We start from the raw sequence: 119,862 nt of genomic DNA on the forward strand, positions 1-119,862 counted from the left end.
GGTTCACCTCCTTACCTACTGAGCACACCCCACCCACAGCTCTGCCCTTGCCTCTGCCCACACCGTGCCTTCCTGCATGCCAACTTCCCTCTGTGGTCCCCTTCGCCCACTCACAACTGCAAGCCTCCTTCCGGGCCGCCCCCACACACTGAGCAGTTTGCCAGTTAATATACATCAAGCTGCCACATTCAAACAGCTCTGAGAGTCCCATCTGTTCTCAGGAACATTCCAGCTAGAAGGACCACCCACCATCAGCATCACACAGGCCAGCTCAAGAGGGTCCTTCTGAGTGCTGAGCACTGGAGGCGGGAGTTCCCCATTCCGCCCAGCAGGGTTTGGCCAGAGAGAGTATGAGGCAGGTGCATCTGGTCACCTCACTGGACTAAAGGCCCCATATTGCATCTAATAAGAAATTCCTTCTCACTTTGGGAGCCTTTGTGGGTCAAGGGCCATCCTGAGCCAACCACCCCTGGAGAAATCTTGGGCTGAGGACACACTCATCTAGGAAACTTCATCCAGAGCAGATCTGGAATGCTTGTGCCTTACAAAGCATCACACAATAAATCATTGCTACCATTGCTTTCGGCGTGCTGGCTGCTCCAGACTCTTTATCCCATCAAATGTTCTCTGCCCCGAAGGCAGGTACTATTATTATAACTATGTTCTTAAATGTGGACTCTGGAGCTTAGACAAGTTAAGTAATTTCCCCCAAACACCCAGCTAAGTGGTAAGAGAGTGTGAAATACTGGTTCTGAATTCAAACTGCTTAAATTTGAATTCTGGCTCTGTCATTACAAAGTGTGAGATTTAATTACTAATCTCTGAACATCAGTTTGCTCTTCTACTAAATGAGGGTGATAATCCCTATTTATCAGGATGGATGTGGAAGGGTTGGATGACATCATCCACGAAAAATGCTTAGCACAGAGTCTGGGCTCAGTGACCACAGGCTATTGTTTTTAGTTGGACCTGAATCCAGATGCATCTTCCAGGTCTCAAAAAAGATTATCTGCAAGTATTGAGTTCAGCTGGTTTCCCCCTTCACACAGGCTCTGGGGTACTGGGTACGATGATCGAGGCTTATACTCAAAAGCCCAGGCTCAAAGAAAGGAATGACAAAATACTCACACTGCACGCCTCTCATTTTAAAGCCCAGGAGCCTTACAATCTTCTACTTACAGCCTATATTATCGGAAACTTAGTTGCCCCACCCCAAATGAATAAGATGAGGTGGGGGAAGTGAGTGGAGTATTTAGAAGAAAATGAAATGAGACCACCCATGCAGAGACACACCCCAAAAGAGAGCAGCTTAGTTTCAGAGCCTCTTGAAATGGGTGGTCTTACATCCCACCTCCCCTGACCCATGCTACCCAATCCCTGCTCCAGTCAAATAGAGATGAAGAAGTCTTGCAAAGCAAATCGAAAACCACGTATAGATAAATAAAGCTGACTGTGAACACCAGTTGACCCCTCTGCCTTTGAGATTGGAATCTATCAGGTGGATTAGCATTTTTCCTGCCCCAGCATTTGGGTGAGAATGCATAGGAGCAGTGGCCACTGGGAGCATTCCTAACATTGTGAACATGTGAATTTAGTTACAGAAAATCGCCCAGTAATGGACGGAGTGTGTGTGTGCATGTGTGTGATATCAGTAATTTCAGAATCCAGCCCACGAATGATCAAATCAAGGTATGGGTGGCATCCCTATGGAAAGGACCTCAGAGATGTACCCCCAACTGTGTCCTTCTCCAGAACACTTGCTTATTGAATCCAGAGAAAAGGCAAGTTCATTTGTTTGGTACTAAGCATTGCATGCACACAGTTTGTGGCCAGCTGGGAGCTGGGACCATGACTGTGGTGAGCCCACTCCCATGGGGGCAGCCCAGAGGAACCTCTGAGAAAACTTTTTCCACTAACCTTTGACCCCAGAGCTCATGGGGCCTGGGCTTCTGGAAAAACAAGGTATGTGTGTATCTAAAACTCATACTGAAAGGACTTTCTTCCTTTTTTCTGTTTCGCTGCACCTTGAGCAAGACTCACTGTCCTGTGACAAGTGGATGTTCTGACGGGCGATGCATGCCTCTGCTCCTGTTTGTCTCTCGTCTGGGTGTGAAGACGTCCTCCCTCCCTTAGCTCTCAGGGGCATTTCCTCTGTCAGGTGGCCCCTCCAACACAAGTCATCCTCCATCTTCAAGGTCAGGCACCTTTTCCTTCCTGCTCCTTTGGAAATAGCTGGCCCTCCCTTTGCCATTACAGACTATGCTGTGTGGCCAGTCGACCTCATTCTTTGTCCTGGGAAGGCCTTGTGCAGGAGTTCTCAGCTGGGAGCTCTGGACTCTTCCATGAGCCTCTGTCTAGCTCTCCATTCTACTCTCCCATTCAGTATCCCCTCCACCACTCTCCCCCCAACCAGGACAAGCTCCTGTATCTACACTGAAGAGTAGAAAGCTGGCCTGGGACAGGGGTGACTGAAGAGAGGGACACAAGTGGAGACAGACAGAAAAAGGGCAGCAAACACAAGCAATGGGGAGATAACACTGCTGCTTGGGTGCCTTTGGTCCTCTAGGTCCTGATTCTGCGATTGCCAGAATACAGTTGAAATCGCATAATACTTGTTTTTTTTTTTTTTAACTTGAGTTAGCTAAATTTGTTTTCTATGTCTTATCCCCCAAAGAATCCTAATACACATCTCCGGCCACCCCCAACCCCACCTCTCTGGGACTCTGCTGTGTGCATCCCTCCCCTCTCAAGCCTCCCCCAGGCAGGGTTAGCTGCTGCACCCCTCTTCCCACAGCGTCTTGTACACGGTTCTGCACACACCCCATGTGTGATAATGATCTGAGTGGCCATTTGCCCATTTTCTTCCCCTACACCCTTGGGGCAGGGACTGAGTCTCTTTGCAAACGAGGGACAAGGTATCATTCATTCAGCCAAGGTATCTTCAGAAGCCCAGAACAGTGCCCGGCATGTGCTAAGTGCTTATTAATGTTGGATGAGTTAGTACATCGATGAAAGATTGAATTGTCAGTGAGGCAAAACACAAACAAGTTGCATAAGACTTCCTAAAATAGCTCTGGAAATTTTCATTCTTATTGAGTTTTAAGCAAAGCATTTGGCCCAAGAAACATTAGACTGGCAGGGACACTGTCCTGAAGAGTGATTGCAGAAGCCTAGGAAACAGGGCTTAGTAACTGCTGCTATCTGTTGAGAGAACTTTCCAATCACCCACCTCTTAGGAACAGATACCATCCTCCTGGTCAAAAAGGTGAGCATGTGACCCCACCCTAGCCATTAACAGTCCTCTTCTAACCTGTAGCACTGATGTTTCCCCACAAAATGTAGAGGATCTGCTTGCTGGGGGGACAGATGAAGGCCAGCATGCCACCAAACCAGACACATAGAGAGGAGAGACATCAAAAGTTGGAGGTAACCTGGGTCCCTCAAGCTGATTCTTTTGTCTCCTTCTATTTATTCTCAGAGCTGTCCCCATGTCTTTACTGGCTTTGAGAACCAATAGATTCTCCCTGTTCAAGCCAGTTTGACTTGAGTTTTTAACACTGGCTGAGAACAAAAAGAGTCCTGACCAATTCAACATTAACCCTCCTGCAGGAATCCAGACCTGATTACCATGGCTATCCCTACCCTCCTCACCTCCAAATAGCCTCCTCATGCTAGCCTTTCCGTCCCATCTCTGTGTGGTCAGCAGTTATTGTGGACTTTACCTTTCTTCTGGCCGAGTCGGATGTTTGGGGTCCAGATGACCCAAACAAAAAAGCCTCTAAGCTAAGTTTAAATGTGGCCCTTATAAACCTCCCAGCTGCAGTATTACATGGAAAAAGCAAGGTACAGAGAAGCATGTGTAATGCATCATGATTGCTGCACTGAAGCAGAGGGACACGTGGTTATAAAAACATAGAATGCATATCAACAGGTAAGAAGGGAAGTATCACTTAATGTAAGCTCTGCGAGGGCAAGAATTTTCCACTTTTTTATCCCTGCTCTATCTCCAAAACCTAGAACAGGCAATCAATAAGTATTTATTAAGTGAAGAAGTAGAACAGAATACAAAGAATATTCCTGAAGAGACAATGAGAACATGGCATTGGTGGTTGCCCATTGGGGAGGTGGGGGGTGTGTCAGGGCTGCAGAGGGATGGGAGGGAGACTGAACACCATTTTGTGTTGTGGGCATTTTTTGCATGTATGTACTACCTGAAAAGAAAAAATAAAAAGGAGTAAGAACAGGGAAGTAGGTCACCTTGGGCCTAAAAACAGGTAGGAAAACACGTAAAATCTGGTCAAGAATCGAACTGGTACCATTCTCCATTACAAGGGAGGAGAAAAGGGCCACTTAGGGGAGTGGCAGCGCCTGCGCCCCTTGCATGGTGTCCTGCAGGAGGAATCCGCTCCTGCTTGTAAATATGGCAGCTCAGAGAGCTTCCTGACATAAGCAAATAAGGCTCCCAGAAATAGCACAGCCTGCTTGCTTTGAATACTGAAGCAACAGGCTTCATTCTGACAGCCAGCCCTTGACATCTTGTCAACCTTATGGAAAGCCGTCTCTGCCTGTCGTTTGCTCAGTTTGTTTCACTGCCACCTTTGGGAATGGTAGGCACTCTTAAAAGAAGAAAAGACCCTATGTGTTTTATTTGGGCTAATTCCTGTTTCAACAAATATCTTCTATTTCTAGGAATATTACCAAAAACCCAGTTTCAGTTGAGCGCGCATGATAGAGAATTAGTACAGTGGTCCCGCTTCTCTGTGGGGAAAAGGTTCAAGACCCTGCACCCCAGGGGATGCCTGAAACCATGGATAGTACCAAACCTAATATATGTTTTTTCTTATACATACATACCTATGATGTAGTTTCATTTATAAATTAAGCACAGTAAGAGATTAACATTAATAACTAATAATAGAGAACAATTATAATAATATACTGTAATTAAAGTTATGTGAATGTGGTCTCTACTTTTCCCTCTTTCTCTCTCTCTTACTCAAAATATCTTATTGTGCTGTACTGATCTTTTCACTTAAAACAAGCAATTTATAGCTTCTCTTTGGTATATCTGAATTGCCAGTATCACTACTCTTCAGCCCTGGGACCATTATTAAGTACAATAAGGGTCACTTGGGCACAAGCTGTGCAATACCAGGACAGCAGATCTGATAGCCCAGATGGCTACCAGGTGACTAAGGGTGGGTAGTGTGGATGTGCTGGACAAAGGGATGATTTGTGCCCTGGGTGGGACGTAGCAGGATGGTACAAGATCTCATCTCACTACTCAGAATGGTGAGCAATGTAAAACTTACGAGTTATTTATTTCTAGAATTTTCCACTTAATATTTTTAGACTGTGGTTGACTGCGGGTAACCAAAACCATGCAAAGTGATTAGGGTGGGGCAGGGGGAACTACTCTATTCTCTGTCTTTGACAGAGAATTAGAATTTTACATAATATATCTCATTTAAATCCCATAACAATTTTATGCAGGAAGTGAGATCACCACATTTTCAAGAAAATGAGGGCTTAGATAAGCAAATGAGAAACAAGGATTCCCACCAGGCCTGTCTCTAAAATGCTTGTTCTTTCCACTCCCCTGTTCCCTCTAGTTGCATGATACCTGCAGTTTATAAAGCAACTCACGTACACTGTCCCATTTAATCCTCACAATCCTCAAACCAGGACTTACTTTTAATTCCCATTTGCTACAAACTGGATGTTTGTGTCCCCCCAAAATTTGTATGTTGAAGCCTAATCCTCAATGAGATGGCATTTGGAGCTGGGGCTTTCGGAGAGGTAATTAGGTTGTGAAAGCGGGGCCCTCCAGGATGGAAGATTTCCTCTTTCTCTGTTCCCTGCTGTGTGAGAAGAAGGCCGTCTGAAAACCAGGGTGCAGCTCTCAGCAAACCCTAGATTTGCAGCGCCTTGATCTTGGACTTACAAGCCTTCAGAACTCTGTTGTTTAAGCCTTCCAGTCTATGGTAATTGGTTAGTGTAGCCCAAACAAGTTAAGACACAATTTTAAAGGGGAAAACTGGAGCTCAGAGATGGGCACAGAGAGGCAACAAGTTGTGGGAAGAAAAAGACTCAGATCCTGCTCCTGACTTTGTCCCTGTGAACTTCTGAGACCAGGGACCAGTCATGTGTCCTCTCTGGCCCGCAGTTACCTCTTCTGCTAGCAGAGCGATGGTCCCATGTTCCTAGGAGCTCACATAGTCTGTGATCCTAGGAAATCTCTTGCTGTTCCTTGTAAGGAGATTAGAGCTTCAGTTGCTAGAAGGGAGCCAACAGAAATTTATGTCCACAGCTGGTGCTGGTGGGATATTTGCATTTGTTCTTATGCTGAACGTCACACATCTATGTTTCTACAGTTACAGTTATGATGTCTTCATCATAATGACACCGCTCCATTGGAAATGGAAATGCCAGGCTGCCCGGGCGCTTCACACCTCCGTGCTATCACCACCTTAGATGATTTTTATCATATTTAAATTTATTGAAATATCAACCATTTTGTTTAGAAATAAGGAAGTCTATGCCAGTGTTTACACAAGGACAGAAAGAAAAATAAAAACCTCAGTCCACCAGAAACAAGCCAGCCCGGGAGTGTATCAACTCCCCTGAAGTAATGGAAACATCTGAGGAACCCAGGTCTGTCTGGCTGCTTTAAGCAGGGGTGGGGGGGTGGGGCTTCCCTTTGCTTGTGGGCAATGCAGCAGCATCTGCAGGTTAGTGCTGAGTTTTCAGCAGCATCGGGAACAAGTGTGGGTGGGGGCCCATGACCTTTCTCTCGCACGGTGAGCTATTGGGTAAAGTGGAAAGAGAATGGACCAGCTGGGTTTAAATTTGGGCAGTGTCACCTGTGGCCCTGTGATCCTGGGCCAGTTACTTCATCTGTCTGAGCTTTAGTTTCCTCATCTGTTACTTCTCAGCATTTCTGTCTGAGGACTCCTGCAAGGATTGACAGGGCTTAACGTGTGGAGAAAATGATGACAGTTAGGTAGGCCATTTTACTATTCCCATTTAGTAGGTGAGGAAACTGAGGCACAGAAAGATTAAATAACTTACCAAGACTTGAACTTCTGTTATCAGGCCCCAGAGCCTGCATGGTAACCATTACACTAGGCTGTCTAAATAAAAAAAGTTCTCATTTGTAGTTGCATACTGCCATGGATGTGTCCCCTCCTGGGGGTGCTATGTCTCAAGATTTTTCACAGCACATTTTTCATTGCTTTGGTAAAGTTGTCCAGGCCCAAAATTTGGCTTTCAGATTTGTACACCCAGAACGCAGCTGGGTCAGCACCATGAAGATGGGCTCATCCATGCTGGTTGTTTACAATGAGAAATAACTACCAGAGGAATCAGAGCCCTTGAGCCCGATGACTGATAGCGGTCACGTTACTTGGAAGCCAAGTTAGAATCAGAAGATTATCCGAAAAGCACAGTGGCCAAGATATGGAGGAAACCTAAGTGTCCACTGACAGACAATGGGATAATGAAGATGTGGTACCTGTATGCAATAGATCTTGGCCATGAAAAAGAGTGAAATTTTGACACTTGTGATAACATGAATGGACTGAGAGGGTGTTTTGCCAAGTGAAATAAGTCAGACACAGAGAGACAAATACCATAGGATTTCATTTCTATGTGGAATCTAAAAAACAAAACAAACAAACCAACAAAACAGAAACTAACTTATATATAGAGAGAGAGCAAACTGATGGTCATCAAATGGGAGGGGAGGTGGAGGGATGGGTGAAAAAGGTGAAGGGATTAAGAAGTACAAATGACCAGTTCTAAGAACAGTCACGGGATGTGAAGTACAGCACAGGAAACATAGTCAGTAATATTGTAGTAACTACGTATGGTGACAGGTGCGTGCCAGACTCATTGGGGCGATCGCTTTGTAAGTTATGGGAATGTCTAATCACTACGTTGTACACCGGAAACTAATATTATATTGTAAGTCAACTGTAACTGAAAAATAAAAAAAAATTTAAAAGACAGAGGGAAGTTATAGAACTCAAGTGTCTGACAGCTGTCAACTGTGGATCCACCACTGCAGGCTTGCTGCCCACTTGCCCCTGCACCTGGGACTGTGAAGGTACCAGCCCAGGCTTTCTCTTCCAAGGGCAGCATTAAGTCTTATTCATCTGCTCACCGAACATTTGTCCCTAGGACTTGACTTGGATAATTTGTGCCCACACATAAGGAGCTTCTTGCTTTCAATCAGAGTACAGTAAAACATGGAGGATGGGGAGGTTTTTGTTTCCCTAAGATGACTTGGAGGACCTCTGCTGTGATCCTTGACAAGTTATGCTTAAGTTTAGACCTTCAGGAGAAATCTTTTTCTTGATTTCTAGCCCACCATTACTGGCAACAGTACACAGTGCACCTGACACATAGGTGTGTAGTAAATATCCATGTAACAACAAACGTCTATCTGGTGACATATGGACAAGACACGTTCCTTGACCTCAAGGAGTTCACAGTCTAAAGAGGACGAGAAACATGGATAGACAAGACGACTCAGGACAAGGAAGACTGTGAGGGTGGAGTGTCACAGGAGCACGAAAGAGAGCCACATTGGTCAGAGAAGACCCTCCCCCCACAGAAGACATTGGAGCTAGTATAAAGGACGAGAAGGTTGACATGAAAAAGGATAAAGAAGCAGGGTCATTCCAGACAGGAAGCAGCATGACACCTTTAAAAGATTCCCTGTGATTCACTCGAGTGCAGTCGATCAGGGGTGGGCGTGAAGGAGCTGGGGGAGTAGAAAGAGGTGAGGCTTTGTGCCAGCCAGAGAGACGGTGCCCTTTCAGGCCTGGAGCTTCCCCAGGCCCCTTTCCCGGCTGCACATGGGCACCTGCCCTTGGCTCGATGGCTCTGCGCACGCGCTGCACAACTGCCCGCGGAGGCCCTTGGCCCAGTGTATGGTATCTCAGGGGACATGTGTCACAGTCCGGATGTCTGGATTTTGTTCCGAAAACATTCAGAACCTGAAAGATTAATTAGAAGCTTTTAAATTAAGAAGTGACACAATCACAACCGTGTTTTAAAGAGAATACTTTGGAAGCAGTAAAGCTTGCTGGGTGAGGACTGAGAGAAGGCTGGGAGGCCTCGGGTGAGGATACATCGAGGACACAGGCAGGGACACAGGCCGGGCTGCGGAGCAGAAGTGAAGGCTTAGAAATGCTTGGAGCATAGATGGGACAGGGTTTTGTAACCACGTGGATAAGGAAGAAGAGAGGATGAAGACAACGATGACTGGTTCTGAAGCTCAGGGGGGAGTGGCTCTGGGGACAGGACTTGGGAGTCATATATATGGGGAGAGAGAAGTCAAATCCATCGATGAGTCTAGTGGGAAGAAGAAACAGAACAAAATGTCAGGGAAGCTTGATGTTTCAGAGGCAGAAAGAAATGTCTTGGGGGAGGGCGGTGGCTGAGAACATGCTGGCCCTCTGTCTTAGTCTGTCTTTTTCCCACTAAGTAGGAGGTGGAGGTATCTGTAGAGACCAGTGTGGTATGTGCGTGGTGGTGGTGGTGGTGGTGGTGGGGCACCGGGGGAGTGAGGGGAAACAGCTGCTCTGGGGAGTGGGTGAGGGATTGACTGGGGACACTAGAAGGACTGCCAAGCACAGATTGTTTTCTCCTGGACTGACAGCTGCTGTCAGTCAGGGGACCAGATGGAATAATGAGGTGACATTCTCCCAGGACAGTAGCTACACTCTTGGAGCAGAGCAAGTCCCTTTAGGTACAGACTTGACTTTATTCCTCTGAACCATGAGAGAGGGCCACTGGTGCCTGTGCAGTCTTTGCAGGATGCAGCTCCCAGGTGCCTGCCCAGTTACAGCCAGGAGCAGGCCCTCACAACATTTGCACATGTGAAGCAAGTGTGGAAGTGGAGGCCCCTATACCAGGTGTCTAAACATTTAGAAATTATAAATTAAGCTATTCCCACAACTGGTCTGCATTCCCATCCAGGGCCTCCCAGCCCATTCCTTGAATCTCCCTTGGCTCAGTCCTTCACCTGTGGGCCCGAGGGGCAGCTCAGATCTGCTGGTGCAGGATGGGTCACATGCTGGACCTGGGCCCGGGACCACCAGCTGTGACTAGACCCTTTGAACCCGGGAAAGGTACTGACACAATCAAGGGCCTCAGAAAGCCAGGGCAGGCAGGTGGGTCTCCTCTGTACATGTTATTTCACCAACTCAGGATTTCTAGGCAGCACCTCCCAAAACTATATCACCCATGTAGAGAGAAGAGAAAGATGGTAGTTCTCTTGTGGAAACTTCTCTGGCTAGATCTTCACTTTGGGTGATTTGAAGCAATTTGAACAAAGCAGAACTTCAGGGGAAAAAAACAATCTCCTTCAAATAGTAAATGGTAAAACAAAATGTACTACATCCATACAATTGAATCCTAGTCAGTAATGAAAAAAAGAATAAACTACAAATACACACACATATATACACCCAACACATAAAAAGTAACTCAAAGCATCACGCTAAGCGAAAGAAGCCCGGTGGGGGGAGCGGGGGGAGTGGGGGAAGGCTGTATACTTCGTGATGTCAGCTGTGCGACATTCTGGAAAAGGTGAGCTAAGGGGAGGAGACAGATCAGTGGTGGCAGAGCAGGAAGAGGGGAGAGGATTAACATCAAAGAGACAGAAGGGAATCTGATCGGGTGATGAAAATGTTCTATATCTTGATTGTGCTGGTGGTCACACAACTGTATATGTTTGTCAAAATTTGTCAAACCGAACACTTCAAAAAGGGTGAATTTTATAGTGTGTAAATTTTACCTCAGTAAAATTTACTCCAAGTAAGTAAAGAGGTAAGTGAATAAGACCCTTTTTCTCTGGTTTTCCAGGGCAGAGGCTGAGCTTTTCCCCTCCTCCCTGGTGTGGGGGGTCATTTCAGCCCAATGATCCTTGATCCTCTCCTGTAATTGCCCTTCTTTCAATTGCTTATTTACCAAATGAGAGAGAGAGAGAGAGAGAGAGAGAGAGGAGAGAGAGGGAGGCAGGGAACCCATTGACAGTAAATATTCTATGAACACTGAATTTATGTTGAAATTTTAAATGTGCATTTTTAGAGTCCCATAGGCAGCCACTGTAAAGTAACTATTTCTCCCCCTAATTTACCTGTTTTGCAAATTTGACATTTTTTATGGATTGGATTTGCTGATAAGGGTGTGCACCTGAAGAATAAGCCATCAAGCTCCCGTTTGCTTGCGAGATCTGCCACAGGTATCTTTTCATCACAGCAGGACCCAGCTGGAAACCAGGGGCATAGAAGATGGTACAAAATGATAGATACTCAAATGCATTTCTACTTGTCTTTCTGATGCCTCCTCACAAGTCCTCACATGCTCCTCCCCAGTCCAGCACTCTGGTTCCCACTTGAAATCCTAGGAGCCACCTACTCTGAAACGCCTTAGACTTGGGATACAAATCAGAGAAATGGCTTTTTTAAATGATCACATCATGGAGAAGACTTTTTACATGAACACCTGTTACACCAAAGAGCGGCTTTAAACTATGGGGGTCCAGAAGTGTGTGATCCCCCCTAAAGTCACAAAGCCTTTCAGTGGCTCACTTCATTTACATATAAAATGGGGATAACAAGAACTATCTTTCTGCTCTCACATAACCATGGTGATGGTCGATTGAGGTTTTGTATGTGAAAGAACTTTATAAACTGTGAAACAGTATGGGGGAATGTGAGCTGCTACTAAGTGGCTATAATACAGCCAGCATGGCACGAAGATGTGACTCCCTGAAAACCGCAGCTGGCCCAGGCCTGTAGCGGAAGCCCCAGAAGCTTTGTTAGTGATGGGGATACTTTTTATGTCTAGTTTATAACCAACTCGCAGGCAGCCTCCTTCCCCCTCCTACTCACAGGAACACAGTCTAAAGATTTCTCTTTCGGTTCTGAGCATTGGTTCCTGGCGTGCCAGCCTCGTCAGGGTCACGTGGGTTAAGGTGAGCTGGGGCAAACCCTCCAGTGCACTGAGAAATCTCAGAGGTCAGCACTGCAGCCAGGCCCAGCATTGTCTGGCTGCACGGTTCAGTGGGCAGGCTAATGTGGCCTGTTCCGGAAGGTGGGGCGTGAACAATGGGAACAAATCTCTGCCTGCTGTGCTCCCAAGGGGCAAATTGCTGGCAAGATTTTCCCCAGAGCTAATCAATTCCAGAATCATTTAACCAGGGTTTTGAGCCCTTTGATTTCTGACTCACAAAGGGCCACACTGGTGCTGGGGAAATGGAAAACCATTTTCACTAAAGTGAAAGGAAATGAGATCATTTAGCAGAGAGAAGAGAAGACCAAGGGGCAGCATGGGTCTGGCAGAACTGAAGTGAGAGATTAACTTCCCCTCTCTGTGCCATTGCTCCTCCCCTCAGCTGCACGTAGCTCCCTGGCTCTCCTGTAGCCCCTACCACTGCCTCACCTCCACTCCCCACCCCTCCATCTGCTCGTCAGACAGCACCTCACATGTCATTAATGGACACCTCAGGTACTGATCATCAAAGCAGGGAGGCCTGGAGAGACCACCAGCCCACTGGTTTCCAACCTCTGCAGCACCACTAGCTGCTCTATGCCTCTTCCTGAAGGAATACCACATTTAGGAGACTTTAGAATAGCTGTCTTAATTATCTACTCCTTTGGGCAGTTCACTGGGCCAAGAATTCTCCCTTATTATTTTGTCTACTGCCAACAGAACCACTGAGAAGTAGGTATAATTATCTGTCTTTTACATATGAGAAGGCTCAGATTAAGAGAGGTATATTTGCCTGAAATCTTAATGACTAGAAAATAAGAGAGTTGAAATTGAGTCTTGGTCTGTGTGGCTTTAAGGACCCACATACATTTAAGAAGAAATAGCTCTCATTGTCAGCAATTGCACTCCTAAGTATATACTCAAGAGAAATGGGAGTGTAGGAGGGTGCAGCCAGAGGGTCCCCAAAAGAAGGATTTGTAATGGGGTTCAGAACTCAAGGTGTCCAGGAAATATTAGAAAGATATATAGGATGTCCTCACCCTCCACCACAGCTGTGAGTGGGGGAAGGGACATATGGAGCAGGGCCATTGAGAGCTGTTTTGTATAGCAACAGCTTTGCAGCTAACCTCTGGCCTGGTCATTTAGCACATCTATAACCTTTAACTGGTTGCATGGATATGTTCAATAGCTGTGGCCATGCTCTGAGCCAGGGGGATGGAAGGAACTTCCCCCCAAGATGTAACTGGGAGGCAACTCCCCCTAGTTACAGCGCCTGCATGAGAACTTGGAGATGATTGGCTCCATGACATGGGGCCACCCCTGCGCAGACTCATGATGGAGCCCAGTAAAGCTGGACGGATATTTAAACCCATACTTGGTGGCCATTGAGGAGAGAACCATGTGGTTTTGGCTGAGTGGAGGCTCCTGCAGCCATGTAAGGAGAGGGACCATGCAGCTGTGGCAGTGAGGAGAACCACGTGCTTTGGCCAGAGTGGGGGAACTCCCCCCAGCAGCCATGAGGAAAATCACCATGTGGGTTTAGCAGAGAACCACCACACAGCTTTAGCAAAGAACCACCACACAGCTTTAGCTGGAGATCCCAGCAACACAGCTGATGGTGCTAGGAACCAAGGAAGGCCTACCAGCCGAGCACGGATTACTGGGAAGAACTGGGAGCTGCCTGAGCCATGGACTTCTATTTCTTCCCCTGAGATATGGTACCCTAGACTGGGCAAAGAGGGGAAGGAAGGACCCTGTGTGTTTGTGGGTGTTTCAAGGGACTTTGGGATTTTGATGAAGACATTAAGTCACTACTCTTAAGTCTGTATAACTTGAATAAATAGCTCCTTTCCTTTTCACCAATCTCTAACATGGAGAGCTATAATTCTCTGGTGAAGGGAAAGGCAAACCTAGTACAGGGGGACCCCAGGAGAAATGGGGGTCCATTCGGTAGCATTGTGGGACCCTTTTCCCTGGTGGCCAATCAAGGAGGATCATGGGAGACCATGTGCAGTAGCTTTAAAGTAATACAACTACTTGTACATGCGCAGTAAAGCCCACCAAAACTAGCCAGGAAGGATCTGCCCTATAAGAATAGAGTCTCTCCAGCCCATGAGGTCAATCTCTGCTTGGAGTTGGCCTGCTCCCAAGTTCTCTGCTATAAACTCTGGGTGTTCGGTTCAAATCTTTGTCCCAATCACTAAGAACCTGGTTACCTGTGCCCACCTGTGACAGGAGCATATGTCCACATAAAGCCTTGTTTACAATATTCATAAGAGTCGAAAGGCGGAAGCGACTCAAATGTCTGTCAGCTGGCGAGTGGACGAACAAAACGGGGACTAGCCACACAATGGAACGTGGTGTGGCCATGGGGAGGAGTGAGACCTGGATATGTGCCGCAGCATGAATAAACCTTGAGAATGTTTTTCCAAGTGGAAGAACCCCGTCACAAAAAACCATGCAATATGCTGTTTTCTTCACATGAATTGTCAAAACCAAGCAAATATGTAGATACAAAAAGCAGACCAGTGATTACTCTGGGTGGGATGGAGTGAGGTGGGAGATAAGGCAGAGATCCCTAACAGGTGCAGGGTTTCTTTCTGAGGTGATGGAAATGCTGTAAAGTTGGCCGAGGTGACAGCTGCATGAGTCCATAGACGTACTAAGAACCATTGAGTTGTATTAAACAGGTGAACTGTGTGGTGTGTGGGTTACATCTCAACACAGCTCTTCAAACAGGAACAGCTCACACAACGGCTGACAAGGCACCACGGCTCTGGCCTGTGATGGCTGAGACCTGGAAGCTGCCTGGTGCAGTGGAAAGAGCAAGAGGTTTGGGACCAGTGGCCTTGGACAACTTGTTTAGCCTCCGGGAGCCCTAGCTCTTTGTCTATGAAGTGGGGTTGGTAAGCCCTGTCTCACCGTGTTGTTATGGTGTGTGGGAAAGGCTCGGCTCCTGCAGCGCTAAGATCCCCTGAGTTTGGAGTCTGAGGCCTGAGAGAAGAGGTAGAGGTAGGAGGTGTCTGTGCAGCACACAGAGGTTTCCCTTACTTGGAAATCACACAAACAGGAATCTTCTCGCCTGTGAGTGCCAAGGGCTGGTCAAGCCCAAGGGCTGGAAGCAGAGCTCCAGGATCCACTGCACTCTGTCCCTCGATAGTCCCAAGGAAGAGCGGCAAGGCAGAAGTTAGAAAACAAGGAGTGGTTGTGTGAACACTGGAGACAACCCTGCTGGCCTTGGAAACTGGTGGCAGCTGGAACCCGGAGACGGGTGAATGGGAGGCCAAGGCCAGGCTCCTCTGAAAACACAGCTGTGGTTAAGGCAGGGGGATGGGCCGGATGACTCTGACGTGTTTCTGCCCAGCTATGAGGAGGCATCTGCCAGAAATGCAGAGATGCTCTCCTGAAAACAACTAGGGGATGGAAAGTGGTATAAAAAAGGTAAACAAGTAAACAAAACAAAAAGCCAAGCAACTCAGTAGCAGAGGTAGTTAATACTAGGAAGTGGTATTAACATGTTACCCCTGGTGGTGAAGTACAGTTGATCTTCATTATACACAGATGTTGCACTTGTGAATTCACCCACTCACTGAAATGTGTTTGTAATCCCCAAACAGCTGCTCGTGGTGCCTTCGAGGGCATTCACAAACGCGAGCAGAGCAGCAAAAAACCCTGGTCGCCCAGTGCAGACGCTCCCAGTCGAGGTCAAGCAAATGCTCTGCCTTCTGATTTCAGCTCTCCTACTGTAAACAAGTTTTGTGTTTGTTTTTTGTTTCTCAGTCTATTTCTTATGTGTTTTGCACTGTTTTCCTTTGGTTGGCGATATTGCTATATGGAAAGACCCTCAGATGTAGAACTGAGGTGCTGTCGAGTGTCCTTAGCACAAGAAAGCTGCACTGTGCTTTACAGAGAAAATGTGCATGTTAGGTAAGTTTCATCCAGATATGAGTGGCCATGAGTTCAGTGTTAATGAATCAACAATATATAGTGAAGTGTTTTTAAGTAGAAACATATTAAAGGTTATATGTAGCCTACGTGGGATGTGGTTTTAGCTAGAATTGCATTTCATTGTTAAAGGGACATGTAACATGGTAGAAATAATATTTTACTCATCCTTTTATTCCTAGTTCCTGGAAAGTATTCTTGACTAATAGCTAGGCCTCAATAAATATTTTGGAAGTTAAAAAATAAAAAGTGTTATGTATTAATCATTAAAAATGTGACCACAGGCTCACAGGCACCGAGCCCTGTATTTCCTCTTGGAATAGTTCAGCATCCACTATTCAATGTTATAGAATATAACTGCTGCAAATAATAAGAATTGACCACACATGCTATGTATTTTTCATACATTATCTATTTCAATGCCCACAAAGTGTTGTCTTTGTTTTACAGATAAGGAAATTGAGGTTATATGTATTAAGATTGTGTGACTTAGAGCTAACACGTGGAAGTGGCAGCATTTGAAGCCATTTCTCTCTAACTCTCTGGAGGGAAAGAAAATTTTCTCCCTCAACTGGAACACCAGTTCTTAGCAAAGGGCCAGGCCTGTATCAGGGCTAGTGGGAAGGTACACAGAGAGCTGAGCTTAGTCAAGAATGGTGTATGTCTAAGAAAGGAGGCTGGAAGAACTGAACACAACTGTCCAGATGTAGTCTGCTCTGGTCAGACTGTAGCTAGAACAGTGGGGGGAAGCTAGCCTGCAGTCGGCACAGAAGGGAGGCACCAGGATGGTGAGGGGTCCAGGAGCCCACCACATCAACAGCAGAAACGTGAGAGTTGTTTAGCCTAGAAGTGAGGGCGTGGAGGCAAACAGGACACATCTTTTAAATACCTAAAGGGCTTTCTTGGGAATGAAGAATAGATGAAGAGCACAACTAGGAGAGGTTGAAACTTACAGGGAGATTTTGACTTGATCAAAGAAACATTTTCTGATGTTCAGAGCTCTCCAACAAGTCAAGATTAGGGCCTGAGGTTGCACGGACCAAATCCAGTTGCAGACACATTTTGCAGGCTCACAGTGCTTTTTAATTACATTTAAATGCCCTTGTGAGGAGCATGGGTCTCCAGTTTCCACAGCCTGTACCACCCCTGAGCTGTTAGCCCCGTGTCGTTCCCTTGCTTTGCCCTTGAAGTATAAGGTTGACAGATTTAGCAAATAAAAATACAGGATGAAATTAAATTTGCATTTCAGACAAGTGACAAGTAATGTTTTAGTGTATGTGCCACCAAAACTTGGGATGTACTTCACACTATGTTTTTATTTGTATCTGACTCGGGGTTTACTGATACCGTCCTGTATTCAGTCTGGCAACCCTACCCTGGAGGCTTTACTTCTTCTTTTTAAATTTGATTTTCCTTGAATAAATGAATAAAGGACACTCGGTCACACTTAACCCCCATTCCTTAGTCTCAGCCCCCTACCCTCTCCCCTCTGGCAGTAATCAGCTGTTCTCTGTGTCTATGGGTTTTATTTATTTGCTTGTTTGTGTGTGTGTGTGTGTGTGTGTGTGTTTAGGTTCCACTACTGTAGAGGCTTTAAATAGGAGCCCCTCCCTGGTGATACATTTTGAGGAAGTGGGCTCTATATTTGGAAATATTCAAAGACTTGTCTCAGAGGAATGTTCAGGATGGAAAGAGGACTAAAATGGCCTAAGTATGCCATTGCCCTATTTTCTGGAAACACCCCCTCCCAATTTAGAGCAGCAAAAAATACAAAGCAGGTAATACTTCCAAATAACAATCCAGGTGCTTTCCTGGGTGTGCTTGACAGGTGGGGGGGCACCAGCTCTGGCTCTAACAGCAGAATGTTCTACCAGAACTGAGACTGATTGATAGACAAGGACATAAGTGCTTTCAACCTCTAATATCAATTACTTTTAAGTGCGAGTTGATTGATGTGTTCACAGCTGGGGAGGATGGTGGCAATCTCTTTCTGGATCTGGGCATGAACCAAGAGTCATAAAACATTCCGAAATAATAATTGTTTTATCTGTCAAAAGTTATCTCCTACTTCTCTGAGACTGTGGTTAGTCATCCTGACATTTGCTTTCCTATCCTGCTGCCAGAACTGCTTTTCTGGTTGCTTTGCACAGACCATGACCAGCTCCCCGAGGACTGGAACATGGCAGCAGTTGATCTGAGAGGAGAGACTGGCAGTAACTCGCTCTGTTACCACACAGCCTCAGTTTCCTCTGCAGAAAAGAAGAGCCAGGAACTCTGAGGTCATTCCCAGAAACTGTGCCTCTAAAGACAAGTGTTAGTAGTCTTTGAACATCAGCTGGTCTTTCAGCATCCTCCTGGGCTTCAGGGAATTAGGATGTTTATGTTTGATGGGACCTGAGTGAGATTTGGTTCAACTCCCTGATTTTGGAGATAAGGAAAATCAACTTCCTGGTGGGGTGACAAGGTCCAGAGCTCTTTGCAGCTCAGCAAGTGGCCTCCCAATCCTCCTCCTCAGTTTATCATGTCTTCCTCCCTCACTTCCACTCAAATTTCTAAAAGTCCTTCACTCCAAACGGAAACAATAATGGCAACAAACAACAACACACAGGAGAAGTTAACAAAACAAGTAACAGCGTCCGAGGGAGAGTGTGCACTGCAGACTGGAGCACAGGCTGTAGTGTACACAGAGGGAGGGTCCTCCGCCGTTCCACTTTGTCCTTTCCGGGAACACCTCCGAGGAGACATGGGCTCTGCCATCTTTTTAAAGACAGGTGTGTCCAGAATACCCTCCCTTCCCTAGGATACTCACTAAATATCCCTAGTGATGCCCTATTTCCTTCAAGATTAAATAAATAAAATCTCAAAGTAAGTAAACTCCATTTCAACTATTAAAATAAGGACAAATTGTTTAACATATCCTTTCTGAATTAAGGGTTGAGAGATACCTGACACAGAAATCTCTGGATCTTAAGGACTTCAAGGGACTTATGGCACTATTATTTTCAAGTAATAGCCCTGTTTTCACAGGCTGTCTCCGTAGGTATTCTGTCTCAGGTCTGTGCTCTGACAGTATGCACACAGATCCTCAGCCAATGTGTGTTGAGTGAATAACAGGGCTTTGGAAACAAATATCCTGGGCCCTTCATTCACCAGCTGGTGTACTCGGGCAAGTCTTTAATTTCTCTATGCTTCAGTTTCCTTATTTGTAAAATGCAGATAAATCACCTTTCTCCTAGGATGTTGGGAAGAGAAAATGGGATAATGAAAGCAATCAATAAATGGCAGCTATTATTATTATTATTGTACCTGTGAATTAGTACAGACTGAAGCAATAAGAAGCAATACAGGGCAGTATGATTTTCTGAGTTTTTAATGCAGCCCCGTTTTGTCTGGCACAGAGACACGAGCTGGCGACCTGAAGGCTAAGTCCGCCCACTGTGGTGGGCACTGTTTCACTGATCTCTAAGTGTTTAAGGAGAGCCGTCACAGTCAACAGTGGGATGCATGTCGATTGTTTTTATTTATGATGCTCACTTGGATGACAGGGCTAGCCAGCATCTGGCCCCCAGGAAGAAGCTCCTGGCCCCATCCGCGTCATTACTCCACAACACGGCGGAACGACTGGACAGCTGGGGAAGCCGCACCCCAGTCGATGGGCTTCCGGTACTCCTTCTTATCCAGGAGGTACTGCCTGCCACGGTAGTTGGGTAGCTCATAGAAGATCCAGGCACCCTCCAGCACCTTGCAGGAGTGGACCTCTCGCATGTGAAATTGCTCCATGATGGAAGGACAATCTTCAGTGGTTTCATACATCTGACCATTAAAATCCCCTTTCTCAAAGATCTGAATCTTATACTGGCCTCCGCTAGACTGAGGAAACACAGAAGGGAAGGAACAGCAACCATTATGGAAACCACCAGCAGGTCACAAACTCAGAGCAGTCCGGTTCAGAACCCACCATCTTGAAATCTAGATGGTCTGAACTCCCATCCCCATTGTGCACTGACGGGAACAGCTGGCTTTCAATAAGAAAAACTTAACTCCTCAAAATCCTCAAGAGGTAATAATTAGTGCATTCAGTTTGTAATGAGCTGACCTCAGATTTTATTTAAGCGTTCACATCCAGAAAAAGACAGCTCCCCATTAAGTAGGAAAACCTCAAAAAAAAAAAAAACAACCTTTCACAGAAAAGAAAAAAAGTGGGGAGGGGAGAATGAGAGCACACCACACTCACCAGATGAACAGCTCTGCAGGAGCCGAGGCGGTCATTGAGGCCCATCCAATGCTGGTATTCAGGGTACTCGCCCCGGGGTAAGATGTACATGTACCCAGCAAAGTTGGGCCTTTCATACACAGCCCAGGTGCCCCCTTCCACTCTAATGGAGTTGCAGCGATTCAGGTACAGGTGGAAATCTGCACAGTCGCAATCACAGTCATAGTGGCGGCCTTGAAAATTTTTGTCTTCATAGAAAGTAATCTGAAGTACAGGGCAAGCAAAGAGAACTGAAGAGTTGGGTGGCGTTACTCATACATAAAATAAAATTAAGAACATATTCCCCACTTTAGAAAACCTCCCTCCTCTATTTTGCTCTCCTTCACCTTACACCCTTTGCCTTGTGGCAGACAACTCTGGTTGTCAACAACAGCAAAGAGCACTTTCTGAAGGCTCACAGTGAAACAAAACAAAAAGTGCTCTAATACAAGCCCGCAATCTCAGACTCAAGCTCATTGCTTCCTCCCCACATTATATAATAAACTATCTACTAATAGGTCTGTCTCTCCCACCAGACTCCTAATATACTGCGTCCAAGGGCAAAGGACCAAAACTTATTTAAGCCAAGAACTCCTGTGCCTAGCACTGAAAGACCCTTACGAAATGTCTGGTGAAGATACATGAGTGCAAATGCAGACATTCAATTCCAGGGGATGTGGAAGATATGTAGGAAAAAAACATAGACCTGAGTTTTAGAGCGCTTACCTTAGATGGATACAGAGCATACACACATGCAAATATACCATATTTAGTTCTGTATTAAGATTTTATTGCCAGAGAATTGTTGCAAAGTAACAAAATGACAAGGCAAGATGTTCTTTCTTTCAAACTCTTACCAAGTTTCTAACAGAATATTGAGCTACACCTCTGAGATCCCTGATGGCCCTGGAACCATGTAGCCCCGAGAAAGCAGAAATAATAAACCTGGGCTCTAGAGCTGCATCTCCATAATCAGCTCTACACCTCAGTCCAAACATTTCTCTGGGCTCCAATTTCCCACTTGTCATATGAAAGGAACAGACTACACTGGAAGAAGCCCTGTCTGTAAAGTAAAACTCAAAGCTTTTCTGGTTGAAACAGGAGATAGAATTCCCCAAAATTCCTAAGGCTTTGTGAAACAAGGTCTGAAAACAATGGATCAAATGGACTAGAGTTTGTCCCTTCTTCTGTAATTGCCGGATCCAAGATAAAGTTACAACTGAAATCACAGGTGTCATTGATTGGAGAAGTTAATTTCCTGGTGTTACTCCGCCACCTTGTGGCTAATCTGCTTCATCGGTTTAAAAGGAGAAAGCCTCAGGAGGAACAGAGCCAAGCAGTATGGAGAGGATCTTGGAGGTGAGGCTTGAAGGATAGATAGTTAGGGGTTTTCCAGAGGAAGAGGGAAAAGGATGACCTATCCAAAGGAATAAAGGAATGGTCATTATAGGGATCAGCACTTCATTAAACCTGGTGCATACTGAGTATTTGAGAAGTATTAGGAAATCAAGCCAGAAAAGACACAGGAGCCATGCTAGGATCCCTTGGTGATTATGTGGGAGACACACCTGGAAACAGATGGTTGCTGTGGGCAAGGTGGGTGGCGAGGGTCAAAGGAAGGTCAACTGCAATGTGAAGGACGATGAGGAAACAGTCAAAAGAAATCTAGGTTTTGGTGACTAATTAGATGTAGAGAATAAAGAAGAGAAACGAAAAAGGACTCGCAAATGGGCATAAAACCTCATTCCCTTCCACCCCACATGGTTCTTTCTATAAAGTTCCCCACTAATAATTATTTCCTTCTGTCTTAATCTCCCCTCCTTACCTTTCCCATTTTGTTCATTTCCTGTTCCCTAAACGGCTTCCTTACTCCTTCCCACCCCTAAATCATCTACTTCGTTGTCTTCCTCCCCTTCCTAAATTTTTCTTCCCATCCCCTTTCTCATTTTTAGTGCAGCACATATTTAGGTGCACAGAGCCTCATTTTACAGATAAACAAAATTGAAGCAACATTAGTTACTGGCTCTGTGACCTTGGACATTCTCTGAACTCAGTCTCATCATGTGTAAAACTGGGTAACAATACCTACTGCTCGGGCTGTTCTGAGGGTCCAATGGAATAATGTCAATAAAGCACTTAGTTTAAAAATTGGCTCAAAATTGCCAATAAGCTTTTGTTGTAGTTGTTATGGAAAAAGAAGTTAAATAACTTGCCTAAGATCACTAGCTAGTTACCAATTAGTTGCAGGAGAGTAGACTGCAGTGCAAATTCCTGGTTAGTAATCTGTTTTTCATTTTATTTTACTTTATCTTCCCCTTTGCTGTTTTCCTACCTGTACAGCTATCTCTGTTCAACATACAGCATCTACTCTCCTAAAAAACGGAAGAAAACTGGTCCTGAGGCTTTTCCCAAAACCTGTGGAAAGATCTTCAGGAAAATTAAGGTAACTTTTCTATGAATAGATAGACCCGAAGTCAATTTACCTTTGGTTTTTGGCCAATCTCTCTCTCTCTCTCTCACACACACACACACACACACACACACACACACACATGAGACTTTGCAAGGGGTATGCTACGGGAAACTAAATTAGTATTGTCTATTTTCCTTCAATGAGCCTCACACTTACTGCCCCCTGCACAGTTGCCTGACATTAATATCTGCAAAGTGAAAATATACATGATGTTCTACACAGTCACCTCACTGTCCACCCTCCCAGCACAGCAGCCAATCTTCCCAAGATTGGAACAAAGCACCAGTGTTGTCCTGGAACCATTACTGGGCTCCAGGACCAAGATCTCCTTTTGGTGGGAGAACTCCCAATCCAGGACCCAGAGGATGTTGCAACTTTTCATTTGTAGAAGGACCATGAAATCTACTCTCTGGTCAGCTGAGAGAATGTTTTGCTTCTTAGGCAAAATAAATAAACAATTAAAATTCTGCAGAGGTGGCTAAGAAATGTGCAGATTTACCTAGAAATTATTTCAAAGTTCCTCTCATTTTCAAGTTTATTTTTTGTAGATTAGCCTACTAAACCAATAAAGCAGGAAGAAAATTGTCTCAAGTATTCCAGAGGTAATAAAAACAAACATACTATTTCTTGCCAAGCCTGTGACTCCTCTGATTAAACTGCTAGCATGATAGTGGGAAAGGGAGAGGTAATAAGAACAAGAGATACTATCTTCTTTGGTCTAGCAGTTATTTACCTTAAGTTTTTTAAAAGCCCAGCTACAGGAAATAAAAGAGAGCAACACCATCACTACTTTGGAAGGCTCTGGAAGCAGGGGTGTTTTCATCTACCATGGTTCTGTAACAGCCTTCCCTCAAGGCACATGGATACCCTCTAAGGAATTCAAGTTCTTTCTAGTGGGATGTGCAATGACCTATGTATTTTCAAGAACCTCAGAGCACTAAAGACACTGTCTCATTTTTCTCCCCAAACTTTATGAATAAGTATGATTATTAGTCTTATTTTATAAATGGAAAAAGAAATCAGGCACTTGCCGATTCTTGAACACATCAGCAGGTGTTCCCTAAAATGATGCCATGGGAAGTACTTGGTGTTGCCTACGAAGCTCTCTCGACATTGATGGTTAGTTGAAATCTAAACACGTGGAAACAATCAGATAAATCTAAATTTCAGGACTTTCTACAAGACACCTGGTCTGGACTTTGGAAAAATGTCAATGTCTCAAGAAACAACAGAAAAGGTAAAGGGACTGTTCCATATAAAGGAGGCTAACGGAAAAAAAGAGGCTAAAGAAATACAACCACCAAATACAATGCACGATCAATCCTTCATTCCATCCTGCAATAGGGGAAAAAGCTAGCCAGGAGCAAATTTTGGGGAGCAATGGGGGAAATTTGAATACAGTCTGAATATTAGGTATCATGCTTATGATAAATTTGGGGGACAAGATAATGATATTATGTTTATACAGGGGAATGCCCTGGTAAACATTTAAGGTGAAGGTTTTAAGATCACTATTTTCAAATGGTTTAGTATAAAGAGACAGGGACAAAATAGGGCAAACGTTAACAATTAGAGAATATACTGGTAAGTGAAGGATATACAAGTATTCATTTACTATTTCTTTCTTAAGATTCAATGGGTCTAGCCCTGGCTGGTGTGGCTTAATTAGTTGGGTGCCATCCCTCACACAGAAAGATTGTGGGCTCAGTTCCTGGTCAGGCCACATACCTAGATTGCTAAAATTTGACCAGGATTGGTCAAAGAGTTGAAAAGAGAATGGGGGTATACTCTCTCATTCCCAAAGCCCTGCTTGAGGGATCAATATCCAGTGCAACAGTTATGAATCAAATATTTAGGGCAATTTTCCTAACTTAATAAGCACTTTCCTTGAGGCAAAGGGTAAAAGCAATTGCTTGAATGAAAAGGATATGTAGGACTTAATTCACTTGATTGGTCCCTCTACTTTGTCCTTTTAAAATATAAATGGTTGAGGCTAAATTTCATAAAACAAAATTTTCATTGAATACTGAAAGCTTTCTATTTCATGTAAGCTTCTGGTCTGCATGTCCTATTCCTGTGGAAGTTCATAGAATATGCCTTTGCTGGAAGACAGAAATCTTATTTACTTATGATAGACTTATACAGTATTCAACATAAAAATAACCCCTTAACAAACAGTTAATTCTGTTAGGGCAGAAAATGGAGTAGCATTTATGGACTTCCTCTCCCAATCCCAACCTTGTCACCACTGTCATACTCACCTCCAGGCAAAGGAGCAAAGGCTTCTCTACATGCTTCTTTCAATGTGTCAGTAGGTGAAAAGAAAGTGGGTAGGCTAAAACCCAGCATGACCATTTACTTACCTTGGTTCCAGTTTTAGACATTTTTGGTGCATAGATGGGTTTCCCCAGTGCTGATATCCAGAGACAGCTACTGAGTTAGAGGCACAGAGACATTTATACTGGGCTGGTTTCAAACCAAACATTTGCTTAGTCATGAGAATAGGATCCAAAAATTGAGTCAGTCTTTTAGAAGCTACTGATGGTTTCTAGAAAAACAATTGGGATTATGAAATAAAGGAAAGCTTTCAGTACCCACTTTATTGCTTACCAAGCCTTGCTGCACTATTTGCTGAGTCCAGACACCAAAACTCTGACAAAGTTTTCAAAATAAAAAAAGGAAAAAGGTCCTTTTACCTGGGCAATTTGATTTTCAAGAAATCAGGAGATGAGTCAAAAGGACATCCTCTATTTCTGAACAGAAGTGACATGTTGCAAAGCAACATAACATATAAATAAAGGCAATGCATGCTCTTTGGTTTGAATAACAAGTCACAGGAAAGGACATCTTTGAAACAATTAGCACAAATTTTAATATAAACTGTGTATTAGATAATACTATTGTACCAATGTTAAACTTCCTAAATTTAACCACTGTACTATGACTAGCGAGGTAAGAGCATGTCTGTGTTTTTATCAAATACATGTTAATGTATTTAGAAGTAAAGGTCCAAGACCTCTGCCACCTATTCTCAAATCATTAAGCAGAAGTAAAGTAATAATACTATATAGAGTGGTAAAGTGAATGTTGCAAAATGTTAACACCTGGTGAATCTAGACAAAAGTTATGCAGGAATTCAGATTCTTGCACCAGTTCTTTAAGTTAGAATTTTACAAACACACACACACAGAGTTCTAATCCACAAGAAACGGTGCTACATATGTAGCCTGAGAGACAGAAAACTACTATAGGGGCTCCTGAATTTGTAAAGGTTTAGCTAAGCCCAACTGCTACTTACTAGGTAGCATTTCTCTGCAAAGATCTCTTACTGGGACCTGTTTAGAGAACATGTTGGCACTTAATACACCTCTGACTTTTGGGATGAGATTACTACCTTATATATGCTCAGAAACAAACAAACAAACAAACAAACATCAACTGTTTTTCCATTTTACTTTTCCTGGGCAAGTATATTTTTCTCAAAAGTCCCACTTCATCATCTTTCCATTATCCAAGTATCCTACAAATATTTTTTATAAATGAGATGCCCCAAGATACATTATGGTCAATTCAGAAAATGGCAAATGTGTCTTGAAATGAAGATTAGTAGGAAACTAAGTGTTAATTTTATGAGGTTTAAAGAAAGCAATTAATATTATTTTAATTAACCAAAAGCAATTTACAAAGCATATTCTTATCACTCCTCTGTTTATTTGATAACACTTTGCTTCCTTGAATTTCATCTTAAAATAAAAAATATGAAAACCTCAGAATTAACACATTCCAAGGTTTAATTTTCACTTTAGAAATATAGTTCAAGCCCTTTTTTGAAACAATTAGGAATTCAATGGTCAGTGAGCGTATGAAACCCTTATCAGCAATCAGATTCACTTTACTAATTTGATAATTATTTTATGTTATCTTAAAGAACACAGCTTTCCCAATCAAATGTAAACTTTATTTTGATATATCACAGAATAACACTGGAAACCTTTTTCTAAAGTTGTAAGTTAAGCTTTATCTTTTTATCAAAAGGAGAAAATTACTTTTTATAGCATGTTTATTGAAAATCTGAAGCACAAAGTGAAAATAAAGACTTTACAATTTCATTAAGTTTTATACTTTAAGGACTAAAATATCTTTGCATAAAACTATTTTGCTACATTTATATACCAACAATCATACTTTCTTTCCAATTATTTCTGAAAAGAATAGCAATTTCCTTTTACATAGTTACAAAGAACTATAAAACTCTTAACCCCAGAAAGGATGAAACCCTTTTATCATACAAATTAAAATGTGAAGTTAACTTGTAAATCTACATTCAATCACTTTAATATTAACATATATACAATGGGGCAGGCTTCATCAACTTTTCCATTTTGGCATCACAAAGATGAATCATCCCATGTTCTATAAACAGTACATTTATATGACAGGTCAGAAATTTACCTAAAATTCAACTGAAATGGTAATAAATAAGTATGAAATGGAAATCAAGGAAAGGTCTTAAATAGAAGAAAAAGCCCCAAAGTCTTTTAAGCAGCAAGAGCACCTTCCCAATTTAGTTTCAAGATGCACATCATCTTCCATTCATCCTCATTCTTCCAGGGCCCTGAAGATGAAAGAAAAAATTTAAATTAACTTTGTTTTCTATTGTCTTCATGCACATAATTAGAAAAAACCTTTGTAATTATAAAATCACATAAATTATCAAGGCCAGATGAAAATTAGAAATAGTAAAATGTACAAAGTTTAAAGTTAATTATATTCATTTTTTCTGAGGAACACATTAGTTCATAATAAAGAAATTCATACATAAACCTTAAACATTGGCAGGTTATGAGAATTAGTTGAACTAAACATTTCCCTGTTATAATTTCCATTTCCTTATAATCTTCAACAGATTTCCTATTCTTAACTTAGCTTTTACTGACTAAATATTGTAAAATTCCTTTTTAATAAAAAGTAATACTTTAAAATGTAAACAACATATAAAGTAAACAATAAATTCACGGGTTTGGAAACAGTTGAGCAGTTAGTCACATATTAAAACACACAACCTTCTACTCCTAAGTATGCACACAAAAACAATAAAAACGTCTACACAAAACCTTGTACACAAAAGTACATAGCAGCATTATACACAGAAGCTAAAAAGTGGAAACAACTCAAATGTCCATCAACTGATGAACAGATAAAGTGTGGTATATCCATACAACGGAGTATTATCCAGTCATAAAAAGGAATGAAATACTGACACATGCTACATGGATACACCTTGAAAACACTATGCTGAAAGAAACCAGACAAAAGTCACGTTTTATGACTCCACTTTATATGAAATGTCCAGCGTTGACAAATCTAGAGACAGAAAGGGAAGTGGTTGCCAGGGACTGGGGGAAGACGAGGTCTCTGCAGTTGGAGGAGTGGGGAGTGACTGTCTATGTGTGTGAGGTTTATTTTTAGGGTGATGACAATATTCTGGATTTGTTAATGGTGATGGCTGCACAAACTTTTGAATATAATAAAAGCTGCTGAATTCTTCACTTTAGAGAGGTAATTTTTATGGTAAATCAATTATATCTCAATAAAAATTAAAAATAACTTTTTTCCCACTGTAGACACTGAGTCTCATTTGTCAAAGACAAATAGTTTGTGATTTTTTTTATATCTTTTCAGAAATTTTAAGGCATATAATTAGCATAGAAGTATGTGTGATAATCCCTCTCTTTTTTCAAATACACAAGGGAACATTTTACACACACATTTGCCCCAAACCTCCCACCCCTGGCTCAGTGATCATTTAGTGTTAGCACAATCAGATATACCTCATTCTTTTTGAAGATGAATTCCATGACATCAATATATCAGTTCATGAGGCACCAGCCCGCTACTGAGAAGCATTTGGGTTGTTTCTAGTCTACAGCTATTTCAAACGATGCTTCCATGAACAAGTTTTTTAGAGATCTTCCCATACATGAATGTTATCTGTTAGTTAAATCTAAGAAGTGAAATTGCTAAGTCAAAGGATATGTGTATTTTAATTTTGACTTTGTCAAACTATCCTCCAAAAAGTTTGAAAATTTACACTTTCCCCAGTAGTGAGTGAAAGTCTTGCCAGTGTTGTGACATACATACCATCAGTTTTTGATCCTTGCTAACCTGGTACATAACAAATAATTTCCTACATTTCTTTAATTTCAAGTGAAAGTGAGAGTCTTTGTGTTTGTTATTTTTCTGTCTATGTCCTTTGTTTTTCTATGGTTGGTCTTTAAAAATATTTTAAAATAGCAAAAGTAAATTTCTATAAAAATACTACATATTTAGATTAAATAATTTCCATTTTAAATTTGTCTCTACTCATGTTCTCCACTGAATCTATGATCTCCTAGAGTTCACTATTCGAATCTTTGTTTGGATTAATTCTGGTAACTTATTATTGCTCATGTGTAATTAACAAAAACCAGTTAATTCAATAATTGGTTTGTGTGTGGGGTGATGGGAAAGAAGAAAGATGTGTTATAAAGGAAGAATAAAACTTAAAGCTAATTATGAGGAAAGTAGTCTCTTTGGACAGTACAAATTGAGCCATTATACCTGCCCATAGTTCGATAGGGTCCACGTAAATATTTTGATTCGTCTTCTCACTATAAACTGTGGCAAACACGGGTATGTACAGGTCTGTATATGCTGGTGGGAGTGGTGGAAAAAATTTGGCAACATAAGATTCTACGCAGTTTTTTTGTATGTTTCCAATATTTCCCCAAAGTAATTTCTTTTAAGTGGTCTACATTATAAATGCCTACCAGTGCTCTTACGTAGGAGTCTCATCCTGCTGCTTGTTTGGAACCTGCTGCAGGGGGCACAAGGCTGTCCAGCTGTTGCAGATGTCCTGTATTAATCAACCACTCATAGAACTTATTCTCCACAAGGATCTGGAACTGCTTCCTTTGATCCCTAAAATTGCAGTGTAGAACAACAAGAATGTAAAAATACAAACTTGTGTTAATTTCACTCTAAGTGATTATAAAACACTTTAATGGAATAAATGTTAAATTGTTTCTAATTACCGATTTGTTTTCTCCAAATAACTGCTGTGTTCAGTTATGTACATTGGACCACCACCCCTAAAAATAAATTTGGTCAGATACAATGCCTTCTTTGTAAAGCCTTATCTTTAATTATATAGTTTGCTCTACTGCAGTTACTTATTCAACAGATATTTGCTGAAGACCAAGTGATGCTGGGTGGAATTCTGACTTATGGGGATAAATGTGCAAAGAAAGGAGAAGAGACAAGGCTCCTGTCCAGGCAGGTCTGCTCTGTACGACTCCAGAGGGCACCATCCACACTATCAACCTATGCAGTCTATGTTCCATGTGGACTGTGTATTCTAGTAGGGGAGATAGGTAATAAAATAAATATATGATATGAACTTAAGTAGTTTTAAGTGCCTTCCAGAACAATACACCAGAGTAAGTGAATGGAGAATATTGGGAATGCTATTTTAGGAAGAAAATGAACAGAGAAAGCCTGAGATAAAACTTAAGCAGAGGTCTGAATGGACTGATGGACTAAGCAAACTAAATATCTGGAGAAGGGCATTCCAGGCAGAGGAAATAACAAGTGCAAAGGCTCTGAAATGAGAGCATATTTAACATGTTCAAGACAAGAAAGAGAAGACTAGCTCTTGATAGCCAGGAGCTAGCTTAGTACTACCAGCCAGCACTTACTGTAGCTAGGATCTGGCCTGGCTGTGTCTGTTGAACATAAACAATTCCACAGAAGAAGGCCAACATTCTACAAGGCCACTCTGGGATGATAACAGATCAAGGCAAGAACAAGACCACTCCATAATCCTATCTTAGTCCAGACAAAAATAATTTTGTGGTCCATAGCACAAAAGTAACCAAATATCACCCTTCTCTGCCTATTGAATAACTGGTGTTTCTTTATGATTCTAGTTTTAGCTCCACATTATTCCTTTGCATTTAATATAAAAATTACTAAAATACCAGATTATTGAATTACTCTTGCTTCCAGATAGCATCCAACCCAAACAAAAGCTTGCTTCCTAGAACCCTCCCCTAAATCACCTAACACAAGCCAAAACCCAATTATAAGTTCTTTTTAACACCCTTTTCCTGAAATGAAACACAATTCTCTCCCTACTTGCAATGAGTAATAAAACCCAGCTTTGTTCTGTATTCACTGTCCTGGTGGTATTTGGCTAGAGGGCAATGACTAAGTAATAGCAAGAAGACTGTAGAACTGGCAGAAGGGGAGTAAGTGAGAAAAGAATAGCAGAAAATGAGGCAGGAGGAATGTTAGGTACATTAAACATTTTAGATTTTATTCCAAGATGATGGGAAGCCATCAGAGGGGTCAGAGCAGAGAAATGATACAATCTAATCACTTTTAAAAGACTGTGTTGGCAGTTTGTTTTCAAATTGATCAAAAATTATTTTGTCTTCCCATATTCCCCAAAGTAAACTGAGTGCTTTTCCTTGTTTTTAGTGTTTCCTGGATCTTAATGCCTTAATACACAATGATTCGGAGCCAACATTTATTAAAGTCACCACATTCTGAACACTGCTCATGTGTATAAGTTTTTCACATGTGTAAGAAAAATCTAGACATCTAAATACTAGAATTAAAACAAAAGAAGTGCTTTAAAGGATGTTTTGTTCAATGATCACTGTTATATAACATTGATATTATATTCTATTATATTAATAACAACAGTTCCCAGAAAATAACAAAGACACCAAGAACCTAGATTCTGGAACTAGGCGGACTAACAGTTGTTAGTCCCAGCTGCTGTATGACTTTGGGTAAATTATTTAATCTCTCTGTTTCTCAGTTTCCTTTTCTTAATAGGGTATTTGTTATAAAGCATAAATGAGTTAATACATAGAAGGTGCTTAAAATAGTTCTTGTTGCACAGTAAGTGCTCAATACGTATTACCTGTTATTATGGTCATCACCATCATTCTACGATATGCTAAACTGAGAATGACTAGTCTGTAGCATTAATGTCTTGGTGGCTCAATTCACAAGATACAAACCAAGTGGAGTGTTTGCAAAAAATAGCAGCATCATCACAATAAATTCCCAGGCAAAGCATGAGTTGTAACTGTTGTGATCTTTATATATTTTGGTTGAAGCAACTATTTTTAAAGAGTCTAAATGCAATTGTGTAACTATGAATATATATAGGGTGGGACTAAAGTAAGTTTACAGTTGTAAGTACATGAAACCAAACTTTATCTTTGTATTATTTAATTATTGTATTACTTCCTACACAAACAACTGTAAACCCACCCTGTGTTTCTTTCCTTAATCCATATTATCACATTGTTTGCGGGTAGTTTTTATCGCGCGCTCTACTACCAGTCAACGTAAAATGTATAAATACGTTTCCCGCATACAATGTGTTATGAGAACAAAGCCACAAGAATGCACCCAGAAAATACTGTGGCTGGGATCAAGTCTTTTTCAATGACTATTTCTCTTACTCTTACTATTCTAACAGGTCAGGTATCAGATGTCCTGGGTAAATAATCTTACCCAGAAGATGTGTCTCACAAACACATCACTAAACAGAGTGTCTCACATGCATATTACTAAACACAATATAGTACATACCACTACACAATGTCTCACACATACACATTACTTATTATACCTTCACAGCAATCACAACAGGTGGAGAATATGCTTACACTTTATATAATACAATTAAAAGCTAGAGAAGTTAAACGACAGACTCAACATCACATTGTAAAGTAGCATGGTCAGTACTAATTCCTAAGTCTGAGTACTTCCCAGTACAATATAGACACAGCTATCCAAAGAACACTGATCTTGCCCTGAGTGGTGTGGTTCAGTTGGTTGGGCATCATCTGCAAAATGAAGGGTTCAATTCATGGTCAAGGCACAAGCCTTGGTTGCAGGTTCGGTCCCTGGTCAGGGTGCATAAGAGAGGCAACTGATCAATGCTTCTCTTTCACACTGATATGTCTTTCCCTGTCTTTCTCCCTCCCTTTCTCTCTCTTTAAAAATAACTAAATAAAATCTTATTAAAATAAGCATTCTTACTCATATATCAAACAGCAGTCTGGATCATCAGAAATAGAAACATTTTAGAGTGGTTGCCATTTTCTAAAATAATGACAACCAGAAAAAAAAAATACTAGAAATGAAACCTACTATTAAAGACGTTTTTCTGTCTTAAGGAAAAAGAGTCATAATAATCAAGGTATTAGCAGGATATACGGCATTTATTGTAAAGATCCCCCAAAAGAACTTTATACTTTTTTCTCGAACTTGTTACAGCTCACAAGTGGTCAATGTTTTAATGCTGTAGAAGCAACCCTTCATCTTTTGGTGCTGTTTCCTATGTTCCTTCCCTAATATTGCTAACAGATAAAATCTGACTAAGTACCAAGATACTTGTATGAACAATAATTATTTATTCTTAGTACCACAATTTTCATGATATACATGGTATTCTTTCCAGAAAAAAGTTGATTAATGAGTCCTGGCTAATGGGATTCAGTGGACTGAGTGCCGGACTGTGAACCAAAAGGTCGCTGGTGTGATTCCCAATCAGGGCACGTGCCTGGGTTGTGGGCCAGGTTCCCCAGGTAGGGGTGTGCAAGAGGCAACCAATTGATATATCTCTCACACATGGATGTTTCTCTCCCTTTCTCCATCCCTTACCCTCTCTTTGAAAAGCTAATAAATAATATCTAAAAAAAAGTTGATTAATCAAAAGTTTCTAAACTGGGCTCCAATTTTTGGAGTCGCCTTTGATTTTCTTGTGTTTTTCACAAAATTTTACACTGAATCCTGCCTCCTGTTAAAGTATTTCTGGTTTCTGCCCCCTTTCCCTCCAAACTAGTCCAGTTTCCTTGTCTAGGCCCAGGGGTGTCCAACCTTTTGACATCTCTGGGCCATACTGGAAGAAGAGTCGTTTTTGAGCCACTCATTAAATGTCACAAACACTAATGAAAACTGACGAGCAACAAAAAGGTTTTAAGTAAATTTATAATTTTTGTTGGGCTACATTCATAGCCATTCTGGGCCGCATGTGGCCCATGGGCCACAGGCTGGACACTCTAGGCCACTGCAGTATCATCCTGACTTGCCTCTTTCAAATCTCTCTAACCAGAGGACCTTCAGATATGCCAATCACATTTTGTTACACATTTTAAAATCTGCCACAGAATCTAATAAAGTAGCTTGCATACTGTATGCATTCCATAAATGTTCCTGAATAAATGAAAAAGCTTTCTGTACTTCAGTCCACTACTCAAAGCCTTTTAATGGCACCCACTGCTTAATTCCACTTAAGTCTAACTCTCACTGCCTTGCATTCAGGAGTCTATATAACCTGCTCATCCAAGCTTAAATACCACTATTTCCATATACCCAGAATCCCATGTCAGCAATAGATTTCCAGGATACCTAAGGCCTGCTTCTGCTTCCAGATCTACTCCTCAGTGATACTAAAAGTATTCTGCTCAGTCCTCACTTCCTATCCAAATTTGGCTCATTCCTAAGATCCAACACAAATTCTACTTCTTCTGTTAATCTTCCCTACTCACTACATGGATGTTTTCTAAATCACTGTAAACCACGTAGCATGTCCCTGGCTTCTGGAAGTCAAAGGCCAATGCTCTTAAAATAAAATTTTGTGACTGACATAATAAACCACAACTATCTACTATCACAGCATGTTAATAAAAGAGTTTAGTACTCAAAAATAGGAAGAAAATAATCTCAGAAAAAACAGTATTTTAAATTGACTAAATTCAGCTTTATTTGACAATACCGTATGAATTAGGAAAACATGGATTAGGGAAAACTGACAAAAACTGGCACTAGTCCATGGACTAGCATGAGGAATCTGTCTGTGGTGTGGTGAAGCCAGGAAGTCAGTATTTTTAACAAGCCCCTTGGATGACTCTGATGCATGACCAAGTTTGAGAACCACCAGCATAGTGTAGAAGTGTAAATTAAAAACTAAAACCAATCCATTTAAGCATAGGATCATGTGGCATATCCTATATATGATCTTTCATTCATATTAATGTATATCTGCCAACTAAACTTAAGCTTCTTTGAAAAAAGTCTAATATTTGAGTTATTGGACTTTTATCTCCCCAAGCAAAGTGCCTGAAATACTGACCTGACACATAAGCCTTTACTGAGGATATACTGTATATTTTTATTACTTTAGCACAGCTGTAAATACGTGCAGATTAATTTGCTTTCCATGGAGTTTTACTAAGACAAATTATTACTTCTATAAAATACTTACTTTGTCAAACGAGCTTCCTTCACAGTTTTCTGCCAGATCTGTATCTTTTGTTCTCTTTGGCCCAGTGCTTTCTGATATGCAGATGGAAGACCCCCAGGTATCTCAGTTGTGTCCCCTTCCATTTCAAAGGGAATAATAAATACATAGAATTCACAAGGTGGTAAGAGTCGGAAGACACTTGTGTCTCTGTTCTCTCTGCACAGAATCATTGGATTATCCCAATAGTTAGGCACTGTAGCAAGGCCAGTTCTGGCCATATGGTCCTCCAGCATTGGGTAATGGGTATGAAAAGGGGCAAAAGTTACTGTGTGGTTCCCAGAGAGAATAAGCGGGCGTGTAGGTGTCAGCACATGGAAGATGCAGCCTATAGTAGAAGAGATGGACAAACGATGACAAACAGCAATGACTTTAACATTGTCACAGCTGTGGAGGTGAAGAGCAGTCTGTACTGGGCCGAGAATAAACGTGCTATTTCTGCACTTCTCAATTGTCACAGATCTGAAAATCGAAAAACTGAGGTAAATTCCTGAGAATGATGGTAAGATAAAAATATCTGATTATAAAATCATTATCTGATGGTTTAAAAAAAAGATCAATCCTAGTCCAAAAAAAATGTCAACAATGTCAGAACACTACGAAGACTGTGCTTACCGTAAGGGAGAGAGCAGATATATAAAAGATTCGTTGCAGCGATGAATCTTTACATGTGCCCCCACCAGAGTATCTGAGCTCTTGGCCAACGTCTGCTTGTAAACCTGGCTCATCACCACCATGCGGTGCATCTTAGGGGCCACATGAGTATTACAAGCAATCTTAGCTCTTTTGGTCGTCCCTTCAACTAGTTAAGAAAAACATAAATAAGTGGGATAGTTTCAAATGAGAGAAAAATGATAACCATACGATGTTACACATATCTATACACACACATACATGTCTAAAATTAGACACATGAGGGATTTAAAAAATATTAGATCTGGGTATGGGTAAAGGGGTGTTTGCTATACTATTCTCTGTACTTTTCAGTATGTTTGTAATACTTGGTAATTTCTTGTTATAAAAAAAATTTAAACCTGTAATCCCCTCAAGATTGCCAAGACAGATCTAAAATATTTTTCATTTCTCCCTTCAAATTAAGTAATGTGTCTAAGGTTGTATAGCTGGTAAGTTGGAGAACTGGGCCAATTCAAATACCTTGTTCTCCAAGATGTCTTATCATTCCCACCTCTAAAAGATCTCTTTCAACGGCATAATACTAATTCTGAATCCATCCTAAGTTACTTATCACATCATTCTATGAATTCTTCTTTGGTTTCGGTGTTTATTCCCAAGATCATTACTGAGAGCCTACCTTCCTCTCAAACACAGTGCCTTGCACATACGACAAAAAATCTGCGCAGGTTGCACTCCTAACCCAGCCCTGCCATTATGTGACTGACTTCTCAGACTGTACTTCCCTGCAAGCCACCAGGACACCCTTGTGAAGAATACTGGCCAAATGTAAAAAAATCACTAAAGTATGCTACTATTCTTTTTAAAGAATAATTCTTCTTATTACCTTATAACAGATAAGCAATACATGGTTATAGAAATATTTAAATACTGGTGGTAAAAGAAGGTAAAATTACTTTTTATTGTAGTATCTGCCACTGCTAACATTTTAGTATAATCCTAAGAGGTTAAATATCCTTTTTTCCCTACTAGGGCCTACCCTAACATTTAAAAATTTACTTGAATCTATATTCTTTTATCAACACCAAGAATTACGTAGTGTCTACTATGTATTTATGGGAGCCTTACAAAATGTGAGAACCTTTAATCTCATACCAGAGCAACAGCTTAGTTGGATATAGAATTCTTAGATCACTATGATTTTGCTCAAGATTCTGTAGGTGTTTTACCAACCATTTTCTGTTTTTTAACATTATAAAAACTTGATAACAAAATTGATTTTTTCTTACCTTTTCACAGAGCCTATTCTTTTATCTTTGAAATTCAGAGATTATGAAAGTATATTGTAGGTGTTTTGTTTTTTTTCCATCAACTTTGGCATTTGCCTCAGTATAGGCACCTACTTCTCTTCAAATTTATACCTGGGCCCCAAGAAGTCATATAGTACCTGAACCTATCGTTTCAGCCACCACTGGACTAGTGAGAACAGATAACTGATGCAACCAGGGCGAGACACTCTCTGTGATAAATTTAAATCCCCAATTTAGAAATATCTAGTCTGCTTATGTCTGTGGTGCTAAAAAGAGCCTTATCTCTATACCAACTCTCTGAGGTTACCTGTGGAATGGCCAAATTCTGCTGTTGTGCATAGGAAATAGGAAAGCCTCAAGCAAATGAGCCAATGAGAATAAGAGGAAGAATCAAAAAGAAAAAAGAACAAAAAGAGAATTAACTAAAGTTGAGAGTTTCTGTTAACGGAAATCAAAACGACTTAGACTAATAAATCAATTCTCGGAGACTGATGCTGCCTTGAGAGAAAAAGGCATACACGCGCACGCACTTGCGCGCGCACACATGCTCCCCTTTTCTCTTTTACAGTAGCAATATTTTTAGGTCTTTTATAGAAGATGTATGACCATTAATATGCCAGAAAACACCAGGTTCCCTAATTGGTCATTCAATTTAATATAGATTAAAATATTAAATACCTTGGTGAGCCCAAGCCAATTTCTTTCCAGACTTGAGGCAAGCAGAGGTACCAAATGGATTCCCAGTCAAACAGGCTCTCAACCAGGATTGCAGCTTGCAGAAAGAAAAGGTCTTAGAGGTCTTTGAGAAGCCACTTTCTGTATGTAGTGGTTGCCATAGTGCAAGTTCATGGAGTGGATATATCTTCCTGGCTCTCCTCACTGTACCTTCAATAAGGAAGCTGAGTGCCACAACAGCTTCTCTAGAGACTAGACTACTGTTAGTCGAATGAGAGGATGTAGTGAGTTGTTCTGGATCTAAAAGCAGTTCAAGGAGATCTGACAGATGGTCATAGACAAACGCTTGGTGACTGTAATCATTCCAGTTCTAAAAAAAAATCAAAAGGATGCACTCTTAACAGAATAAAGGGATTCTGTAAGACATGAAATTTTAATATTTTAATTATCTTGTATTTATGCTTTGCCTCATACTCAACGAACTATTTAAGGAGCCATAAAAACCTTATAAGATTTTTTGTGTGTATGTGATAGGTATAAACAGAGTCTCTCTTGATCTTAGCCAATTCAAAATACTAATAACTAACCCTTAGTGTGTGCTAAACACTAAGTATTACACAAAGTTTAATGTATTTAATCCTAACAACAATCTTAAGATAGCACATTTTACAGATGAGGAAAAAGACAAACAGAAAGGTTTAAAAACTCACTCAAGGTCACACAGCTAGTAAATACTTGGAAAGTTTCAGATCAGACATAAAAATAACCACATTGAGCAGTCATTCAATGAAGCATTGGGTTTCTTTATTTACCTGCTCAAATTACAGAAAAAATTTCCAGTTCCACTGGATGAAACAAAGGAATCAATCTTACAGTAACTAAATTTAGGAGAGGTTATAATTTTGGGAAAAAGCTTCGAGTTGGCAGATGTCCCAATGGCTTGGCTTATTCATTTCACAGTTACTTTTTGTGATATGAACTGTGTTAAGTGATAAATTATGACACTAAGACATACATACTTCCTGTTCTCAAGGAACTCAGAGTATATGTAGTGAAAAGACAACATAAACAAATAACTGTAACACAATGAGGTAACACCTATACCAAAGACCTCCAAAGACATTCTATGAGCAAGAGAGAAACAACAAACTCCAGTTGGGGAAAAAACTGTAGTGAGTGCTGTTTCAACAGATCTTCGATTAATGCTGTTAGATAAACAGACAAGGAAAAAAGGCGTTTGAGGCATAGGGAACAGCATATGCCAAAGACCACAGAAGTAAAATTACTTGCTGTGTTCAGAGAACTGGAAGTTCTACTGAAGGTGAAGAAAGCATGCTAGGAAGTGACAGATTAAAAAAACAAAGAAACCCCAGCTAAAGTAGTAGTCAGGGACTATCTACTGTTAGTAGACTAATCATGAAAGGCTTTGTATGAGACACTAGAACATCTGGACTGTGTGCCAGGGACTAAAATCTATTTTCTCAATAGCTATCCCTTTCTCTTTCTTTAAAAAAAAAATGTTATTGTCTCTTTTTCCATTACCATTTAACCCTCTTATACCCACCTCTCCCCTGCAATCACCACCCTGTTGTCATGAGTTCTTTTTCCTTTTTGCTCAATCCCTCCACACTCCCTACAGCTGTCATTCTGCTCTTTGTCTATTAGTCTGTCTCTATTTTGTTAGTCCAGTTTGTTCATCAGATTCCACATATGAGTGAAATCATATGGCATTTGTCTTTCTCTGACTGGCTTATTTCACTTAGGACAATGTTCTCCAGATCTATCCACGCTGTAACAAAATGTAAAATTTTCCTTTCTCCCTCCCTCTTTCCATTCTTCCTTCCTTTTTTACAGTTGAGTAGTATTCCATACTTGAGTAGTATTTCATTCTGTAAATGTCCCATAGTTCTTTTATCTGCTCATCTACTAATGGACACTTGCTTCCATATCTTAGTGATTGTAAATAACACTGCAATGAATATAGGGATGCTTATGTTCTTTCAAAGTAATATTTTGGGTTCCTTCAGATATACTCCCAGAAGTGGGATGGCTGAGTCAAATGGCATATCCATTTATAAATTTTTGAGTTATCTCTGTACTGCTTTCCACAGTAGTTGTACCCAGTCTGCATTCCCACCAAGAGTGCAAAAAGGTTCTCTTTCCTCCACATCCTCACTAGCGCTTGTTGTTTGTTGATTTACTGATGATAGCCTTTCTGACAGGTGGGCAGGTGATATCTCACTGTGGTTTTAATTTTTCATTTCTCTGATGATTAGTGACATTCAGCATCTTTTCATATGTCCATTGGTCAACTGTATGTTCTCTTTGGAGACATGTCTATTCAGGTTGTTTGCCCATTTTTTAGTTGGGTTTTTTTTTGTGTGTGTGTTTTTTAAGTTATTTATGAATTTTGGATATTAACCCCTTATTTGATATATTGACAAATAAATTCTCCATTCTGTGGGTTTTTCCTTTTGTTGATGGTCTCCTTCGCTGTGCAAACAGTTTTCACTTTGATGTAGTCCCATTTGTTTATTTTTCCTTTTGTTTCTTTTGCCTGGGGAGGTACATCTGATAAAATAATTGCTATGAGCAATGTTCAAGATTTTGGGGTCTTTTTTAAAGGATTTTTATGGTTTCAGGGTCAATATTTAAGTATTTAATCCATTTTGAACTTATTCTTGTGTGTGTTGTAAGAAGGTGGTCTAGTTTCATTTTTCTGCCCATACCTGTCCAATTTTCCCAACACCATTTATTGAATAATCTTTAGCCCATTGTACATGCTTGCTTCCTCTGTCATAGAAAGGTGTGTGTTTATCTGTGGGCTCTGTATTCTGTTCCATTGACCTCTGTTTTTATGCCAGTATCATGCTATTCTGATTATTATGGCCTTATAATACAGTTTGTTATTAGGTAGCACGATTCCTCCAACTTTGTTCTTTCTCAAGATTGCTGTTGCTATGCAGAGCCTTTTGTGGTTCCATAGAAACTTTTGAAATACTTGTTCTACTTCTGTGAAATACAACACTGGAATCTTGATAGGAATTGTGTTGAATCTATACATTACTTTGGGTAGCATGGACATTTTAATGATGTTAATTCCTCCTATCCATGAACATGATATGTGCTTCTAGTTACTTATACCTTCTTCAGTTTCTTTCCTCAGTGGCTTATAATTTTCTGAGTACAGTCTTTTACGTCCTTGGTTAGATATTCTTAGATACTTTATTCTTTTGAAGCAATTATGAATGGGATTGTTTTCTTAATTTCCCTTCCTGTTAGTTCATTATTGACATATAAAAATGCAACTGATTTCTGGATATTAATTTTGCATCCTGGCACTTCACTGACTTCATTAATCAGTTCTAGTGGATTATTTGGGGTTATCTATGTACAATATCATGTTTTCTGCAAGTACAGTTTTACTTTTTCCTTTCCAATTTGGATGACTTTTATTTCTTCTTCTTGTCTGATTGCTGTGGCTAGGACTTCCAGTATTATGTTGAATAAGAGAGGTGAAAGCAGACATCCCTGTCTTGTTTCCAATCTTAAGGTGAAGGCTTGTGGTTCCTGCCCATACAGCATGATTCTGGCAATGGGTCTGTCATATATGGCCTTTATAATGTTTAGGTATGTTCCCTGTATTCCCACTTTACTGAGATTATTTTACCATGAATGAGTGCTAGATTTTATCAAATGCTTTTCTGTACTCTGATATTGATATGATCATGTGGTTTTGATTCCTTGTTTCATTTATGTGGTTAATCACACTTATTGATTTGTGAATGTTGTACCAACCTTGCATTCCTGGAATAAATCCCACTTGATTATGGTGTATGATAGTTTTGATGTATTGCTTTATTCAGTTTGCTAATATTTTGTTGAGGATTTAACACCTATGTTCATTAGGGATATTGGCCTATAATTGTTTTTGCTCGTTGGGAGTATTTTAATTACTGCTTCAATTTCACTCAGTGTAATTTGTCTATTCAGATTCTCCGATTCTTCCTGATTTAAGAAGATTGTATGTTTCTAGGAATTATCCATTTATCCATTTCATACAGGTTTGTATATAGTTATTCATAATATTTTCTTACAATCCTTTGCATTTCTTTGGTGTCAGTAGTTATTTCTACTCTTTCATTTCTGATTTTATTTGGGTAATGTTTCTTTTTTGCTTGATGATCCTGTTAAAAGGTGTGTCATTTTTTTTTTTTATCTTCTCAAAGAACCAGCTCTTGGATTCACTGATCTTTAGTAATTTTTAAACAATATTTCCTTTATTTCCACTCTGATCTTTATCATTTCCTTCCTTCTACTCACTTTAGGCTTTGTTGTTCTTTTCCAAGTTCCTTTAAGTGTAGATTGTTTATTTGAGCTTTTTTTGTTTGTTTTTTTGAGACAGGCCTGTAATGCTATGTATTTCCCTCTTAGGATTGCTTTCCCTGTGTCCCACAGACTTTGGATTGTTGTGTTCTCATTTTCATTTGTTTCAAAGTATTTTTTGACTTCTTCCTTGGGCTCATTGACCCATTCATGGTTTAATAACATGCTATTTAGTTTCCATATCTTTGTGTGTTTTCAGTGTTCTTGTGATTGATTTCTAGCTTCATAGCATTGTGGTCAGAGAAGATGCTTGATATGATCTGTCTTCTTAAATTTATTGAGATTTGTTTTGTGTCCTAACATGTGGTCTATCCTAGAAAATGTTCCATGTGCACTTGAAAAGTATGTATATTCTGCTGTTTGGGGATAGAATGGTCTGAGAATATCAATTAAATCCATTTGCTATAGTGTGTTGTTTAAGGCTGCTGTCTTCTTGTTGATTTTCTGTCTGGAAGATATAGCCATTGAAGCAAATGGGGTGTTATTATCCAGACTATGACTATATTTCTGTCAATCTCTCATTTTATGTCCATGAAGATTTGCTTTACATATATAGGTGCTCCTATGTTGGGTGCATAAATGTTTACTATAGGGTTTTATCCTCTTGTTGGGTTGTTTCCTTTGTCATTATGTAGTGACCTTCTGTGTCTCTTCCTATAGCCTTGTTTTTAAAATTTATCTTGTCAATATAAGCACTGCATCACCAGTTTTTTTCCCCTTCCCATTTGCATGAAATATCATTTTCCATCCTTTCACTTTTAGTCTGTGTGAATCTTTCAATCTGTGGTGGGTCTCTTGGAGACAGCATATATATGGGTCTTGTATTCATATCCATTTCAGCTACCCTGTGTCTTTTGGTTTAGCATTTAAGCCATTTACATTCAAGGTCATGATCAATAGCTATATATTTACTGCCATCTTATTTTTAAACTATTTTCTTATTTTTCTTTTTCTTCTTAAAGAAAACCCTTTAATATTTTTTGCTGTACTAGTTTGGTATTAACAAACTCCTTTAGCTTTTTCTTATCTGGGAAACTCATTATTTTTTGCCAATTTTAAGTGATAGCCTTGCTAGGTAAAGTAGCCTTGGTGGTAGGTTTGCTTTCCATCATCATAAATATTTCTTGCCAATCTCTTCTGGCCTGAAATGTTTCTCTTGAGAAATCAGATGATAGTCTTACAGGAGCTCCCTGGTAGGTAACTATCTGCTTTTCTCTTGTGGTTTTTAGGATTCTCTCCTTGTCTTTAAGTTTTGCCATTTAAAGTATGATGTGACTCGCATAGGCCCCTTTGGGTACATTGTGTTTGGGACTCTCCGAGCTTCTTGGACTTGTATCTTTTTCTTTCACTAGACTATGGAAATTTTCAGTCATTATTTCTTCAAATAGGTTCTTGATCCCTTGCTCACTCACTTTTCCTTCTGGTATTCCTATGATTCACATGTTATTAAGTTCCATGTTGTCCCAAAGGTTTCTGAAGCTCTCATTCTTTTTAATTCCTTTTTATTTTTGTTGCTCTGCTTGGGTGTTTTCTTCTACCTTGTCTTCCAAAACACTGATTCAATCCTCTGCTTCATCTAACCTATTTTTTATTCCTTCCAGTATATTACTTATTTCAAATTTGCATTCTTTATTTCTGACCAGTCCTTTTTCATTGTTTCTAGATCTTTTTCCATGCTGTTGAGTATCCTCATAGTTATTATTCTAAACTCTGTATCTGATAAATTGCTTGCCTTCCTTTCATTTACTTCTTCTGGGGGATTCTCTTGTTCTTTCATTTGGGACCTGTTTCTTTGTCTTCCCATTTTGTCTCCCTCTTTGTGTTTATTTCTATGTATTAGGTATATCTCCAAAGACTGGGGTAGGCCTATGTTAGATGCTGTATGTGACTGGCTCTGGGCAGCCTGTTTGACGCTATCAGTGACCCACACGTTGTGGCTCCCTCTGCTGGGCCTGGGTGTGTGCAGAAAAAATCAGGCTGTGCACCAAGGCTGGCTTTAACCAGTACTGGGCCTGCAGAGGTCAGCTAAATTCTCAGCTCCCAGAAATCTGCCTTAGTTGTTAAACTTAATCATGGAGATGACTGCCAACTGTACTCCTCAGTAGCCCAGCTTAAATTCTACAGGGTGGGGCAGAGCAATTCCTGTGGGCAGGGCTACTGCTTCCCCTCAGGCTGATGCCACTTGGAGGGGGGTGCTCTGCCTGAGAAACACGGCCTCTTTAGTATGGGGAATGACTTAGCACAGGGATCCTATTAGCTTTTCCTTCTTATCTCTCCCCACAGCCACAGCCCCAGACTCTCCTCATGGCATATCTAGTCCACTCTGTCCTCCCTCTGGTGGAGTCCAGGGTAAGTGGCTGCAAAGTTTTGTGCGTTGATCCTTTAAGACAGTGGTCCCCTACCTTTTTGGCACCAGGGATTGGTTTCGTGGAAGACAATTTTTCCATGGACTGGCAGGGCCGGGTGGCAGTAGGGATTTGGGGACGATTCAAGTGTATTACATTCAAGCTCACCTCCTGCTGAGTGGCTGAGTTCCTAATAGGCCCAGTTTGGTACTAGTCCACGACCGCAGGTTTGGAGCCCCTGCTTTAAGAGGCTCTGTGCATCTCCAGCTGTCTCCCTGGTGGACAGAAACCCTGTTGCTTTTCAGAGCTGGATGTTATCTAAATTCCTTTCCCGGCTCTGGTGCTGTACACCGGGGAGCCCAGCTTGGGGTTTTGACACCATACTTCTCAGGGGCAACCCCCTGGCCACTGAAAAAGCCCCCCACACTTTAGCTGCTGCCCTTAGGAGTGGAGGCAGCCCTCTTGAGCCTCCTACCAGTCACATTGTGATGAAGTGGTTTCTTCTGTCTGTCCTCGGTTATAAGGTTTTTCTCTAGCTACTGTTCACTTGGCTACTCAGGGTGATTTCTCTATAATTTAGTTGTAATTCCAGCTTGGTTCTGGAAGGAGTTTTGTGCAGCTTCCACTTATGCCTCCACCATCTTGGATCTCCTTTTTTTGTTTTCTTTTTTCTAATAAACTCTAATTTGGATGCCAAAAAACAGGGCAGAGCTGTCCACAGCCTCATCTGTTCTTTCTCCCTCTAGCGGAGTTGCCCTCCCCCATAGTAGGCCCTGCAGTAGTTCCAGAGTACTATATGAAAACAACGATGACAATTCACTGATGAAGTTTCTACAGAAAAAGGATATAATCCATCTGTGTTTTAGAAAGTCCATTGTAGTGGGTGGACTACAGACTAACAGCAGGGTGACAAGATAGGACTTAATTACAGAAATCAAGCAAAAAAAATTGCATTAGGGCCTATATAAGAGGAATAAAAGGGACAGATTTTTAGAGTTATTTGGAGGCAGAATCAGTAAGATGGTAACTAACGAGGTATGGTTGATGAGAAAGAGAACATGGATGGCTGGTGGTGACTTTCACTGGCACAGGAAATACAAGTTAATTCAAGAAAAGGGTGATTTTACTGTAGAGACACACAATCATCTCCTAAACTACAGTACAGGTAGGTTTCATCAAAAGTGTAACTGGAAAGCTATCTAGAACCTGGGTCTCAGGGACCCAGTGTTTCTTTGCATGTTTGCTTGATTCACTTTTTTTTTCCAGATTACCTCAGACTTTCTAATCCCTCATAGCTCCAGGATGCTCATGAACTTGGTGCCATTTGAGCTGTCACCTCAAGTACCCATCACCAATTGGTTTCTTCAGTCCCTGGAGATACTAATTAGGAAAGGCCATAATTTCAAATCAGGCTAATTTAAATACATACCAATGAACTGGCTACTCTAGTCAAGTGTCCATCCCTGGTCTAAGCAGTTGTTGGTAGAGGTCAAATTTGAATCACCATTTACTGGTGCTTACTATGCAACAAGTCTCATGCTAACATATTTCTGAATTCTCACAGCCATTCAGAAATAGGCCTTATCATCCCCATTTGGAGAAGAGAAGCCAAGGCCTGGAGAAGTTAACTGACTTGCCTAAAATCATGTGATGTTAAGTGGTAGAGCCAGATTTGAATGTAGGTCTACCTTAGTTCAAAACACCATCTCTAATACTTCTGGCCATGACAGAGGCATGGGTAAACATGGCTCACCTCCTCACAACCACAGCAAAAATTACAATGAAATTACAAAAGAAACTATCACCCAGAATCGTAAGAAATTCAAGCTGTATGGGAATCTGACAACTAAGGAATTAGAGAAGTCACATTCGTTCAGATCGGTAGGAGGGGCGGAGAAGCACAGACATGGAACAAGTGGTCCCATACCCAAGTGTGGTGGATAAAAATTGACAGGGACACCCCAGGAACGAGTAATCCCAGTCCCACACCAGACCACTTAGCCCAGGGTTCCAGTGCCAAGAAGATAAGTCCCCATAACTTCTGGCTATCAAACCAGTGGGGGTTGGAGCAGCAGAAGAAACTGTGGGGTTCTCAGATGTCTCCTCTTAAAAGGCCTGCAACAGTCTCAGAATTTACACAGACTCACTACCTTTGGGCTCCAGCACTGGGGCAGCAGCTGGAAGGACACCAGAAGCATACAGGGAAAAATGAAGTGTCTGACATCAGGATAAGTGCCAGGGACAGCTTCCTCCAGGACAAAACTCCAGAGGCCAGGCAGTGGCCACTGTCCTTTTTCTGAGCTCCGCCCCCCCACAGAGCCAGAGTAGTGGCAACATATCTGAGTCTTCATCAACCTGGTTTACATGGGTTGCCCCACCCAGGCACTTACCTAAGGCTCTGGCCTATCCACCTTACAGGTTGTTTTTCTACAACTGGCCACACTACTAAGACAGAGAGTCAAAGCAGCTCTACCTAATATGTAGAAACAAACACAGGGAAGCTGCCAAAATGAGGAGACAAAGAAATATGGCCCAAATGAAAGAAAAGAACAAACTCCAGAAAAAAAACTAAACAAAATGGACATAAGCAATCTATCCAATGCAGAATTCAAAACACTGGTTATTAGGATGCTCGAGAACTCAGTGGGTACTTCAACAGTAGAAAAAGAACCAGGCAATAATGAAGCTTACCCTAAGTTAAATAAAGAAAAATTTACAGGGAATCAACAGTAGAATGGATGAAGCTAAGAATCCAATCAATGATGTAACATAAGGAAAACAAAAACATTCAATCAGAATGACAAGAAGGAAAAAAATACAAAAAAATGAGGATAGGGTAAGGAGACTGTGGTATAACTTTGAACATACCAACATTCATATTCATAGGGGTGCTGGAAGGAGACAAGAAAGAGCAAGAAATTGAAAACTTATTTGAAAAAATAATGAAAGAAGACTTCTTAATATGGTGAAGGAAAGAGACATACAAGTCCAAGAAGCAAAGAGAGTCCCAAGCAAATGGGACCCAAAGAGGACTACATCAAGACACACCAAAATTAAAAAGCCGAAGGCTAAAGATACAGAAAGAATTTTAAAAGCAGCAAGAGAAAAGCAGATAATTAGCTACAAAGGAGTTCCTGTAAGACTGTCAGCTGATTTCTCAAAAGAAACTTTGCAGGCTACAAGGGACTGGCAAGAAGTATTCAAAGTGATGAAAAGCAGGGACCTACATCTAAGATTGCTCTACCCAGCAAAGCTATCATTTTGAATTGAAGGACATATAAAGAGCTTCCCAGACAAAGTAAAACTAAAGGAGTTCATCATCACCAAGCCATTATTATATGAAATGTTAAAAGGACTTATTTAAGAAAAAAAAGATCAAAACTATGAACATTAAAATGGCAATAAATTCACAACTATCAACAACTGAATCTAAGAAACTAAGCAAACAAGCTGAATAGATACAAAATCATAGATATGGAGATTGTTTGGAGGATTATCAGATAGGAGCGGGAAGAGGAAGAATGGGGGAAAAGGTGCAAAGATTAAGAAGTACAAATCGGTAGGTATAGAATAGCCACGGAGGTATAAAATACAGCATAAGAAATGGAATACCTGAAGAACTTACATGCATGACCCATGGACTTGGAGTGGGGAATGGTGTGGGGATTGCCTGAAGGAGTGGAGGAGGGGCAAAGAGGGAAAAATCGGGACAACTGTAATAGCATAGTCAATAAAAAAAATATATATAGGGTCTGGCATAAATAATGCCCCTCTTTTATTACAAAATTATAAATATATAATTCTGTAACATAACAATATTACACTCAGGCACACAATATGACATTTTAGGTGGAATGTTCAAATTAAAACTATAAATTATTACCATGTTATTACCGTACCAACCACACTCAAGCAGGCCTTACTTTTAAAAAAAAGTAAGGTCTTACTTTTGCCAGACCCTGTATATTAAAAAACACAAATACACACAAAAACACTGTCCCTAAATGATGTTCATTCAACAGGAACTATGTGTGGAAACAGCAGGAAATGGTTGGCATCTCTAATACATCTGGACTTGTACATTCTGAATTTAGGGTAGAATAGGGAATTTATGTCAAGATGGAAATCTAAATGGAGAAAAACTCAGGAATCACTGAAATTATGAAGTCAAGGGAAGAGAAATAATTATAATGAATAAATATACCAAATGAGAAGACAAAATTGCCACAGGCACAATCCTAAGAGAATAGAAGCTTGTAAGCGCCAGGGGGAAACAGGCTCATAAAGAATGAGAACAAATAAGAAGCAGAGCCAGGAGGGAATAGTATCATGGAATACAATGGTGAAAAGATTTCTCTGAAAAAGGATATTAAAGAGTCTGCACATGGCAAAATTACTGAGATCTACATTTTATACTTACAATTAAAAAAACACTTTTACATAAACAGATAAAAACATTTTGGGTTTCTTTATAAAAAACAGAAAAAATAAGATTTTCTAAAGCTCACAATGTGAGGCAGTTAAATTTAACTTCTAGGATATATCACATCATAAATCATTACTTAAACATGCTCACCTTAAGTATACTTACCTAAACATATTACCTAAACATATGAGAAGATATTTTACAGAATTTTTTCAGTACATTTCAACAGACTCTGCAAACACTGCATCTTCTTATTTATCCTTAATCAAATAAGTAGACTCAAATTCATTAACATTTGCAAAGATGGGAATGCTAGTAAAAGTATAGTGAATGGTTTGCCTGAAAATCACATTAGGAATTTTTAGGTCAGTAAAGGAACTGAAATCACTTGTCTCTATTAAGATTGCATATTGATTTTGTTTTATAATTTGGGGAAAAAGTAAAAAAACAAAGCAAAACAAGCCAGCAAATCAGTGGCTTATATAATTAAATCCAACATAATTTTTAATGAAGGCAAACCATTCCCCTCATTAATTGTCTCCTTCAGAGAAAGACATCAAAATTTAAACAGTACCTTATTATGACAACTGGATTTTTCAGTCAGGTCAGGAGACTGAGACCTGTTTCTCGGAGTAGGCCATTCCTCTCCAATCAAAGATGTCCTTAGGGAGACCTTATTTAACTGCTGTATATACAGGAAGAGCAGAAACTGCAGGGTATCCACTGAAAGCTGTCCAAGAAGAAAATAAATGATGAACACAGGTCCTAAAATCACATCATTCACTAGTCTACAACTAAACAGATATAGTAAAAAAAAAATTCACACCAGTTTGCTGATCCTAGGAAAGACAAATGTAGAAACACTGGTAGCATTTGATATGTCTCAGAAACCCAGATGCAGCAGTTTCTAAAACTAATTAAAATGGTGACAGAAGGAAACTTGACTTGGGGTAGTGAACACATAGTACAATATACAGATGATGTATTATAGAATTGTACTCCTGAAACCTATATAATTTTATTAAGCAATGTCACCCTAATAAATTCAATTAAAATAAATAAACTAATTAAACTGGAGTCACCTTCTCAGAAAGCTATGTAGCATCTATAGTCACAGATATTCTTTCCCAAAACTGATGAAGAAAGAAGTACATACTTCTTAAAAAGTATATTATTTCAGAAGTTTAAAGTTACAGTTTTTTAAAAATATTCTTAGCGATGAGTAAATAAATAAACACATGGAAGGGAATTTAGTTAAGACACAGAGGTCAGTTAACCTAAGGCTCACACACAGACCTATTAAAATATCAGTGCAACACCTGAAATTGTATGTAAATTTTCATCGTGTGTGCATTTTGTAGGGAGCAGACGTCAAGTTTTCATTGAATTCTTAAAGGGATGTTTGTTAGACTTAAAAATGATTGGTCTGATGGACTTTATAAGTCATTTGTTATTTGAAGGGTATGGTTTGAAGCTCAGGTTTTAAAGCTCATGATTATCCTCATATACGCATTCCCATACACATATAGGAAAGGTAAAAAAAGTAAAGTAATAAACCTGGGACTATACACTTATGTTTACCCTAAATCCCAACCTGGCTAAAAATTGCTATTGCTAACAAACTTAAAAATACAGATTCACAGGATCACCTAGACCAAGTCAATCAACTGTCAATGTGGAGCCCCATAAATCCATGTAGTTTCAAAAATTTTACTTTCTTAATTAAATTTTTTGAGATAACTAGATTCACATGCAGTTGTTAAGAACTAAAAGAGAAATCCTATGTACACTTTACCCAGTTTCCCATCTTGCAAAACTGGAATACACTATTACAACCAGGATATTAACATTGACCGTCAAGATACAGAACATTTCCATCAACACAGAATCTTTCATGTTGCCCTTTTATAAACAAACCCACTTCAAGAATATTACATAAACAGAATCATACAGTACGTAAACTTTGGGGGTTGGCTTTTTTAACGTAGCATAATTCCCTAATTTTACTCATATTTCCATTGAATAACTGTATGTTACACTGTCGTTATTCCTCCGTATACCTGCTTCCCCATGAGACCACAAACTCCTTGTCTTTTTCATTTTTATATTCCTAACAAGAATAGAATCTAGCACATAGTAAGCATTCCTCTACTGTGGCTAATGCATAGTAGGCACTCAATAAATGTTTAATTAATGAATAACTGTAATGCCCTTCCCTTCTTGGTTGCTTGCCAAACTTTTTTCAACTCCTGAAACCTTGTTTAGATATTACCCCATGTAGCAGAGACTGGCTAGATGCTAATATCTTTTCTTTTCTTCCTGGGCACACAATCAGATGGCATTTCCCAGCCTCCCTTCAAGTTAGCTATGGTATCAATTAAATGTGGGTCGATTTTCACATACGATTTTCAAGCTTCCCAAAAACTCTCCCAAAAGAAATGGAAGGACAGGAAGACAAGAAATGGAAGAGAAGGACAATGAGGCTGTGGTGGGCAAGGCTGTGACAAATTATATTATACTTCCAACTGTTTATTTCCCTATCCTTCAAGAGGCTGCCATGAACCATGGGATTTTCCTTACCTCCTGTGAGGTGGTACCTTCCCCCTCATTGATTTTAGGCATGGATATACGATAAAACTTGAGCCAATAGAATGAAAGTAGTCATAGTTTGTTATATATCTGAGCAAAAGTTTTAAGAGACATCATGAGTTTCCTTCTGCTCAGTTGCTCTTCCCTTCTGTCCCAAGAATAGATGACCTACACAGAAACTGTTTCTTCAGCCTGGGTCCCCCAAATAAGAACATATAGCCAAGCCACAGCCTGGAAGAGAGCCACAGCTAAGGTGCAGCCTATAAATAAAATAAACAAGAAATAAATCTTTGTTACTGCAAGCCACTGGAATGGCATTTTTTGTTTGTTTTTAATTGCACTGTTGCATAAATGAGAGAAATAAATTGTTTTGTATAAGCCACTGAAATGCTGGATTGCTTGTTACTGTAACTAGCCTATACTGATAAATATACTTTCTCTGTTAGGTCCCTTCCAATCATTAGAATCAATCATTTTCTTCTCTATGTCTGTATGTTATGTGTAATTTTACTATAGGACATTTCACACTATGAAATAGCACTTTTTTGCACACCAGCTTCCCCTAATAGTCTATGTGCTCCATAAAGCCATGAAAGCAGAGCTGCTGTTCTAATCTTTGAATCCCAGCACACAGCAGATGCACACTTAAAAATAGTCAGGTGGTTCATACCAGCAGTTCATAAGCACTCACTGACCTCAAAACACTTTTAAAGTCAATGAAAGTATTTCCTTCTTTCAATTACAGGGTTTCTGTAACATTATTGCTTTGGAAGCAAGTGAATAAGGATTACTAAGGACTAATTCATTAAATAATGCCAAAATGGAATTGCTAAAATTCAAATGGTGCTTTGAGATTACAATGGCCATTAACCTAAAACCACACACTGTACAGCTAGTATGTATATAAAAAATTAAAAATAAAAAGTTTGTTTCCCAAAGTAATTATACACATACATATACATACAAATCCATACCTGATTTCTCTGCTTTTCAACTTCATCCTCAGATGTGCAACTGGACAGAATCTCAGACCACTCCAGACGCTCCTCAGGTGTCTTCACTGCAAGACTATCAAAGATTTCAAAGTAAAGCCACGCCAGATCCTTAGCCAACTGCAGCTTCCCACATGCAATGTGCCTCCAGGTTGACCAGTACAGGCGTGGGTAAGCTCCCTCTGTGGCCCGGATTCGCACATAGGTGGATATCTTCCTGAGGTAGTGAAGACTGAACTTGGATGGCGGTGGGACCTGTAAAGCACCCACTATAAAGGGTTCTGCTTTTACCCAGAGGAGAACTCCGGACTGATCCATATTGTCTTTAAGGACATCTGCGTAAAAAGGCTTCTTTGCATACCTAGGAAACAAAGTTTCTTCACAAACTGATTTGAAACAAAACTCATTTATACATTTTCTTGTAAAGTGACTCCTCCTGTAACTAGTTGTTTTTAAATGTACTATATCACTTTAAAAAGCAAATCTAGCTCATCAACCAAGAGCAGAATAGATTTTTTGGTTGGTTCTCATTACAATCTAATTAAACAAGACAAATTTTGTGATAAAACTAAATTATCTTATTGAATTGTTTGAAGTGGTTGTTTTAGGAAAAGTGTGTAAGTTCATAAGGTATGAATTGGGGAAAAGAAGAAATGGGAAAAAGAGTCATCCTATCACAAGAAATCTTACTCTGCCATGAAGGGGAATGCTAGTCAAAATTAAGGGAATAAAACTTCAGAGTCAAATCGCTTACACGTAAGGATGATTGGTTAAAGATTTGGACATGTTAGCCGACCATATAAACTCAATATGAAGCACTGACACAAGATGGCAGAAGAGTGCCCATGTAAATTTAGGCTAGAAAAATAGATCAGGGAAAAAGTTAAAGTTATTCTCGGTAACAGGTATAATCTATTATGTTCAGGTGCAATATTTTTAGATTGTCTGTTGTTTCTTTGTTATAACAACAATATACAATTTTTATGAAATATTTATAAAATATATAAACATAGAAAAGGAGAAAATCATCCACAGTCCAACCACCAAACAGAAACTAATTAATATTTTATTGTATTCACTTTTCTGTTTTTCTACACATAGATTGAATGTTAGTTTTTGAATTTTCATAGTTGTGGTAACACCATATATACAATTCTATATTACTTTAAAAGCTTCATAGCACTCTAAATAAATGTACCCCGGCTTATTCAACTGTTTTCCTGTTTTTAGACATTTAGTAGGTTTATGATTTTTCAGAGAAAAACAAGATAGGCAAAATACTGATCACTGTTAAAGATGGGTCATGAGCAGTGGAGGTCATTTACCTATTCTGATTTTATGTTAAAAATTTCCATTATAGAAAGTTTAAATATTTTCACTATCACAAATAATGCTATAATACCACCTTTGTGAATATTTTCTGCATTAGGACTATTTGCCAGGAGAAAATTTTCAGATGTGCATTTGTGAAATAACTGACAATTCTGAAGCTCCTGACATATAGTTCCATTGCTTCCCAAACTGATTGTATGCAATTGTACCTTCACTTGACCCAAGGTACTCTCTTCACCGAGACCTCGCATTAAGTAACATCACTTAATAAGACTTTCCCTGGATGACTGATGAAAAATGCTTTGTTATTATTATATTCTGCATTTGATTCTGAGAAAATTGTACTTCTTGGGGAATTATCTGTTCAAAAAATAACTGACATCAGTGGTTGTATTAATGCCATGTGCCAGGTAGCATGCTAAATATTTTTCATACTTCACCTCTTTTCATCCCCACAACCACTTGGAGATTAGTATGATTATCCCATTTTCAGATGAAAAAATGGAGGCTCAGAAAAGTTAAGGGACTTATCTAAAGTCACAGATTTGAATTGACACAGCCCAGGACTGCAATTCAAGTCTGTCTGACTCAAGAACTGTGTTGCTTACAAATGTTCTTTAAGAACTCAGTTTTCGGAAAATCTCTGAAAAAATGGGAGTGAATCCAGGCAAGCCTTGCCAGAATGAATGGGCTTCAGACATGAGCCCATATATGGCCATGTTCTAAGTGGATGAACATGGGAACAGGAACCCAAAGGAAGGGTGTGAGAGGGTCGATGGCAGCTGTTTTCGAATATGGGAATGGTTTAGCATGGTTCTGAATAAAACCACACGATGAAGTTACCTGAAGATCTTAGTTCCCCTCCAAATGGACACAGCCTGCTCTGTGAGATTCTGACCGCCTGTGTCTAAAGGGTGCCATCAAAAGCCAGAAGTCCTGGAGATGAGCCCTCTATACTAACTCCGAGGCTCGAGAGGGCTAAATTCGTAAACTTAAACTGGGGCTCTTTCCTTCTTCAAAGATTCCCCCGGGGTGAGCTGGGAGTAGGGTTTTTCAGGTGGTGAGATGAGAGGGAGGTCCAAGGCGGTCCTCCAGAAGGTTCGTCACCTTCTCGGGTGCTGTCAGGGGTTAAAGGCTGCGTGGGCGGCCTGAGCGCTCGACTGAACTTCCGAGAAGCCTCGGCCGACAGGGTTCCTAGACTACCGAGATCTGCCCAGCACAAAGACAGCCTTCCCAGTCGGAGCCTGAGGTGTGACAAGCCCACCCTTCCCTCCCCGGCGCGGGTCTGTGAGCAGTTACCGGCAAAGGCAGGCTTAGCTCCATCGCACTTTTCCGCGTGCAGTCACAGCGCCCGGCTCGCCTAGCCCGCCTCTCGCCTCTCACCCCCACCCGCCACCGCGCACACCGCGCAAGCGCGAGGCTTCATACCACAGACACCTGGAGGACCAAATTGCTAGAGCGGCCGACCGTTTCTCTAGAAGCCTGAGAAAAATTTGGCGGAAGCGAATAAGCTCCCTGGATGCTGGGACCTGGAACCATATGGGAGGGGGCTGCCTTCTGGTATCGAACCTTTAAACTCAGGGGAGTAGAAGTTTTCGGTTGCTCCACCGAACTGTGGGCAGACAATAACTGCTGGAAAGGTCAGCACGCTTTGATTAGTAATATCAATAACGACAGTTTATATTTTAGAGTGCTTACTCTGGGTTGGACACCTTTATATGTATTATCTCAGTCTTCACAAGAACCTTTTAGGTTAAGTACATTTGTTTTATTGATGAGAAAACTAGGGCGTAGAGGAGTGACAGTAATACACCCCTAAGGGTACATAACAAGACTCCAGCCAAGATACAAATCCAGGCCCTCATGAAGCTCCCTTGGATTCTGTCCAGCAGCAAACACTCCCTCCTTTAAACCTCCATTTCATGATTTTTAGCCATTTCCTGCTTTCTTAGTTCGTTTATGGTCTCTTTAGGTATGAGAGATGCAAAAGGTAAAGAGACCATAAAATACAATTAGTTTCTCTTTTACAGAGCTTGGCTCCTCTAGTAGGCATCTTTCAGAAAGCACAGCCTTATCTTTCTTTGAACTCTGCATGAGTCAAGGAGTAAAGTGCAGGGGCAATCTACTCAAACAGATCTAGGTTATGATCCAGGCTCCACCACTAAGTAGCTCAGTGACCTTGAGCACATTCTTTCTATGCCTTTGGTCTGCAACAGCAATTATTTGTTGAGCTCCTCTGTGTGCATGGCATAGTGCTAGGCACTAGGATTACAGAATTAAAACAGATAAAAGATCCTTGCTTTGTTGGGGTGCATATTTTAATAAGGGATAATGGATAATACATATTAAGGAAATAAAATAGGACATCAGACAGTGATTATTGGGGGAGGGAGTCAGTATTAAAATTGAGCTTAGGCCTGAAGAATAAGAAGTCAGAGTAAAAAGATCACAGTCAAAGCAACATTTACTTACTGTTTTAAGGTACCTTCTATACAGCTAAGGACAGAACATCAGTTTCATGCTCTGATAACACTGGCATTCCAGTGTACCTGAGTATGGGAGGCAGGGATGGAAACAATAAAATAAGGCAAGGTGGTGTAAGAATAAGGGATTCAGCAGGGGCTATTTTTGATTGGTTGATCAGGGAAGTCTTTTTTGAGGTGGTGGTATTTTAGCTGATTATTTGTGTTTAAAAAGGAGTCGCCCATGTGAGGATCTGAGAGAAGAGTGTTTAAGGCAGAGAGAGTACAGCTAGAACAAACGCCTTAGGTAGGAATGAGCTTGGTGTATTCAAAGAGAAAGGAATGCAGTTTTGCTGGAACATGGTAAGGAGTATATTGAGTAAGTGAATATACGTATCATGTAAGGTTTTCTTTGACAAAAATTTTCCAGCATTATTGAGACATATAAGGTTTTACAATCTACCATAAAGATTGGGAATTTATTCTAAGCGCAATGAAAAGCTATTTGAGGCCTCTAAGCAGGGGAATGATATGATCTGGTATGTTTGTAAAAAATCATGGTGGTGGGGTGGGCAGGAGTGAACACGAGATATTAAGATTGCTGGCAGGGAGACCAGTTAGCCAGGTGGGGGATGATGTGACCTCGCCCAGAGAAGCAGTGGAAGGCAGTGAACAGATGTGGGCTAGTTTATAGGTAAACATTTAGATAGGGGATGCAACACAGGAATCAAGGAGCACGCCTAGAGTTTTTGTGGTGCGTTTACTGAGATAAGCAAAAGTAGGCGGGGGCGTGGGGAATCAGAGTTCTTAATAACTAATAATAGTTACTCACTGCGTACTTACTACATGACAGACACTGTACTAGACGGTTTAAAGATTTTTCTCCTATTAAAATGCCACACAGTGCTCTGGCTGGTGTGGCTCAGTGGACTGACTGACGTCGGCAAACCAAAAGGTAGCCGGTTGGATTCCGGTCAGGGCACATGCTTGAGTTGCTGGCCAGGCCCCCGGTTAGGGGCCTGCGAGAGGCAACTAGTCAATGTATCCCGCACAAGATGTTTCTCTCCCTCTTTTTCTCCCTTCCTTCCCCTTTCTCTAAAAATAAATAAAATCTTTTAAAAAATAAAGTGTCACAACACTGCCAGTAAATACATTAAATCTCCAAATAAAGAAGCTTAGGCTCAGACTGGTGGGTAAGAAGCTTAGGCTCACCGCTAGTAAGTGGTGGAAGCTGGATCCGAACTTCAGTCTGTCCACCTCCACCGGCTCTTCTCTGTGAAACAGAGACCATTTCTCCCTGAGCTGCCAGGAAAAGGTAAAATAAGAACTCCTGAACAGGGCGTTCGCAGTACCAAGGGCTTGGGGTGATTGTCCCCGCCCATTTCGCCCTTATCCCTTCGCCCCCGCATCCTGCAGGTAGTTCCACATGAATGAAATTCCGAGACTGGTAAAGGGGGATCAAACTTGCCTCCCACAATTGGTCAGAATTGAAAGAGAAGCCTTGTGATTGGGCGAAAGTCAGAGGAGGCGGGCTGGGTATTTTCGCGTACCTCAGATACCCTCTTGGGGCACTAATTTCCCCCTCGCTCTTTTACGTAGTTTTCTAGGACTCGCAGGGGCCAGGGCTCAGCAGATTCCTGCGGCGGCGCGACTCTCTGACGTTCCCCCTCCTAATTGGCTAGAAAGTGCGACTGTAGTTCCGAAGCCTAACTGGCCGCTCCGGCCGCCTCGGAGGTGAAGTGTACTGCGCTGATTGGCTGCGCGGAGCCGGCCGCGTGTGATGTCCTGAGCAGCGATTGGCTTTCATCTGCTAGGGGGCTTCTCTCACCGGGACACGGGACTCCCGGGAAGTGGACTGGCAGAGGAGGGGGCCAGCTTGCGTCGCTCCAGACCCAGTAGAAGACCCCGGCGCGCGGCTGCCTTTTAGGGCGGGGTGGGCAGGAGAGCGGACGCAGCCGCTGCAGCTGCGGAGACATTGAGGAGTGTGTGGGACAGGGGCCGGCATAGGGGCTGGCACAGAGAAACCATGGCCCCGCAAAACCTGGGCACCTTCTGCCTGTTGCTGCTGTACCTCATCGGGGCCGTGATCGCCGGGTGAGGAACGGGCGTCCGCGCGGCACGGGGCTCTTGAGTCAGTTTTGGCTGGGAGAGCCTGAAGGAGGAGGAGGGGGCGTTGCTATGGTGAGACGGTAGGACGGAGGAATGGATAGTGTGGACCAGGTTGTTGGGGTGGAGAGGAGAGCAATGGGTGACACGAGTGACAGGGACTTAGTTAGAGCCAGAGGTCTTACAGAGCTAGATTTGTCGGGAGGGGTAGGAGCTGGATGCAGTGCTAAACACAACGCAGGGGCCAGGGGGGCTGTGAGCTGGAGAAAAGGGCTATATAATGTTAAGCCTGCAACGAGCCATTGGGGAGTTGACATTAAAGTAGGTAGATTAGTGCCAGGCTGAGTGAGGAAGTGAGCGGAACAGGTAGGGAAGTCTTGCTGGGACTGAAGGAAATTAAATTGAGGGAAAAAAGGCAGACCCTTTGGAGAGACCTTGTATAGCTTCTTGAGATTTTGAGCCTAAGCTGTCATCATGCCTGTCTCTCTCCATGGTACATTTTGAGAAGCTGAATGGTATTATGAGCCAGAAAAGCATTTTACCAACAGGTAGCAGACCAGGATCCTAGCCCTCCCACCCCCACCACACTTTTGAATTATGTGACCTTGAAGGAACCACCTAAATTCACATCTGTAACATGAGAATAATAATGTGTCTCCTGTATGAAGGGAGCAGGACCACCTGAACTCTTGAGGATCCTTCTAGTCTTTAAGATGCTATAAGCCTGGTGACCACAGGATATGATATGCCAGGCTTATATTTTAGAGTGTGGGGAATGGTAAGGTCTTAGTTTCTAACAATTAATTGCTCTAAATAGAGAAAGCCTTAACCTAGCAGATCTTTGAAATTTAAGTGTTTGTTATTTTCTTAAAAGCTTTCCCCCTCTGCATATATGCTTAAACTTTGTCTTTTTTTTTTTTGTAAAACATCTTAACTAAAAAAAAGTTCAACTTCTCCTAGGTCATGCTTTATTGTCTTTGTTAGTACTTTTTACACTTAAAGCAATAGGTATATTAAGGTGTTTAAGCAAACTATCAGTATAAATATTCTTAATAGTGTACCTTTGTAGCCCCAGTTGGTGTAGCTTGGTTGGGCATTGTCCTGTAAACCAAAAGGTCATGGGTTCAATTCCCAGTCAGATTGCCTGCCTGGGTTGCAGGTTCAGTCTGGTTGGGGGCTGTACAGAAGGCAACCAATTGATGTCTCTCTCTCACATCAATGTTTCTCTCCCTCTCTTTCTTATTCCCTTCCCCTCTCTCTAAAATCAAAAATAAAAATTAAATTAAAAAAAATTCACTTTTAAAAATGTATTATATAACTCTTTCACAAAGTATCCTTTCCTTCTCACTCCCCAGGAGAGATTTCTATAAGATCTTGGGGGTGCCTCGCAGTGCCTCTATAAAGGACATTAAAAAGGCCTACAGGAAACTAGCCCTGCAACTTCACCCTGACCGGAACCCTGATGATCCACAAGCGCAGGAGAAATTCCAGGATCTGGGTGCTGCTTATGAGGTGAGTCAGGAGAAAGGATAAAGCTCGAATAAAACAGCTATAGAAAAGGCTTTGTAACATGGGGAAGCACTGTCTTCTTTCAGGCCATTTCTTTTTAAAAATAGACAGTAGATAAAAGTAAAAGTAGTATTTGATGCTATATTGTACATTAATGTTTATAGATGCCATTTTCTGCCTTTTCCATATTAACGTTTGTTTTATTAAAGAGAGTAATGTTGAAAAAGATTACTAAAAGGAAGTTAGACTGATAGGTTAGTAAGTAGATTAATTAGCAGCCAATAAGTTTGGGATCTGGAGCCAGAAACAGAAACAAAAATCTAAATGAGGATTGCAAATCTGCATGCCTATATGGACCAGACAAATAACATTCTGGGCAGGTATAACATAAAGCATGACAGTGGATGTCCTGCTTCCCATATTGGGAATCAATAGGGATTGATGAGGACTGTGACACACTGAAGCCTTCTGGACCCCATTTCAAGGGAGCAGCTATTGTTCGGCCCCATCCAGCATTGGCCATATACAAGTGCAATCAGTGTTCCCAGATCATTTAATATTTCAAGAGAAGTAGAAATCTAGGTAACTAATTCAATTTAAAAATTTCATATTCGTGCAGATCAAACAATACAGCTGTCGTTTGAACTTGTAACATGTATTCTAGCAGACAGAACACTTTCTCATTCACTCTTCACCAGGACGTGAAATACAGTAGGGCTGGGCAGAGTCTTCCTCCCGTTTTCTTTTATAATTTTAACAACACTGAGGAATAATTATTGAATGCTTAATAAATTATGTACTATTTGAAAACGTGTTAGACACAGAAACTTCTAACACTAGGGTGGAAAAATTTTACAAATAAGCTATTGATATTTTTTTATATCTATTAATTTAGGAGGTAGCTGTTTTGCATGTGTTGTAATTCACCTTTCCTCTAGAAATAGAAAAATCTGTGGTTTTATTTTTGTTTAGCTTTATTGAGATATAATTGACAAATAAAATTGTAATATTTTTAAAGTGTTCATCATGATGATTTGGTATATGTATACACTGTGAAAGGGATCCACTCACCCAGTTAAACATCTGTCACTTCATGTATGTTTGGGGTTTTTTTTTTGTGAGGGTATTTTAATTCTGCTTTCTTAGCAAATTTCAATCATACAGTACAGTATTATCAATACTAGTTACCATTTATTTCCATTTTCTAAAAGGGCACAGAAAATAATTGAACTCCAAACGTCATGGAGCTAAAACTTCTGAATTCGAGTCAAATTTCTATATAGTGAGAAGGCTAGAACCAAATCTGAAAAATATTAATAGTGGAAAAAACCCAAAGGAAGGGATCCCATGGCCTCCTGCATTAACGAAGTGAACAAACTGAAACAGAAACTTATCCCAGGTGAAACCTAGAACTGCTGGGGTCCCCCTTTCTTCTCTTGGCACCGTCAGGGATTCTGAGGGATCCAAATTTCTAACCTCAGGCCCACAAACTTGAGAGGGTTGGTGGACCCTCTTACATTATATGTAACATTTTGTTTCTTGTTGACAATATGGGTTCCATATTTTTATATTTCCCATGTACTATATTTCCCATGAATATTCTCATTGTTTGCTAGCAATTGAATACCTAAAAATATTTTCCAAGAATGCTATTGCTATAAATTTTCCAAGCCCTTTAAAGAATCTACCATGTTCTTTAGCTGTGATCTAGGCAGGTTCATTTATGAGATTACAAATTATTTAACTCTTAAGAACCTTTCTAAGTCACAAGTTCAATTTTATTGTTGTTTGTTTTCTTTTTGTTTTTGTGTCATTCACTTGATTGCTTTTGTATATTAGATAAATTAGATAAATTAGAGTTGTAAAATTGAAGAGTGAACACAAATCTGTCTTTTCTACTGAGCAGGGATCACTGCATTTTAATTAGTTAACACTCTGTGTTGTGGGGCAATCAACTAATAATCTTTTTTATTTCTTTTGGAAATAAAATAGTTTCTAAGACCATAGGATAAAATTGTGTTCCTTAGACAGAAGAAAAGTAAGGAGGGAGTGAATGATAATAGATAATTTGAAAAGTAGTTTTGGGAGAGTTATTATAGAAGCCTCTTATGTCCAGAAAGAAACTGACTAAAAAGTAGTCTTTGTTTTGGGGTTTTGAAATGGTCTTCCTTATAGATCCAAATGTAGGGTTCATTTCTTCTTTTTAAGACGAGATCAGAGAAGTAGACTTGCAAGTGGAAATATTGGAAATCCAAATTGCATGATAATGTCTTTTTTTGTTGTTTTTAAAAATTAACTCTTGCCCATTTCTGCTTTTCCAAGGTAGCTACTTATTTTTGAGGATATTTACCAAAACATTCCCTCCTCTCCTGGTCTATCATAGTGACTTTAGTCAAATACTGTAGTTACTTCTGGACTAACCCATTTGTCTTTGCTTTTAAGAATGCTCATTTTCAAAGCCTTGGCTGGTGTAGCTCAGTAGATTGAGTGCAGGCCTGCAAACCCGGTTCTATTCCTAGTCAGGGCACTTGCCTGGGTTGTGGGCTAGGTCCGCAGTAGGGGGCATGTGAAAGGCAACCACACATTAATATATCCTCTCTGTTTTTCTCCTTCCCTTCTCTCTGAAAATAAATAAAATCTTTATGAAAAAAGAATGCTCATTTTCACCTACACTCTTCAAATTTTTTTACTCTTCTAAATATATTTTAAATGTTAATAAATGTTTTCTGGGCCCCTTGCACATCATTTAGGTCTTGAGCCATATGGCAATCAGATCCTCCCTTTCTTTTGCTGAGTCAACAAGCCCCATTTACTTCCACCTCTCTTCTTCTGAGCCAATTCAGTGTGGGTTTGCAGTAACTTTCTCCTTTGGTCTGCTGTTCAAAGAGGAGTTGAAAATATCAAGGAAGGACTATATGTTTATTTAATTTTCAAAGGTATATGTGTTCATATACTTCAGATTGCTCTAAATAGACAAGAAGCATTTTATTTTGGGGGGAAGGAAGATTATGAAGAGCATGGGAGCTTATTATATTTTTACATTCTTTAGTATTTTGTGTGGAATGGGCCCAATGAGAAAGCATATGCCTTTGACTGCATGTAGTTTTCAAAAACCATTAAAATTTCAAAAGGTCTTTTCAGGCTGTGAAATTGACCTTGAACAACCTTCACAGAGCAGTGTCCCATTTTACTCTCTGCAGTTCAAACACAGGAGATCATGTAAATGTGTATATGGCAGACGTCATTCTTTCACAAGTAGATTTCTACGTACCCACCAAAATGAAAAAGGAGGGTCTATCATTTGATTCCCTTGATTTGTCAGCCTCCTAGTGTGTGTGTTGGGGGAGGAGGGCATGGTATGGCCGTGTAGGCCTATGGAATTTTAAGGCTGTCCTAATTTACTGTTTTTGGCACGAATGACTGTGCATCATAGACATATCCTCGTTTGTAGTTTAGAGAGAGACTATAGCGTAGTGGTCATGAGCATTGGAGTTCAACTGCATGGAGGTTGAACCTGATGATTTCTTCTTACCTCTTTCCTGTTACTGTCCTCACTGTCATAGCCACATCTTTAATCTCAGATGCGATTTTTATGGGACTAGGGAAGTTTGGATAAATTTAAATGAAAAATGTAAATTGAGCAATCTGGAAATTATAAAATGGAAAATGCATCAAAGAATTTAGTCTGCTAAAGAAAAAACTTTATAAACATTCCTTAATATTGTACATAATGAAAACCACATTCACCAAAATCTTAGACACTGTATCAGAATTTTTTAAAAACCCATAAATATGAATGTACCTTATCTGAACATTACCAACTCATGATATTTTTGTCCCCAGGTTCTGTCAGACAGTGAGAAGCGGAAACAATATGATACTTACGGTGAAGAGGGATTAAAAGATGGTCATCAGAGCTCCCATGGAGACATTTTTTCACAGTATGTAATTTACCCATCTGCAAAGCAGTAGTGCCTAACAATGTATCACTTGGTGATTATTAAACAATTATTCTTGCTCCCTTGTTCAGAAAAGTACAACTCAACTGATCCTTGACTAAAAGGCCAATCATCATCTTTCCTGTGGGAATGTACTCGTCCCATTTTCACAAAGCTCCAGAAAAGACAGGTGGCACTGAAAGGGCTGTTAGTCTAGCCACCTGTATCAGTCAAAGGAACTTTGACAATGTTGCAGGGGAGATACATGTTGGAAACGAGTTTGTCCTTGTCTCCTCGCTGTCTTAGCATTTGCAAACCATTTAATGAGAAAAGTTATTCTTGTAAGCAGAGAGAGAGAGATTCCTACTTGCATACCTAGGACTGCCTCTCTGTCATCCTGTCAGCATGAGAAGGACAGTTATGGCAGCCAGTGTTCAGGAAAGGAATTAGGGTAGAGGCTCTTATTTCCTGCTGTGAGGTGGCTTTCTGGAAGTGCTGAGTGGCTGGAATAGTAAATACCTTTCCTTCCCACTCTGTGAACCCCTCGTTGTTGAGCACTTAAATTTCCATATGCTCTAGTAACACCCTATATTAGGAGAGCTTAATTTAGGGTTTCGAGTTAAGTTATAAACAAAATAGCCCTGGTTGAAGTGACTCAGTGGATTGAGTGCCGCCTGCAAACCAAAGGGTCACCAGTTCAATTCCCAGTCAGGGCACATGCCTAAGTTACAGGCCAGGTCCCCAGTAGAGGGCGCTTGAGAGGCAAACACCCGTTACTGTTTCTCTGCCTGTCTTTCTCTTTCCCTTCCCCTCTCTCTAAAGACAAATAAAACCTTTTTTTAAAAAGTTATAAACAAAATAATGCTTGACTATGCATTTCTATGGGGAGAGGGTTTATGACTTTCTTCAGATTCTCAAAGGATTTTGTGAACCCTTCTCCAAAAGAAGTTAAGAGTCACTGTTGCATACAACAGTGTTGAGGGGTGACAGTAGATTTTCAGGACTTGTGGAGATGTGTGAGTAATATGGTTAGGAAATCCTTTTCTTCCCGAGGGTGGATTTGGGTTTAGCCTGGTAGGGCATGTCCTGCTTCCCTTCACTGCTAAGAAGTGATCAGCAGGGAGGCCAAAACAGAAAAAACCTTGTTTGTACTCCCTGTCCTCTGCCCCTCCCCCCACCCTGCCTCAAGCAGACTCTTCCTCTCTGTTTTTATTTAAGATTCAGGGAATCTATTCACCAAGATTGGTTGGCAGGGAAGTTATATAGTTGCCACCATCACTGTGCTAGCATCTGAGGCTTCATAACACCAACAGTTAACAGTTAAGATTAGAAACCTGCACAGCTGGAGGTCACTGTTTGTATTAATCTCTGAGATGCTTCTGCTACTTACAAAAATTAGATTTGATGTTGCAGAAACCAGAACTTCCTTTTCCTTAAGGCCTAAAATTTTACTAAGGCTGATGCTTATTTAGTTTATTTAATTATGTACCCAAGGTGCTTGTACAGAGCCACAGCTTTCACAAAAGTTAGTCTAAAAAGCATACAAAGTGAACATTGAAATGTTCAAAATGACCCTTAGGTTCAGCATAACATGGTTTATGTATACTGTACCCTTTCTCAGTAAGCCCATTGTCTATTGATATTTCTCAATATTGAAACATCATTTCACTGATTAAGCCCAATTCTGAATTCACTGGTATACTATATATGTGCACAGTACTATATATCTGGACAATAGTAAATTTGTTTGTGGTGGAGGCAATATAATTGATATTGTATAAATTAAAAATTGTATATGATATGTGACTCCAATGTATTAAAAGTGCTTTTTCAGTTTTGTACAATATGTTGGTAGGACACAGTATTTTACAAATGTGAAGAAAACAAAATAATTGCAAGACATGAACTCTGACTTCTTTTCCTGATGAGTTTACGTTTATCTACAGCTTTTTTGGAGATTTTGGTTTCATGTTTGGAGGAACCCCTCGTCAGCAAGACAGAAATATTCCCAGAGGAAGTGATATTATTGTAGATCTAGAAGTCACTTTGGAAGAAGTATATGCAGGAAATTTTGTGGAAGTAAGTTCAAACAATACAGCTGTTCGTGTTGACTCCCAGGATTTGTTCTTTTGATGAAAAACAAAGGGTTTCTGGGCATCTTCTGTCCTTTAGGGGGTGGGAGAGTGACCAGATGTGTAGAATTGCATTAATCGTAGTCCTTGGTTCATCAAACACTGTTATTGTGTCATGGGCTCACCCCCCAGCCCAAGAACTAAATAAAACAATGCCACCATTCACATCTACCCATGTGCTCCTACTCCGGTACATTCCCCTGGCTCCCTTCAAAGGCAGCTACTAACCTGAATTTTGTCTTTATTTTTCCTTTCCCATTCTTGCTTGTTGTATTATATATGTGAACATATGATTACTATGTCATTTATCTTCATTGTTTTAGACTTTGTAAAAATGGTGTCATACTGTACATTATCTTCTGGGACTGGCTTTTTCATCCATGTTGTTGCTTATAGCTATAATTCTACTGAATAGAATTTTACTGTGACCACAATGTATCAATATGCAAATAGATTATTTCCAGTTTTTTTCGATTTCAAACAGTGCTTTTATGAACATTTTTGTGTATATACCCAGGTACATATGAGCAAAAATTTCTCTTGGGTTTATATATGAGTGGAATTGCTGGATAATATGAACCAGCATTCATTTGTACAAGATAATACCACATTGTATTCTCATTTGATTGGTACCAGCATTTCCACCTACAATTTATAAAAGATTCTATAGATCTGCCCGCTTCTCCAATACTTTGAATTATTAGACTTCTCAGTTTTTACCCATTAAATGGGTATACAATGTTATCTTATTGTGGTCTTAATTTGCATTTTTTGATTAATAATTAGGATAAGCATCTGTATGTGTATTGGCTATATTTGTTTCCTGTCTGTGAAATGCTCTTTCATGTCTTTTGCCCATTTTTCTTCTGACCTTTTCATATTGATTTCTAAGAAAAGTTTATTCTCAGTACTAATCCTTTGTTGGCTGCATGTAATACAAATGTATCCTATCAGTTTATAACCTGTCTTTTCATTATATTGAAGATTATTTAAATGAATATAAATAATTCATTTTAACGTGGTAAATTTATCAGTGTTTTCTTTTATGGTTGGTGTTTATGTCTTGTTTAAGAACTCTGCTCTAAAATCAGAAAGCAATTCACCTATATTTTCTACTAAAACATTGGAATATTTTAATTTGTGGTTATTCACCTTTGTTAATTCTGGAAAATTTATCTCTACTATAGTTTCAGACATTTAAACCATTGGCACGTCTATCAGCTCTTAACTTTCTTTTAAATATTAGAAATATTTTTATCCTCCCCAGCTTCCTTCTAGGAGAGTGCTTCATGGTTTCCCAGCTCACTACTTCAATCCTCAGTCAACTCATATTTTTGTATGTAATATTTCTACTTGATTCTTGAGTTATTTCTTACTCTGTTTCATTTTGCTAATGTCTTCCCTTATCCCCGTAGTATTAATTTCTTAGACTTTCTTCTCACCCAGATTTGCTCAAAAGACGTGTGCTGCCCAACTGCCCAACTTGTTACCTTTGGGGGCTGTGGTAGGTAGTTGGAGTCCTCAGGTCCCTTAGCTGTTTGAGCTCATAATGGCCTCTGTGGGGATCGACCCCTCTCTTCCCTTACAGAACATAGAGGGCAAGCCCTTACCTAGTGGTTTTCTCTGTGTTTTGTTTCCTTGAAGTTTTTGTTTGCTATCTGGGGTCTATTGTTTTCTGGGGAGGGGGCCAGATGGTGCCTTTCCTGAGGCAGTTCTGGAACAAGGCCGTGGCAGAACTTCAGCTGTTTTTTCCCAGCATCCTCACTGCCCCTGCTAGCTCCTGCCACCCCGTATGCACCAGTTCAGAACAGCCTTCTCTTTCTGGAGTTTTCTCGCACATTTTGTGTTATCATCATTGTTTCTAGGAATTCATCTTTTCATACAGTTTTGCCAGGATTTTGGAGGAGACAGCAGTAGCCTAAGCATATGTGCCATCTCAACATGAAGCAATTTCTTCTTAGTTGTGGCTTTTTGTCAGAACGGCTGAAACAAGAGGGCTAGACAATTACAGAAGATGCAACTGGCTTGTACTGCTGTTGTTCAGTCTGAGGAATGGGAGCAAAAGGCAGTATGTGGGCCATCTCTCCTTCAAGAACAGGAGAGGGCGTTCAGGTGGGAGAAGAGCAGCGAGCCCAGTTAACTCCCGTGTTCCCTCCCAGACCTGTTGCCTGCAGCCATTGCCAGTACACGGTACACCTCACTTTTTGCAGTTAGTGTGGTTTTGAACAAATTCTTTCTAATCTAATTATTGTAAAGGATGTAACTTACCTTGCCATTTAAATGAACCAATCGTATTTTTTTTTTAAGAAAAAAATACTTTGAGAAAAGATAGTGGTTAAAAACATGGACTCTGGAGCTGGAGTGCCTGGCTTAGAATCCTGGCTCTGCCATACGTCAGTTATGTGACCTTGGTCATATTACTGAACTTTGTGTGCTTTCATTACTTCCTCTATAAAATGGAAGTAGTAACAGTATCTACCTTATAAGGTTGCTGCTGGGATTAAATGAGTTCATATATGTAAAAGCAATTAGAGCATTGCTTGGCACATGGTAAGTGCTACAAAGTATTGCTCTGATTACTGTTGTGGTTGTTTATTCTGTTCTGGGCCCTTGTATGTTGGAAGGTGGGCTTTCAGGGGTCTGTCTCCAAGCCTTTGTGTCATGCTGCTGTGTGACCATGTGCTTTGTGATTAGGTGTTTCACTAATTAAACAGATAAAAGCAAGAATACATTTCTCCACATATATATTAATTTCCACATACTTAGAGGGATCAGAATGTTTGATTGCAGTCATCTACAAAGAGAGGATCGTTGTATGTCTTCTTAGGGGCTAAAGTATCTGAATTGAGACAGCACTGGAAGCAGTCCTAGACTGAGTTGCCTGAAACAAGGAATTGTTCTCATTAGGTTAATCAGAGCTGATGTTCTGGGGGCAGCCACATACCAGCTCTTGAAGACTGTGGTTGTTCTTCAGGGGTTATGCACAACACAGCTCAGATTTCCAAAAGATAGTAACTCTGTGGACTACTTTAAATCAGTAGTACTTAATTGTGACTTAGAAATGCTGATATATTATGCATTTTTCTGTGCTTTCTTATTCCCCTGTCTCTTCTCCAACTTTAGAATCTGAGTCATTTAAACATCTGTCTGTTTCATTACTGTTTGGGGGCTATTTGAACTCTGTAAGTACTTCTCTCAGCTCAGGGCTGAGGCACAGCTTACCAGAGGAGGGGAAGTTCCAGCTCTGGCACATGTGCAGAGCCCTGGTCAGTTGAGGAAGCCAAAAGCTGCTTTACATGAGAGGGAAGCTGACATTGTTTATGCGCTTCTTAGGTAGTTAGGAACAAACCTGTGGCAAGGCAGGCTCCTGGCAAACGAAAATGCAACTGTCGGCAGGAGATGCGGACCACCCAGCTGGGCCCAGGGCGCTTCCAGATGACCCAGGAGGTGGTCTGCGATGAGTGCCCCAATGTCAAGTAAGTGACAGTTGTTCTTCCAAAAGACACTCTAATCATCTCATTTGTCTAATAAAATGCTAATGGTCCACTCCTAGATGTTTTTCCCTCCCTCCCCTCACTCTTCTCTCTCTCATGTTCTGCCAGAGGATAGAACAAAGAAATGTACATCTTAATTTTTTCCAAAGGTATTTCTTCTAAATATCTCCCTTTATGTTTCTGAACTAATATGCAGTGATCTGCATTTCTCAATATACCTGATAAATGTTTGATGTTTCCTTTTTCATACTTGGAATATTGGAGCAATATTATATGGCCAGCTAACATTTCTGACTAGAGAAGTACTATTTGCTAATTGTTTTATAAATACAACTATTTAATTGAACCTTAAACTGTGTATACCAAAACTTGATCAGCTTTTTGTGAGAGCAGGAAAAAAAATCATATGGGATAAACTGCCCTTCCAGATTCCTGATAAGCATGACCCTGCCCTTCCAGGTACAAATGTATGTAAGTTGAGCAGTTTCCCCTGTCATGCGTCACACAGTTCAAAGTAGTCATTCCACGGCAGGTGTTCTGGAGGCAGCAGCTGCAGGCGTGTGTGTTATGTAGTAGCTTCCTCCTGCGTTGGCGTGTAGAAGGTGTCCCTGGGTATCAGATGGCTTCGCCAACCAGAGACATGGGACAGTCTTCCAAGAAAAAGCTCTGGTAGAATGGATACAACTTGATTTGTGTTTGGCTTGTATTTTCTTTTCTTTCATATTACATTCTCTTTATCTCAGACTAGTGAACGAAGAACGAACACTGGAGGTAGAAATAGAGCCCGGGGTGAGAGATGGCATGGAGTACCCCTTTATTGGAGAAGGTAAAATACCGGTGTTGATGTCTTATTATTATAACTTTCTGCTCTCTGTTCACTTGTGCTTCCCACCCTCACCTCATCCCATATCCTTAATGGCCACACAGTAAATGCGCATGTTATTTCCAACACTCTAGCCAGCCTTAGGACACAGAAAGCCTGTTTTGGCCATCATGGTTGTGCACCCTTAGCAGTAGCATTACTGTTTATCCTTTGAATATCCTGTTTAAAAGTTTCTAGTAAGTAGCCTAAGTTATATCAAAATTTAGGGTGTTCAGACTTTAGTGAATTAATTTTAACTCAGCAATGACAGAAGACCTGTAACTCTAGTTGGCATTAATAGGGGACTCTGAGACCTTACCTTTGGGGTTTTACATTGAAAACTGTAAAAGGAAAAAAAAGCTTTAAGACTTTAGGTTCAAGAAATCAGTGAGTCATTCTCTGTTCAGAAAATAGGTCAAGTTATCTGTTGCTGTGCCTGAGGTTCAGCTGATCTGAAACTTGATACAACCAGGTAGAGACACTGCTACAGGTAGACTTGATAGTGGGCACCTTAGGTGAGGATTTTAAAATACCCTCTCAGCTGCCAAACGGATGTGCAGTGTGAGTCACGTGTGGCTCACAGCCTGCTCTGATCTTTCCTGACTAGGTGAGCCTCACGTGGATGGAGAACCAGGAGACTTACGGTTCCGAATCAAAGTTGTCAAGTAAGTAAGCTAATTTTAGAGGCCTTCCTTCAGCCCCTGCTTTTCAGATGAGTCAGATTATAGAAATACGGGTAGCCACTGAGGCACTGCCAGACTTTTTCCTCTGTTTAATGTCCTTAATACCCTCAAGGATTGCTTGTAATCCTACAACAATACTGAAAACTTTGGGTTGGGGCTGAGGATTGAGCCTACTTGTGTATTTACTCAGGACCTACAAATTCCAAAGAGGTTAGAAAGAGAGAATTAATAAGACACGTGAGGAGTTGTTAAAGAGAAGGAAACAAGGATGGGGAGTCAGGGAGACCTGAGATTTTAACTGAGGCAACACGGTGCCAGGAGGAATGGGAGACTTCTCCCCAGAAGGGGCCTTCCATGACACAATACGCGCTTTTGTGCAGAGAGAGCCCTTTGTTAGCTTCTCTTCGGCATGAAATGCTGCTTAGATAAGAATTTTGCCTGGGACTCAGGCTTTCTTGTTTATTATTTCTCTCCTTACCAGTTTGGAAACCAGTGATACCTTTGCTTCTTACGATTCTTTGAAAGAAGGTTCCCACCTAAACATGGAGACATGGGCCCCCGCCACCTGAGACTTTTCTCTCACAGTGCTCTTTAATCTCCATGATCTTTTCCCCGGTTTTTTCTTCCTTGTCTTTCTCATCGCTTCCCAGAGAAACTGGAACGTGTACTATTACCATGTACTAAACCTGGTGCCTTCTCAAGTCTGTCTTTGCCAAAATCCCCTCTCACCCTCCCCTCCCCCCTCCCCCTGTGCCCACCTTATTTGCATCTCTAGAGCTGACCTGGCCGTGGGGGCCCAGCTCCCCCAGGTCTGGAAACCTCTCCAGACCTGTCCCTGATGCCGTCTCCCCAGGCCCCATTGCCAGAAGCTGTCTTTCTCTCTTTTCCATAATCTAAGTATGTGTAGGTTTATTTACATGCTTTGTCTTCTGCTGATTGTAAGCTTCTTAAGAACAGGGTTTAATAAATCTTACACACCTTTATAGGTTAATACTACACACAAAAGGATGTTCAGTAAATGCTTGTTGTTTAAATGAGTGATATTCATCCTTTTTTCAAAATGTTCTAAAAATGTTTTGAACTCTTCCCAAAGAAGGATGGAAGTTAATGATTTTTACCTTGTTCTCTTTTCAGGCACCCGATATTTGAAAGGAGAGGAGATGATTTATACACAAATGTGACAGTCTCCCTGGTTGAGTCTCTGGTGGGCTTCGATATGGATATCACTCACTTGGATGGTCACAAGGTAAACAAACAAATGTTGTTGATTCCTGCCTGTCCTCTTAAAAGAGGTCGTGTGTGTGGTTTTGAAATTATTTCAGCCACTTCAGTCACTTAGAGCCATGGGGACTTCCTTCTCCGTCTTTGCTCCTTCTAACTCTTCCGCTGAACTTCTGGGCGTCTCAGCTACTCAGAGTTGATGGCATAGCCTTTGTCAGTCTTGTCCTTACAGCCTCCGCTGGAAAACCCTTACTCATGTTCATGTGTTTGGTTTTCCTTTTCCTTTCACAAGCCCTCTCTTTCTTCGGCTCCCAGTGTTCTAATGAGTTTCCCTTTCTCCTGCCTCCTCTGAGATGCGATATGAGCTTTGAGCACCGAGTTCACTAGATGCTGGTGTGCACTTGGGGAGTACCGGTCCTGCTCTAGTTCACTCCCTTTTGCTTCCCAGGTACATATTTCCCGGGATAAGATCACCAGACCAGGAGCAAAGCTATGGAAGAAAGGGGAAGGCCTCCCCAACTTCGACAACAACAACATCAAGGGCTCTTTGATAATCACTTTTGATGTGGATTTTCCGAAAGAACAGTTAACAGAGGAAGCAAGAGAAGGTAGGGGATACAGTGTGTATGAGGGACGTGCTTGATGGACGTGAGTATGAGAGCAAGGTGGTTAAAGAAGACGGGCAGTAAAAACAAAACCCACCAGTGACGTCAGACATCAACCACTAACACTGGTGAACACAAGACTAGGAGTCAACTTGCCTTTTAATATTGCCTCTGGAAAGGCAATATTGCAAATTCTTCTGTGACTATGTCACAAAAGGCTGTGTAAGCCAGGCTTGGAAACCCAGGGAGTGATAGGTCATGTGGATGTGTGGGTGTGCAACGGAATCACCACAGATGAGCGAGACCAAGCTGTTCAAGGAGGGATGAGGTGTACCTCAGGGTTAGAGCCATAGGGGGTGATGTCTGCTGTGGCTAGTTGAGGGGAGGGCCTAGTTGGTGGGCCCTAAATAAAAGGAAGAGGGTGAAAGAGGTCAAAACTGGAAAGAGAACAAAGAAGAAATGGAAGACAGCTGAAGAGGTTTCATTCCATTTCGATTGCCTTTTCTTATAGGGTTGCATGGGGTGTGTGTGGTATGTGTGCTTGAGAGGCAGGGAAAGACAAGATTGTCTTGGACGTACGTGTGCATGTGTGGCGGTTTCCTCATGTGATGAAGTTGGACGTCGGTGATTATTTAATTCATATCGTGCTTATCATAAGGCCTCTCGTGCGCCTCTGCATGAAACATGCTATTTGTACTCTAGGGAAGTCACATTTCTGTTAATGGAATCATTTGTTCTTTCTTCAGGTATCAAACAGCTACTGAAACAGGGATCAGTGCAGAAGGTGTACAATGGACTGCAAGGGTATTAAGAGCGAATAAAGTTGGACTTTGTTTAAAATAAGTGAATCAGCGATATTTATTATCTGCAAGATTTTTCTTTTTTTGAGTTTTGTTTTTCAATATGCAAGTTTGGCTTAATTTTTTCGTCTAATGATCATCACGAATGAATAAGAGGGCTTAGGAATTTGTCCTATTTTGTTCAGAAAAGAGTGACCAGCAAAAGGTTTAATAATACCTCTCCCTTAGGGGATTTAATGTCTGGTGCTGACACCCGAGTTTCAAGAATTAAAGCTACAAGAGGACTCCAGGAGCAAAAGAGACACAATGAAAGGGGTTGGAGTTAATTGGTAGCTATTTCATTCAAAATACCAACTGGAGAAGTCTGTTTTTAAATACATTTTGTTGTTAATTTTTCTTGACTCCTGTTTCTTGTTTGGTTTAGCTACACTGTTGTCTTTTCCGTCTGCATTTTGGTCGCTTTCCCTTCATTTGCCCAATTCTCTCCTTGGTGCCTGTGAGTGGGTTGTCTTCCCATCAAGCGAGGTGGATGCCCAAAACTGGGAAAACCCAGTCCCCGTGCCAGCCCTCTAGACGGGAGCTTGAAAAAACTGAGTAGACGAAGGCTGGGGTAGATGAGTCCAAGTTACACAGAGATCTCCTTGTCCTTGAGAAAGTGTACTTCCTCATTCAATTTGGGAATAGAAAAAGCTAAGGGCTTTTCTGTTTAGAAGTAAGACCCTTCCACATACCTGGTCTCACTTGACCTGGTGATTAAAAAGCCTTTGGTTTGTGTCAGGAACTGGGATCGCCAGGGGCTCTAGAAAAGGAATTTAAAGCAGAATTGCAGATGACATTTGCCTCCCCTGCAGCACCTAATTCAGGTGGCAGGTGGCCTCCTTCGTCCTCTACATTACACGGCCATCACAATCGACTTGTCCTCTACTTCTGGACTCCCTGCCTCGGCTAGTGAGTGCTCAGTGCTGTTGACCGGCTTCCGCCGTGCTGCCTGCGGAGCTGCCTTCCAGGCCCCAGTGTCGGTCCAGCAGCCGCCCCGCCTCGGCCCTGCAGCAGCCGCTGCTCCTGGCTGCCTTTTCATTGCCTTGCGCCTGTTTTACAAAAATGAGTGGAAAGGGTGAAAAAATGAGAATTTCGTCCATTTAGAATAGTTAAGAATAAGGTGAAAAGCAGTGCACCTTTAACCTCGATCACTCTTTGGACTTGAGTAGTTTAACCCTGTTCACTTGTGAAGGAAAAGAACAAAATTAAAAGGCTTATTTGAAATCCTGAAAAACGTACCTTAGAAATGAAGTGAAACCACATAAATACATATGTAGTTTAGTGGACTTTTTGTACATTTAATATTCATTATGTAATGTACTCTGTTACATAGTGAATATGTAATAGAGCTGCCCTATTTGAGCATTTTATAGAAATAATCATAAACATTTTCCTAACATACCTGAGCCCAGGAGAGCTCTTGATCATGGATTATACTTGCTGATCCCTGCTTTTCTAAGATTTTTGCAAGTCAGTCACATACGAAGCTGGAGTTACTCATCTTGCTGGAAAGACCCCGTAAAGATAATACTCGCTGCAAATGAGAGCGTTAGTGAGGCTGTGTCACTCCTGTTTATCCATGGTCCAGGCTGCCATGATTTAATGAGTTATAAAAGAATATTCTTTCATTGTTTGACTGAGCTTCAGTTCATCCTAAATGCTTTCTCTGAAGCACATTGTAGTGTGGAAAGATTTCCATCAAAGTTCCACAGATTTTCTTGTAATAAAGAAAACCATAGTAGCAGGGTGGGGTGATGGAGGTGATGGGAAGTTCATAACACCAGGCTCCAAAGCCCAAACTTTTGCATCGTGGCACAACGGCACCCCCAGGAGTTAGTGCTGCCGAAAATGGAGGTTTGGTCCCTGAGGCAGCAAACTCCCACCACGAGGTCTGCAGCTGTCCATCTGTCCAGGAATGTCACAGCGCGGGCTCCTGGGCTTGGGACATTGTGGTAGTCAATGTATAAGTTCCCTTCAGGCCAGAAGCTTCTATGTATTGTAGAGTTTTCAAGTGAAGGACTGGGAAAATGCTTCTTGCTCACTCAAAAAATGATTGAGTGTTAACTATGGGCCAGTGTATGTTCAAGTGCTTTATATGGGTGAGCTCATTTCTGTGGAATAGGGGCTGTTATCCTCAATTTACAGTTCAGGAAATTGAGTTACACCTCACAGATTACAAGCAGTGGTACAGGAATGGAACCCAAGCAGTCTGTTCCAGGGCATGTACTCTGAGCTGCTATGATGTCATGAATTTTACATACAGAAAATACTGGAAAGGATTTTAGGTAATGCTGGTGGGAGAAGAGATGCTGTATTTAGCACTCTTGCCCAAATTTTTGAGGGAAAAGTAAGGATGTGCATTATATGTGGGTATAATAATTACATACCATGGGTATAATGATGGGGATAATCCATGTGTAATGCTCATAGAACATGGGTGCGCATTATACACGGCAAAATATGGTAACAGTGTCTTCAGTCCTGAAAGAAGTGTCATCCCAGTGACATACATAATTAAGCAGGAAGGGTGTTACAGGCTGGAGGTCAGACTCCATCTCTGTGGCACCTGCAAACTGTGAATAATGAAGGATGGCATGTTTTAACCTGAGCATTCGTGCATTTCTAACATATTTGGCTACTCATTTGTGTATGTTGACTTCCTGGTCCTCAGCTGCATTCACTATTGATTGGTTAGGTTGCCAGATCCCTAAATCCTATTTGGGTGTCGGTGCTCAGAAATCACTGTTTTGGGAAAAGGAAACAGGGTATAGGAACTCAAAAACAATTTCAAAAGTTACATTGGTTGTTATTAGAAATAGGAATAGAATGAGAATTTTATTGTATCCTTTGAAAAAAGCCACCCCTAGTGTAAGAGGGATTGAAGTAAATATAATATACAGATCACATGGTAATTATAGAATAGGCTGTACTAACAAACTCATAGAAGATTCATGTATTAAAAGTTTCCATATAAGTATAGACATCAGCAGCTGCAGTTCCTGCTTACCCAAGGAGTGGCCCTGACCATAAGAAACTGGCAATCATCAGTGACTCAGCGGAGCCTGCAGAAACTGCCTGCAAATCCTGTTCCCAGATATCGGCAGTGAAACTGCAGACGGAGCGATGAAACTGCATGGTGGTGCACGTGGAGATAACCCTGAAACCCCCCAACAACAGAGCTGAGAAACTGCACGTCTCCAGAAACTCCTTATTCCGCTCTTCCCATGATTCCCCTATATAAAGCAGCCAGTACGCCTAAGATACTAAGATGGGCATTGAGACAATAGTCCCTCCTCTTCCAGGTGGCCCGCACCTGAATGAAGCCACTTTCCTCTACATCAGCGCCTGCCTCTTGAATGTTGGCTTTCGAAGCAATGGGAGCTGGACTGTGTTCGGTTACACTAGCTCTGGTAATGACATCTACACTGAACAAAAAGGCGTATACAAGGACTCCAGGAGATAAGCAGAGAATAAGAAACAGTTTGATGTATTCACTTTGAAAAACATTCTAGTCTTTCAGTCACTGAAGCTGTACCAGGACTCACGAGCAAGGGTTGAATACAGGTCACAGGCAGTGGGCAGCAGGACACTTTCTACAGTGATTTACATGTCAAAGAGCCCAGACCCTTTCTCCTTTCACTGAAAGAAGTCAATACCTGTGAGTGGTATAACTGTAGGCCTCTGTATAGTGCCTGTATAATTGCAGTGCGGCCAGACTGGGGCAGATGTAACTGCAGGCGGTCTGGTCACAGGCCTGAGTGTCAGTACGAGCCCTGGAAAGCTGCATGTCCAATACGGTAGTCACTTGTGGCTACTGAGCACTGAAAATGTGGCTAGTGCAAACTGAGGTGCTATGAGTCTAAAATACACACTAGGTTTTGAAGACTTAGTGAACAAAGTATAAAATACCTCAATAATAATTTTATATCTTGATTATATGTTGAAATGATAGTATTCTAAGTATGGTGGGTAAAATATATTAAAATAATAAAGTATATTATTAAAATTTTCCTCCATCTATTTTGTTCTTTTGTACTTTTTAAAATGTGGCTACTAAAAATTCAGAACTACAGAGGTCGCGCACATTATATTTCTATTGATGGCGCTGCTACCAAGTCTCTGCTCAACATGGAAGATGTGGACGAGGACTTTGGGCTGAAGTGCTCACATTCACACCTATTCGATTGCCTCTCATTCAGTCCAGTCCAATGGTCCAGACTGTTGAGATGCTTTGGGATCCCCACTCGATCCTCCAATATTTTGTCTGTGCTTCTCCACTTGATGTTATCTGACCCCTGTATTGGCCGAGACATCAAGATTTTCATCCAAACGGTGAGTAAAAGTGCTGGCCAAAAAGGTGAAGGCCAACTCCTGTGTTTTGCCACTAAAAACCTCTTTGAGGTTGTCATTCATCAAAACATGAGGGTAAAGTCATATCAACCTCCATGGAGATAACTAATTTTGTCTTTTTCTTTTTAATCATATCTACAAGGACATGCTGAGAGGCCTTGTTGAAATCCGGTTACACAGCAGCCTGTTAGGAAATGAGATATGTCAACATAACTTAGTTTTACTGATCCCTATTGGATCCTAGGGATCAGCACTTTCTATCTAGGTGGTTACAAGTGATGCCTAACATGTCTGACATGCTTGTTCCTTTTAGAAAAATTGCCGATTTCCAGTACTTGGTGTGGCCCCCCGACCTCTACTCACCAACCAACCAGCACTAGGGTGACCGACTCATCCATGTCTGCCTGGGATGTCTGCCTGGGACTTGTTTGTCTCTGATTTTAGCACTGGGAGTCCCACATCCCCCAAAGTCCCTAGTCTCAGGCAAACCAGGATGGTTGGTTACCCTGAGGTCCACCATTGAAGGGGCCATTTGCATGGAAGCCCCTTCAGCTCATGTCATTCATAATTGTGCAGAGCAGTGGCTGAAGGAACTGCAGGGGCTAGAGCCAGGCCAAGTTCTGGAAATGTTCCACGAAGGAGGAATCCATGAGCAGGGAGACCTAGAAGCTCAAAGCCATAGCACAGCTGTTAAAGGGCAAGTGTGTGCAGGCGCCAGACCCAGGAGGTCCTTCCGGGCTGGTGGGCAGATTGGCATGTGTTAAAAACAACATTTCCTTTTGGCCACTTATGTAGGGGAACAGGGGGAGATTTTTTTTTTTTTTGTAAAAGCTGTACATGCACTTCATCCTTTATATTGAAGATTAAGGGAATTATTGCATGTACTGACTATATGATTAAAATGTAAACTAGTATAATTGCTTTTCATTTAACAGTTTTACATTTATTTTAATGAATAACTCATACTAAGAATATAGACTATCTACTTGGTTCTGGGTTTAAAGTCCTCTGAAAATATCTTTTAAAATGTCGTTTCTGATTGTATGTTGACATAATTCTCCCATCTTTGTTTGTTCATTTGAATGTCTTTTTATTTCTGTTTGTTTTGGTTTTTATTTGTTATGTGCTTATTCACTTTGTGAGTCCTGAACCAGCCATCTTCTTAAGAAACATATTAAAGGGTGTTCATTTTCGATAATAAAAAGTATTAGTTCTTTCTGTAAGCAGTGATGTTATTCTGTTTCAGAATCCCAGCCACCATGACTACTGGCAGCAGGCAATGTCCAGCTGGCTCGTGTCCAAATCCCCATCACAGCTGAGCTTCTAGGCCTGGACTGCAAACACATCCAGAGGGAAAGCTGAGCACCTGCAAGGAACGTTTTTTTCAATGTTTCTTTATTTCCACGAGAGGGCGCTATGGTGAAGGGGATGAGGCTGATGTACATCCTGTGGACTATATAAGAAATCACAAATGCAGCTTCTGCTGTCAAGTTTCCAGTTATGTGCTAGAGTCATTTTAGCTCCCCCTTACTGATTGGCCACACGTGCCCGCCCCTCCCTGTGTGACTCAGACAGGGTCTCTGAACACTGTCAGAAAAGCCCACTGTCTGCTGTAGGAAGCAAGTGGGCAAAATTACATCAGGCGGAGAGAGAGAGAGAAAACTCAATTGTGGAAAACATTACAAAATGCATTTTGGTATAAAGACAATTAGCAGCAATTGCAGACTTTTTCAAATGGGAACAGAAGAGGAAAATAATGTACTCTATTGAGTCACTGCACCTTTATTAAGGAGGTGGCCCGGAGCTCAGCGCCTGCATAGAGGAGCCCAGGCAGTGCAGGTGAGGGTGCAGGCTTATTCCCCTGCACCCTCCCCACTGACCCCAACACTCAGACTCCTTCCCATCACAGAGCTCCGGGGAACTTTCCAGTCTATTGTGGGATGGGGCAGGGGATCACCGCTGGTTCAGTGTTCACTGAAGGCGGTTCTGGTCCCTGGGAAAACCATTTCTGACTTCATGCCAGGTCCAGAGTTGAGCCCTTTCCTCCACCCCTGGAGCTTGGCCGCCATCATCTTCTTCCTTCGCCTCCACACACCTTCTCTGAAATGTCAGTGTGTGCCTGTCTCACGTACGGCACAGAGCTAGACCCTGTCACCGCTGAAGCAGAAGAGCTGCAGCACAGCAGCCCCTGTGTCATCAGGGCCATGGGGTAATTTGTGGCTGCTGCAAACTCACTCTGAAAGATGATTTCTTTCTGGTTTATGAATTTCTCTCAGAAATTTAAATCAGATATTTGAATATTTAGCAAATCGTTGTTACTGAGGAAAAAATCAGGCAATTGAGATAGTGGCAACCTCCGCCCCCCAACAAAAACAACAACCAAGTCCTGACAGCTACTATGATTGTGGCCCTATTTCCACAATAGTGGGTTCCTGGCACCCACCTTCTGTATCCCCAGTAAGTGAAAGGTGTGTGTGTGTGTGTGTGTGTGTGTGTGAGGGAGAGAGAGAGACAGAGACAGAGACAGAGAGAGAGACAGACAGACAGAGACAGAGACATGGACCCCTCCCCGGAGGTTGTGGTTGTTCTTTCCACAGGGTGAAAACTGCAGGAAAACTGGCCTCACAGTTGAGTGACACCCTCACAGAGTGGCAGAACGGAGGCAGAGCTGAGGCTTCTAGGTGGGTTAGATTTCTACTCAGCACTGAGGCTCAGGCTAACCAGACTGGGGTGGGAACAGAGCAGTTGACAAGTCATGAGTGGCACTCACAGAGCATCTCATGTTAGCCTGAGGAAATGTCAATCATTCATACCAGAGAAAGGGCAGTGGGATGGGAATTAGGGCCTAAGCCCCTCTGGCATCCACTTCAGGTCACCAGGTACCCCCTCCTGCCCCTTGCCTCAGGTTGTCTGGTCATTACCTTTTCCCTAGACTTAACCTTGAGCTCATGGACAGAGAACTTAGGAATAACAAACTGACTTTGAACTTAGATTTCATCACATCAGAAAGTAAATTAACCTTGAACTGTTAGTTTTGGATTTTTTACAAAAAGATAATGCTGCCACTCCCTCTCGCTACACTATCCTGATTACATGTGGTCTCTCAATGGTTTAAACTTTCCCTATTTTGGTAATCATTCCCTATTCCTCCTTAAATGAGAGCTCCCATATTTCTTTTGGTTAAATGTCAAATTCTTTGTTCACTTCTTAAAAGCGTACAGTGTGTAGCTGTTTACATCAAGTTGACACACAGGGTCTGGCAGAAGTAAGGCCTGCGTGAGCATGGCGTAGTAATTTATAGTTTTAATTTGAACATTTCACATTAAATGTTCATATGGTGTGTGTGAACATACAGTATGCTTGAGTGTGATTGTTATGTTGCAGAATTATGATTTAGTAATAAAAAATTTTGTAATGAAACAGGGGTGTTATTTGTGCCAGACTCTGTATTTTCTAACAGCAGTCAAATGACATAGGGACCGTGAGAGCCCCACTCTCTTCTGTGTGGCACCACTGGCTTCCCTGGGAACCGCTGCCTGTGCCCAGGTACTGCTGGCCCTTGGCCTGGCGACGCCCTACCTGCCGGGCACTGCCCTCTCTTGCCCAGCTGAGGCTATGGCATACCCAGGCCCACAGTGAGTTCTGTACAGACCGTGGGAGAAGGTCTCTTTGCTCTTTGGTGTCAGAGGCTGTCAATGGGCATCAAAACTGAAATGCTTGCACTTCCTGAGGTCCTTCTTGACAGTACCCTCTTAAGCTCTTACATATACTAGAACTCAGATAATAGACTCAAAGCGGAGCCAGGCCAGGAGACAAATTTGAGGGACAGACACTATTTTGTTGATCCTTAGACCATGGAGAAGGCCTCAGTACCAGGCAGGCTTGTCGGTCCCAGCTCTATTCCAATAAAGTGGGCTCTTCCCCAGGAGCCTCCCCACCCCTCCTGCAGATGGTATCCTGGGGACCTGTCCCACCAATCTGCAGACATGCAGAAACACAGCCTAAGAGGCAGCTGAGGCTCTAAGACTACCCAGGACCTGCTAACTATCTATGTAACTGTCCCATTTTGGGTCATTTACATTGGAAAAAAAGTCAAAGAATGCTAGTCACGTGGTAAACTGCAATATCTATGCAAATCAAGGGGGAATACAACAAAATATATACTGGTGTGTCATTCATGATCCATGTTGTTAATGGAAATAAATCTTAAACAAATTTTAGGATAATAAGGTTGGGAATAGAGATCATGGGATGAATAAAGAAAAATGGCCTTTCCCTTTTATTGTCTCTTATCTGTGTCAGCAGGGTATGACTGCACGTAATTTTGTAAGTGCCAAAGCTTGTGCTGTTTTCCGGATCACTCCAGGCTTCTGCTGTGGGAAACCCATCACGGTGGAGCGCAGTGGGGGCCTTGGCAGTGTGGGGTAGTAGAAGGAGTACAGGATATGGACCCTGATTGGCATTCTGCCTCCACCACTTGTCTGCTGTGCAAATCCCTACCCAGGATTCGTGTTGTAAAAGATCGAGAGAGAAAATTAAACCATGAGGGTTCCTGATGAAATGCTTTCTTGGTCTGTATTTCATCTATTATTTGACCTACTTAAGTATTTTCATTTTTATTTAAATAATTATACTTTACTTTTAAAATGTTATTTTAAATTTATTGATTTGTTTTAGAAAGAGAGAGAAACATCGATTTGTTGTTCCACTTATTTATGTATTCATTGGTTGATTTTTGCATGTGCCCCGATCAGGGATTAAACCCACAAACTTGGCATATCCAGACGATACTCTAATCAACTGAGCTACCTGGCCAAGGCAAAATAACCACACTTTTCAATTAAAATTTTCTATTTGATTCTTTATTAAATCTGCCTCTCCCTGCCCTCTGTCATGCTTTGTAGTAACTATGAATAACATGGCTAAATTTAATTTATTAATTATTGGACAGGCACCTGGAAGAATCACACTTGGAGAAAACGATGGTGAGAGGCCTTGAGAAGACTGTCTGTAGCAGGGTCAGCTGAGCCTGGCACTGCCCTGAAAGAGCCTATGTGAGTCTCTCAGGAATAGGACTCCATACTTCCAAGGATTTCTTCCCATTCCCTGAACACTGCCCATACTTCTCCACCGTTTACTTTGCCAACATATTCATTCCAACCAGACAGCCATACTGTTTTTACCTGAGTCTTGCCATTCTTCAGGGCCAAATTAAAAATGTGTCCTCATCCATGAAGCCTTCTTTCCTCTCCCCTGCCCACCCTCAGCTGGGAATGATTCTCCCCTTCTCCCGTGAAGGCCTATTGCCCATGGCTCCTCTTACATACCACTGATGATGAACGGGACCGCTACCTGATTTCATGGCTTAAAGCAAAATGGAAATGCAGAGCTCCTTATTCAAAAGTTGTTAGGAATTTCAAGACAGCTACAGTAGAGCATTATACTAAGCATGTGGCCCTTGTAAGTGTCCCAGCACCACCGCACAGGACACATGCCCACTCAGCTGGCCAGATTATTACACCAGGGTACTCCAGGGGGAACTGAGAGGCCCCTGAGCAAATGCAGTCATTTAAATGCCCATTCTAATCCCTTTCCAGTACACCTCCTGAACTACCTGTTTTCCCGAGCCCATCTAGCACTCCAGTGCTCCAGCCCTTGGCCCCCGCCCCGTCTGGCCCCTCTCTGTCTTACTTACCCTTAGCTTCCTGCTGTATCCATTCTCCCACTGCCTCAGTCTCCATTAGAATATGAGTCCTGGAGGGTTCAGTTTTTAGAAAGATTTGGCTGCCTATTGCACAATCCCAGAGCAGAAAGAAAGTTGCCCACATTCCCTGTCCTGGCCCTATGCTCAGCACCCTCTCAATTTCAACTCGTCAAACAAGTTGTCCTAATAAGAACACCAGAAGCAAAGACTTCCCATGCCCCTAAGTGTTTTCTAGTGATCAGACCACTTGTAGTGAAGAAATGCTACCAGCTGAGAGCCTTGCTGAATTCAAGATGAGTAAAGACCTGGTCCCCTATTATAGGTCTTCTACTAGCCCATATATGTTCCATCTCAACATTCAGGAAGTCTAATCAAGGTCATCTATGGAGGAGAATGGCTTCTCTGTTGATTGGTTCCATTGTTAATACTTTTAAGAGTTCAGATGAATCTCCGGAAACCAGGAGAAATCCTCCTGTTCTACAAGTAGAAAATCGCCTACCTCCTTTCCTAGTTGAATTGTCCTTCACTTGTGCACACCTGTTCACACACAAGTGCACACCAACTTGGATAGCTATGCAATTCATTTGATTCCCAATCACAAGATAATTCATCCTATTTTTTAACCACTGGTGCCACTCTGGGCTATGTGAATAAGATGATGAGCTGGTCTCAAAACTAAATCACCTGAGAAGTAACAGAGATGATGGAGGTTAGCAGGATATAATGTGAATGTCTCTAAATACCAAAAGCCCAACACATAGAGCAGGAAGTTCATTGAATCTGTGTAGTACCTAAAGGAGACTCAGGATACATTGGTAAGGTAACAAGGTAGGATCATGTTGACTCATCATGGAGGAACCTAGTAACTTCCTAGTTACTAGAGTGATTCAACAATAGAATGGGCTGCCAGGGTGGTGAAGAGATTCCCATATTTGAATGTCCTCAAGGAGACACCAGATGCTGGAGGGAGGCTCTGAGCTGAGTGGAAGACAGGCATAGAGCCCCTCAGTGATCATGCATGGGTCTCAGTCTGTGCCAGTCCGGAAGCAGGTGTTGGGGGTTCAAGATTGAAAATGACATAAACACTGCTGTCCTCTGAGAACTCTTCAACTCAGAGATTCTGTTCCTCCAGATTTAATGTAGGCTGAATGCAGGAACCACAGCTTATACTTCTCTTGTGTGCTCATAAAAACTAAACAAAGTGCTATGGAGCCAGATCCAACAGTGAGCAACTGGAAGGCAAGAATTATACCCTCCATCTGTAATACTTAGTGCCTAGAAAAATGTAAGAAATTAGTTTTGAGGTTAATGAATGTGTGTCCAGAGAATACTTGATACAAGTCAGTAAGTGGATCCACCGAATCCACAATATGGACTCACTGTTGAAAGGACCCATTGCATCTCCAGTGATGTACATGATGGATAAACAAATGCCCAAATTTACTAAGGTGCAATGGATTATTTAACTCCAGTGGCCTCATTATAACCATACAACTCTTGGATGGTAAAGACACAGCTCTTCTGAACACCTCTGTGTCCAAGGGCCCCAGAGAGCGGACCATGGGGCTCGTTAGAAGGCAATTTCACCTCTTATCTTCCTTCTTGTCTGAAGAGTGCCACTACCCTGGTTTTGAAGACATCAAAAGTTAATGACAGAAACCAGCAGGAGAGATGGATGTGATTCTCTGCATTGACTAGCATTTCTCTGGAAAACATTAACCAGAAATAACGTAATCATTTACTTTTTATTTATTTTCTAAACCTGAAGTACAAATCATTTCAACACCAGCCGAGCCCTCACTAAAGTCAACAGGTAAAAGTCTCTTCTGCAATATTGATCTCCACCTATTTTCTACTGATTAAAATTATGTGGATAAACAACTTTTAAAAATTCTTTCACTTGTTAACCAAACTCAGTCCATTAAAAATTTTTTTTTAACTTTTCTTCAAATACAGTATAGAGCCATTTTTCCTATTGTTAAGAATAGTGATTTACTCACTTTTAGGCAGTGTCCAGCAGCTAGACTCCTCAACTTCCTTTGGGTCCTATATTCTTTTAATTTGGAGTTAACAGAGAAAAAGTGATAGGGCTAAATCCAGGTTCCACCACTGTGTGCTGTGGTCAAGCCCCAAACCTCTCTGAGCTTCTGCTTCTTCTATAAAAAACAGACGATGAGAACAATACAGCTCCTGTGGAGTTATGGGGTCAAAGTGCAATGACAGAAGAAGGAATGGGACATTAGCTATGATGATGCTGTTTTCCTGAGGAGGAGCCATTCCGGCCTCAGAAAGCCCAAATCTCCCCATGCTTCCTTTAACCCTAAAATGATTCTCTCTTTTGGGAGACAGACGTTGAAGTGGGTGTCAAAGCCACGCTAAACAGTATACAGTTGGAAGCCTTCCAAACAAAAGAAAATGGAAAGTTCTCCATAGTTTCTTATGTGATGATGAAAAGCCTACTGCAAGGAGCACTGTGTTCTTGAGGCCAATTTCACTTCTAGAATCACCAGCCCAAATGGTAAAAGAACTTTCCTTGAAAGAGTAGGAAGATTTGAAGAAATACAAACTTCTTTTATTCTAGATTTAGATTATGCCTCGTCCCCAGGGCTGGGACTAGGGTGCGGCAAGGAAGAGACCAAAGATGCAATATTTAAGGAGGTGCAACCTTGTGAATGAGCGCCTCCTTAAATTTTGCACCTTCACCCTCTCCCTTGCCGCACCCTAGTCCAGACTCTACTTTTCCCCATTTATCCTCTCAAATGTGGTTCTTTTCAGCGTTTGGATTTTCAGAGCCAGGTCTGAATGGCTATGAGAGCAGGCTTGGGAGAGCCTGGAGAGCCCTTTCTCCACCCAAAGAAAGGAAGTAATCACCTGTGGTTACTGTGGTTTAATAATTTTTACCATGATATGCTCAGGCTCATGTCTCCCAACTTCGGTGCGTTGGCACTGAGTCCAAAGGGCTCTTCCAAATCACGTCCAGGGCTACTGGTGCTAAGACGCCTTCGCAAGAAATCTGACACATCCTTGCACAAGGGTAACTTGCATTCCATTAAGCGATGCTTTACACTGGAGAAATAAATTCCAGTCTGTCTCCACAGGACAAATATTATAATTGTGTATAACTTATAGTTCTTGGCTAATCAAGTATCGCTGGATCAAATAAGTTAAGATGAGCTCCTTCAGGCAAGATGGTGTCTTCTCATGGCTCTGCATTGAGGCCCCTAACATCACAGATAGTAAGTATTTAATAATGTCCATATGAATGAGGAAACACCACACTTATCAGAAATTAATCCTTGGCCACTCGGGGCCTAGGCCCTTTAAGTACCAGAAAGGGCAGAGCCAGGAGTCTGGCCCAATGATTTAAACACCAACCACTGCCACTTCCTCCCTGCGAAAACCAATCGTTCCTCTGGCTTTTGCTCACATGCCCTTGTCCGTGTCATGTTTTGTGAGAGGCTCTCACTTCGGCTCCTGCTGCCTGGCATGATAGTTCACCCTCTTCTAGTTCTGTCCGTCCCCTGAGAGATCTGTTGGTGCTTGGCACAGCCCCGACAGAAACAACCTCAGCAACTCTGACCCTGAGCTTTCCCGTGATTCTTCTTGTCTTGCCTCCTGATCGGCAGCCATATATCCTGAATGCTGCCTTGGAACAGCTTGAATGCATTGCTGCCCTAGTGGGGAGCTCTATGGACAAATCCAGAGACCTGGAGCCAACTACAGCTGCCATCTTGAGATCTCCACCATTAGCTGCAGGCATGGGGATTCCACCCAGCAATGCCTCTTAGTGCCCTGCTGGCATGTCCTGGAGGTGGTTGGTCCCCTTCTGCTCCTTAGGCTTTTGGACCTGGTCTCCTCTACCTGAGCTAACAAGCCCTTGATATCTTCCATACCCTATCAGATACAGTTAGTGTGAAGGGAAAGAGTATTGTTTTAATACAGTCATGTGGGCCTCATAGAAAATTGAACAGAAAAGTAATTAAAATAATGAGACAAATGACAAAAAAGAGAAGTAAATGCCTATCTCCTAGTGGCATGCAAAGAAGCTGGAGCCGGGGGGATGGGACTGACCCGAGAGCACTCACGAATATGTGCACTTGGCATGTGGCAGGCGAAAATCTTTCCAAGTTTGCAATTGGTGGCGTCAGGCACGGTGAAACACCTATAACCTCCCTTTGGCACTCTTTGCTACAGCTCCTTTGGAAGACATACCATAGTATCATTTATTTTCCTCTTCATTGTCAGTAAGCAAATGGTAACATTTCTTTGTGAGTAAGCTGAAACAACTTAAATGAGGGACCATTTTGTTCAGCTTGATATCAAAGTTATTTTAGTTTATAAGAATTAGACATATGGAATATTTGAGAAAAAAACAAAGATACTAATAAATTACATTTTAGAAGAGTTCTGATGCTTTCCCCATATCCAGGTCCCTGCAGAAGTCAGCATGGAAGCAGCAACGAAGGAAAGTAGGAAACAGCCGACCGGACCCAGCACGCCAGTTCGACAGGGTGAGGTGGGGGGGTATAAACTGGCACAGCTTTTCTGGTAGACAGTTTGGCCAGAGAAATTAAAAGTTTTAAAAATATCCAAATCAATAAAAAAGAAGAAAATTTTAGCCTTTGTTAACAGTATACATGGATCTGGAGAATATTATGCTAAATGAAATAAGCCAATTAGAGAAAGACAAATACCGTATGGTTTCACTCATATGTGGAATATAATGAACATGCTAAACTAACATGTGAAATAGAAACAGATTCATAGATAGAGAGCAGGCTGACAGCGCTGGGTGGGGGATGATGAAGGGATCGAGCAAAAAAGACAAAGAACTCATGGACACAGACAACAGTGTGGTGACTGAGGGGAAGGAGGCGGGGAGTGGAGGTGGAAGAGGGTATAAGGGTTATAAATGGTGATGGAAAAATACAATAAATAAACTTAAAAATAAAAATATACAAATCATTTGAATCAATAATTTCACTAATAAGAATCTATCCTGAAAATATAACTAGAACACCAAAGATTCCTAAATAAATTTCATTCAAACTTTTGTATATGATAGTCATCACTTAGAACAAACTAAATGTCCAACAATAAGAGGAAAGTTAAATAAGTGATACACACAATAGAATCATAGACAGTCATTATAAGCATGTTTTTCAAGTCTAATGACATGGGTGGAATATTCCAGTTATAATATGAAATGAAAAAAGGAGAATACAAGTTTTATATACAGTATGATTTAAATTACATTAAAATAATCCCTTGCAGAGGAAAAAAATATGAAATGGAAATGTACTATAATGTCTGTTTGTGGGTGATGAGATTGTGGATCAGTTTGTTTTTCTGTTTATAGGTGATAGGATAATAGGTCGGTTATTAATTGCTTTTTGTTTTCCTAGCATCAGCAAAACTGGACAATACCTAGTGCTTTAGAAATTGCCACCCAGGGAAGATCCAAGAATAAAGATACCAAGAGAAATGCTCCAAGTAACAGACAGACATGGTCAGAAATAATGATCAAACAGAACTTTTCTCCCTCCCCCGACCTTCAGGTTGAGGTGGCAATAGAACCACCTCAAAAAGAGGGTGGAAATCCCAGAGCAGAGGGAACCCAGAACTCACCATGGGGATGAGGGAGGAGAATGGATGCACCGGTAGCACAGGGAGACATCACATCACACAGAGAAGTCCCCCGAGCAGCAGGTGGCACCAGAGCAGTGGTAGGCCACAGCTGCAGGGTTGTCTAGGTGGATGGGCTTGAAGGCAGCTTCATGAAGTCCCCCACACTGTGGGTGGGCACAGCAGCTACATTTTCCCAGCTACAGTTTAAGGAGTAGGTAGCACCTAGATGAGAGAGGCCTGCAGTCTAGCAAGGGTCACTGCTGAGATTAGGGGACCCCTGATTGGGGATGCAGGAGGACTTTTTGTCTGGGGGTTAGATGGGGCAAGCAGGACCTGGCTCATGAGTGGACATGCCAGGTGGATGGGACTAAGGACAAATGAGACAGATGATGCCAGCACAGGACCTTGCAGCCTCACTAGGCAAAGGAGAACCCCTTTCTGCCCTTGACGGAAGTGGTATTTGTCTAAGTCGCCCCACTCCCCACTCAGGCTTGCTCTTAACCCGAGGAGAGAAGAAGCATGAGGGGCAAACAGTCCTTGGTGGGACTTGGTTTCAACCCAAGTGGCTGTGAAAACAGCTTACCTGGAAGCAGCTAAATTTTCACAAAAGAGTGCTCAGAGTCACAAATTCAAATGTGTTGTAGAAAATGAAGTTATGCTCTGGCTGGCGTAGCTCAGTGGATTGAGCGCGGGCTGCGAACCAAAGTGTCGCAGGTTCAATTCCCAGTCAGGCCACATGCCTGGGTTGCAGGCAACGGCCCCCAGCAACCGCACATTGATGTTTCTCTCTCTCTCTTTCTCTCTTTCTCCCTCACTTCCCTCTCTAAAAAATAAATAAATAAAACCTTAAAAAAAAAAAGAAAAAGAAAATGAAGTTATAGTTTATACAGTTGAGCTTATAACACATGAAATATTCACTCCCTGAACATAGTTTTTGTGATTTTCACATTTAATTACTAATGGTCACATTTTATATTAAAAAATTAATTTTAAAAAAGCAAAAACAAATAAAAACAAAACAATACAAAAAAAAACCCAAAAGAAAGAAAAGCATAGCCTCCACAAAAAGTTGCCCATGAGTCAAGACCCTGAAGAAAATGGGGCATAAGGCTGATGGAAAGTCACCCCTGGTTCTGAGGGTCACCTTCCTAGGGGCCCAGAGCTTGTTCTGTGTCTCTAATAGCCAGGACCCCCTGTCAGAGAGAACCTGGAACCCTGACCACAGTTTCTGTCATTAGGATTCTGTGTTAGTGTAGGAGCAGCTGGGGGTAAATGTGGAACTTGCCCTTCTAGCTACTTCCTGTGCCCCATCACACTCCCCCATCTCCCTCCCTCCCCCAGTAAATCAACATTAGTAAGCTCCCCTCTAGAAGGCCCCCTCTTTTTTAAAACCCAGTTTCATTCTCTGAAGCAATAGCAAACAACAGAACAAATCCACCCCCACACAACGATGGCCTCTAAATGTTTGAAGAACATGTTGGTCTTCATGTAGGGCTTCCTTGCTCCAGGTTAAACCAAGCCAGGTCCTCATACAATATTTTCCAAGCCTCTTCTATCCTGGCTGCCCTCCTTAGAAGTTACACCTGGGATTGTCGAGGGCCACTTTAAAGGCAGTGCCTGGAACTAACACTGTGGCCCTGTGCTCTGGCCAGAAAGCCTTTAACTGTGCTAAGTCTTCAGAGAACATTTAGGAGGCATTTGTGTTCTCTGCTGCCCCTGTGGTATCTCGGCTGCAGTGGGGGGCTCAAACTCAGAGCTTTGCCAAGTGAATGGCTGTTAGCCCAGCCACCCTGCCTACCCCCCACCCGCTCTGTTGCTCTTGCATACTTGCTGGGGGCTTGAGCTGCAGGTAGCACAGGGCCATTGGTGCCAATCACACCCGCCACCCAGGAGACCCAGGCAGTGCTGTCTGTGCTGTCACTGACAGGGCCCTGGCAGTGAGGTCTGGAGTCAAGTGCGTGAGGGAATACAGAGTGCTGTATTGCTCTGCTAGCCATGGCCCTTCTAGCTACTGCTGCTACTGGCAGCAGCCAACTGCTACTGGCTCTGCTGAGGGAATCCCCTGGTCTCACCTCTATTCCCTGCTTTAGGCAGAAACATCTCTCTTCTTTCTTTCTTTCCTCCAAGAATCTTACCTAAGATCTAAGCATCTCCCATAGCCCTCCCTTCTCACTCTAGGTCATCTGTACCTTTGCTACATCTGTGGGCCTTGTCCTCCCTCTAGGATCCCTTTTGGAGGAGATAACCCTCCCTGACATTACATGATTTTATCAATTTTCCACACATCCCCCTTTTTACCCTCAGACTCCACGGTGTGCTCAGATCACAACAGAAGGCTCTCACTCTGCTGCCAAACTGCAGCACTCAACAGTCCACCTCACCTCCATGCACTCCTCATCATCCCCTCAGCCTCCTCTCACTGCTGCTGGGACCATGTTCCCAGCCAACTTTAGAGCATCTCCCCCACCTCATTCTCAGAAGCATTGATTTGGCAGCTTTCTTGGGGGCCAGCAATGTCCTAACCTGTTTGCTTTTCCAGGGCTCATGTTTGCAGGAGTTCTCTTGGAACCACAACAAAAATCATCCCACACCCTTATGCAATTCCTCTGGGAGGCTTCAGCAGATAAATAAAGCCTTTGGCCTCTCCATTGGTCTACCTTTCCCAGCAGAGCACCTGAGTTACTCCTGAAGCCTCCAGCACCTGCCCACCTTCCAGGGCCTCTCTGGAGCAGCCATGAAGTTCCTCATTCTGGTCCTCTGCCTTGCTCAGCTCTGGGGCTGCCACGCTGCCCCACCTGGCCTAGGTTTGGCCTATAGAGAACTGAATTGTGATGACCCAGAAACAGAGCAAGCAGCTTTGGTGGCCGTGGACTACATAAATAACCACAGTAGTCGAGGCTACAAGCACACCTTGAACCAGATTGACAAAGTTAAAGTGTGGCCTCGGGTAAGTGAACCTGCTGCATATGAGCTGAAAGAACCTGTTTGTGGAGCTTAACTGGGTGTCTCAAAAGACCACATCTGCCAGCACAAATGAAACTGCAGAGGGATAAACTCTGATTTCTTCCCAGGAGGGAGGGAGGGAGGGAGCAAGTGGAGGGCAAAAGAGGACACCCCCCCCATCTGTATTCAGGAGGCACAAGGAAAGTGCTGGGGGGTGGGGAAGATTTGCTGGAGAAGAAAAGGATATTTTGAAGATCAAAGGGAGAAGGTGTGGCTTGCTAGAAAAACCTGGGTGCAAGAGACTGGATTCTAGTTGCCTAATTATCACTGATTGGAAGTCACTTATCTTTGCTTCTGTTTCTCTGGATGAAGACTGAAAATGAATGAAAATAGCATTTGACAATTTACCTACCACATGCCAGGCCCTTTCACATGTATTATCTCCTTAACTCCTCCCATCCCCCAGGCCTGTGTGAAAGGTATTGTCTTTATCTTACAGAAGAGGAAACCAAGGATCTGACAAATTGCAGTTTGTTTGTTTTTTTTCCCCCAAGTTCATATAATTAGTAAGCACTGGTCTGGGATTTGATTCCAAACCTCTGTTCCTCCCTCTATACAAGCTGCCTCTCAGATCCTACAGCCCAGAGAGAAATCTTGGCATCAGTAAGGTTTACTTCCTCACAATGCTGAACAAGACACCAATGCAGTCAGTGACAATAAAGATCAAGGTAAAAAAATATGCCTAGGAGATCAGTTGAGACGTTTGGAGAGGTGGGGAAAAGGCACTGATCTACTGACTATTTTGAAATTAGATTGTACATCTGATGAGGAATAATTCAGCAAATGTTGATGAAATCCTTCTGTGGGCAAGAACCAGTGTCAGATGCTGTATTAGGTTGAGCCATATGAAACTGCCATTTTTCTACATTAAAAGCAGTCAAATAGTGGCATTTTAATGACTCAACCCAATACAAAAGTGAGAAATGACATAGTGCCCACAAGTGGCTTACAGTCTAGAAAGGCAAATAAGATAAACATCATCAGGATGTCCAGACTGACTAACATCTGATCTCATAATGGGATAAAATATCTAAAATCAGGATAGTCCGGATGGATTTGAGGAGCTCTGCAACTAGTCTGAAGTCCAGAGAAAACATGGATTCAGGGGGAATAACACACAATGTGCACGTGTGAGGAAAAGGTGATGAACAGATGTTGTGGTTTTCACTAACGGCAGAGCTTGAGAATTACTTTCCTGGAGAAACCCAGGGGTGTGCAGCTCCTATTCCCTGCAGCTCTGAGTGTTTTCAGGAAGTTAACTTGGGCACATCTGCACATCATACAACACAGCTTTCTCTAGGAGAGGAGATTCCGAGGCTTCGGGTGCTAGTGAATAAGGCAGAACAGATATGATAGGGAAGAAGAACTAGGTTGAAATTAAAAAAAGGCATACTTATACCTTCTTGATTTTCCAGGCTTTGAAGAAAGGATACAGAAATGGGTGATCTGGCAAGAACAATTCCAAAGAGTTTTACAACCTCTCCTATCACTGCCTCCCCCAGAACTCCTAGCCTGTCTATGCTAGGGACTTAGAACACAGCTTTCTGTGTCAGAGAGGTGCGCTTCTTCCCCCTTACCAGCAGCAGAGGGCAGTAGAGAGCAGCGACTCTGCATCATGCATTTACAAACCAACAAACCTAAGGACTTTTCCTTTAGGAAGGAAAAGGAAATGGGGAAGGAAGGAATGTAGACGATGAGAGGGAAGAAAAAAAGAAGCTGATGGAGGGATGGAGAAGATAAAATAGATATTAGGAGTAGAATAGTAAGGTATTATTCTACAGTATCTTACTTCACTGCTTAACTGAGAAAAATCCAAAGCTAACTTTTTCAAAGCTGCTTGAAGGGCAAAATTTTCAAAATTAAATCAATGTCAGCACTCACTTTTAGCCTCCAAATAGAGCTCGGAGTGATGACTGTGGTTCCATCAACCCATCCATGCCCATGCTTCCTTCTTCGAGCACCTGCCCAGCCAGCAGGGGAGGACCAGGAGGCCCTGTTGGGGTCCAGTCCACAGGGCAGGTCAGAGCTGGATGGAGTTGCAGACTCACAGTAGGAATGGCTTCCTTCACCTCTCCAACAGGGGGTGGGGTTAAGCCCGACAAGGGCTTGCACTTTGACCTGACCATCAGGAACAGGACAATAGCTGCTTACCTCTTCATTCTATGTCTCCACAGCGGCCAATGGGAGAAGTGTTTGAGCTTGAAATAGACACACTGGAAACCACCTGCCATGTACTGGACCCCACCCCTGTGGTCAATTGCCCTGTGAGGCAGCTGAAAGAGCATGTGAGTGGCATTCTGAGGGTGATTGCAGGGAGGTGGGAAGGATGGGGGTGCTGACCCAGCCATTTCCATCATGGTTCTGCAGAGAGCATGCCCATTTATCCAGCTGCCAAGCTGGCCCTCATGGCCAGCCAGTGTGCATTTTCTAAAATTGCCATTTGAAGCCTCCTCCCCTAAGGCTGATCTTTTGCAACAGTTCAACTTGCTTATTGTAGCCCTCCCACAACCAGATTGGAATGGGCCATATCATCCAGTGAAGGTGATTTTGTGAGGCTCACCTTTGACAACCATGCCTGAGGGACCCACCCCTCCCGGGGGTGAGAAGCGAAGGGTCAGCCCTCCTCCAGGGCCCTCACTGTGGGTGTATTTCTCCAGGCTGTGGAAGGAGATTGTGATTTCCGTGTGCTGAAACAGGACGGCCAGTTTCTCGTGTTGTTTGCAAAATGTCATTCCAGTCCAGGTAGAGATGATTCTTCTTATTTTGTTTGACCTTGTAGAGAGAGTGAGGAAGGAACCTGCATTGTTATCTACATGGGCAGTTCTAGACCCTTTGATGGTGAGGAAAAGAAGAAACCATATTTCCTGGGTTTTGGGATTTTAAAACTGTTTTAGGAAGCTGTTCTCATTGGATGTCAAAATTGCCCTTGTAGAGAGAGAGGGACTCCTGCAGGAATGTCAGCATGACACCCGAAGGTTTAGTAAGAAGCAGAGAAAATGCCTGAAGCCATTTGGATCATGTCTTAGCCCTTTCTAGATAAGCAGAGCTAGGGTGGACACTGCGGAGAATTACAGCCTATCCATTTCTTCTCTCTGTGCGAAGACTCCGCAGAGGACGTGCTAAAAGTGTGCCCAGGCTGCGCCCTGCTGGCTCCGCTTAACGACACCAGGGTGGTGCGCGCTGTAGAGGCTGCGCTGACAGTGGTCAACGCGGGTAGTAATGGCTCCTACTTTCAGCTCCTGGAAGTTACCCGGGCTCAACTTGTGGTAAGACTGAGACCTTTTGACAAATTGGGCAGTTTGGTGGCCCCTGGGGAAGGCACATGATGAAGGAGCAGTGAGGGACAGAGCAGGTGCAGGGGTAGCGATGGGAAGGCAAGGAGGGTGATGGGAAAAAAAGGGAAAAGAGTAGTGGAGGATGTGAGGACCCTGAGTGTCACGTGGACCGAAAGAACCCTCAGTGCCTCCTCCATGCTGAGCCACTCTAACATAAACAGCCAGTCACTGCCTGTCCCCAATTCCTCAGTTCTAGTTAACGCCAGGGCTCACTGTTCAGTGGGTAGGAATTCCCGCATTACCCAGAAGGACTCACTGGAAATTCCTGGGTCTCCACATCCTTATCAGCCATCACCACTGACCATCGATAGCACTCGCATAATTGATACTTATAAAGGTGGGAGCCTACTCACACAGATAGGCATATAATGGCAGGATATCAAAATGCCTTTTGAATCACTGAAAAAAATCTAATTGTGCTATGGATAGTTAAGCATATTTGAGTGCAAAAAAATTCTAATATTTAGGAAAAATGGTATTCTGGATACCAGCCATGGCATACTTGGAAATGCAACTGTATAGGTGGTAATTCTATTAGCTAGAATGTGTGCTTCTCAGAGCACGCCCACCCCCACACTGTACCAAATAACAGAAATTTGGTTATTTTAAGTGTCCATATACTTCTTAAGAACTAAAAAAAAGAAAAGCATAAATATCTTCTATATTCTCATTTCTATTTTTCATTTGATCCTGCTTGATACAGTTGGTGGGAGAGGTATTAATTAATCTTCTTTCCTGTCCCTTGGAGTAAACTTGGGTCTCAAAGTGCAGCCCCAAGAGAAAAGGCTGGGTATGGGAAGCTGGGTTCTCACTTGGATCAGCATAAGGTTGGTTTCTGGGCTCCTGCTTCCTATTTGAAAACTCACTCTGCTCTGAATGATGGGCAGTGGTTACCTGCACCTCCTTTAGGGGAGACCTACCCTTAACCTCTATGTACAAGCACTTCAGAACATGAGGCCACAGCAACCACTCCATGCAACCCATCCAGGCCATGTTTTCTAGCCACTCACTGTGGTGCTTCTTGCAGTGTGCAATGCCATGGCCCTGGCTACTTTTCTCCAGCCTCTTCTCTGCCTTTTTCATGCTGTCATGTTGCCTCATGAACATTTTCATTTATTTTCATCAGCCTCTTCCACCTTCAACCTACGTGGAGTTTGCAGTGGCTGCCACTGACTGTATTGCTAAAGAGGTCACAGACCCAGCCAAATGTAACTTGCTGGCAGAAAAGGTGAGTGGACCAGGCTCTGAGATGGCAAAGCTGGTCATAGAACAGAGCATCCTTAGAGCAAGCTAGTATCGTCTGACTGTGGAAAGGAGATCACTGTGCAAAATACCCACTCCCTGTGGGGCTGCGTCACACCAGGCCCTCCTCTAGGATGTTACCTTTTCCCTTTAAGAGCTGTCCCCGAATCATCTCACCTGCTGGAGTCCCCTGGAGTTAGGAAAAACAGACTGTTTCTAACTAAGTCAAGTCATGCCCTGTTGCTAGGGCTGTGAAGTCCAGATTTGCTAGATATACCTCTGATATGAAATCTTTCAAGCCCTTGAGCCAATAATGTCCACTTCTAGAATTTAGCCCAAAGAGATCATCAGAGACATTTGACAGAAATATACCTATATACACATGAAACTAGTGCAAAATAATACTGAAGGTAATTGGCCCTGACTGGTATAGATCAGTTGATTGGGCATTGTCCCACAAAATTAAAGGTCACCGGTATGATTTCCAGTCAGGGCACATGCCTGGGTTGCAGGTTCAGTCTCCTGTTAGGGTGTGTAAGAGAGGCAACCAATCGATGTTTCTCTCACGCATCAATGTTTCTCTCTCCCTTCCCCTCTTTCTAAGAATAAATAAATAAAATCTAAAAAAGTATTGAAATAAATTGAAAAGTAAAATAAAAAATAAATAAAAAGAAAAAATAAAATAGTTTCATAATTTAAAAACACATCTATAAAGATGATTTACCACAGATACAAATGACCCCCAAAAGATCTGAATGTCTAACAAGGGAGAGTCATTGAATAAAATATGGCACATCAGTGAATAGAAAATTATACAGACACTAAAAATCATGTTTTCAAGGAATAATGAATGATGTGAAAAAATGCTCTCATATTATAGTAAGTGAAAAACACAGAATACAATATGGTATAGTCACAATGATTTCAATTTTTAAGTGATATTTAACAGTGTTTTAAAATAAGAAAGAAAGACACAGTTGTTAATGGAAGCTGTCCTGAGTTACCACCATTTGGGGGATTATGCATGATTTTTTCCACTCTCAAAGCATTTCTGTAACTTTCCACATTCTATAAAGAATTATATTTTCTATATCTTCTGTAAGCAGATACTATAAACTTTAGAAAAAAACATTTGAAAAAGAGAATTAAGAATTCAAGTTTTTTTTCCCCTTTGATGTGTTGGGGTATCAGTGAAACTGGGGGGAGAAATCCACTTATTGAACCAGTTCAACTAATTCTTGTCTTTCTGTGGCAGCAATATGGCTTCTGTAAGGCGACCTTCAATGAGAAGGCTGTTGGGGATGCTGCTGAAGTGACCTGTACAGTGTTCCAAACACAGGTAACGGCATCAGGGATACACTTGCCCTCATCTTCAGAAATCAAAGACCCCTTGACATGTATGTAGTGTGTTCATAATCACAGGGCATTTGCTGCCCTGCCCCTCTGAGCCCCACAGTGATAAATAGCACTGGGTTGTGTGGAACCATCAACAAATGGAAGGGTATTTCAGCCATTCCTTCCCTTCCTGTGAGCCAGTGCCCACAGGGCAGAACCATCATAGTAAGTAGTTGAAAAGGCCACCTTTTTATTTTCGGGGAGTGGGAATGGTTTTCTGTGCTGCAGAGACCAGATAGCCAGATCTGCCCAGCAGCTCCTAATGACTGCAGGTGTAGATGACAAAGTGGGTGACAAGGCTGGTGAAGGTTAGCCATCAGGTGGGGTGCTTTTGCTCGTGCGACATGTGTGAGTCCACAGTCCCCAAGACAATTGGTGAGAAGGGGCTACCATAAGCCCTCCCCTCAGCTCTGATGACAATCCTTTGCTCCTAGGTTGTCCTTTGTTCCACCCTGATTCCTTGCAAATAAAAATTATTATTGTGAGAGAATTGGGTGCGGCTCTACCCAGAAGCATGGGTGGCTTTGTCTGGGAGGAGAAAGATAGCTTGCTAACCTAAGGAAATGGTTCTCTCTCCAGCCTATGTTACTACAGCCTCAGCCAGATACCAATACACCCACCACTGGGGTGGCCACAGCTATGCCTATACCCCCTTCAGCTAACCTGCCGGCAGCTGCCATGGTGGTGGGACCCCTGGTGGTGGCAGCTCCCCCGCCATCCGCACCAGTGAACCGGGCACACTATGACCTTCGCAACACCTTTGGGGGTGTGGCCTCAGTGGAGTCAGCCTCAGGAGAAGCATTCCAAGTGGGGAAAGCACACACGGCAGTAGAGCCTGGCATGGCTGCTGCTACCCGGCCACTGGTCCGCCCTTGCCCCGGGAGAATCAGACACTTCAAGATCTAGATGAAGGTCAGCGATGAGAAGGATTGGCAAAAAGAACATAGCCACCATTTTGTCCAAGTCTAAGTAGGGGTAGGGACCTTATCTGCTATCAAAGCAAGTGGTACATGTGGTTTAGATTAATATCAAGCCTCGAATCCCAACTTCTCTTCATTCTACAGAAAACAGATGCAGAGGGGGTGGCAGTTATGTTTGATAAAAGGCATAAAGCCAGCCACTCAATTGTCATTGTTTTGATGCTAAACCACCACCACTGTTCTCTGCCTTCTTTGACCTCACAAAAACAATGAAAACTGTGATTTTGACAGGTGCTCTTGCCAAGTTTATATCTGCTTGTTAATAAAAGTATCTGAAGGACCTTCCTTAATAAAGAAGGTTCTAAGCTGAAATGTGGTCACATTCATTGCCTACTTCCTCCAACCTCATGTGTGTGGACTATCTTCCCAACAGCCATGCCACAAGTGTCCCTAAGCAAAGTCAAAGTGTAAATAGAGACAAAATAGAATGAAAAGCTGCAACATTACCATACACAGGAAAAAGTGAGACTAGAATTTGCTCAAAAACCATAGGATATGCCCATTTCCTCACGAGAAAATAATTCTTTTCATAAAGATCAAAATTAGTGCTAAAGGAAGACCAAGTGCCTGAACTTTGTACAGACAAACCAACCATTGTTTTCCCCAATACCTAGGTAAGGAGAGAATGGTAATTAACACAGGAACCTCACTTTAACTATATGTGTATTATGTATGTTTAAAATACTGTTGATCATACTGAATACCTTTCATGTCATGATACGGGATTGGTCTTTCTAGTCAATCAATTTTAAGGCTTCAAGTGAAAGCTCTGGTTTGAAGAGAGTGGGACTATCTGGACAGGTAAATCCAGTGGACATTTGTAGACACTATTCAAGTGCTCAGATAACATAAAGCAATAAACAGTTCCCACTATAGAGTTGTGCCTAGAGAATTTCAACTTTTGTCACCTAGCATTAGGTTGTTCTGAGCAACCCAAGTGATGGATCCTTTCATATGGAATTTTAAAGAGGTGGGACTAACAACCAGTTGAGTGGTTTCATTTGAACCAAGAAGACTGATCAAGCATTGACCCTCACCTTATCACTGTTGCCTAGAGGTTTTGCCCATAAGTCAGTCCCCAGAAGGAATGGCCAAGAAGGCGGGAAAACCATTAGGTATCTCAGAAGCCAAGGAAGATGAAGAAGGTATGGTCAGCTGGGCTAAAGGCTTCAGAAAAAACAATGAGAATGAAGACCCAGAAAAGGCCATGGTTAGCTGACCTACTTGGAGGTCATGATAACCATTGGCAAATGCAGTTTTACTAGACAGGTGGGTGTAAAAGCCTGGTTGCAGAGGGTTGATTGGTGGTATGTCTATGATAAGGAAATGAGAAGCATTTAAATCCTCTTGCAAGGAGTTTCATGGTGAAGGGTGAGAGAGATAACATGTAATTTAAAAGGATAACTGGGTGGAGAGAAGACTTCTTTTTCAAGAAGAATTTTGAACCTAATTAGGGAAAAAGACAAAAAGAGGTGGAAGGAAAAAGGAAGGAGATGATGGAGCAGGATGTCAGGAAAGATACTTAGTGGAGATGTTTAGTGGAGAACTGGAAGTGAGAAGATTTGAGCAACTCTGCCAAGAGCTCCAGTCCTCCCTTAAGGGAACTTGCAAGGAGATCCTGAAGAGTCACATTTCACCCAGTGGTAAAAGAGACTAACCTTCTGTCCACCCTTGTACACACAGGTGCGACTCTGAGGAAGCACATGGAGTATTAGTCCCAATGTTTTCCATGGAAAGTGAGTGATAGATACCCCACACAAAGTATCTTAAGTAAAAAGGGGAATGCTACTGCCTTGTGTACTGAGAATTCAAATGGATGAGTTCTCCCTAAGGCACAGCGAGATTCAGGGGTTCAAAAGATGTCTCTCTCCCTCCCCTCCCCTCCCCTCCCCTCCCCTCCCCTCCCCTCCCCTCCCCGCCTCCTCTGTCTCTCTCCGTCTCTTAGCAATGCCTGCTTTTAGTCTTAGCGCAGATGGCCAATGACAATCTCACACCTACATAGGCATTAGTGCCTACGCCTGAAGAAAGAGAAGAGGGTCAGTCAAGAAGAGTCAAGGAAGGAGCTATTCCAGGAGAATAGCAGGCATAAAGGCCTAGAGGCAGGAAATAGTTGATGTAGCCAAGGATGAGAAAGCATACTGGGCTGAAGCAAACAAGAGGAGAAGGCAGAGGGCTGTAAAAGAAGAGGCTGGAGAAATGGATGGGGGCCAGGTCGTGAGCAGCCTTGAGGTCCCCAGAAGGAGATGGGAAGTTATTCTCAGTGCAATGGGAAACCATGAAAGGTTTTAAGCAGGGTAGTGACATATTCAGATTTATGTTAAAAAATCACTCAGGCTCCAAGGTTCTCAACCTGAGGATGGGGTCAGGTGGGGTGAGGCAGAATTACCTCCCACTCAGAAAGACGTTTGGAAGTGGAAGCATTTATTTAGGATACTATTGGGCGGAGGCTGGCAATGCTAAACATTCTGAAATGAGCAGGACCGCCTGAGTAATGAGGTCCCAACAATGAACAGTGATTATTTGATGCTCCAAGTGCCAATACCATTCAGCTTGTTAGTTGCTATAGGGGAAAATGGATTGTAGCTGGGCAAGAGTAGCCATGGGATAGGAAGTGACTGGAGTTTTCTAGGGGAGAGTTAAATGTACCTTAGACAAAGGTGTTGGGCAGCAGATGTAGTAAAACAAGGATATAAATTTGCAGGTAGAACTCCTAGGACCTGCTAATGGATTTGATGTGGGAGTGAGAAAGAGAGAGGCGAAGGACAATTCCTGGATTTGTGGCTTGGCTAACTGGGTAGGCAGTGATGCCATTTACTGAGGCAGAGGGCAGTGGTTCATTTTGTCCTAGTTACCTCAACTTCTCTCATCTCTGTCTTGAAATCATGCAGTTTATTATTCTATGTCAGGCTAACCCATGCTTCTTAAGGAAGCAGTGAATCCAACAGGCCTGCATGACCTGGGTCAGGTTGCTTTACCTTTCATTTCTCACTGCCCTCCTTATACAATCAGGTGTATACAACGGCCTGTAATTAAACAGATTAAATGAGATGCTAGAAGTAGATGCTTGGAACCTTTTTGACACATTCTATGTCCTCAGTGATGGCCTTCGCTCTCTGCTTCTCTCTTGCTGTCCTCTGAATTTGTTGTCTTCAGAAGATCATGTTTTTGACCTTCCCTTAAATGTGTACTTGCTGCTTGGCAAGTCCATTCTTGCTCATGATTTAAACTCTTAGTCATACACAGATAACTTTCAACTATACAGCTCCAGCTTGGGCTTCTTCTTTTGAATTCCAACATTACACTTCCAAATGTCTCCAGGGTTTCCTCACTTGAATTTACCTAGATCTGTTTCTTATGTGATTTATTTATCTAAGAGATGCATGCCTGAAGACTCAGCATTATTCAAAGTGTGCATGTTCTAGAAAATGTCTTCCCAAGAATAAACATAGAGATGATGAGTTGTAGGTCTGTTAAATTTATTGTGCTTATTACACATTTTTGCATTAATGCTGCTCTGTTTTCTCAAAATTATTTTTAACATTTTGCAGATGCTCTCTTCTAAATGCTAAATCTAAATTAATAGCATTGCCTATGTCCTACTTACTTGACCTCTTAGTAGCTTTTTAATCACTTCTAACTCATATTCTAAAGTTATTGAATTTCAGGTATATTTTTCAATACATGTACCAATTAACAATATTTGATGAATGCTAAGATAATACAAACATTATTTTTCCAATTAATGATTTTCATGAAAGATTGCTAGTGTTGACGCACTCTTATCTCTGCACTGACTTTTTAGGATCTTTTACCACCATCCCTGAAATTTTTATTCTCCTCTGCCATTGGGATGCCCATTCCCATTCTTGTCATTATGAATCTGACACCCCCAGGGACTCCCCCACATTCACCAGTGGCTTTAGTGTCTGTTTTCCAGCTATAGCCCACCTCAACACCCCTGCTGATGGCCCATCCCCCCAACAACTCTCCCCCTCATCTTGCCTTCTCTACTCTTTCTGTTTCTGTGACCCTCTGTTCCCACCACCACACCCTCATGGAGGAGTTGCCCTTGTCCCGATGGCGAACCTTGCTCTACCCTAGCTCTTCCCTTACCTGCCTTTTCATCCACTCCTCAGTCACCCTTGATCAGGTTAAACTGGTTGTTCAGTCTCATTAAGGGCTTCAGCCCCTCTATTTCTATGTATTGTGTAGTTTACCTGTCAGACTCCTCCTGGTTTCACTTCCTTGTTTATGAGCCCCAGGCCCACAGTCGGTCATTTCAGTGATGCTCACACAAGCATCCTCTATGAGTTTTGACTTCTGTCCTCTGGACTATGTGCCTTTCCAGAGCCCAACTCCAGCTGGACTTTTCCATTCCTATTTACAGCCTGCTGGGTCCAGTCAAAGGCCTTCCCACAATGTAGCTCTTAATACCCTGACAAGGTTGCTTTCTATACTCAGATGAGACCAGACCATGAGGCTGCTCCCCCTCATTATCCTCATTTTTATTCTATTTTCCATCCATACAACAGCTAACCCACATATTTCCCTCTCAAGTCTCCAATCACACTCTTACATCTCTACTTTCAATAGATGGAAAACTCCCAGTTTCTAAATAAAGTAAATGTTCCCAGGTAAGAAATTCCCTGCACATCTCTCCAAAGTCATCAGTTGTTACATCCTTCTCTCTTGCTCAGATTAGATGTCTTTCTCTTCTCTCAAGCTGTCCCCCACCCCATCCTCACCCCTCACCTTCCCTAATTACTTTGCCCTCCACAGCATCCTTTCTACTCTCACATCAGCCTCACCCTTCTTGCTGGCCACAGACTTTCACACAATCCTTATCCTAGAGAGTCACTTTCCCCTTGACCCTGCATTCCTCCCGAACCACTTCCCCATCCATCCCCTTCTCTTTGCCATCAAACCTCCTTTTTAAAAATGTTTACTTAGTTTTTAAAAATGTTACATGCCCTTTAAAGAAAACTTGGAAAATGCTGAGAAGCTGAAAGAATAAAAATAAGTGTCTCCTATAGTCAAGTCCTATGTCTCAAACACTGGTAACATTTTTGTATTGTATTCTTTCTACCTCCCAACCCTACTCCACAGAGGTGCTTTATGAATCAGTATAATTACTCTGTAGTTTCAATGGTCTATCCAGCTATTAAGCTTAAAACCTAACAGTATAATGTAAACATTTCTTTCACTACATAGGCCCCACAAACATAATTTGTAATGACTAGTCAGTATTCCAGCAGGTGGACATATCATAGTTTACTTTATTCTTTTATTGTTGAACATTTAGGTGGTTACTACCTTTTTACAGTTGTTAAGTGGCATGGCAATTATTAAACACAAGACAACAGGCTCAAAATGGAGTTGCTTTTGCTAAGTCCCACATCACTGAACCAAGGCAACTTAATTACAGTTTAACTCTCCCAGAAATGAACTCTTAAACTAATCTATCAGGAATTGCCTGACCAGCACCAGTGAAGTAATCTGCCTGGTAGACTCCTTCCATCTTCATGCAGGGGTGTCCAACCTGCAGCCCATGGGCCATATGCAGCACAGGATGGTTGTGAATTTGGCCCAAAACAAAATTGTAAATTTATTTAAAACATTATGAGATTTGTGTGTGTGTGTGCATATGTGTTGCAGTGCACCTAACACATGGCCCAAGACAACTCTTCTTCCAGTGTGGTGCAGAGATGCCAAAAGTTTGGACACTCATACTTGAAAGTAACTTTGCAATAACTAATTATCTTTTTTGTCCAGTATAACTTCTTTGTTCCCATTCCTTTCTGCTTATAAAAGTCTTCCATGTGGCCCTGGCCAGTGTGGCTCAGTTGGTTGGAGCCTCATCCCGTAAACTGAAGAGTTGCAAGTTTAATTCCCAGTCAGGGCATATACCTGGGTTGCAGGTTCGATCTCTGGTCAGGTCCTGGGTGCATGTAACCCTCGGCCCGGGTGTCCACTCCCATCCTGAACATATACAGGAGGGAACTAATCAATGCTTCTTTCTTGTACCGATGTTTTTCTCTCTCTCCCTTCCTGTTTCCCTTCCTTTCTCTCTAAAAGAAGTGAAAATAAAAATGTCCTCAGATGAGGGCAAATTTTTTTTTTAATTTTTAATTTTTATTTATTTTTAGGGAGGGAAGGAAGGGAGAGAGAGAGAGAGAGAGAGAGAGAGAGAGAGAGAGAGAGAGAGGGAGAGAGAGAGAAACATCAATGTGCGGTTGCTGGGGGTTATGGCCTGCAACCCAGGAATGTACCCTGGCTGGGAATCGAACCTGGGACACTTTGGTTCCCAGCCTGCACTGAATCCACTGAGCTACGCCAGCCAGGGCAAAAATTTTTTTTAAAAAGTCTTCCATGTTGTATGGCTTTTTGGAGGTCCATTCTATCTGCTAGATGGAATATTGCCTGATTCAGACCAATTTTTGCTCACATAAACTAAAACTTTTAAATATGCTTCAGTTAAATTTTTAACACAATAAAATAATTAGTATACATGAAATCATCCAATATTTTAATCTTGTTCTTTACCTCCTATTTGGAGTTCTTTCTCTGTCTCTATCTCTTCCAACCACCTATAAAAAGCTGGAGTCCCACCTTGGCTGGTGTGGCTCAGTGGATTCAGTGCTGGCCTGAGAAGTAAGGGGTCACTGGTTCAATTCCCAGTCAGGGCACATGCCTGGGTTGTGGGTCAGGTCCCCGGAAGGGGACATGCAATAGGCAACCATACACTGATGTTTCTCTCTCTTTCTTTCTTCCTCCCTTCCACTCTAAAATAAATAAATAAAATATTTAAAAAACAAAAAAGAATGGTTAAAATGGAATCTTTTTTTAAAATGTTGGAGTCCTTGGGATTTCTATCTTGGCTCTTCTTGCTTTATCTGCTTTCTACCTGCCAATCTAATCCATTCTACAACTTCAGTTTACTGAGGGGTCTTATTCCATAAAATTTCCTCCTTCTGTTGTATTTTTAATCTTCCTCTCTCTGATGGCCCTAAACCCTCAGCATATAAATGCACTCAAGTCTCATCCATTTTTTAAAAATATATATTTATTTTTATTTACTTAGTTTTTAAATTCTCACCAAAGGATATGTTTATTGATTTTTAGAGAGAAAGGAAGGGAGGGGGCAAGAGAAAGAAAGAGAAATATTGATATGAGACAGAAACATCAATCATTTGCTTCCTGTGCATGCCTTGACCTGGAGTCAAACCTACAATCTTTTGGTGCATGGGATGATGCTCCAAGCAGCCAAGCCACCTGGCCAAGGCAAGTCTCTTCCATTTTTTTAAGAGGCTCTTCCTCAGTCCTGTATTCCTCTCTTTCATGTGTTATTTTCTTTTATTTGCAGTTAGGCCTTTAAAAAGCAGTGGTGTTAACTTCCCAAACTCCCACTTATTTTTTAAAAATTTGTTGCTAACTTCCAGCCAAGATAGAGGTGTAGGTAGATACACACTGCCTCCTTGTATGACCAAAAGAACAACAAATTTAAAAACAAAAAATAACCAGAACTGCCAGAAAATTGAACTGTATGGAAGTCTGACAACCAAGGACTAAGAAGAAATATTCATTCAGACTGGTAGTCAGGGCAGAGACAGGCAGCCAGGGTGGAGAAGATACATAGTAAGGTGGTAGCTGGTGACCAGTCAGTCCTACCTTTGTGTGCAGATAAACTAGGAGGAACAAATAGGGAGCAAGACAGACTGTACAACTCAGGGTTCCAGTGTGGGGATAATAAAGCCTCAAAACTTCTGGCTGTGAAAATCTGTAGGGGTTCTGGTGCTAGGAGAAGCTCCCATCCTCATAGGAGCATTCGTTGGAGAGACCCACAGGGTCCTAGAACATACACAAAGCCACCCACCCAGAAATCAGCACAAGAAAGGCCTAATTTTCTTGTGGGTAACAGGGAAAGTGACTGAAAGCCAGCAAAAAGCTGAGCAAGCAGCATTGTTCCATCCTAGACACCTCCCTCACAGAGAGCGCCACATGAAGTGACATGGGTTGCCCCACTCTGGTGAATACCTAAGGCTTTGCCCCTTACACTGTAACAGCTCTGCAGAGACAAAAAAAAAATATGGCCCTAATGAAAGAAGAGATCAAAGCTCCAAAAATGGAACTAAGCAATGAAGAGATAGCCAACCTATCAGACACAGAGTTCAAAACACTGGTAATCAGAATGCTCACAGAAGTGGTTGAGTATGGATGCTAAATGGAGGAAAAAGTGAAGGCTATGAAAAGTGAAATGAAGATAAATGTACTGGAAACCAACAGTGAAGACAAGAAAACCAGGACTCAAATCAGTGGTTTGGACCAGAAGGAAGAAATAAACATTCAACCAGAACAGAATGAGGAAACAAGAATTCAAAAAAATAAAGGGAGGCTTAGGAACCTCTGGGGCAACTTTAAACGTTTCAATGTTTAATGTCTGGCACCCCCACATCTGAATTGTAGGGGTGCGAGAAGAAGGAAGAGCAAGAAATGGAAAACTTATTTGAAAAAATAATGAAGGAGAACTTCCCCAACCTGTCAAAGGAAATAGACTTCCAGGAAGTTCAGGAAGCTCAGAGTCCCAAGAAGCACACACCAAGGCACATCATAATTACATCACCCAAGATTTAAAGAGGAGAAAATCTTAAAAGCAGCAAGAGAAAAGAAGACAGTTACCTACAAAAGTGTTCCCATAAGTCTATCAGCTGATTTCTCAAAAGAGATCTTGCAGGCAAGAAGGATCTGGAAAGAAGTATTTGAAGTCATGAAAGGCAATGACCTGTATCCAAGATTACTCTATCCAGCAAAGTTATCATTTACAATGGAAGGGCAGATAAGTGTTTCCCAGATAAGTTCAAGTTAAAGGAGTTCGTAATTACCAAGCCCTTATTATATGAAATGTTAAAGGGACTTGTCTATGTAAAAGAAGATGATCAAAACTATGAACAGTAAAGTAACAACAAACTCACAACTATCAACAACTGAACCTAAAACTAACTAACTAACTAACTAACTAACTAACTAACTAAGCAAACAACTAGTACAGGAACAGAATCACAGAAATGGAGGTCACATGAAGGGTTATCAGTGAGGAGGGGGAATGGGGAGAATGGGGGAAAAGGTACAGGGAATAAGAAGCACAAATGGTAGGTACAAAATAGACAGAGGGAGGTTAAGAACAGTATAGGAAACAGAGAAGCCAAAGAAGTTATACGTATGACTCATGGACATGAACTAAATGGTGGGTACAAGGCAGAGGGGAATAAGGGGGGATATGAGGCAACTGTAATAGCATAATTGATAAATATATATATATTGTTAAAAAGAGAGTGGGCTTAGGTATGGAGGCAGAGGGAAAACAAGATTTTTAAACAGCGTAGCTGACTGTATTTTTAATCTAGAATTTTAAATAATTATCGATATCCTTTTAAAAAATAAAAACTGTGTTGCTGTTGTTATCCTCTTATATTGTACACAGCTAAGACTATAGAAGTTGGGATGAGTTTGAGGGTAGTGACACACTACATCTATGGACTTAAAATTTTTGGATGTGTATGGAATGGGCTCATTGGCATGCCACACCACTTATCATGCTCAGAAATGAGGACAGAAAATACTAGTGGGCTTAATTCATACTAGGATTCATTACATCATGTAATTTGGTGGGGTATTACATTCACTTCACTCTAATTTCAAAATTATAAGTTTTGTACTCTTTCAACCTGGGCCTAACCTAAATGGTCTTTTTTCCCTTTTAACTGCAGTTTAGCTTTCACCTGTACCACTCTACTGAAACTATTGTTTACAAAGGCCACCAGGGACCTCCTAGGTACAGAATCCAATGGATATATGTTTAGCTTTTTAATTTTTGTTCAAGTTCTTGGTGTCATCTGACCCTCTGACTACCCCTTTCCTTTTTGAATTCAATCCTTTCTTGTCCATGGAGCCTGGCTTTCTCCTCTGCAGCCTTTCAATCTCAGACCTTTTTTCTTTTCTCTTTTTTTTCTCTTCTCTTCTCTTCTCTTCTCTTCTCTTCTCTTCTCTTCTCTTCTCTTCTCTTCTCTTCTCTTCTCCTCTCCTCTCCTCTCCTCTCCTCTTCTTTTCTTTCTTTTCTTTTCCTTTCCTTCCCTTTTCTAGCTCATTTTCTTTGCTTTTCCCTTAAATATTAGTTTTCCCAGAGTTTCACTTCAACAGTCATCTTATTACCTTACCTCCCAGAGTGAGCCCATCACTGTGATTGTCTTAGCCTCTGTGTGGTACTGATGATGACCTACTCATCCCCTTTTAGCTTCAGGTCCATGTGTTCAACTTATTATAAATCTCCACTTAGATATCTGTTGGGCTCTTCCAATTTAACAGTCCCCAACTCGACTCTCCATTTCCTCCCTTCCCAAATCTTCTCCACTCCTGTGATGGCAGTACAATTCCTCAACCCAGTCACAGGCCTGAAACCTCTGGGGTCACTCTTGATCTAGCTCTCATCCTCCCTGCCATATCTGATAGGTCACTAAGTCTTGATTTTCTACATCCTTAATACATCTCAGATCTACCCCTTCCTCTCTGATTACACTGTCACTCCTGTTCCTGCAGCAGTACCACCTCCCACAGGTCACTGTTGCTTAGAAGTATATTCAGGGTCCAACCAGAGGAGGTATTACAGGGAATTGGCTCAGGCAATTGTGCCCCCCTTATTGTGGGAGTTGGATAAACAGTACCTTGTAAGGCTGTCTGTATCTGATGCTATAGCCTGAAGTCCACAGGGCAGGTGCTTGGAAAGAGAAGATCAGTGTTAAGAGTGGGGATTGAGAACAGGCTAGAACCCACAAGTGTGAACTGGAGCCCCATGAAGACAGACTGACACTGTTTATTTTTTTGCCTCTGACCCTGGTGATGAGGATATCCTGCAGAAGCTGGCATCATTCATCATTGCTACCTGGGGTGGTCTCCCTGAGAACCAAGTCTTTAAAACCCTTCTGGGACTCCCCACTACTTTGAGAATGCTTTGCAAATTACAGCACAGCAGGCCCCCAGGTCTCTGCCAGCCTACCTCTTTGCTTGGTAGCCTGTCATTACCTCTTCCCCTTCTTACCTCCTCCTTTTTGCTTTCTAATTCATATGGACACACACACACACACACACACACACACTCAAGTAGGATAAAACTACAGTAGAAAAAAATTACCCATTATATCTGGGGCCTGGTTCAAACTTAACAGCATTTCTAAAGTTTAGATATCTTAACTCTAACAAAAGAGAACAGTGGAAGACTATGTCATTACCTGCTAACCTGTAGAAAAGGTTGAGAATTGTCACAAATTTTCATTGAGTCACAAGCCAGGTATCCCCCATATCACAGGGAGATTCATTATGAAGACCACGGCCCTGAACTCTTATACCAGGCTCTCTCTGTTGTCAGTGACTGGTCACTTGCAACCCATTAGTGCCTGTTATCTGCCACATGACACTGAAGCAAATAATTGTCTGACTGTTATGATAGAATAGATGGAAAAATAGGCACTCATTTAAAAAGTCTTTTTTAGTTTGTATTCACTGGCGCTTAGATTCCTGGTATAATTCCCCTGAGTCTGCTTGCTCTCACTTTGAGGTCTTGAACATGTGACCCCTCTGCCCTGCCACAATTCTTGGAACTAACTCCTGTTCACTCTTTAAAGCTTATCTAAGACGTCACCTGCTCCAGGAAATCTTCATTAGTTCCTTTTGCCACCTCTGTCTACCAAGGCCTAGGGTAAGTGTTAACTCCTAGACCTTCTTTTGTGGTCAGACTCATCTCACTTTATTGTGCTCTGCTCCTCAGGGCAAGGGGCATGTTTTCTTAATTCTGTATTTCCAGCATCTAGCATTGTGCTAGTCACAAAATAATAACTTTACTAACTGGAGAAAAACTTAGTATATTAGTTGCATGGAGGAACCTCTTTCTTACTCTCCAAAGTCCTGATCTATCTGCCCACTGTAGAGCTGAGAAACCCAAGCTTCAGACATTCAAATGAACATTTCCTAGTGTTATATATACAGCTGGTGTGAACATTATTTGTTAACATTTGTCTGGAGGGCAATGTGGCAAAATATTTGCAAAATTTTAATATTAGGAATTGTCTTTAACCCAGTAATCCCATTTTCAGGCATTTGTACTAAGGAAATAATTAAGGATGTGAACAAAGACTTACAAAAATGTTAATTATGGCATTGTTTGTAACAGCAGATGATTGGAAATGATCTACATGTCTAACAAAGAGAATTGATTTGAATAACTGAACCAACTGTCGATATACAACTATGTAGTAGTTAAAAATTAAGTTGTACAAGTGGGTTTATTTGTTAAGATATTCATGATTTATTGTGGCATTTTAAAAGCAAGTTACTATATAGTAGGTACAATATTATACTATTTTTATATAAAAATGTACATGATATTTGAATAGAAGAAAATCTAGAAGGTTATCCATCAACTATTAAGGATATAGTGGAATATTATCATCTTCTTTCTGATTTAAAAAATTTTCTAAATGAACACAAATATTTGATAATATTCTTTAAAGAGAAAAATGTTTATGAAACTTGTATTTAGTTCTCTAAATCTTTCCTCCAGCTCCATTCATAGGCATAAATGCTTTTGAACCCAAAGGAAGAAGAAAAAAATTACCAAGTGTTAAGACTTACGATTGGGTGGGTATGTATCACAGGCATGACCACAGTTGTCCCCATTTTTATTGATGAGAAACTGAGTGTCAGAGAAAATAAATTGCACCTGTGCTTGAAGTCACTCAGCTCATGACAGGTCCCACCCACCAGGTCTACCCAACTACAAGCTCTGTACTTTCCACTGCATCACATAGCAGGGGCCCCTCTTGGGAGTGCCCAAGTCCAAGGCCATTGTCCACATTGAGATGGATAAAAACAAATTAGTTCTTGATGCCATTGTCCTCTCACCTAAGTCCACCAGAGGTCATGTACCCTCGAATTAGTAGGAACTGGATGAAGCTGTGGGGGTGTATACTGGGTTTGCACTGTGGTTAATGCATAATAGTCTTATTTGAGTATTGTATTGACCTAACAAGATCCACAATGAAGGAGGAAAACAAATACCACATATTAACTGTGAAGAGCACTGGGTTAGGGTCTTGGGTCAACCCCTGGCTGGATGCATTGTCTTGGGCATGTCATCTCATTTCTCAGGATTGTGGTTATATCATTTAAAGAAAGAGGGTATTGGCCTGCTCAGTCTCTAAGTACACTTCAATCTCCAACCCTTTACAAGTCTGTGATAAGATATATGTCCCACAGCATGTAGGAATGGCATCTTCTTAAGAGAAGGGGGAGAGAAACATGTTTTCCATGCCTCAAAGACTGCGGTTTGAACATCATCCCTCAGAGAGAGATTTCCTTATTCTTATTTTCAAGATGAGGAAACTGCTTATTAGAAAAGTTACAGGGACAATTTTTCAAGCTTTTGAGCAGCTTCCTGTGTGAAATTTCACACTTTTTTTTCCTCCTCCCCATGTCTTTGGTTTTTTGTTGTTGTTGTTGTTGTTTTTTTTTTTTTTTTAAGAATCTGTGACTTCCCAGTTTTCTAGAAATTAGTGAGGAATAAATCAGTGCTTCTCTGACAGGCAAAAACCTGACACATTTTCCTCCATAGGAGGAAAGCTGACACATTTTCCTTCAGCTGAGCTGGACAGATCCATAGAATTCTGTCCAGCTCAGCTACAAGTCCTTTAGCCTGGTTCAGGAGATGCAAGACCAAATATTTCTTAAAAGGACATTCCTCAAATCTTATTTATTTTTTACTTACAGTGTTGCACACCATCATCTCCACCTAGGAATCTTTAACAGCCTGTTTTCTCTGTGTGCTCTGAGTACTTGGATTATGAGATTTATACCTAATACTGCCAGGATACTGCTTAGAGTCCCCTAGCACTTCTGAACTGTTTTGAAAATAAAAAAAAATTAACAAATTTTATAAACATTGAGAAGTGACAAGGTCATGCTCATAAACAAAGAAAATGCCTTCAGAATGTTCTCTGTTCTTTTCCTACTAACTGGAAGGTACTGGTACAACGTGAAAGGGGCAGAAAATGTTAAAATCTCCCCACTCCTTCCCTGCTAACTTACCCTTGTGTTCTCATACTTCTGCCCCACTCTCCCTGTTCCAGTCTCTCCCCATCCACCCTTATTCTTATAGTACCAACAGGAACTGCCCAGTGCAACTGGTAAGCAGTAATTACCAGCAACAGGCATAACAGATGTAAACCCTGGAGGACAAAACCCTCTTTCCTGCCTCGCATTGCAGACAGTTAATTGTTGAGTGTTTCTTCTTGGTGCTCATAGCTGAGCTCCCACTGAAAGAAAATGTGCCAGAGCTGCAGCCCCTCCAACAGAATGGGTCATGCAATCGGGTTCTGGTTCTGTTAATCTAGCAGATGTCACCACACCGTGGGTATTGGAAAACACACATGTTTTGGGTGACATACTCATCAAGTGGGGATGAAGATACCTCCCAACAGGCTTCATGAAGATTAAGTGCAAATGCCTCACTCTCAGCAGTGCTGGCATGCAGCAGGTGTTGCGGAGTGTTACTTCCTCATTCCCGTCTTTGGTCAGTGTATGGGAAGTACTGGTTAGGGTAGAATCTAGCAATAAACCCGCCCACTTGGAGTGAAACCCATGAGAACCAGCACCTGTGGGTGAAGGAAGCCATCTGCAGGAAGGCCTCACCCTCTGAGCCGGTTTGTAAAGGTGTTGGTGAGGTAACATGGGAAGTTCCCAGGTCAGGCTGAGGTGCTGCATGGCTCTTCAGAAAGAAAGTCTTTCTAATTAAAGTTTAGCCTCATGCCTAGGGCCCCACCTGTAATGTAGGAACAAGGGTGTGTGTGTGGCAGTGGAAGACACTAATGAAGGCTGCAGCTCAGCCAAGTGCATTGTTGCATGGTGTTCGGAAGTGATGATGCAGTCTGTTTGCAGGCTACACAAGGGTGGTGAGAGAGGAAGAACTTGTCAGTGTTCCTCCAGGCCTGCTGGGGACATGCCAGAGAGGCATCCCTCTACAGTGTAAATAAAGCATCAGGCTTCTGGTTTATACATCAGTTGCTGTGCATTGGGTTGGTCTGAGTCAGCCCCCAGGCCTGAGTGACCCTGGGTTCTTAGAAGCCTGAAAGTGTGACCTACAAACATTTGATATCTCTTTATAAAGCAGGACTGCTGCCTTCAACCTCATTTACCACTGTGAGTATAAGATGTGGTTTGGAGATCCTACCTGCCTTCCTTCTTATCTTTTAGACTCTCTTTGGCAAGGTGCTGAAGGCAAACTGTGTGTACTTTTGTGTGGGATCTCACTTACCCTCACATCCATCCTGTGGATTCACTGTGGCCTCAATTATCAATGTGGGAGCTGGGATTCAGAGAGAGTGAGAAGCCTTTTTGTCACACAGCAGATGAGAGGTAGAGCTGGGATTCCAACGCAGGCAGTTTGAAGCCACAGTCCATGCTTTAGGCCACAGCACCTTAGGGATTTTTGCAGGAAGTTCCATTTCGGAGGCCATAAGACAGATTTGCCCCAAGAATATTTTGGGAACTGAAAAATGAGTTCTAAACATTCTGAATTTTCTCATACATTGCCTGAATGTTACTGATAATAAATAGTAAAGGAGGAAACGAGGTTCCAGGTGTAGGGTACTTTAGGAGACAGACTGTCAAAAGGTGGCCTGAGGTTACTGGGTGGATTGGCAGTGAGAAATGCCATCCAGCCTATAGAGGAGACAATGGAAAGGAATGAAAGGACAGAAGGTAAACTATGTAATTCATATTTGTTGCTTTTACTGCCCTTGCTCCCATTTCCTTGGCCCATCAGGCACATTCCTATTCATCCTTCAAGCCTCAGACAGAACGTAACCTGCTCTGAGAAGTGACTTCCCCAGCAGAGCTAGTTTCTCCCCCTGTTGCTTTCTTGGCACCCACTCATTGAGGGCAAGAATTGTGTCTTCTTCTCTGAAACCACATAGGTTAGACACAAACCCTGGCTATAACACCTGGGGCAAGCTTCTCAGTCTTGCTGTTTCTCAGATTTCCTCATTTGTAAAGTGAGAATAACAGTGGTACCTATGGCCCTGAGTTGGTTGCGGGCTTTAAAGGAGAGAAGGAGCACAAAGTGTTTAGCACAGGCTGGGCACATATGGAGAACTCACCAGTGTTGTTTGTTAAAGGGTGGGGCAGAAGTGGGTTTACAGTTGTTTCTGTGGAAAATAATACAATAATTAATAAATAAAAAAGCAAGAATAAACTATGTTTTACATACAACTGTAAACCTACTTTTGCCCCACCTTGTACTAGGAACACTGGGCCCTGGCAGCATATCAAGAAGATGTTTATTCAGGATTTGTGGAGGGAAGAAAAGATAAAGGAGAAAGGGGAAGAGAGAGAAAGACAAACTAACCAGCTGCAGAGATCATTTCTAAGCAGGTCAGAGCTAGCCCAGTATTTTGGAGCTGTAGCTGCTGCACAACTTTGCTAAGTACACACCCCACTGTCTCAGGCCAAGACTTGGTACCTATATTTCTAACTTCTCAGAGACCTAATGCCAGGTGCCACACCTCACTCAGCTCTGCAGCAAACAATATCTCACCTGTCCACCCGTGCTGTTCTAAAACCAATCTTAAATTGCTGCCCTGATGCACACCTGTTAGGAGGAGGACCTCCGGGAGGCCTTTCACCCTACTGGCTCAAGGAAAATCAAGTCCCTGTTTCTCCTAACCTGGCTCACCTGGTGGTGACTCTCCATTCAGGTAGACCAGGAAAAGGCCACCAGAGTCACTTGGGATCCGCATTGTGTGAGACGAGGTAAGGACCACAACAAGCAGACACAGCACTGAGAGAAGACATTGTCCCCAGGTGCCTTGTATTCTGGGGCTGCACCAAGCACCTGGCATTCATTTCTCCAGGACCAGTCCTTACTGCAGCCTCAGGAGAGGGGGACCCTGCTGCCTTCCTTTGGCCTGTGAGTCTAATCAGGTGACTATTGAGCACCATAAATGAGGCTAGTCTGAATGAAGGTATGCAGTAGTGTGAAACAAAGAATGTAAACTAAGTCATATTTTTATATTAATGACAGATTGAAATACTATTTTGAATATATTGAGTTGAGCAAAATATTAAAATTAATTTCATCTGTTGCTTTTTACATATTTAATGTGGCTACCAGAAAATTTAAAATTAAACATGTAACTTGCACCATGCTTCTGTTGGAAAACACTGGATTAGAGGATTACCCTAAACCAGAACCCAGATTCCAATCCAGAATGGTCTGTCTCCAAGGCTTTGCTCTTCACTTCTATGCCGAAATTTCACTTCTATATTGGTTCTGGAATTGTCCCCACATGTGTTGGGCACCAACATAAGGGTTCCTTGGGTGCGGTTCCCAGGGAAAGAGAAAATATGTCCACCTCTTTCTACAAGTGAGTGCAACTGTGTGTGTGTGTGTGTGTGTGTGTGTGTGTGTGTGAGTACTGGCGGTGCTGCTGTTTTATGGACAGGAAGCTAAATGTTATGGTGTACCCAATGTCTCAGGCCCCCTACCATGCAACAGCAGAAGTGAAATTTAAATGAGGTCTGTCTGACCCAAAGACTCACTTGTTCCTCTGCCACCTCACTCAGGGCTCCCATACTTCACAACCTACAAGGAGGCTGGGCTCAGGTTTTTGGAGACTGGGTTAAAACTCAGATCCCTGGGCAGTGGTAAGCAAGTTCCATTGTATTGGATGCAAGGAGTGGTATCTCCTGGAAATAGAATGATGTCAGGAAAGAGAAAGGCAGGAATTCCCTCACATCAGGACTGAAATGTGTTTGAGGCATTTCCTCAGTCTCAGGCTGTCTCCTCCAGTTTGGGCCCTTCTCTGGTGCTGTGTCCTTGGTCCTTCTCAACCCCTTTCCGCACATCACTCCAGCTCTGTAATGTTTGTTCCCTCATGGCTGTAAGTTCTTGTTTACCCCAGAATTTGAATGTTGAGTTTTCATGCCATCTGGTTTTCATACCCATTTTCCTAGTGTTGTTCCTATTTGAAAACAATGCCTAATGCCTTTGAGAGAGCTGGGATCATTAGATTTGGTTTGTAAACCAAGCATCAAAAACTGTTATTGGCTTGCAGAAATTACTTAGGGACTGTATCTTATTAATCTAATTAGCTTTATTAACCCTTAATTCCAGAGAGCTTGACACAGTTCCCTGCGGAGGTGCTGAATAAGTGCTTGTGGACCTTCAAATGGCTACCATAATTATACTTATAACAAAACTACCACTGTGTGCCAGGCGCAGGTCTAGCCCTCCCTGTACATAATCTCCTATGATATGGGAGCTATGATGAACCCATTTTGAAGATCTGGCCACTGAAGCTGAGAGTGGCTCAGTGACTTTCCATGTGTATCCAGTTGGTAATTAAATGGATTACAATTAGGCTACTGCTAAAATGCATGGTATGATTAAAAAAATTCTAAACTAGAATGTTTCTGTACTGGTTCTGCCCCTAATTCATTTATGATTTTTGTTTAGGTACTTCATTGTCCTACATCTTCATTTTCTTGGCTGAGCTGTTGCTGATTTGATTCACTAAATTCCCATTAAGGGTGCTTTCAGTAAGACCATCTATATATTACCACTGAAAAACCTACAATGCCATGACTTGGTTACCAGATTTGTAAAAAAACAATTTTTCATTCAACTTTTTAATAAAAAATTGAACTATATCACAGTAGCTAATTACAGTAACCCTAACTAGCAACACAAATCATTATATTTAAGTTTAGTGTGAAATTAAAGTTTTAAATAAACACAGATAACACTGAATGCCTTGTTTATGTTTAGTTCACTGTTACCAGTCATGGCTTACCACAAGCTGCATTTTGGTTCAGGCCAATGACTTTTTTTTTTTAATCCATTTGGAATATTTTCACTTTTAGTTATCAAATCTTCATACCACTGAACAGTTTCTTGTAAAAAAAAACTTAGATAGCAATCCTTATCTATTAGTGCAATAATTCCCAAATTGTATTTTGTAATAAGTATTGCAAAGACCTGTCTTATAGTCAAATAATATAGGGCATTGTGGCATAAGTAGACTTCTCACCTCAAAGCTTTGGAGAGCATTTAACATCTGATGTGTGTGGAAATGCTATAAGACTGTACATCTGTAAATGCAGAGGTTCCCAGACTTACTGAAGCACAGAACACTGAGGATGATGTGGAGTGGGGTTGGGGCTGGGGAGAGTGTAGGATGGGGAACACATGTCACAGACCAGGGTTCCATGGACTAGCTTCCAGTTTTGGTTCTTTTCTCTTATGACAGACTAACTCTGATGTGTGTGACTTTTTTAGACAGACAGTTTTTAAAAGGTATTTGTATTTTGTACAGTTCCAATCAGTAGAAACTCCCTGAACCTAAAAGAGAAACACAAGAGTCCCAACCTTTTGGGACTTACTGGTATTCCCAGCCTACCTGCCAATCATTATCTGTCTGTTAATTTGTTTTTTTCATAAGATGGCTCCAGTAGCACTTAATTGTCTCCTACTTCATTCAAAACAACTTTGTTAGATTGTATTGTGACAGCTGTCATATTAGCATGCATTAAAAATACTTATTAAAATTGGTGAGTTTTTGTGTAGCCATTTTAATATTGATGATTGAAGAAAATATGCAACATTTTTGGCATATTACTCTATTATTTCAAGAAAGGTAAAAACACAACTGAAATGCAAACAAATATTTGTGTGGTATATGGAGAAGATCAAATGTGTCAAAAGTGGTTTGAGAAGTTTGGTGCTGGAGATTTCTCATTGGATGATGCTCCATTGTCAGGTAGCCCAGTCGAAGGTGATAGCAATCAAATCGAGACATTGCGAACAATCAATACTATATACTCAGGAGATAGCCAACATACTCAAATATCTAAATCAATAAAATTATTGGTGAAAATGAAAAATATGGTTTTTATTCAATGGATAAAAACTGTATGGACTTTTTGACAATAGTAGGTTTACCCTGAACGGTGTGACTCAGTTGGTTGGGCATCATCCCATAAAGTGAAAAAGGTTGCTGGTTCGATTCCCAATAAGGTCACATGCCTCGGTTGCAGGTTCCGTCCCAGGTCAGGATGTATACGAAAGACAACTGATTGATGTTTCTCTCATGCATAGGTGTTTCTCTCCCTCTCTTTCTATCTCCCTTCCCCTCTCTCTAAAAATAAATAAAATCTAATAAAACACAATCCAATGTTAAGATTTTGGCTTCCTTATAAATTTGCTTCTACATAGCTCCATAGAAGGAAGTGTAGATATGGAATATGATCAGGAACTATTGATATACCACTTTTTTCTACCTGAATGAAGTCTTTGTTTTAAAAAACCTAAATGATACTACATAGACCACTTTCTAGCCAATCCCAAAGTGCTTTATGAATCTCACTGGTCTTTTGTGTAGATGATTTGGGGTTAGAGCATTTTCCCTGACCTAACAAGAGTGGTAACATGGGAATTCAGGCAGGAAGTATGAATTCACTGAGTACTGTTGGCACCATGACCCATGACCCCAGGCTCCATGCCTGGGATAACTATCAGTGTGGCTGAGGACATCAGCCGGATGA

At 41.6% G+C, this 119,862-nt stretch overlaps 4 protein-coding genes and 1 long non-coding RNA gene across 8 annotated transcripts; 2 read left to right on the forward strand and 3 right to left on the reverse strand.

Moving 5' to 3' along the window:
* Positions 1–19,447: 19,447 nt before the first annotated feature.
* On the reverse strand, positions 19,448–25,163 carry CRYGS (crystallin gamma S). Of its 2 annotated transcripts, none has more exons than XM_028504535.2 (3): positions 25,040–25,163; positions 20,186–20,428; positions 19,448–19,821 (listed from the first exon to the last, which is right to left on the reverse strand). In XM_028504535.2, exons 1-3 carry the CDS (start codon positions 25,058–25,060, stop codon positions 19,549–19,551), a joined length of 537 nt encoding a protein of 178 aa, XP_028360336.1. In that variant the 5' UTR covers positions 25,061–25,163; the 3' UTR covers positions 19,448–19,548. The 2 variants fall into 2 exon arrangements, with proteins under 2 accessions (XP_028360336.1, XP_035873705.1); XM_036017812.1 differs by lacking the exon at positions 25,040–25,163 and adding an exon at positions 24,718–24,756.
* A 1,555-nt stretch (positions 25,164–26,718) lies between these two features.
* Positions 26,719–57,600, reverse strand: TBCCD1 (TBCC domain containing 1). 3 transcript variants are annotated; one of them, XM_036017814.1, is made up of 8 exons: positions 57,406–57,600; positions 52,382–52,760; positions 49,393–49,548; positions 37,665–38,031; positions 35,659–35,845; positions 35,008–35,505; positions 29,486–29,636; positions 26,719–27,291 (listed from the first exon to the last, which is right to left on the reverse strand). In XM_036017814.1, exons 2-7 carry the CDS (start codon positions 52,715–52,717, stop codon positions 29,507–29,509), a joined length of 1,674 nt encoding a protein of 557 aa, XP_035873707.1. In that variant the 5' UTR covers positions 52,718–52,760; positions 57,406–57,600; the 3' UTR covers positions 26,719–27,291; positions 29,486–29,506. The 3 variants fall into 3 exon arrangements, with proteins under 3 accessions (XP_035873707.1, XP_028360333.1, XP_035873706.1); XM_028504532.2 differs by lacking the exon at positions 57,406–57,600 and adding an exon at positions 55,031–55,125; XM_036017813.1 differs by lacking the exon at positions 57,406–57,600 and adding an exon at positions 54,410–54,914.
* A 393-nt stretch (positions 57,601–57,993) lies between these two features.
* Positions 57,994–73,944, forward strand: DNAJB11 (DnaJ heat shock protein family (Hsp40) member B11). The gene is made up of 10 exons (XM_028504725.2): positions 57,994–58,287; positions 59,655–59,811; positions 63,652–63,749; positions 65,693–65,825; positions 69,212–69,354; positions 70,116–70,198; positions 70,842–70,899; positions 72,052–72,163; positions 72,587–72,746; positions 73,490–73,944. The coding sequence occupies exons 1-10, from the start codon at positions 58,220–58,222 to the stop codon at positions 73,552–73,554; spliced, it is 1,077 nt and encodes a 358-aa protein (XP_028360526.1). The 5' UTR covers positions 57,994–58,219; the 3' UTR covers positions 73,555–73,944.
* LOC118498830 lies at positions 71,563–91,668 on the reverse strand. Its single transcript, XR_004901307.1, has 3 exons — positions 91,656–91,668; positions 82,529–82,531; positions 71,563–71,647 (listed from the first exon to the last, which is right to left on the reverse strand). It is a non-coding gene; the product is annotated as an uncharacterized LOC118498830 (long non-coding RNA).
* Positions 91,669–91,899: 231 nt separating this feature from the next.
* On the forward strand, positions 91,900–99,531 carry AHSG (alpha 2-HS glycoprotein). Its single transcript, XM_028504889.2, has 7 exons — positions 91,900–92,211; positions 94,442–94,552; positions 94,925–95,009; positions 95,370–95,533; positions 96,729–96,830; positions 98,100–98,183; positions 98,819–99,531. The coding sequence occupies exons 1-7, from the start codon at positions 91,999–92,001 to the stop codon at positions 99,143–99,145; spliced, it is 1,086 nt and encodes a 361-aa protein (XP_028360690.1). The 5' UTR covers positions 91,900–91,998; the 3' UTR covers positions 99,146–99,531.
* The last annotated feature ends 20,331 nt before the right edge of the window (positions 99,532–119,862 follow it).

Source organism: Phyllostomus discolor, chromosome 2 (genome assembly GCF_004126475.2).
Source record: "Phyllostomus discolor isolate MPI-MPIP mPhyDis1 chromosome 2, mPhyDis1.pri.v3, whole genome shotgun sequence".
Classification (NCBI taxonomy): Eukaryota; Metazoa; Chordata; class Mammalia; order Chiroptera; family Phyllostomidae; genus Phyllostomus; species Phyllostomus discolor.

Bases quoted from the DNA above. Each gene is read 5' to 3' on its own strand.
- AHSG (XM_028504889.2), top strand. From the start codon at position 91,999: ATGAAGTTCCTCATTCTGGTCCTCTGCCTTGCTCAGCTCTGGGGCTGC. The intron at 96,831-98,099 runs GTGAGTGGACCA...TTTCTGTGGCAG, and splicing joins GTAACTTGCTGGCAGAAAAG to CAATATGGCTTCTGTAAGGC. The intron at 98,184-98,818 runs GTAACGGCATCA...TTCTCTCTCCAG, and splicing joins GTACAGTGTTCCAAACACAG to CCTATGTTACTACAGCCTCA.
- DNAJB11 (XM_028504725.2), top strand. From the start codon at position 58,220: ATGGCCCCGCAAAACCTGGGCACCTTCTGCCTGTTGCTGCTGTACCTC. The intron at 65,826-69,211 runs GTAAGTTCAAAC...TGCGCTTCTTAG, and splicing joins ATGCAGGAAATTTTGTGGAA to GTAGTTAGGAACAAACCTGT. The intron at 70,199-70,841 runs GTAAAATACCGG...TTTCCTGACTAG, and splicing joins GTACCCCTTTATTGGAGAAG to GTGAGCCTCACGTGGATGGA.
- CRYGS (XM_036017812.1), bottom strand. From the start codon at position 24,741: ATGCAGACCAGAAGCTTACATGAA. The intron at 20,429-24,717 runs ATAGAAAGCTTT...CCTGTACTTCAG, and splicing joins AGACCAGAAGCTTACATGAA to ATTACTTTCTATGAAGACAA. The intron at 19,822-20,185 runs GTGAGTGTGGTG...GTGTTTCCTCAG, and splicing joins CCTGCAGAGCTGTTCATCTG to TCTAGCGGAGGCCAGTATAA.
- TBCCD1 (XM_036017813.1), bottom strand. From the start codon at position 54,450: ATGGCCATATATGGGCTCATGTCTGAAGCCCATTCATTCTG. The intron at 38,032-49,392 runs GTACTGTTTAAA...ATTTTTTTTTAG, and splicing joins AATCCAGTTGTCATAATAAG to AACTGGAATGATTACAGTCA. The intron at 35,506-35,658 runs GTAAGCACAGTC...TTCGATTTTCAG, and splicing joins TATCTGCTCTCTCCCTTACG to ATCTGTGACAATTGAGAAGT.